Consider the following 144179-nt stretch of genomic DNA (forward strand, 5'->3'; position numbering starts at 1 on the left):
ATGGAAACACCTCTTCTAGAGTTTTCAGTGAAGCTGCGAGTCAGCTGATTTAGATTCAGATTCATTTAATTTAATTGTTTGTCTCCTGAGGAGGAAATTCAACTCGGAGGAGAGTCAGTTGCAAACATAAATACAAATACAAGAACATAAACACATTACAAAAAAGACATAAGACACCCACAGTGGCCCGGCTTAACACAGTCACATATTTGTTGTTCTCATTAATTAATTTGATGGAGTGTGGTACAAAGGAGTTTTTTATAGCAGTTGTGTGTACTAAACCTCCTAGACGGCAGCAACCTGACAGTTGAGCACATGAGAAGGATCGGCTATGATTTTATGAGCCTGAGTCAATATGGACTGTGGATGGAAATGAGCCTATGGCTACAATCCGGTGTGCCGTCTTTACAGGCATGAGATAATAGACTGTATATACGTATAATGGACAGCTTCTGCTCACTCCTCTCCGTTTACCATAATGACCACGTTCGAGGGGGGAAATAATGGCGGATTTACAGACTCCTCCTCCCCAGAACATGCTTTTTAGGAAGTATGTTCCTAAAAAGGGCATACGGGAGGAATCTCAGGAGGAATATCTAGCCGTAGAAAGTGTTTTAGAAACCAGGCGTTAAAGTTGTTTTTAACGTGTCTAAAGTCCAATGCTTTTCAATGGGAAACAGACTAGCGGCAATATCTAGGTACTACAGCAATGGTGGAGCAATGGCGGCCTCTAGTGTCACGGGCATAAAGCAGATCAGCCAGCGGGCATTGTTGATTAACATGCACTGTCCCAAATAAACCAATAAATACAATAAATACAAAATCAAAAATGTTCTGCAGGGAGGTTGAAGCTGTGGACATCCCCATGATTTTACCAGCCAATTATACAACTCTAACAATCACAATGTGTTTTATATTTTACAGTTAGTTTGCCAAGTTACCAAACCAGTTTACGAATCCATACCTTAGCACAGTCTGTATGCACGCTCTCTAGAAAGTCAACATTATACAAGCAGCATATTATGCATTGAAAACAACACTAAAACAGGCAACTGCTTGAAGCAGCCTTTATGATGATCACAAACGGAGCCTGGCTTGTTGATTTTGTAGTTTATTGCTCACATTTTATCTACAGTGAGTCGTAGCCGAGTGGTTTCTCCCGGAGCTAAGGCACTATTAGCCGCGACAAGCTAACAACCTTCACCTTCACAACATTCATTGAAAACAGGCAGCATATTATGCACAAATAACGTCAATAAAGCAGGCAACTACTTGAAGCAGCCTTTACGATGATCACACAATGAGCCGTTTGTGGTTTATTGCAGACTTTTCATCATCAACAATGAGCTGTAGTCGATTATAACAAGCTAACGGGGTAACCTCGAAAAACCATTGTCCACCTGCGGAGATAATGTCCGTCTTTTGAATCGCATGGGCTCCTGCAGATCCTGGTGTCGTCCATGGGGGTATAGTTAGAGATCCATAGGGCATGGCAGATGCAAAGAGATAACCTCCAAACAGCAGTTATTTTTCAGGCAAGAGCCCCTTCCAAGCGTCCGGTGTGGAAGGTTCGTCTTCAAATCATATCCTGTGTGGCCATTGTTCACAAAGTGATAAACAGTAGCTCCTTTCCAACAATAAAAATTAAAATGCACCGATCGTAGTTTCAATACTGTGGAGAAAACGAGCGTAGTGTTGTGATGCCACAGACAGCGTGTGGAGGGGGCGTGTCGGAAAGGGTCAGAGGTTCTTAAAGAGACAGGGGCCTATTTCAAGTCATTTGCTACCGCCATTTTGAAAGAGCAATTTTATACAAGGCAGTTATTCTAATTTACTGCATTGACAGACCAACAGAAGGTTTCGTCATCATTGTAGTGTGCTATAGACTGGTGCTATGTGGCTGAAAAAATCACAATACCCCCTCTTTAAACTAGTAGTTTTAGCGTTAGTTAATGTTAGTTAGTATGGTTTCACTCTGGTGATGTGAAACCATACTAACTTCTTATAACTTTTTTTTCTTTTCTTTAGGGCTTCCCTAAATAATCTGGCAATCAGGTAAAAATGTGTCTTTCTGTATTACATTATGGTGGAGTGGCTAAATATTGAATTTGCTTCAATTAAGTGTTACTCTGTAGGCCCATATGTAGAGACACTAGCCAACAACATTAACTGACGACAATAATTTATATATTTTACTGTGCAAGAATTTAGTGGGGCTGAATTTGAGTTTTTTTTCCACTAATGTGTGTCTGTCTCTTTTTAGGTCATCTTTTAACAAAATGGAGAACTAAATGGTAAGTGGAAACACAGGCTCTTTACCCTTCTGCAGTGGCACAGATGACTCTATGGCCTGTGACAGACAGGGAGACTGCTGTAAACTTGGTTGGGAGGGACAAGAGGACCAGTGGAAAAAGAGAAACCATTGTCAGAACTTCACCCTGGGAAGGTAACCTCCTGTCTGTTGCCAACCCGCTATTAACCTGCAAAAAAAGAGCCACATTTGCAACACGGATTTACCCGTTTTATTTTATTTTTGATGAATGGATAAATCATGTGTTCAAAGCGCTGCACAGTTAGAGAAAAGCCTATGAAGTTCACGTCGCGGCTAACATGCACTGCGGGCCCGGTTATTTATTTTTCCCACAAAAACGAACCCTTGCATCAAGTGAAACAGGCCCCTGCTTCAGGAGCACTGTATTAGCAGCGGGCTGCATTTTGGGTGAAAATGCCATAGAGCTCTGGGAGTTCTGTTTACGACACCATCTTGGCAGTACAGTGCCTCTCGAAAGTATTCATACACAATAATCTGAAAACTGCTGTTCACAAACATTCTCCTTCTAATTTGACAGAGCTTGGGTTGTTTTGTAAAGAGGAATGGGCTAAAATGTCAGTCTCTACATGTGCAAATCTTGTAGAGTCAGACGCCAAGACTTGCTGCTGTTATTGCAGCAAAAGGGGGTTCCACAAAGTATTCATTCATGCTGTATGAATACTTATGCACGCCCCTCTTTTTGGTTTTCTATTTTTTGAAAAATAACAGAATCATGTATCATTTCACTTTCAATTCACAGTTGTCTGTTCCTTGTGTGTGAACGTTCAGTAAAAAAATCAAAATAAAATCTTTACGTTTAGGGTTGTAAACATGACAAAATGTGCAAAAGTTCAAGGTGTATGAATACTTTCGAGAGGCACTGTATACAGCTAGAGGCAAGAAGAGGTATTAATGAGGAGAATGGACAGTAGCAGTCACCTTTCAGAAAGTGATAAATCAGTTAACTTAACAGACTACAAATTAGTGATCCATATTTAGTTCCTGGCGTGCTTTTTTTAAAACCGTAGATCAGGTGCCAGGCAGTGCGGTACACTCCCTAATCTACAATATCCTGACATCTACAATTATCAACTTTCCTTCTCATCGGAGACACGCTGAAGGTGTTGAGTTGATAATTTAGAAAATCTTAGAAAAATATGATTTGCGTAATAATTTGGAACGCGGTGTAGGCTGTAAGCTGGTAGCAAAAATAGCGACTGTTTCACAGCTGATTTTTGTTACAGGTAAATCATTCACAAAGATTGAATGATCCCTCCCTGAAACCATTGGCAGTGGTCAGAAGAGATGGTGTAGTGCTAGGTGCTCATTGCCATTGCACTCGCCTTTTGCCAGCAGTTTCAGATCACGTGAAAGAATGAAGAAGGTGGAGTACCTGCAGGGAAAGAATATTGTGTTTAATAACACACAAAGGTCTAAAAAAATAATTTAAAAAAACGCCCTCTGATTACCCCAAAGTCATCCCACCACTGACCCCAAGTGAGCAATCTCTGCTCTACAACAGCCTGTCTCAGTGTTGTGCAAAAGATAGATAACAATAAAGCCAGTAGTCCTGACTCTTAAGGGAGCATTCAGAATCATATGTGCCCAAAACAGTCAGCTTGGATCTGCCAAATCTGCTCATAAGCCTTTAGGAATAGTTCACTGTTTTTACATACTGAGATACTGTATGTTCTTACCTGAGCTTAGACAAGTTCATGTGTACCTGTCTGGTCTGTCTCAGTCATGCAAAAAGACCAAAGTTGTTATTAGCATTAGGCCTCTCCCAATGTATTTCTATAGCTCCAAACGGGGTGAAGTTAGAAGTGACCAAGCCCTTCACACAGACGTATCAACTCGTCTTAGCTCAGGTAAGAATATATCTCAGTAAGGAAAAACGGTGAACAGCACTTTCTGTCAAATATGAAGGCTGTGAATCATTTCTGCATCAAAGTAGATCTAAGTGATGAGAAACGGGGAGGCAGGAGGCTCAGATCCAATCATCTGTCAGTCTGCTGTCAGTGCACGTGTTGACTGCACTTCATTTCCCATGATCCCTTTGGCCTTTGTAGTTCAAGCAGCCGAGCGAGGCGGAGAAAAGCAACTTCGCTCGCCATTCCAAGGCGCTCCAGCTGCCGCCTCTCATGAGAATACTGGCACCGTCGCACAGGTTGCGTCAGAGCAAGGCGGTGCCATCTTGGACACGAATCTGACCGACATGCACCGCTCGCCTGCAGCCTGATCGGCGAGCGGCGTGCACCTACTGACAACACATGTTTTGTTAACATTGATTGTACTATGTGAAATGAAATGTTTTATCATATTGAGTTGGGGGTAGGCGCTCATAAGCTTCTTGCTTCGGCCCACTCCTTTTGAGCAAAATGTTAATATAGTCTCAATGTTTACCATAACAATGTATGCTCAAATAAATAAATAAATAAATAAAGTAACTGATTTTCAGCTCTTAAAGCTTGAACCTCCAACTTCAGTGAATGAATCTCTGTTTTACACACGTCATTATCACATGATGATCCAATGCCACAATCATCAACACGAGTCCACCACGATTAAGACAAACAGTGGCGGTCAGAGTAACTCACAGTTTCAGGAAGAATCGGCCACGATAAGTCCAGTCGTCTTAGCCTCAGCTGTCTGTCGTATATGTGTGCCGTGAATTATTAACGGTGTGTTTGTGTGCTCTTACTGCAGCCTGACACCTGCTCCTGCAGCTCGCTGGCTGTCCGGACAACAGGGACACGTCCGTATACTGCAGATGACAGGTTACGTCAGCATTTCACACTACCATCGGCAACAACAGGAATTTTAGAGATGACGTCATTTCATTAAGTGAGATTCAATTCAAATGTGTATGTTTCACTGAAGTACTTGCTGTGTAAGTAAGTAAGTAAAAGAACACCAGACCACCTCTGAATATACTGCAAAAGACTAAAACATATAGTGTAAAACATACTGTCAAATATCTTTAATGGGATAAGAACACGTTAACATTCCCCACATATCACTGTTACAGCATACTGTACATAAGGGCGTAATAAGGAAAAAAGGGGCTGGCACAGTAGCACATGGTTAGTGCTTGTGTTTCACAGCAAGAAGGTCCTGGGTTCGATTCCCACCTGGACGGGGCCTTTCTGTGGTACTCCCGACCACTAAAAAACATGTACAATAGGTGAATCTTCAGCCTGACCATCTGGAGATGGGTACCCGGTCTGCGGTCGCCTACTGCTCCATACGAGTTGCACCAGCGGTGTTGAAGGATGGGTCAAATGCAGAGGACAAATTTCACTTTAACCCTAACCTTTGTAAGGAAGGCTCTCTGATCAGGGCACTAGGGTTTTGTAATGTGAGTTTTCAATGTTTTGACTTTTATTTGTTGATTGTGTTTAGGGTTGGGCGATGTTCCCCTAATTGGCCGTTGACGATGTTTACAGTGAACCATCGTGATGGACGATGATATCGTCCATTTCTCATTATAAGCATTTTTTTAAAGACATTTACATAGCCCATATAGAAGCTGCATATTACTATGTATGTTAGGAAGATGTGAGATTGCAGGATAAATGGATCTAAACTAAACATGATTTGAACAGAGTCACGGAACACGAGTTTTGCAAAAGAAATGTGTTAAAACTCGTGCGTAAAGTCTGAGAGGAGAACGACTTATTCAGAGCGTGAACTCCAAGGCTCTTCTCCACTAATACAAATGTAAATCGGAGCTTATTATTTGCATTTGCTCAGTTTTAACGCAATGTTTAAGAAACAGTGGGTGAACGGGACAATATTTAGAAGTTTGCGTCGTAGCTACGTTTTTGAAGCTGCTCCACGCGCCGCCCGGTCCGTAACCTCTTAACTCCTGCACCGCCTCTTTCTCTCTCCTCTCTCTTTCCTCTCTCGGTCCTTCGTGAAAATAGTCCGCGCGCTCAGCTAGCTCCGATGTGAGAGCTATTCTCGTTATTTTAAAACGGTTTAAGTTTCAATACGCAGCAAAGCAAAGCAAAACCACGCGGTGTTAAACTCTGAGCTGCAGAGAGAGAGAGAGAGAGAGAGAGCCCCGCGCGTCAGAAACAGCAGCGCTGCGTCTTTACGTTAATAATTACGGCCAACACATCGTGGCTTCTGGCAGGTACTGACACTAGCGTGCATATTAGTTACATCCGTGAATTAATTTACAGTGCAATCCCTGCACAGTTTGTAGGTTTACAAGGCCTACAGAAGACCAGTGCGTGTTTTTGACGGGAGGGGGCGTGGCATCACGATGGTGGCTCTCCATCGTGATGTTGCTCATCCATCGCCGATGGACGATGATATCGTCCATCGGCACAACCCTAATTGTGTTATTCTAAATTGATACTTTCAACTAATAGTATTGAAAGAAGCAGAGAGTGGGGCAGCTTCAGGACCCAATATCAGTGAAACAGGACAAACCACCACAAAGATAAACATGTTTTGTATCAGAATGGACTTCCTTGATTTGATTTTCTATTTGACCTTTATTTAACCAGGAATGTCTCACAGAGAATATGAATCTCTTTTCCAGGGGAGTCCTGGCCCCAGAAGGGAACCTGTTGTACATATTTTTAGTGGTATTGCACTAGGTAGGATATTTATTTATTTTACAGTGACATTGCACAACAAATGTTTTGTACAAACCTGAGAGCAGAGGCAGAGACAGCAGGTTTATACAGTGCACAATGAGCAGTCTTACTTAGAGTCCAAACACAATATAAAATCCAGATAAACATCGACAAGAAGCACCGGCAGAAGGATCACCTCAACAACAGTATCCATCCAATATTTACAGTAACTTGATTCATTATTTACAAATGATTGACAACAGTTATTGGCAAAGAGTTCCACATCCTGCAGCTTCACAGAGGAGCTTCTGTCCAAAAGTCGAGCACCTAAAGTTCACAGAGCAGTCTCCTCTGGAGGAGGCTCGCATTCTCAGTCCTGCCTCTTCACAAGATTTCACAAACATTCTGAGGGCTGTGGGGCCAAATCATCAAGAATTGTATATTTGACATTTTCAAACGTTAATTTATATTTCCTCACAATGTTGCAGTAGTGCTATGAGACTGGTTTGTTGTCTAACATTTTGTGAGCCTGTTTGGACGGGCTTTGGAACAGCTCTAACGCAGTGTTGTCTGAGATATTTTTTCTTATGGAGAGAAACATGCTGACCAGTTTGCCTCAAATGCAATTCAACCTGAATAGACTCAAACAGACAAAAGCAGCGATTAGGAAGATTTATTGACATGTACAGTGCCTCTCGAAAGTATTCATACACCTTGAACTTTTGCACATTTTGTCACGTTTACAACCCTAAACATAAAGATTTTATTTTGATTTTTTTACTGAACGTTCACACACAAGTAACAGACAACTGTGAAGTGAAAGCAAAATGATACATGATTCTGTTATTTTTCAAAAAATAGAAAAGTGAAAAGTGGAGCTTGCATAAGTATTCATACAGCATTTTCTGAGTGCATTAAATTGCCTTTATAACATTCCTAATGACGGCAGAACGTTCACACCTTGGCCTAACCATTAAATAGAGGCCACCTGTGTGTAATCTACTCTCAGTATAATTTCAGCTGTTCTTTTAGGCCCTCAGAGCTGTGGTCGGAGTGTATTGGTCACTAAACAACATCATGAAGGTCAAGGAGCACCAGAGAGGTCAGGGATAAAGCTGTGGAGACGTTTAAAGCAGCGTTAAGTTATACAAAGATTTCCCAAGATTTAAAAATCTCCCTGAGCACTGTTCAATCCATCATTCGGAAATGGAAAGAGTATAGCACCACTGCAAACTTACCAAAACACGGTCGCCCATCTAAAATAGCAGACCGAACAAGGAGAGCACTGGTAGGAAATACAACCAAGTGCCCCAAGATAACTCTGGAGGAGCTGTGAAGTCCTGCCGCTGAGCTGGGGGAATCTGTACATGGGACAACTATAAGTCGTACTCTACACAAATCTGGCCTTCATGGACAAGTGGAAGAAGAAAGCCATTATTGAAAGGAGGCCATAAGAAATCCTGTTTGAAGTTTGCTAGAAGTCATATGGAGGACACAGCTCCATGTGGAAGAAGGAGATGGTCAGATGAGACAAAAATTGAACTTTTTGGCCCAAATGCAAAACGTTATGTATGGAGCAAATCTGACACTGCTCATGGTCCTGAGTGCATCATCCCCAGTGTTAAATATACGGGGGGGAGCATCATGCTGTTGGGCTGCTTTTCCTCAGCGGGGACGGGGGAGATTGTAAGAATAGTTGGGAAGATGGATGGAGCCAAATACAGGGACATTTTGGAGGAAAACATGCTGGAGTCACAAGAGAACTGAGGCTGGGGCGGAGATTCACCTTCCAGCAGGACAATGACCCTAAACACAAAGATAAATCTACAATGGAATGGTTCAATAAAAACATATTAATGTGTTAGAATGGCCCAGTCAAAGTCCTGACCTAAATCCTATTGAAAATCTGTGGAATAATGTGAAACTGCTGTTCACAAATGCTCTCCATCTAATCTGACCAACAAGTCCTCCAAATCCATACGACACAAGTGGTCGTTTGTCTTATCCCTTAATTACGACCATATAAGACGTTTACTAAAACAGCGCCCCCAAGCTCCCATTGAGGGTATTACATTACATTACATTTAACCCGATTCAGAAACGACTTTATTTTACGTAGTGTTTTGCGATGACGATTCCAAAACTCAAAGAAAATAAATCACAAACTTGCAAAATTAGCCCCACATGCAATAAGTAAAGCAGCCCCAGATCTTCAGCCCTGCCACACCTGTGGAGGAACTGAACGTCCAGCGGGGCCAAAGGTTCTCCAAGCGCGCTCTGCGCTATTGGCTTGTTGCACAATGTGGCTACGCTAGTTCCTCTGAGCTGAAGTTGTGGGCGCTTGTACTTCCTGTTTGTTTTCTTTTCCATTAAGATTAGCTTAGACCCGTTGGAATCGTGGTGTTTCCTACAGTTCCTGGTAGATGATCACTTCCTGCAGGTTGACGAGTTGCTGTACAGAGTAAATATTTATGTTTATAAGGACCAGTGAGTTTGTCTTGAAGCTAAAGGCTAACGTTAACTTCATGCATTAACCCCTTAACTCCCGCCTGAACCGAGCACATTTTCTCCAGTTTGGCTTTACCCCAATCCAAAAGCTTCTGGGAAAAAGGTGAGAAAATAGCAACAAAACTGAGACGAAAACAATGATGGAAATGTGACAAAAAAGTGACGCAAAATTAGACAAAAAATGACAAAAAAAATGACAAAAATTAGACAAAAAAATGACAAAAAATTTGACCAAAAAATGGCCAAAAAAAAGACTAAAATGTGATAAAAATTTGACAAAAAAATTACCAAAAATTGACAAAAAATGATGAAAAAATTTGACAAAAAATTACAAAAAAAAAAAAATTACAAAAAAGCTACAAAATGAGTTTTTGTAGATCTTAGCTTTCAAATGAGACATTACACTGACCTACAGGATTTGGGTAAAGCTGAGCTGGAGATAATGCTCTCGGTTCAGGTGGGAGTTAAGAGGTTAAACATTTGAAATAGTGCGTTTATTCAGTTCTTTCATAGCATGTTAGCCTTTAGCTTCAAGACAAACTATCGATCCTTTATGATCTCAGGCGTCTCCTCTGAACTCAAGATTATTCAAGGAAAAGAATACAGACAGGAAGTACTGGCGCTCACAGATTCAGGTCAGAGGAGCTAGCGTAGCCATACCGTGCAACAAGCCAATTACGCATCACATCTCGCCAACCGCAGCAGCGGTTACAGTTCACCACTCTCATCATTTATTATATTATATGTGTGAGCTATAGGTTATCGCCATTGTACTCACAACAACAGCGACACCAAAGCACAACTCACCATTGACGCCTTCCTGTCTTCTCCTCCATATGCGTCACTGCCAACTCCATAAACTCTCCTGTCACGTCCATCTCTGTCCTCAAACGTCCTGGTGTCTCAGACTCCGTGTCACCCGTACGTCCGGTTGTCTGGTGACCGTAGCGAGCCTCGGATCAGCCCCGGGTTCCAGTGCGTTTGATGCGGAAACACCTCTGTCACCCCGACAAAGTCGGGCCTCGGCTCCGCTGCTGTTCTCCACAAAGTCCGTGCTGCCAAATGTCCGTATCAAACTGATGTCGTTCATTTCTCCGCAGTTTCGTCATTTAAGGATAAAAATATAAAACATCACAGCTGTGTTTAGCTCGCGGGTTTTTCCAACTAGATTTGACGGACACTCGCTCTGTCCAATGAAAACATGTGAATCAGCTCGAGGGCGTTTGGGCAGGTGAGCCTGCGCTCTGATTGGCTGAAGGGTCAGCTACGTCATATCCAGTAATATTTGTTAATAATTATCATCATTATATTATAAACAATCTGAAATAAACTGTTGTAAAGCATTTCCTCTGATGCCTGTGATTTATATGGACTAAAGCAGGATTTAACCCTATAGCAAAAGGTGCACAGGTGGGAAGAAAAAAGAAAGGGGTTTATGTATTTGATTTGATTTGATTTATTTATTTATTTATTTATACATTTCTTATTATCTACTACTTATGCATTTATATATTTACCGCAGCAATAACTATTCTTTCTGGGATCCATTTATTTATATTTTTAATTGTTTTTAATAGTTTTTTACTTTTACTCAAGTAATATTATTTTGAAGTATCTGTACTCAAGTGTATAGTTCTCTTTTTACTGAGTAAATCTGCAAGCGGCAAACTGAAGAAAAAAATGAAAATGAATTAAAGCACAATGAATCTAAACCTGTATTAATTTTCTTGTGTCTTATCAAAAGAATTGTGATTTATTTTTTTCTGGGGTATTTTTTACACATATCAGAATTTTCAACATTGTTTTATGTTTTTTCTCTGCTTTATCAACATTAAACCTTCATCAGACAAACATTTACTCAGGGGTTATGATAAAATTAAGAAACAAAAACATAATTCTTATAGTTTTCATCATGTCACGTTTCATCTGGACCGTGAGGGTTCGCACATACATGTGGGTGCATGTGTGTGTTGGTTGATCATATGTGATGTCAGTGGAGCCACAGGAGAAGCGACAGGAGGAGCGACAGGAGGAGCCACAGGAGAAGCCACAGCCACAGTGTTAAGTCATGTAACATAAAAGTTAGTGTGTACATTTGACCATCTCAGCGTTGTACACTGGCTCACAAAGGAACCTAAAGAACTGGACACAATTGGACTGTCCAGAACTCCATGAAGCACATCTGTCCCTGCAGCTGTTCATTAGAGTTTACATCATAGGGAATGATGATGATGTTCCTCTGCACAAAACAGATCAGAAATAATGCAACCTCCTCATTACTATTTGATACAGTCATGTTTACATTTCTATATTTTATTAAAACACATGTGACAGTCGTCTGTATGATTTACATGATGGCGGCACTTGTGGCTGAGTGGTTAGTGCTCTGGCCTCACAGAAAGAGGGTCCTGGGTTCAATTCCCTTTCAGTGTGGAGTTCACCTGCACCCCAACAAAAGATAAGATAAGATAAACGTCTTTAGCCCCAGAGGGGGATTTGTCTTTTTTCTTGGTGACAGAGCCGTGACAGAGACATGACAAAACATTCACATCTGCAGTGTCTCTATTACATTTGCTTTAAACATAAAACATGTGCATTAGGTGAATCCTCCTGCAGGTGATTCTGACCATCAGCCTGGCTCCACATCTGGAGATGGTCCCCAGATGCTACACGCTCCTGCCCTCTGCTCCTGACGGCTCGCCTCAGTCGAAGGAGGGGCCAAATGCAGAGACACATTTTGCAATGACACATAAATGATCTTAACCTTTAATCTGAATCATGTGTTTAGCTCATTATGTCATAGAAACACATGTGTGGAATGATTATTATGACCAAGACATTTAGTTTGAATAGAAAAATAATAAAATGTGTAACATTGTCCATATAAATCACAGGCATCAGAGGAAATGCTTTACAACAGTTTCTTTCAGATTGTTTATAATATAATGATGATAATTATTGACAAATATTACTGGATATGACGTAGCTGACCCTTCAGCCAATCAGAGCGCAGGCTCACCTGCCCAAACGCCCTCGAGCTGATTCACATGTTTTCATTGGACAGAGCGAGTGTCCGTCAAATCTAGTTGGAAAAACCCGCGAGCTAAACGCAGCTGTGATGTTTTATATTTTTATCCTTAAATGACGAAACTGCGGAGAAATGAACGACATCAGTTTCATCAGGACATTTGGCAGCACGTTTTCAAGAGGAACTCTGAAAGAGATGCAGGACTTTGTGGAGAACAGCAGCGGAGCCGAGGCCCGACTTTGTCGGGGTGACAGAGGTGTTTCCCGCATCAAACGCACTGGAACCCGGGGCGGATCCGAGGCTCGCCGCGGTCACCGGACAACCGGACGTACGGGTGACACGGAGTCTGAGACACCAGGACGTTTGAGGACAGAGATGGACGTGACAGGAGAGTTTATGGAGTTGGCAGTGACGCGCATGGAGGAGAAGACAGGAAGGCGTCAATGGTGAGTTGTGCTTTGGTGTCGCTGTTGTTGTGAGTAAAATGGCGATAACCTATAGCTCACACATATAATGTAATAAATGATGAGAGTGGTGAATAGTCGCCGCTGCTGCGGTTGGCGAGGTGTGATGCGTAATAGCGCAGAGCGCGCTTGGAGAGCCTTTGGCACAGCTGGACGTTCAGTTCCTCCACAGGTGTGGCAGGGCTGAAGATCTGGGGCTGCTTTACTTATTGCATGTGGGGCTAATTTTGCAAGTTTGTGATTTATTTCTTTGCGTTTGAGTTTTGGAATCGTCATCGCAAAACACTACGTAAAATAAAGTCGTTTCTGAATCGGGTTAAATGTAATGTAATGTAATACCCTCAATGGGAGCTTGGGGGCGCTGTTTTAGTAAACGTCTTATATGGTCGTAATTAAGGGATAAGACAAACGACCACTTGTGTCGTTTTCTGTTGGAGGACAGTCTCAATCTGACTGTTTTGTAAAGAGGAATGGGATAAAATGTCAGTCTCTACATGTGCAAATCTTGTAGAGTCAGACCCAAAAGACTTGCTGCTGTTATTGTAGCAAAAGGGGGTCCACAAAGTATTAATTCATGCTGTATGAATACTTATGCACGTCCCACTTTTCGGTTTTCTATTTTTGGAAAAATAACAGAACCATGTATCATTTAGCTTTCACTTCACAGTTGTCTGTTACTTGTGTGTGAACGTTCAGTAGAAAAATCAAAATAAAATCTTTAGGGTTGTAAACATGACAAAATGTGCAAAAGTTCAAGGTGTATGAATACTTTCGAGAGGCACTGTATATTAGTTTTGGCGATCAGACCCCGGCAGTAGACATCGATGTAGGAAAGTCAGTATGGATGAACAGCTTGGAGTTAGATAGAGATGTCTTCCCCCGGAGCCTGGACACTGGTGGTAGTATGGAAGACCCATGAAGATGCAGCAGGGAGAAGCCGTGGACGGAAGAAGCGGAGATGGGGTGGAGGCGGGTCGCATCACAGCTGGGAAGCGAACGAACCATGACTGCTGGGGCTTGAAAGCAGGACCGAGGGCGATGATTACGGAGGTGCGGCTCTTACGCTGATGGCTGAGGTGTAGGTGTCGCCCTCTCGGAAGCGATCATTGGCTGGAGGTGATGCTGAAATTAGTCTTCCAGGTTGAATTAACGTCTAGGATTCATTTGCACCATCCAATCTTCAAGTACATCAAAATGAACTTGAAAGCAAACATTGATGTGGGTGAAAGTTTCGCGACACACATTTGTGTCCCAACCCATTGGTTGAGAACCACGGCTCTAAAGCACAGAGACACATAGAATGCTCTAAAAGGTACTATTAGTCTACGTCATACCTTTTAACCTCCAGAGTCACTAAGCTTTAACCACTGGAGCCGACACAAGCACTCGTCAGGACTTGATGTTCTTTATGTTCATGGAAAACAGGTGAAGGCCAAGGCTCTGATAAACCCAAAGAGTGGAGCTCCATCTGCTTTTTGATCAGATACTCGTCTAGAGCATTGTTTCCCAACCCTGGGGGGTACGGGGACCCCCCAGGGTTACTGATGGACCTAGCAGGGGGCGCTCAGAACTATTTCAGATAGAAAAGGAAGGTGAAATTTAATACTATTTTAACATAAGTTTGAAAGGAAAAACAATATTTTTGTGGTAAACCTGCAAAACCATTGAGACAGTTAGTATGTGGATTACCAGTGAAAGGTTGGGAACCACTGAGAAGCAAAACTATGTAAGTATAAACACTAACACGTTCAGTGTGGGTCCATGTCGGGACGTTTTCCATTCGCCCCCAGATTAATCCTTCAAACAAGGTGAAAGTCGCACAGATTGGTAGCCTCATGTCCATCAGTCTACCCCAGGGCAGCTATGGCTACAAATGTAGCTTACCATCACAGAGTATGGAGTGAATGAATAATAGTAATTATCATATTTTCACGAAGACCACAATCTGCCCATGTCACTTTGACATTATGTTAAAGGTATTTGGAATTGTGCATAAATCTACATTCCATTTGTCCATCAGATATGACCACATTAGCCTCAGATGGAGGTGCAGATAATTAAGAAATATCTAACAAAATCCTCAACACCTTTCCGAAAACACACAGACTTTAATGTCAGGTGGTGTGCAGTGTAAGCCGGCCCTGTAGGGGGCGTGAACTGAATAGGAAACTTGAGCCTGAGCCCATGAAGAGAAGGACATTGTTGCGACTGGTTAAATGGCCCTCTGTGGTGATGACAGGAGTTGAAACTGACCTTTGCCCATTAATTATTACACTGTATACCAGAACATGGCCAGTCAGGATTCTGGAATATTCTGTTGGGGATTGATTGTTGAGGAGATTTATGGTCGACAGACGGCATTTTAGAAGCATTAAGATTCCAGAGAGAAGAAAGGAATTTGAACATATGAGTGAGATATTTATGAAGAGGTGAATGACAAAGTATGTTGAACAAGGTGATGAATAAAAACAGGAGAAAACAGTCTTTATTCATTATTTTTAGTCTCGGTGGTCTTACATTAATGCATGACAAGGAAAATCACGCATTTTTAGCATAACTCCCATACTTTTTATGCCAATTGTTTCCCCAGGAGGTGTAAAGTAATTGTATGTCAATTTGATTTTTATTCCACTGTAAACAATAAACAAAAAAAATGTGCTTGTAAGCTATATAAAAATGACGGAACAATGTTTCTTAAAAACGGTTTTATTTTAAGAGGAAAAAGGAAAGGAGCCGAAGCACTCTGGATAAGCGAAAAAGGCTTTTTTTTATTTTAGCGTCACTTACGCGTTTTGGCATTGATCATAGTCACATGACTTGAAAAAAAATACTGATTATATTTACAAAGATCAAAACTGCATAAAGCAGTGCAAACATCAAACTCCCAAAAGGAGATCATACCAATACATGGATTTAGTGGACAAAATAACACAGTTCAACATACAATGTTGGTAAACAAAGTAAACCGTATGAAACTGTGGAGGAGGTGAGAACTGATGACAAACCAAACTGACACTGTGGAACATAATCAATATCACATGATCAATAACGGACATAGAACATGTCAGATCAAAAAAAGTAAAACCGGGGTCCTGGAAAGTTAGAGAAAAGGGGAAAAGCTCAATTTCTTCTTTAAACCTGGGTAGTTGTTTCTCTACGGAGGAGGCACTGAAGTCTGTCACCCCCCATTGCATTCTGTGTTCAATGACTAAAGCTTTGAATGAGTTTGTAATGTTTAGCCATTGCATACAGTGGATTTTGAGTTCTTATTGCATATTTATGTTCTGCCAACCTTTCTTTGAACTTGCGTTTGGTGCGACCCATGTAAAAACACACACACTGACATTCCAGCCTGTATACAACGATAGTGGTATTACAATTAGCGAAGCCTTGGCATTTATATGTTTGTATGTTTGTTGGCTGAAGCAATTCGTGAATGAATTAGTACGAACAACATTGTTGCAATGGCTAACTGCCTCATCTGAAGGTGCCATTTTTTTGAAAGAACCGTGTTTTTTTGTTTTTGCAAAAAACCTCTACCTCTAGGTGGTTTTTAAGGGTGGGTGCCCTTGGAAAAGCACAACGAGGGGGTCTTGGAAGGCTGGTTGGAGTGCAGGGTCACTCTGGAGTATATCCCAATTTTTTAGGATTATACGTTTGATGTCATAGGAGAGGTGCCCATAATAGGTGGTGCAGAACGTGTTACTGGGTTGTTGTTGTTGTTGTTTATTAGTCTGTTTTTGTTCTTTAGAAAGGAGGTCCTTTCTGTCAATAGTTTTTACTATGGCCAGAGCCTTATCCAAGTTGCTTTTATTGTAGCCCCTCACTTGAAAACGATGGTGCATGTCCACTGCTTTTGGCTGATCGGCTGAGCTGTCACAAAGTCTGCGGAGTCTTTGAAATTGACCATAGGGAATGTTAAAGATGAGATGTTGCGGGTGAAAACTGTCTGCTCAAAAAATGGTGTTTCGGTCAGTAGGTTTGCGGTATAGAGGTATGTAAAATGTCCACAGGCGTCAATAGAGATCAAAAGATCCCAAAGGTGAATCGATTCCCCACTATAATCAAGGGTCAGCTTTATGTTTTTGTTAGTGCCATTGAGATAGGTGTGGAAATCTTTGAGTTGTGCCTCAGTGCCATTGAAAATACAGAAAAGGTAATCTATATACTGTCGGTACCATTTGATACACTGTGAAAAAGGATTGCTGTGATGAAACAAATGTCTTTCCTCCCATAAACCCATAAAAATAATAATAACACATATAATAATAATAATAATAATATAATAATAATAATAATAATAATAATAATAATAATAATAATAATAATAATAATAATAATAATAATAATAACTTTTAAAATATTTTAACCCTTTCATTGCTAACTTTCTGTCGCAAAGTTACTCAAATGTATTGCCGTAGTGGGCCCTTTGACTCCATAGACTTACATGTTAATCTTTTTTTTTCAAACCGCTGCTGCAAAACAGATTCAAAATGTAATTTCAAACTTCTGCATATTTTCTGAACCTTGAGGCTGCAAAATAACACCCTGACACATTTATTTTCACCATGAGGTCATCTTTGCCTAGTTTGGCAGGAGAAAGAAAATGCAGTTGGTTCTTGGGCCTTTATGACTTTTGAAGCAAATGAAACAAACTCAACATCATCAAGTCTGGTCCTTTTACTTCCAAATGTTATTACTCAAATAGAAGTCAACACTACTGTGTGATAAATAGGCAACAATTACTTAACAGTCTTCAAAAAGTAGTGTTTGTGGATGTACTTAAGTAAATGTAACAAAGTACAAACAGAAAGTTTGTTCACACAGACTACTCTATCATCTCAAAATGAGCGACTGTCCACTAGGTGGCAGTGACAGTCCTGTATTTGTTTAAGGGAGCACAGTCCAGTCTCACTCTGTTTGGATAGATCAGGGAGGACAGTCCAGTCTCACTCTGTTTGGATCCATCAGGGAGGACAGTCCAGTCTCACTCTGTTTAGATCGTTCAGGAAGGACAGTCCAGTCTCACTCTGTTTGGATCCATCAGGGAGGACAGTCCAGTCTCACTCTGTTTAGATCGTTCAGGAAGGACAGTCCAGTCTCACTCTGTTTGGATTGATCAGGGAGGACAGTCCAGTCTCACTCTGTTTGGATTGATCAGGGAGGACAGTTCAGTCTCACTCTGTTTAGATCGATCAGATCTAAACAGATCTGAACTGAACGTGTGGTCTGGGGACTCTCCGAAAACCTTAGTTTTTTGGACAAAGGGTTTGGGATACAAGCGGGAATTGTAATGGAAATGTGGAAAGGGATTCAGGAAGTCCAATTTCAGGATTTTTTCTAATGTCCTCAAAAGGGTTGGACAATAGTGACAGAAAATGTGTACCTCAATATTGTGGGACTTACTCAGTAACAATGATGTGTGATTTATTGGCAGAACAAAAATATGAAAAATGTGCTGCAATAAAACGATTATTGTCCTGAACAGACTTCAACAAAAAGGCAGAAAAAAAACATTTTCCAAAATACAATTTTAAATACAATTTTTAAATAAAAAAAAACATTTCTCCAGTATTTCCCCCCAATTTTCCATCCAAAATTTGGGAAATAATGTGAGCGGGATGAAGAAATCCCCCTCACATTACTATATATTTTTTTTCCTTTTCCCCCAACTTTCCCCCATTTTTTCCATATTGTTTCGCCCCCCATTTTTTCCACACCTTCCTCATTTCTTGACATCGAAGATAAAGTCGATATTGTAAATTTGCAAATCTTCCAAACAGACCTTCAGATATCATTTTGTCAACAAATTATTGCCCGTCTCTTGTCCATAACGATATTGTTAATGCCATAATGCAAAAGATTGATGTATTTCATTACTGTTTTGTTCTTTAAGTAGGACAGAGGGTTTGTTTACCTGCTTTACTTGTCCTGTTTACCTGCTTTACTTGTCCCGATCAATTCCTGTGATCTTCCTCAGAGGCGTCACCTGGTGGGGGAGGTGACGTGTCGTAGGAAGCTTACATGGATTTAGGGAGAGTTTACGCCCCCTAGTGACTGACAACTTCTCCAGGAACTGGAGTTTACAAAGATGATGTGATTTGTCTCAAATATACTAGATGCGTATAATGTATTTTTGGATATTTGTGTGTTGATGAAACTGGAGAAAACCAACCCAGTCTCCGACACAGGGAGAACATCCAGTTGGGTTGCTTTTGTGTGAACACAGAAGCAACCCACCTGGCCCGTGACACTTCCGCTCCAAGTTAAAAGCTCTAACCGCTGCGCCACCATGTCATCAAGACTATGAACACAGTCTGCACACATTTAGACCAAAGACCAAACAGAAACATATTTTCTCCCTCTGAGCTGATTGTCATGGCCGTGTGGGTTCTCCTCCAACTCCTACTGATCATGTATATGTTATAGTGTCTAACCCTGCATAAGACACGCTATGAAGTCAAAAGTCTACAACAAGTACAACTACCACTACTACTCCTCCTTCAGTGTAAAAAGCATGTCAGGCAGTTGACATTGCGCGGTCATCGATCTGTCTGTCGGAGCGTTTCACTGAGGCCAGTGCTCCCAGACGTTCTTCATGTCAATATTTATGGAACACATTCTGTACAAACGCTGATGTGGACGGGTCTCGCGCTCATACCAGTCACAAAGCGACTCAAAAGTTTATGGTCACTTAAAATATCGTTGTTACTATTATTAATGAGTATAACGTTAGGTGTGGAGAGGTTCTAATGTTGGAGAGGTTCTAATGTTATATATTTCTAATGTTATATATATATATATATATATTATTAACATTAACATATATATAACATTAACATATATATATATATATATATATATATATATATATATATATATATATATATATATATATATATATATATATCTCGAACACCTCTCATACACCTTGAACTTTTGCGCATTTTGTCACAAGTCTTTTGGGTTTGACTCTACAAGATTTGCATGTAGAGACATTTTAGCCCATTCCTCTTTACAAAACAACTCAAGCTCTGTCAAATTAGAGAGAACGTTTGTGAACAGCAGTTTTCAGATATTTCCACAGATTTTCAATAGGATTTAGGTCAGGACTTTGACACATTTTAACACATTAATATGTTTTTTTTTAAACAATTCCATTGTAGATTTATCTTGGGAGCAGGGTTTCCGTTAGCCGGCTGTAGCCGGCTTTTGGCCGGTTTGAAAAGCAAATGGCCGGTAAAAATAATTTCCATCGGCCAAATTGGCCGACAGTAAAAAAGTGAGAAATAATAGAAAAAATAGACAAATATATTAAACATGTCACCTAAGTCAGTGACTAACATAACAAAGTGTTTTCGAGACAGGCCTAAATATTTAAAAAGGTTCGATATTTCTATCAAAAAAGTTTAGATTTACGCCTTTAGCCCGTTTTACAAAGCGCAGTCGAAGCGCCATCATCCCTGTCTGGATATGTAACGCTCTTTCTTCGTGCTTCGTCACATTTTCCAAGAAAACGGCGAACTACAGGTACATTTACTTTTCTAAAAGTGTGTAAAGAACTCAGCAGCTAATAGGTTTGATTAGGATATTCTTGAAACGCGCATGTGTTGAGTCAGACTGACGCGCTGTCCCGCAGCGGCTCCTCCTGAGAGAGTGGCCGGGTTTAGAGGCGCTTCCCCCGGTCAGTCTGCGCTGACGCCTCGGCTCAGTTACCGGTGTTCGGAGCCGCTCTAGAGCGCAGCAAAGCTGGGTCCGTTTTGAATCGCTCGAGACTGACTTTTGTGACTTTAGTGCTGTCGATTTGTCTCTCCACAATATTTCAGTGGTGAGGGACTTCATCACTATTTTACACCTGAAGCCACGTAAAAGCGCGGAAGGGCATCTACTGCCCCGCCCTCGCTGTGCAGCTGGTCAGACCTGGATAAGGACAGCGTGAGGGTCGTAGATATCGGCTACTTTCTGTCTGAGTTGAAGTGCATATGAGCGGTGTATATCCGCGTGACACCTGCTGCTCCACCGTCTCCACGCGCACAACTTCATGTTTGGATTTTCGCTGTTGCTACATTTTTCTCACATCAGTCTTTTATTAGAAATAGCCATGTTTTGGAATCAACTAAAGCACTCGTGTAGCTCTGTCTACATGTAGATTGTTGATGATAGTAAGCCACGTTCATTATGTATATATATTTTTAATGGCCGGTAATTCTTGCGAATGGCCGACATTTTACGACCCAGCCGGCCAAAGTGGCCGACAAAAAAAAAGTCTAGCGGAACCTCTGCTTGGGGGTCATTGTCCTGCTGAAGGTGAATCTCCGCCCCAGCCTCAGTTCTCTTGCTGACTCCAGCAGGTTTTCCTCCAAAATGTATTTGTATTTGGCTCCATCCATCTTCCCAACTATTCTTACAATCTTCCCAGTCCCCGCTGAGGAAAAGCAGCCCCACAGCATGATGCCCCCCCCCCCACCACCACCATATTTGACACTGGGGATGGTGCACTCAGGACGATGAGCAGTGTTTGCTCCATACATAACGTTTTGCATTTGGGCCAAAAAAGTTCAAGTTTTGTTTCATCTAACCAAAGCTCCTTCTTCCACATGGAGCTGTGTCCTCCATATGACTTCTAGTAAACTTCAAACGGGATTTCTTATGGCCTCCTTTCAATAATGGCTTTCTTCTTGCCACTCGTCCATGAAGGCCAGATTTGTGTAGAGTACGACTTACAGTTGTACCATGTACAGATTCCCCCAGCTCAGCGGCAGGACTTCACAGCTCCTCCAGAGTTATCTTGGGACACTTGGTTGTACTTCTTCCCAGTGCTCTCCTTGTTCGCTCTGATATTTTAGGTGGACGGCCGTGTCTTGGTAGGTTGTCAGTGGTGCTATACTCTTTCCATTTCTGAATGATGGATTGAACAGTGCTCCGCGAGATGTTTAAATCTTGGGAAATCTTTGTATAACTTAATGCTGCTTGAAACTTCTCCACAGCTTTATCCCTGACCTCTCTGGTGCCCCTTGACCTTCATGATGTTGTTTAGTGACCAATACACTCCGACCATATCTCTGAGGGCCTAAAAGTACAGCTGTAATTTTACTGAGAGTAGATTACACACAGGTGGCCTCTATTTAATGGTAATGCTGTATGAATACTTATGCATGCCCCATGTTTCTATTTTTTGAAAAATAACAGAATCATGTGTCATTTAGCTTTCACTTCACAGTTGTCTGTTTCTTGTGTGTGCACATTCAGTAAAAAAATCAAAATAAAATCTTTATGTTTAGGGTTGTAAACATGTTCAAAAGTGCAAGGTGTATGAATACTTTCGAGAGGCACTGTACTGTATATCTATAATATAAAACGCAATCGCGAGTAGGGCGGGGCTTAAGCTCCATAAGGGCGCCGCCATGTTTATTTCCCAGAAATCCGCGTGACCGTCCCACTGGACGCGGGCATTGGCCACGGCTCCATATGGACCGCGGTACTGCTGTCCGAGGACAACCCGGCGTCACAACAACGCGAGTGCACGAGATCTGACTGCCGTGCGTGTGTGCGCGCATCCAAACTGTGGTTTGCCCGGGACAAGAACAAGTCCCGGGCAATAAACAGCTACGCCCTGCCAGTAATCAGATACCCTGCAGGAATAATAAGCTGGCCAAAGGATGAGATACAGACCACAGATGTTAAGACGCGAAAGCTCCTAACCATGCACGGAGGGTTCCACCCCAAATCCAGCACTCTGAGACTGTACGCTAGCCGTAAGGAAGGAGGCCGAGGACTAGTGAGTGTGAGAGCCACTATCCAGAATGAAACATCCAAGATCCATAAGTACATCAAAGACAAGGCTCCAACAGATGACGTGCTCAGTGAATGTCTCAGACAATGGGGAACAGAAGATGAGGTGCTGGAGGTCCCGTCATGGGAGGACAAGCCCCTACACGGCATGTACCACCGAAACATAACTGAAGTGGCGGATATTCAGAAATCCTACCAATGGCTAGACAGAGCCGGACTAAAGGACAGCACAAGAGGCTCATCATGGCTGGACAGGAGCAGGCCTTGAGCACCAGAGCAATAGAGGCCCAAGTGTAGACTGTGCAAAGAGGCCAATGAGACAATCCAGCACATAACTGCAGCGTGTAATATGCTGGCAGGGAAAGCTTACATGGAGCGCCATGACCAAGTGGCTGGCATCGTGTACAGGAACATCTGTGCAGAGTATGGGCTGGAAACCCCAAGGTCAAAGTGGGAAACACCTCCAAAAGTGGTCGAGAATGACCGAGCCAAGATCCTGTGGGACTTCCAGATACAGACGGACAGAATGGTAATGGCGAACCAACCGGACATTGTGGTGGTGGACAAAGAGCCGTTGTGGTCGACATAGCAATACCAAGCGACTTTAACATCAGGAAAAAGGAACACGAGAAACTAGAGAAATACCAGGGGCTCAGAGAAGAGCTGGAGAAAACCTGGAGGGTGAAGGCATCAGTGGTGCCCGTGGTCGTTGGGGCACTCGGGGCAGTGACCACCAAACTGGAGGAGTGGCTCCAGCAGATCCCAGGAAATACATCAGAGATCTCGGTCCAGAAAAGTGCAGTTCTAGGAACAGCACTCATCCGTGAAGAGCATAGGGCACCATTGGCCAATCTGACAAACGCTGTGTTCTCGGGCAAATGCCAATCGGGCTGCATGGTGTTGGGCAGTAAGCACCGGCCCAACTTGTGGACGTCGGGCCTTCATACCACCCTCATGGAGTCGGTTTCTGACTGTTTGAGTACCAACATACACATTTGTGGCCCTCTGGAGGTCATTTTGTAGGGCTCGGGCAGTGCTTCTCCTGTTTCTCCGTGCACAAATGAGCAGATAGCGGTCCTGCTGCTGGGTTGTTGACCTCGGTCGGTCCCCCCAAGGTCTCCTGGTGTACTGGCCTGTCTCCTGGTATCTCCTCCATGCTCTGGACACTGCGCTGGGAGATACAGCAAACCTTCTTGCCACAGCACGAATGGACGTGCCATTTTGGATGAGCATCACTCCCTGAGCGACTTCTGTGGGTTGTAGATGCCTCCTCATGATACCTCTAGTGGTGAGAACACTGGACAAATGCAAAAGTTCCAAAAATACAGTCCAAAGGATGAAGACAGAGAAATGGTCTGTGGTCACCACCTGCAAAACCATTCCTCTTTTGGAGTGATCTTGCTAATTTCCTTTCATTTCCACCTGTTGTCTGTTTAATTTCCACAACACCAAGTGAAATTGATTCACAATAAGCGTGGCTTCCTAACTGGACAGTCTGATATCCCAGAAATTTGACTGACTTGGAGTTACATTGTGTTTTTTGAGTGTGCCCTAAGTTTTTGTGAGCAGTGTATATATGGCTGCACAGGAGCAGGCCTTGAGCACCAGAGCAATAGAGGCCCAGATCTATCACACCAGACAAGACCCCAGGTGTAGACTGTGCAAAGAGGCCAATGAGACAATCCAGCACATAACTGCAGGGTGTAAGATGCTGCAGGGAAAGCTTGCATGGAGCGCCATAACCAAGTGGCTGGTATAGTGTACAGGAACATCTGTGCAGAGTATGGGCTGGAAACCCCAAGGTCAAAGTGGGAAACTCCTCCAAAGGTGGTAGAGAATGTATCTGCACAGCAAATTCGTGGTGTAGAAAACCTGGGTGTTAGGCAGAAAAGTGTAAAGGTGTAAAATGTTTGGTGTTTATTCTACATTTTCTTTGGCACATTTTGAAATGCTGCATCCCATTTGTTTGGTTTGGTTTGTTCAAGAGCACCATTTACCCCCTTTCAGGGGTAAACTAGAAAAACTTGGTTGGCAGGAGCGCCATTTTTCCTCCAGGAAAACTCAACACAGTCTTCGTTTTAAGGTATGTAAAACACATTATTTTTTATCATATCTGTTTTAGGTCACTTTTCATCATAAGCCTTCAGGACAGTGTTGTGAAACTTGATATTGAACGCTACTCAGCTAGTTAGTTTTCGTCAGTGTTAGTGTTAGCCTGATTCAGTCTTCAATATTTCAGTAGACTAGAGAGCCCTTTGTGAAACTTTATCCCTCAAATACTACTGCTTTTTTCGTGCAGGAAGACAGGAGAGCGCCACAGAGCTCCGCGCTGCAGCTATATTAACAGCACAAATGCATTCGGCGCTACTTTAGCTGCTAAAGGTAAGCTAAGCTGAGCTAAGCAATGCTAACGGCAATTACTACTGAGATATTTGCCAAGAAAAGACTGTTGTGTTTGTGTTGCTCACTGTAATGTAACATTACATGACTTAACATTTTCATTTGTGTACGCTTCGTCTGTTTGCCCTAGTTTGCTCTGCAGCTAATCTGCGAAGATAGCTTGACACAGGGATGGGACACAGGGACGATGCGGGCGCGTGGTGAGCCTCCGATGAACGTCCCAGTGACCGACCATGGCAGGGAAGACCGCGCCACACTGGGTAATTTTTACTGTGAAAATTAATTTACAGCGCGTGGCTATCACAGGGCATTCTCATCAAGACTATTGTAAAACTATATGTCAGTATTTTTAAAGTCAAATACTTTTTGTTTGTTTTTTGAGTAAGGGCTGTGACAGGAAGAGGTAATGGTAATGTGCTGTAGTTTAGAATACGTATTACGCAAGATCTTTGTCATCAGTGGAACATGAGCAGAGCAGTATAGAAGAAACAAAAAAGACACATTTTTATGTAAAGCTCAATCTGTGTCAGTGTACTTTAAATATGGTTGTTTCTTTTTGTAGAAAGTGTCACTATGGTCATTTTGGATTAGTAGAAATGTCTCAAGTTGTGGATATGGATCTTTTCATCTTTCATTTCCACAGGTGAGTGCATATACACTGTACTACATAAGCCTAACTATTCTGTTTTTTTTTTCACCTGGAAAATGTAAATTATGATCTTTTTTCAGGGGAAGTTCCGGATGCAATATAAACCTACACTGCAGGTGACAGATGAGAAAAGGGCTGAGGTGGACAGAGACATTTGGGTCTTCATATCTGGCTATGATTGTATGGTATCTAGAGTTATTAAAATGTGCACTGTTGATGTCTTTTCTAAAGTAGCTTTTATTTTAGTGCTTCCACTGGCACAAGTTAACCTGTCCACCTTCACCTGGTTGATTATGGCTTAAACCTGTGTCACTATGTAAGTATAATGTCACTAACGCTTCAGTTTGTCTTAATGTGCTTTTATAGATGTATTTTATAGATGTTTTGTTTCTTCATTTAGAACGTGGAAAGGATTCTTACAATCAACTCTGGGAATAACAGTGTGATTAAGAAACATGACTCCTGGAGCTTCAACCACTCACATTATGGTAAGTGTTATGTCATGTATGAAAAGGGTAAGAAAATGTTGTTACATGTGCATTAGTTGATTAATTATTAAATATTTGCAGAGGTGTATGCTCTTGGAGCAACGGTCCCTTCATTTAAAGATCACCATCCAAAAGTAAGTTCATTCAAGTCACTTAAATCATTTCTGACAATTTAAATCTTGGTGCTACAAAAATGTTTGTTGTGCTTTCAGGAACACTTCTATGACAGATAAAGCAACTCTGTGTTCCGTCAGAGACATAAGAATTGGTCTTAAAGATGAGATCATCAAATGAAAAATCTACAGAAAGTCCTTAATGAAACCATACGTCCATCCATAAACAGGTACCTAACAACATAAACATGACTTTTGTCTGTATTTCTTCACAAGGAAATGTATATATTATCAGCTTTGCAAATGTCTCCTGAATGTGTTCTGGATGTGTCGTTTAAACTTGGCTGTGCAACAAATTGATTTGAATTCACTACATTTGTTTTAGACTAATCCAAGCCTTGAGGAGGATCACCTGCTGTCATCGATGGACGTCCACAGCCAAACCTGCTCCAGAAACATCCAAAGCTCACGTCTTCTATCTTCTACAATGTTCTGGACAAACACTGCTTTTATGCCAGTCATTTCTCCCTGGAGAAATGTGGTGAACTTTTAAAATACCTTTTAATTTTAGGCCGAGATATTCAGGTGCCATTTTGCATGCAATATTTTTTACGATATTGATATTATGAAACTGTGCAATGTGAAAGTAAGATGGTACTTTATCGATCTCACAGATGGAGAAATTGCATTCGATGAGAGAGCATCCAGCAGCAGCACCCATTCAGTGCGCACCACTCTTTTTTTTTTCTAAACAGCTGAAAACCATAGAATATGTTGATCCTAATTGTTTGTTCTAAGAACAAATATCGGAGATATTGTGTTGTTGACGTTTATCTCCATTTTATACCATGGTCTGGGTGAATACTCGATTCTGATTGGCTGGTGGGTGCTAACAAGCGTACATTATTTTCGTATAACCGCACACGTAGTCCGGTAGTTAAATCACTGGGATATCACTCCGCTGTGGGCATCGCCATAGAAACGCATGACACAGCTGAATCAGATAAACGCGTAATTAGTGACTGACAGGATCGTATGAGATGGATTTTGTGGTTAATTTCAAAGCTTTTGGCCAAAACAAAACGTTTGATTTAATGGGAAGTAGAGGAGAGTAAGCAGCTAGGTTAGCTCTCCATTTCTGTTGAAAACGGTTAAGGCACTATTCATAATTTTCAGGCGTACATAAAATGATCCCAGCATTTAAGCATATTTGGCTGGATTAGTAAAGTCAAACATAAAAGTTTCAATTCGTGGGGCCCAGCGGACTCCACCGCAGCTGTTTCCATAAACAGTTGAGCTTGTTGAGCTAGCTAGCTAGCTTCAGGTTAAACAGCGTAAAAGTGAAATAACTCCTGCCCACGAGTGCCGCATATCGGTGTTTATTTCCACGGAAAAGTGCCGGGTTAGTCGTGTTGTTGTGACACTGTTGACACTGTTGACCAATCAGGAGACGCGCACATGTTTCCCATGCTCACAAACAGAGGCCTATATGTTCTGATCTGGTAAGATGGCCCACATTACCCGTAAATAAATACTTGGGGACTCCTGCCACAACTGTCCCATGCAAGAGACTTTTTTCTTTAGCAGGTCATAGTGTTTGTCACCAGAACATTGATTGACACAAAGCTACTGACTATAAACAGTTCATCAGGACCTCTAATGTCGGCCTACAGTTCAAAATTAATGTTCAACTGAATAAACAGTTAGTAAACACAAGTGCATCTTCTTGAACATTAATTATTTTTACCACCAATTATCAGAGTAGAACGTTCTCAAGCAGTTTGTGATGCATTTTGGAAACAGGAGATGAGCCCCCGGCTCATCTCCTGCACCACTTGACTTGAGAAGCCCGTTCTCAAAGACTTACTTTTAGTCATTATTTGGGTAGCACACATATTCTGAATGGCTTCGGCAGAATTCAAGCGAGCCATTTTAATCTAGATTAATCTAGATTTAAAAACATAATCTATGCCCACCTCTAATATATATATATATGCAGCTCTGAGAGCAATTCCTACATCAACCATCACTGAAACCAATGAGCTGATATACTCCACAGCAGCAGTGATCCTAGAGATGCTCCTAGAGACGCTTGGCTATCGTAAGAGCAACCATGAGATGAATGAAATACCCACCATGGAAAAGAAGGCTGGAGGATAACATCAAGGCAGCACGGAGAGAAGTGAGTCAATTGACAGAGGCCTTGAAAGGTGCAATGAAAAAGCAAGTACCCAAAAGGTACAGCCAGATGCCCATACCTGAAGCATTGAAAACTGCCAAACAAAGGCTCCAAGCCTTGGCCAGCCGCCTAAAGAGGTACACGAGAGACAACGAAGCCAGACGAGTAAATTGTCTGTTCGCAACTCAACCAGCGAAAGTGTACGCTCAGTGGCAGGTTAACTCCTCTCTGACCTGGTGTCCTGGCTCCCCCTTGCCAGAGCATTGGTGTTGTACCTCGTCAATCTCAAGTTGTGATAGCAGTTGCCGTTTGTGGATGTTGGAACTGCACTGAGCTGGTAGTTGTTTCGCCATGAGTTTGGACTGTGGGTTTTGAAGTAACCATTTCTCCCACATCCTCTGCATGTAGCCCCTTTGACTAGGGTTACTGGAGTAGTAGCATTCCATCAGAGCCCTGTTCTCGCATCTCGCCCATTTCCGCCTTGTTCCAGTAGCCCATTTTACATCGAGGTGCTCTGGTTCCCCAGCACCTGACGCAGACCTTGTTTGGCAGGGCGACGTCTGAGCCGGCATGTCATTCATTTCATTGTCTCTCATCATTGTATGAGGTAGGCAGTAGCATGAAGGGTCTTGCCTAGCTAAGGTAACAAACGCGTCAATTCTGCAGCAGAGGTTGACAGGGTGGGGCGAAGGCAGGCAATGTTGCAGAGATGAAAGAAAGTTTTGGTGACGTGACGGAATTGGGGTTGAAAGGAGAGTGTGGGGTCGAAGATGAATCCAAAATTTCTGATCTTAGGAGAGAAAGTGACTTAGCCCGAACTTGAAAACCCTCGTGCAATTATGCAGCACTGCTGAAAACTATTGTGCTGGGAAGCTACAGAGCTGGCCTGGGTGACCTCATACTTTGTAACGGTGTGCATATATATCGTTAATTACAGGTCTGTTAATAATTGATCGCAATTAATCACATTTTAATCGGAAATCAAAACCAAATTATTAAATTAATACGAAATTATTCAATAACTAGATATACACATGAGTTCAACATATTTTGTTATTAACATATTATTGTTGTTAATCTGTATATTTATTCAAGCAACATATGCAAAGTGCTTAGCTGCTCTGACATGTAACTTGTAGAGTTCAGTAAACAATAATGATAATGTAATAATAATAATGTAATAATAATGCCACATTTATATAATATAAAGAAAAAAATAAAAAATAAAGCAAAAGGGCCATAGCAGCGCCTTTAAAGGAATAGGCCACCGTTTTTATATACTAAAATATGTTCTTACCTCACTTTAGTCGAGTTAATATATCCCCGTCTGGTCTTTGTCCGTGCGCTCTGTCACGCAAACGGAGCACATACGCAGCCTCTCCCACATGTCACATACACTGTGTTCCAAATTATTATGCAAATTGGATTTTTATGTCAAAAAGGTAAAAAAAAAAGCAATAATAATGAAACTCATGGATGGTGTCGTGTCTTGGGGCTCTATGAATCACTGACATTAATCTCAGAGACCTGGGATGATTAGTTTTCGGGTTAAGCCCAGTTAAGGGAAAAACTACTGAAAAAGGGTGTTCCACTTTATTATGCAGATCATCATTTTCAAGCAATATGGTAAAGAAAAAGGGACTTTCTGCTGATGAAAAGCGTGAAATAGTTGAATACCTTGGTCTAGGTATGAAAACCTTCGATATTTCATGAAAGATTAAGTGTAATCATCGTACTGATAAGAGATTTGTGGATGATTCAGAGCACACTCCGTTTTGTGCCGATAAAGGCACAATATGGACGGTTTCTGCCAGACAAACACATCAGATTAGGAGAACAGATGCCACAAAGCAGCATGCAGGTATTTGAAGCTGCTGGTGCCTCTGGAGTCCCCCAAACATCAAGGTGTAGGACCCTCCAGAGGCTGCAGTTGTGCATAATCCTTCTATCCGGGCCTCCCCTAAACTGTTAATTGAATGTTCATGAACAGAAACGGCTGCAGTGGCTCAGAAATACATGAGGACTCATTTTCAAACAGTCTTGTTCACTGATGAGGCCGTGTAGCCCTGGATGGTCAAATCAATGGAGTAGTGAATGGTTGGTGAATGACCACAATGTCCCAACAAGGCTGTGGCGTCAGTAAAGAGGTGGCGGAGTCATGTTTTGGGCCAGAATCATGGTGAGAGAGCTGGTCGGCCCCTTTAGGCCCTTTTAGGCTCCCTGAAGGTGTGAAAATGACCTTTGAAAAATATGTGGAGTTTCTGACTGACCACTGTCTTCTATGCTACAAAAAGAAGAGCCAACAAAATACTCTTAATGCATGACAACGCACCATGTCCTGCTGTAAAGAAAACCTCTGCATCACTGGCTGCTATGGGCATAAAAGGAGAGAAACTCATGATGTGGACCCCCTCCTCCCCTGACCTCAACCCTGTTGAGAACATTTGGAGCCTCAACAAAAAAAACTTCTATGAGGGTGGGAGGCAGTTTTCATCCAAACGGCAGCTCTGGGAGGTTATTCTAACATCCTGCAAAGAAATCCAAGCAGAAACTGTCCAAAAACTTACAATTTTAATGGATTTAAGAATTTTGAAGCTGCTATCACACAAGGGCTCCTATGGTAAAATATAACTTGACCTGTTAATATTTTTTTTGATTGAAATAGCTTTTGGTTTCAGTAAGTATGACCTCCTAATGCTACAAATACAACAAATGACCATTTTCAGTTAATTACAAGCTTTAAAATGTATTGAAACGATGAGTTGCATAATAACTTGGAACAGTGGATTTTGAGGTTTTTACTATATTTATTTTTGAAAAAAATACTGTTATCACTTGGAAATTTTTTCCACCACATTTAAATGATCCTCTACCAGTTAAAGACTTAAAAATTATGCTGACTCTCATTTGAGTTGACAATTTAGAAAATCTTAGAAAAATGTCATTTGCATAATAATTTGGAACGCAGTGTAGCTCCGAAAAAGCTCACGATAGACTCTACCAAGCTCTTCCACGTGTTCCCTATTTAAATAAAGTTACGTGAAGTGTTTTCATGCGAAGTATATTTACACAGAAATGTAACATGTCGATTTTATAAGCAAATAAAGAGGGGGACTATATTGTGAGGCGTAATGATACGAGGAGTAAAACGTCCGCGCAGTAACTCCTAAAGGTTATTGACGGAAGTGAGCGGGGGGAAGTCTTTAGGAGTTACTGCGCGGACGTTTTACTCCTCGTATCATTACGCCTCACAATATAGTCCCCCTTTTTATTTGCTTATAAAATCGACACGTTACATTTCTGTGTAAATATACTTCGCATGAAAACACTTCACGTAACTTTATTTAAATAGGGAACACGTGGAAGAGCTTGGTAGCTTCTATCGTGAGCTTTTTCGGAGCTATGTGACATGTGGGAGAGGCTGCGTATGTGCTCCGTTTGCCTGGCAGAGCGCACGGACAAAGACCAGACGGGGATATATTAACACGTCTAAAGTGAGGTAAGAACATATCTTAGTATGTAAAAACGGTGGCCTATTCCTTTAAGTGTTTAACAAATGCTGGAAACAGAAATCAAGTACCATTTCTTATACTGACAAAACAATTCAGTAGAATAGAACAATACACACTCACTTAATTTGGCAGCCCATCATACTGGGCTGGCTGGAGCGTTTGTTTGAGGCTGAACGCTAACATTAGCAACGGGGACGTCTGAGGAGTTTTGACTCTTACGTTTAGCAATCATCTTCAAAACTTTCAAAAATATTCCATGGGGTGAACACACTTTGTGATCGGTGCGACCAAGAACAGGCTTTCACAAGCTCATACTTTTTGGAACTGTCCAAACATAACCACTGACTGGACTAACATTTTTGAATTGATGTCTGATATATTTGGAACAGAGTTACGCCCAGATCCTGTGCTTGCACTTTAAGGAGTACCCCCGGCTAATCGTATTGACAAGCAGAAAACGGCTATCAAATTTATTTCAGTGCTATCAAGAAGACTGATATGACTAAATTGGAATAAGAAACCCCCCCCAACCTATATTAATGTGTTACATGATGTCATGAAGCACATACAATAGGAGAAAAATCTTTGAATTAAAAGGAAAGCTGGATGATTTCTATTTGGCGTGGGATCCGTTTCTGGGATGCTTTGAAAAGTTGAAGCAAGCACACGTGAATGAATGGCCTAACCACCTTGCTGCCCCCTTTCTTCTTCTTTTTTTAAAATTAATATTACAAAACAAAAAAAATCCTTCTGAAAAACTCTTAAGTGTCATTGTTTTAAGCTTGATTTATTGGTGACAGAAGCTAATATAGTAAAAATAATTTACAACATTAAAATGATGGACAACATTTGAGCCAGACAAAAGTAATGCAAAGTACAAACATGTTACATTTTTATCTGTAACTAGTAATAAACAAGGCTATTCCAATTTTACAGTAACTTGTCCTGCGGAGTGCAGCACATGCTGCACTTTGATTTACACTGAGGAGCAATGATCATCTTTTATGAGCTGCAGATAGGGAAATGATCGGCCTGCATTTATAGTGTTAGCAATTGCCTCATGGAAGCATTGTGTCTGGACCTTCAGTACTGTTTGCTCAGGTTGGCTAATAGGCCAGTCCACATGTATGTAATGTGGTTTACAGTTCGAAGCGATGGCGAGTGAGGTCATCAATTGCGTAACATTAGAAATGCTATCAGTGACAGTGAGCCTTTTTTGGCAATGCGCTGTTTCACCACTGTCAGAAACATTTTCATAAATGTTTGTTTTTGACTCATAAGCCTTGTGCTTGATAAAAGATTCAGTGTTTCGTTTTCCTTGAGTCATGTCACAGTTGACATTTGACCTAGTTAAGTAAGAAATCTATAAGGTCGACACGTAACATGGGGCAAATGTTTGAGTGGTTTGACAGCACTGGTTTTGGAGCAGCTGCTTTGAGACTTTGAGGTGGAATACTATTGTAAAAATTGAATTTTTACACACTGACACAGCACAAGTTTGAACAAGCATCAGATGACGAGAAAACAAAAATGTATTTAAGCACATGTTTATAGGAGTCTAACGTTAAACTACATTAGAAGCTTTGATACATGATCATTCTTCATGTAGATTTTTTTTTTTTTCAAATGACATTATCCAACCTAAAATATTTAATGGCACTCTTGGCAATAGACTTTTTGCAGCCATTAACATTGTAGTTTTGTTTTAAGTGCAGTAAATTATGCAGTACTACACTGTGAGCCCAGAGCCATTGTCAACCCTGCACAGGTATAGAGGGTCCTGGGGGCTGTCTGGTGCACGGCACTGCCCGGTTCTAGTAATATATTAAAGAGGGGACATTTATTTTATACTTTAATAAAGTAGAAAGTATAAGTTTCCCAGCAGGAACAATAAAGTACACCTTCATCCTGGCTGCTTTACACTCAGCTGCAGACCATCTCTGTGCACTGAAGGTCCTGATGATATTAATAACAATATTTGTAATGCATGGGAGTGATATGCATTGTAGAGCAGGTGAGTTTTGAGCAGGTTTTTAAAGATGTGGGTTTAGAGGTCAACAAACGCGTCGATTCTGCAGCAGAGGTTGACAGGGTGGGGTGAAGGCAGGCAATGCTGCAGAGATGAAAGAAAGCAGTTTTGGTGACGTGACGGAATTGGGGTTTAAAGGAGAGTGTGGGGTCAAAGATGAATCCAAGAGTTCTGATCTTAGGGGAGAAAGCGACTTACAGCCCAAACTTACATTTATAAATTCAGACTGTAGACTTTAGGACGAGGTGGTGCTCTGTGCAATCTTTAGCTTCATACCTGGCACAGTAAGTGGCAGATGGTTGGGCCCTTAGGCCATCAATGGAGAGAGTGAAGTCCTGAGAGCAAGGGATTTGGGACCGATGAGCATGATCTGATGAAGACAACAGGACAACAACAAACAGCAGAGACAAGATCCTGTGCTCCTCAAACCAGGCCCCTAGAAATGTTCTTAATAAAGGGAACAGTACCGCTGACAAATGGCAGAACTGGCAGAGACCAGTGTCCTCCAGTCCCCTATTCTGAAACGGAGGTCCACCACCCCAGTCTTCCAGGCCAGACGCTAATGCTCCAATGGGTCAAGGCTGCACACTGTGAAACTCACCAAACTTTGTAGAGGCCTCAATTTAATTCAGACCAACTTCATTTGTGTGGTCCTTGATCTGTTAAGAGACGTGTAAAATAATGGTGCAGCTGGAGCCTAATCTATAGTACAGAGCGCAGATAAAGGACCATATGTGAGATACTGTATCTGTGCACTTCATGACTCCCTCATGTGCTCTCCTTATCACTGTCCTCAGCACATACAGGAAGCACATGTGCCTGCAACAGCAGGTATAAAGGAATACACTCATCTGATTGGATTAAAGCCATGACCTCTGACCCGGACTGTGACTGTGTACGGGCCAGCACATGTCCGCGGAGCGCGGGTCACTGGGTTTAGCGTCAGGGGACACCATGTACAGTAGGGTGGGACATGCCATAAATGCATGGAATTAAGACGCACTTGTAGAAAACTGTGAAGAACCTTCTGGAAAACACATTTGTGACAATACATCAAATAGAAATGACGGGAAACATGTGGATAATTTCAGCCCAAACTGCAACTTTTGGATCAAAACGTTTGTATTTTTCACAAACTTCTGCCGTAAAAACACAATATCATCATTTTCCGAGAATTTTACATTTAATCCTTTAAAAAAAATGATATTTAAGACCTTCATTTGGGCTCAGTTCACTTAAAGGGACTATACAGAGTTTAATAATGTTAAAACTAAGTATTTTCATCCTACTACATGTTCCAGCCATGTCCTAATGTGTAGAATGAGCTCAGACCTGTTCAACACAACTGCCACTAAAATCCTGCACTGTCCCTCAGAAAGGTGTTCATTCGGGTCCGAAGTGCCGTCATGCACGAGCTTAATATAGAACCTGCAGTTACATGTATGACCTGCGGTGGCAGTAGTGAGTACAAAAATGACCAACTTGCATCTAGTCTCTTTAATGACTTTTAATGCTTTTAAAGGCCTCTGCTAACTTTCTTCAAAGCCCTGTGAGAGTGCTCTGTTTGACTCCATGTGGACCCTTGTACTGTCAGAGCAAACACAGTATTGGACTGACTGCTGCTGTTGCAAAAGGCTGTTTCACAATAATGGGATGGATTGGTCTGAAATCTATTGGTCTTATTAAGACTGGATTTTACCCTGGGTGAATGGTCAAGGCCAGTCTATACTCCAGGGTAAATGGGCCAACTCTAAAAGTGCCATCTTATTGGAGCAAAATGACTTCATATGTGCTTCAATTAAATTCATGCTGATGTTGCTTTTGATTTTGGGTTTGGACTGTCTTGAAATAAGATTGCCAATGGAGCAAGCAATAAGTTGCTTAAAATTAAATATATTAACTCTGAGAAATCGATCTTGTTCCTTTGGCAATAAGATAGTCCAAACGTATTCAAAATTAGCACAAATTCCAATAATTCAAGCACTTAAAAGTTATTTTTGCTTTTGTACCCCTCAGATCAGATTATGATACAGCAACACGGTGGCACAGCTGAACCTGAACAGTTGTGTCTCACAATAAGAAGGTTCGATTCCTAGTCAAGATGATTCCTTTCTCCCCATGTCTACTGTAGGTTTCCGCTGGGTGCCCCCTTTTCCCCTACCACTAAAACTTTGTACAATAGGTCCAGTCTCCTGGAAATCCTAATCTCAGTGGGGCTTTCCTGGTTAAATAAAGGCAACAACAAAAGTCATAATGACCCCTAACAAAAGGAATAAATACAATCACCTAACCATTACTCCAGTGTTAATTCTGCATTTTTCTCGCAAATAAATCCTTTTTTTTTTTTTCCTGTTTAGCAATGCATTGTTTAGGAACCGAAAAAACTGAAGTTATGATCCGAACAACGGGAAATAAAAACAAACCAGTATTTGAGAATAAAACTTCCTCTTTGAATCCCTGATCCTATTTGATACTCTGAGTTCAACCTGGATAGACTCAAACAGACAAAAGCAGCGATTAGGAAGATTTATTGACAGGTATATTAGTTTTGGCGATCAGACCCCGGCGGTAGACATTGATGTATGAAAGTCAGTATGGATGAACAGCTTGTAGTTAGGGATGTTTTCCCCTGGAGCCTGGACACGGGTGGTGGTATGGAAGACCCAGTGGCATAGCAAAGGTACCAAGGGGCCCCAAGCAAGAATGTCGGTAGGGCCGTCGTGTGCCCTAGCTTGTTGGGGGCCCCAGGCAGCAGCTACGCCTCTGGGAAGACCTGTGAAGATGCAGCAGGTAGAAGCCGTGGACAAAAGAGGCGGAGATGGGGTGGAGGCAGGTCGCAGCGCAGCTGGGAACCGAACGAACCATGATTGCTGGGGCTTAAAAGCGGGACCGAGGATGATGATTGGCTGCTATGGAGGTGCGGCTCTTACGTTGATGGGTCCCTCGCAGAAGCGATCAATGGCTGGAGGTAGGTGATGCTGACATTAGTCTACCAGGTTGAATTAACGGTTAGGCTTCATTAGAGTGAAATGTATCTGCATTACGAGTGGTGGTGGTGGAAGCAGCATTTTTTATTTATTTTTTTATTTACAAAGCATGACAATTCATATCATACAGTTTGTTGATATTAAGGTCTGCTTTGTAAAAAGGAATTCCCAGAAGCGCAATCCTTATGGACAGGGACCCACAATTAAAATATACAACCAAAGAATTACAAGGGGGGAAAAAATGAATTTTACCCACCCACAACCACCCACCAACAAGATCACATTACAGAAGGAGCCTGTTATATTTACACATCCTGTCTCTACACATCATAATATTCAAAATCAGATTTACATAGTTTGTAAATCATGAGATATTCCATGCATTCAGGGGCCAGACCAACATGCGACCAATGTGACTCAACAGTCATATGGGGTTTTTACGCATAACATAGCAATACATTTTGCCTCAGTAGCTTTTTAAATATGTAAAAAGAATGTGATTCTTTTATAAAGCAATCAGTCTCATTCCAGATGTCAGGGCCTCTACAGGCCATGCTAAAGCTGGTGCACTTATGATGACAATGTTTCCCTCTTAATAAAGGTTTCCCTCTAGTGTTATATTTATGAAAAGGATCGGCCACTGGAATGAGTTCACAGAGTCTGGAATTGAATTTATGTACCACGTTATACATAATACAAGCATTGTGAAATCTGTTGCACTCAGTGAGCTTCAGAAGCTAGAAACCATAAAAAAGAGGATCTGAGGGAGAGTTACAGTTTGCCCATGATATAACACGTACAACCTTCTTCTGAAGAATCTCCAGCTTTTCAAGATGAGTAGGATACATGTGTATGTTCCTTAAAGGGACTATACCTAAATTTGAACCTTTTTAGTCAAAATGTGATGGGTATTTCTACCATCATGGCAGTCCTTCGGAGTCACCATGTGATGAAAAAGGCAAACCCTTTTTTGTTACATATTACATTATTACATTATTATTATTATCACATATTGTATATTACATATACAACACCAGCTACTATAGTAACTATTTTCTCCAAAGTCACACCACAGTCCTGTCCACATATGCCATGGTCAACCATGACCCACCATGACCCCACCATGACTGAGAGGAACTGGGACACACATGACCTACACCAGCAAATGTATCATACAAGTGAAAGCCATTATCATTGTTATTATTATTATTATTATTATTATTAGTCCAGGGGTGGCAAAATCCGGCTCGGGGGCCAAAACTGGCCCTCCATCATAGAACCTCTGGCCCTGAAGATAATTTTGAGAAATATTAAACAAATCATAGAACAACTGCCTAAAGTAAAGTGCTATATAAATGTGAAAAATACTGTAAATTCCTATAAAATGTCCTAACACTCATTTAGATCATATATGATGGACAACATTGGCAATTGTAGAATTGCCAATGTTGTCTACATACAAAATGTCCAAAATAAACAAAGACTTTGTATTGTAGGATGACAGAGGTCTAGTTCTTAGGGGTATAATGTTGGACAAGATGGGTCGTCGGTCAGAGCGCAGAATGGGCAGGAAGAGACCAGTCGTATGAAACTCCAGAGGTAATTACATTAAATGAAGGTTTGATCAAGTATTGCAGTCTGAAATGACAGAATAAAAAAGATAAATAAATAACCTTACAATGAATTACGTCTAAATATGTGAAAAGATAAATCTCACCTGATGTATAATAATTTCAATAAAACTGTCTTCAAATCAGTTCAAATGTTTTTTCTATTCCACTTTCTCATTAGTTGTTCGAGCTGTACCTGTAAGTTCTTCTTCTTGGAAAACTCCACAGCAAAAGTCAAGTGTGCGGGGAGTAATTAGGTCAGAGATAAGCACAGACGTCTCAGAGAGAGTGATCAAGGTGTGCTCTTCACAAAGTCCCTCGAGTAATCTTATCAAACACACTATCTAGCACCGATACAGAACCAAACCACTGAATACAGCAAAAACAGGCGTTTTGCAACTTAAGCAACCACATGTTTGACAAAACGTGTCCACACAGATTTACAAAGACTTTCAGAATGACACCAATAGAACATGGGCTTTCAATGGGGCTTTGAGAGATCCAGTTCAAAACAAATATTTTCTTCTGTGTTTGCATAAGAATATAAACCAAAGACGGTTACTGTTTTAGTTAAACTTTAAACCTGACACCACAGTAACACATGAAGCTTAGACTTATTGTATTGCAAAGGCTCAAAAGTCCTGACCACTGCTACATGTTTGTGATTATTCAGTGTAAATAACATAATAATAATGACCATTTTAAATGTGTTAGAATATGACAAAATCCAATGCTGCCTCTACTTGACCTGCTCTCCAGCCAAACCCGGGACTTTCAGGAAAATACATTCAGAGTGGAACAGTTCATCAAATCACAAAATGAAATTAGAAAACATCGATATTCGGTTTTAAAGGCTGTGATCCTCACACAAACATCACCGTCCAGCAGTGAATGAAAAACTAATGAATGGAGAGGCCAGTTACATGAAGTAACTGCACTTTTATGACTAGTTTTTGCCACATGGTACTTTTTACATCTACCTGAGGTGGGTAGAGCAGCCTAAACATTTACTCAAGTAAAAGTAAAAAAGTACTTGGAGAAATGTTGGTTGAGTACTGCAAGGACAGTGTGTACTGAGTAACTGTTTGAATTGTTGATGACGCCAAAAATTGTGTGACACAAATTATAAAATCATGTGGAAATTGTGATGTTTTTAAAGAAAATTTCTAAGAAAATATCAGAAAATACAGAAAATCTGTACTCTTACTTGAAAAAAAAAAAAAAAAAAAACTTCGTCCAACAAGCGACTAAAGCTGTTGAATGAGGAATTTTTCTGTGTTTTTTCAGAAAAAAATCGCATTGTTTTTTTTCTGTCATTTTCTTTGGAAACATCATTTCATGTTTTGTTTCTCATAATTTATGTCACGACTGAATTGAGAAATCAGACTTTAATGTTCCAACAGTTACTCAGAACTCACAGTACTCAACTCTTGAGTCATTATTTTTGCTCACGGCTTTTACTTCTTGAGAAAATTATTTCCAAATAAAGTTTCTCTAACTTTTATTTGAGCTATTCCCATGTTGTGCTTTGGGAGTCTTGTGTCATGTGAAAAGTGCTTTACAAAGAAGACTCCATGTGATTATAAACTAAAGAAGAGATAAACATTTATATGAATGTTGTACTGTTTATGTGAATCCTCCCTGTATCTGTGTATGTATGTATATGTTCATGGCATCAGTGCTTCAGTGTCTGAAAAGCTCACCCAGACCATGGTTCACGTCACAGCATGGATGAAGCACTCCTGCCTACAGTTAAATACATCTAAAACAGTGTCCATGCTTTTCACTAAATCTCACGCTAGTCGTATTGATGAGCCTGATGTTCGTGTGTAAGGTGAACGGCTGCAGACTGTAGCCCAGTATAAATATCTTGGTGTCATTTTGGACTCAAAACTCACATTCAAACCACATGTAAAAATGATCAGTAATCACATCAAGTTTACCCTCAGCAACTTCAGACACATCCGGCACCAAATGTCAATACAAGCAGCAAAAATGTACATGCACTCAATGGTCTTTTCACATTTAACATATTGTTTAACTGCCTGGTCACATGCCAATGTCACAACCCTGAAACCCATCCAGTCCCTGTACAAACGCACCATAAAAACCACTATCATATCATCACTGCCCACTATTACAAAAGCATCATTTACTCACTTGGGAAAATATGATCAAATACGCTCATCTCTGCCTCATCTATAAAATAATACATGGTTTGTCATCACCTCCACTCAGACAGTTCATTCACACCAGATCAACAGAACTCAGGAGAACCAGAGCAGCAGCAAGAGACGACTGCCTCATCCCTCTGAGAAAAAGCCTCTTTGGTCAAACCACCTTTTCTGTCCAAGCTGCCCATGAATGGAACCTCACCCCCACAACAATTAGAAATATCAATACATATAACTCATTTAAAATACAGTTAAAAAAATGTCTCATTGACAATCAGAGCTGACAGGATCATCTCTCACTGCCCCCTGCTGGCCTCTTGTCCTCGTCTGCTGTCTCTGTCTCTGTAATTGTTGAGTTTGTAATAGTCTTGTTGTAATGTCTGTCATGATTGGTTTGCGATATTGACAGTGCTGTTTTCTGTTTTCTTTTTAAATATTTAATTGTATTGCATATTAATGTGTATAATTGTACTTTTACTCCCTTCAGGAGGACACATAACAACTGTTCAGGGACTACAGATGAAAAATAGCCCTTAGGCTAATTACATGTATAATGTATATTAATATGCACTGTCCCTATAATAAATAAATAAATAAATCAGTTTTGTGAATGAGCATGTGTCAAACCTTTTCCCTTTGTCCTTCCACACCGTATGCCCGCGGTGGACCCTGGACTCTGGTCCCGGGCTCAGACTGACGAGTATAAAAGGCCTGCCCCGGCGTCGATCCTGCAGTCTCGACCGAGTACTCGCCAACCAACAACAGTAGAGCTCAGAGAACCCATCATGGGGGACACCAAGCTCTGCCTTCTGCTGTTGCTCAGCCTATCACTGACCTGTGAGTACCACACACACACCAACACACACAGGGAAACACACTTTATCTGATCAGGGATTTTACAAGAAAACATAGAGTGCTCTTAAACTTATCGACTTATCACAGTATTTGGTCAGTTCCCCATAGACTTCCTATTGGATTTCCACCAAATACTTTTTTTCCATTTGTCATTTTTGTGTCTTTTGGGATCAATCAAGTATTTATCTATTTGTATTGACTGCACTACAATGTATGTCTTAAATTACTGAATGTTGAGTCGTTCTAAGTCTGGCAATGCAATAAGTATTTTGTAGCTGACCATAATCTCCTCAGAATGTTGCGTAAGAGAGGTGTTGAGAGGTAGATTGTAGTCTTAAACAGTGAAACATGGTGTTTCACTGTTGTCCTGGCTGCTGCGGCTGTTCTCTGCTGGTTCACTGTCCTCTTACGCAGCTGGACTTGTGCACGTTACACTTTGGAGCCCAGACAGTTTGTCTCCTTGTATCTCTGTGATCTTTGGACAGGTGTCACTGGAGTACACTCGAGTCTCACTGTAAACAGACAAGCATTTTGTTTATTTTACAAAGCCAATAATTTAAAAGTTGACTCTATCTGATACTGTCTTCTTTACCCACCAAGTAGTTTTATGTCAACTGTAAATCATTTTTATTAGTAGATCGACTATAAATGATCTTGCTTTCAGTGAACTTGACAAACAATACAGCAATCTTTTTGTGTTTACTGTCACCAAACTCCGGCAGGTCCTTATTCATCTAAATATATATGAAATTTAAACAATAAATATACAATTTGCCTGGATTAATCTGGTATAGATTTATATAAGAATTAACAAATAATAGTGACTCAAAGCACATTCTAATCAAGCAATAACACACAATATCCCAATAAGTCCCCCTACTACATATATTGCTATTAATAATCAGTGCACTAGAAAAATGCAATTGTATCTCAGATAAATTGCTTAAAAAGTGCTTGAATTTATGCTGTTTTTGAGTAGGTTTGGACTCTCTTGAATGAAAGTTACCAATAGAAAACTTAAAATAACTGAAAAACTTTTTTTTTTTTAATATTAGTCAAAAAGAAATACTTCGCTTTAAAGGTACATTATGGAACTTTTTATGCGAAAAGCAAACATGATGCACGTGTGTAATTGACCTTTTTTGACCCAATGGCTGATTGGGTCACCAGAAAATATAGGTTTTCTGGTGAGAGCAGTAAAAACCTACCAGAAACTAAAAAAAGATCTTGGAGCCACTGTGATGGGAAGTAAAGGCATAATGCTAACCACTGGGTCACTGAATGACCAATAATTTTATTTTCCACAAATAGCGTTCTATAATGCACCTTTAAGTCATTTTCTTATATTTTCCAGTGTGTACCAAAAGCATTTGCCTTTCTTATTAATGATTACATCAGATCTGGTTTTATAATGTATATATATATATATATATATATATATATATATATATATATATATATATATATATATATATATATATTATAATGTATATTATAATGTATATATATATATATATATATATATATATATATATATATATATATATATATATATATATATATATATATATATATATATATATATATATATATATATATATATATATATATATACATTATAATATACATTATAATATATATATATATATATATATATATATATATATATATAAATGAAAGTTAATAATTTTTATCAACCATTTCATAAAAATGTGTTTAAAATATTATATTAATAATAATAATATTATTTCTTTCTCTTTGTAGTTGCTCAAGATGAAGAACCAACCTGCATGCGTAAGTCACCCTCCAGTATTATGAAATAAAAATAAGTCCTACTTTGAAAATCCACCGTCACTTACTCAGTATGTGTGTGTGTGTGTGATTACAGTGGCCAAACGCTTCAAGACCCTGCACAAGTACGAGTACCAGTATGAAGCTGAATCCCTGAATGCCATCGCCGGAGCCTCTGCGCTCAAGAACGGACCCAAAGGATCATGCAAGGTTGAGATCGAGGTGCCCCAGCCATGTAGCTTCATCGTGAGGACCAGCGGCTGTAGCCTGAGTGAGGTGGACTCTGTGGACGCCGACGGCAACGCCGTGTTCAAGCCCGCCACCAGCTCCGACACCTTTGCTACCGAGATGGAGAAGTACGTAAACAGATACTGTACTAAGGCCCCAAAGTACTTTCAGACACCGTAGGCTTGGTCATTTTATTACTGTGTGTGTGTTACTTGTGGTTATACCGCCTTTGCTATGCCCGATCCCGTCAGACCTTGGAAGCTAAGCAGGGCCTGGCGAGTGAGTGAGTGGTGGTTGGTGAGGGGCCGATGGCGCAGATTGGTTGCCTCGCTTCCGTCAGTCTACCCCAGGGCAGCTGTTGCTACAATGGTAGCTTACCACCACCGAGTATGACGTGAATGAATAATGCAATGTAAAGCATCTTTAAGTGTCCAGAAAAGCGCTATATACAACCACTGCATTATTATTTACCATCTGGGCTCACTCACTGCTGGCCCAGAGTGAAACAGCTTCAAGAAAGCGAAACGCAGACAGTGGAAGCAATTTTATCATTGACAGGTTTAGAATGAGTCTACCCTCTAAAGCTGGGGTGCCCAAAGTTCGGTCCTCAGACCAAATCAGGCTTCTTAGAGAGTACTGCAAGTTTCATAAATCCACATGATCAAATCCTCGAACACTAACATTTTTAGTATAGTGTAAACATATGTGGAAAAAAGCACTTTATAAAGAATTTGTATAATTTTCCTGAAATTTTAGCCGAGTTTTTTAACATTCTAAAAAAAAAAAAAAACAAGTCGGTTTAGTGGACCATCTAAATACCCCCAAGTATGTGCACAAGACAACAGTACCTATACCTTAAACGTTTGTCACAACAAAGACACTTGTAAAAGATCCGACTTTGCTTCCCCCCTGCGTACAGATATACCCTGAAGGTCCAGGTGAACGAGAAGAACCAGATCAAGCTGTACCCCGAGGAAGGCGAGACCAGCACCATCCTGAACATTAAGAGAGGCATTGTCTCTGCCCTGGCTGCCCCCGGCCCTGAGGACAACAAATACACGGTACTTGGATTTTTGCATGTACCTTAGAACGTTTTTTTGGAGTAAATGTACTTCTCAGAGAAGTTTTTCTTTTATGAGAAGTGTTAGATTTTTTTTTCGTTTCTCAGTTTTCTCAGTCAGATTATGTCACTATTGAAGTGACATAAACAAAAGTAGTTGCTAATATTATTAGTATTCATATTATATTACTACATTATAATATTATTAGTATTTTGGCCACACATCTGCCTGTGAGCCACAGCCGTCTAGTTTTTGACAAGTATGTTACCATATCCACCTGGGTTGGATCAGGAGCTGGAGGGTTGAGCCCTATTGTGCATGTTTTGACTCACTTCTACATGTTTGTGCGCACCCCTCAGCCCACCATCCACGGCTTGTGCAAGAACTCCTTCAGTGTGTCCAGCCCCGTGGAGATGACCCTGACCAGAGACCTGTCCGGTTGCGACCGATTTGTTCCTCTCAGGGATCAGACTAGCCCCTTAGCTATTCTCACCGGACTGGTAAGTTTCTACGTCCACAGGCCTGTTACTATTACTTAATGACTTACTGGTAACTAAAAGACAGAGCTTTTATGCTTTGATCCTTCTAGAGGCAATCCAAATGCCCTGACCAACTATATTCTATCATTTAAAACCTTCTTTTTATTTAAACTAGTGAGGTTTTCACCTCATGTTGGGCAAACTAAAATTTGGCCAAAGCTAAATTAAAAATTGTTTATGAGACTAAAACTGTGACTAAAATGTCCAGATATTGTTTTTCATGAAAATAAGAGACTAAAATGATTCACATTTTCAATTTGAAAGGGCCTCATATCATGTAAATTCACTGCCAAAGGAATGGCTCTGTGGCTCTTCATGAGGGAGGAGAAACCTTGGTTAAATTTTAGGGCTGTCAGAGAACTCACAATTGATTGAAAAATAATTATAATTAGTGCATTAACCAAGATTTTATCGCGATTAATGGCATATGTGGCATATATGTTTTGACCAAACACACTCCTGTATCTGAGCGCACAAATTACCTGAAAGCACAAAGCTTTACTTTTATGTAAAGGAAGTGACAGAGAGCTACTTAGGCATGAGACCTGTCTTATTATGCTACTTAAACAAAAAAAAATGTCCTTAAACTGTACTTTATGTAAAATGTGACTTATCAAGTGGGTGTATAAATGTTAAAGCTGTTATTAGCTATTGGGCTTTTCCCATAGAATGATCAAACTGTGAATATTTGGTTAATGAAATGTGAGCAAATGCTATAAATTTATGTAAGTTTTAATAATGAATATAATTATTAGAGAAAAATTAACCGCAGTTACATAAATTTATCGATGAAACACTACTAAATATGACGTTCATATAATAATATATAATAATACGTTATACAATAAATGCAATGTTTATAACTAACTACCTGGAATTTGGAACTTGGAATTGCTCAAATAAACTAAACTAAACTAAAAACTAAACTAAAACACTAAAATTAAATAAAAATATCTTATCAAAATCAAAACTGGTGCGGGGGCCTCTGTTTCCCAACTACAAAGTATTGTGTAATGCCACACTCCACTCCATGAACAAACTATAATGGATAAATGTACAAAGGCAGTACGGACTTTGTAACAAAAGTTTCTTAAGAAAATAGTCATCTGGACTGGATTGTTTGGAAGTGAAAATGTTCCTCTCATCTCCTGAATGATTGAGCCTACACAAATTTACACACAACTATCAACCATCTGTGTGGCACAAACGCTGCTTGGATGAAGTTACTGCATATCTGTCTTTTGGGGCCCCTGAGTGGATGTGGGCCCCTCTGTGGGCGCCCAGTCTGATTATAGCTAGAATTGGCTCTGATGTCCGTGCTGTGTCTTTCAATACAAACACTGCTTTACTCCTGTGAGACCTCTTCAACATTTTTTTTCTTCTCCCTGCAGCACTACCCTCTGGCCCAGCTGGTGCGCAGCTCTCAGACCTGCAACTACAAGTTTGACGAGGAGAAGAACCACATCGTGTCCGGCTCCTGCACAGAGAAGCACCTGCTTGTCCCCTTCTCCTCCCAGTACGAACTCATGTCTCCAATACGGCCTATATAAGGTCATATTACTCTTCTAACGGGATCTTGTCTCCAAACAGGGGAGAGTACGGAGTAACCAACATAGGAAAACAGGAAGTGACTTTCGTCGCAGTCTCCCCCCACAACGACAGAGTTTTTGACCTAGGTGAGCCACCACACATTGAGCTCCGTCTATGTAGACCAGTGGTTCTCAAGTGATGTAGCTTCAGGGCTCACCTTTGGGCGATTGTGATTATCCAAGTAAAACAAGAATTTGAACCCTTGATTGAAATTCTGCAGTTTGACACTTGTACCATGGTTCAAAATATCCAGATATGGCGACATCTGGTGGTGAACATTGTGTACATTCATCATTATTTAACAGGAGCACATGCGCTACCAAGGAAAAAAAAATGAGCCCTAATTCTGAAATTTAGGAGCACGGTCAAAAATTTAGGAGCACAACCCAAAAAAACAAAAAACAAAACAGAAGCTTTTTACAGGGAAGAAGCGAATTAAGACAAATTTTTGCATTGATTAATTCTTCCAAAGTTTTCACTGCGAAATTTAAAACTCAACTATTTTCCCCATTTTATCACCACTGCCAGGCCCCATTGTGAAGGACCTCCACATCGACGTGGTTGAGGACCGCACCATGACTCAGGACAAGGACGCTGCCCTGGAGCTGCTGAGGACCCTTGCCGCTCTGCCCGAGACTGAGGGCCACACTAGAGCCCCCCTCTTCCACAAGCTGGTGCTGATGGTCCGTGGCATGAAGCTGGACACCCTCAGCCCCGCATTGCCCGACGCCCTGGCCATCTCTCCCATGCTCACCTACCAGGTTCTGGCTCAGTGTGGCACCCCCGAGTGCAGCAGCGCCGTCATGGAGCTCCTGAGGGGACGCCCCAGCAGCGGCCCCGAAGTGGACGCCTTGGTCTACGCCATGGGCCTGCTGTCCAACCCCTCCCCGGTCCTCATCAACGACATGCTGCAGATGGCCCAGACCAGGCCCAGCAAAGCTGTCATGTACGCCCTGAGCAACGTGGTCAACAGGTCAGTGTGCTCCAACACTAAAACACCCGCGCACTATTTCATCATCTATAGAAAATACTCGAAGCCTTCCTTGTCATTTATAAACGCCTAAAGAGTGATTTTTGCTGAGGATTAAACTGTCAAAAACAATAAATAAATACATTTCTAAATAAATATCCGTATTGACAAACAGTTATTGAGACATTTCTGCAAAAGAAAAATAGGTCATTTTGTAAGAAGCCACTCAACTCATTTGCATTCCTTTAACGATTACAGCTTTGTGGAAAATGGGGGAAAAAGCATTAAAAATAAATACATAAATACATTAAAGGCAACATAAATGCAGATACTTTTTTTTTAAATTTTAGCTATGACTGAACTGTCAAATAACAACAACAAAAAAACATTAAAAAAAGAAAAGTACAGTTACAGTTTTTAATAAATGTGTGTAGTGAAAGCCCACCTGGTTCAATGGTACTTTGTGTTGAAGATTCTACAAGGCCGAGGGTAACATGGTTCCTGAGATCTTCAACGTGGCTCGCTTCATGGCCGGACAGATTGGAGACTGCACTGGAGACAAAGACCAGATGTACCTCACTCTCAGGGTAAAAAAAGTCACAGACCGCAATAGCTCTATCAGTCCTCAAGAGCCCCGGCACCTTACGTTTGACACTGCGTGTGTGTGTGCAGGTGATTGGAAACATGGCCCCTGCTATGGCTAACGCGGGCCCCGCCGTGAGAGGTGCCGTGCTGCAGTGCGTGAACCAGCCCGAGGCCACTCCAGAGGTGCAGCAGGCCGCCATCCAGGTCTTCAGACTGGCCCCAGTCCCAGAGGAGGTAAGACAGTCTTTCATGTGGAGGGACAAAAAGTTAGTCTACAGCTACCAATATAACTATACTTTAATTGTGGTAAAATTAAGTCCCGAGCTTGTAAAAAGTATTCAAATTGATTCCAAGCAGGTATTGAATATGTCAACATACAGTCCAAAACACATTTCACTGCAGGTATTTCTGTAAAATTACACCAATTTTGCCTTTAAATGTCTTTGTTCCTTTGCCTTTAAGTCTCTGTTTACAAGGATGGATGAAAGTCTTTAACATAGATTTATAGAAGGATAGATTTGTCTGGATTCCTGGCGTTAAAATTGTTTTTGTTAAGGCATCAAAATGGGGAGACCCTGCAAACAAAACTATTTTTTTTTTCAATTTTCAGATTTTGGGCCAATTTGATCTAGTAACATGTAATCTTTCACCTAAGAAACATAAAAATACCAAATCTTCACGAAAACATGTTTAATTCTTGCACTGATTTAGGGAAATTGTCTTTTACAAAGGCTATGCTCTCAAAATACCTTTTTCTCACCTTGTAGCTACAATAAGTGGCTCCTACAGACTTCAAATATTCCCAGCCTGGAAAACATAAAGTGGAAAAATCAACAAAATATTGCAATACATTTTTCTCTCAAATTTGTGTCAGTTATCTACAGGAATGTTTCAAGTCCCTAAATCCAAACAAATCAAAAGAAACATTCCCCTGCAGCGTCTGGCCTTAAATGAGACTTTCCTCTGTCTGTATGATCCCTGTGGAAACCTCGATCGGTGGAGTTTACTGCAGCTGCCTCGTCTCCCCACAGGGCAGGGAGATCCTGATGCAGGTGCTCCTGGACAGCTCGGCGCCGTTGCAGAAGCGGATCGCCGCCTACCTTGTTCTGATGAAGGACCCACAGCCCAGCGAACTGGCCCAGCTCATGTCCGCCCTGCCCACCGAGACCGATGCCCAGCTCAAGAACTTCATCATCTCCCACATGCAGAACATTGGCTCCTCCAGTGAACCCGCCACCCAGGAGTAAGAGCCACTTCCACATATTGATGAGTAATATGTGCACAACATCATAGAACACACAAACTAGTTCCTTTCTTATCAACAAATAGAAATGTACAGTATCACATCATTTTGTATTAATCACTAACAGCAAAATATAAATGTAAGGCACTACAGGATTTCGATTTTTCAATATTTATGGATTGTCATGGTAGGGTATTGCATCTTATTTATGTTTATTCTCATATTCAACTTTTTTTTTGCAAGCCAAAACTTCCTTAGCATCCAGACTATCCATTTTCAAATCCTTTATTCCGTCTTTTCTATGCTATTATGAATCTTTCAGACTGAGGAAGAGGATCTTTGACGCCGCCCCAGACAACACGTTGGGCCCCGTGGAGGACAGCCTGAAGTTCTCCCGTAATCTTAGGGTCGGCTTGGTCCAGAGCAACATGATCTTCGAAGAAGCCAGCTACCTGCCAAAGGAGGTCATGCTGGAGATGACCCTCAAGGCTTTCGGATTCGACCTGGACATGATGGAGGTCAGTTATCCTCAGTAGGGACAGGCACACAAACGGGTTTAGGGCTGGATTCTAGATGGAAAAAAAACAGACTACGGCACTTCTAGATTACACACACTTACAGACTTTTGCTTATAATTTCAGAAACCTGAAGAGATTTTTTTTGAAATATTATTATTATTATTATTATTATTATTATTATTACGAGTTTCCCCCTGCCATCACAGTTCATACACAGACACATTTTACAGTTTCGGAGCATTATAATTTCATCCAAAGCAGTGTTGACTAATCTGGACTAAAACTACATAACTCCCCCCCGGTCGCCTCATTACATATGTCTCTTCCTGCCCCAGGTTGGTATGGAGGGTAAGGGCTTCGAGCCCACTGTGGAGGCCCTGTTCGGAGAGAACGGATTCTTCCCCGACACCGCCCTGAAGACCATGTACTTTGTGTCTGAGAACGCTCCAATGCAAGTTAGCGAGGTCCTCCAGAACATCCTGCCCGCCATGAAGAGAGACCGCATGAAGAGACAGGTGAGCCTTTATTCATCTTTTTTTAAAATAGTCATGGGAATACAATTATAGTATGTAGTAGCTTTACGTACACAAGCTTAATTAGCCATTATTAAAGCAGATTTTGAGTTGTAATTGAATTTGAATAGTCACATTTAGCAAATCGCAAAGGCTGCAGTTATATGTCATTTACATAAACTCTTCATGAGATCCTCTGTTCAAACAACTTGCCGATTTTTTTAAAATCAAAAACACTAAAAATACTCCTTACAAATCAATGGGATTAATTAGTATACAATTCAAAGCACATTGCACTTGCGAAATAGAATATTGAGAACATTCTTTTTGTTTTTCTTGACTCACTTTGACTCTTCTTCTATCCCCAGACCTCTCAGAGCCTTGTGAAGGAGATTGGTCGCAACTTCAACAAACTGGTGAGCGACCTGAAGGCCTCCCAGTCCCCTGAAGCCACCGTTTACCTGCGCCTCCTCGGCAACGAGCTTGGATACATGAAGACTAACGAGCTGGAAGAGATGGCCTACTCTGCCGCCATGTTTGTGGACTCCATGCTCAAGATGTTCCCTGTGGACGTAAGGAATCTATATTGTAATAGTAATGCTATGAGGGTGCAGACTCTGTGCCCTTTTTTAATTTTACACGGACAAAGCAGTTGTGTGACTTTTTAGTTATACAATAAAATTGTTAGCAATGTCATAATTTTCCAGTAAATTTAGATTAAATGCCAGTTTGAATCCAATTTAATGCTTTTTAAAGGTGCATTATGCAACTTTTTATGCAAAAAATGTGTGCATATTTTGTGACCCAATGGCTGCATGGGTGGTTAACATGGCACCTGTACTTTCCATTAAGGTGGCCACTACAGCTCTCCAGGATCCATTCTGTTGTTTTTTTGGTGAGACAGCAGTGAAAACATACCAGAAACTCTAAAAGCAATTGACTAATGGTGTCAAAGAAAATGCAAAACAGCAAATGCTGATGACTTTCACAGCTAGAATACTTTTAGCGACACCAATGATGTTTACCCAGTCATTTTCCATGGCTAATGTTTGCTTCATGTTCTTTTTGGCCGCAGGTTGTGAAGGCCCTGACCTCTATGACCGACACCTCACTGTATGCTCACTACATCTTCATGGACAACGAGTTCTTCCTGCCCACACTGACTGGTCTGCCCCTGCGTATTGCCCTGTCCGGAACCTTCGCCCCTGGCTTCAAGGGAGGACTCAAGATCTCCCCCCAGATGGTAAGAATCGGGTTGTCTGGACCTTGGTTAATACATTGGCTTTGAGTGACAGGAGTAGGGCTGGGTACCGTTAAATGATTCCAGTATGGTATAGAGAAAAAAAAGTTTAGGTACTAATGCCTATAAAAGTATCTAAGAAAGCAGTCACCGGAAAAAACAACAACTTATGATCCAAGTTGTGATGCTGTTAGTCAAGAGACTAACCATTCTTTCTCATTTCCCCATTTTTATTTTCAGAATTTTGTCCTTTCTTTTTTTCACAATATTTCCTAATTTTTGACAAAATCTAATTTCCCCCTATTTTTTCCACCATTTTTCACACATTTCTTGACATTAGAGATGAACCTGATGCATATCTTCCAAACATTATTGTTCTGTTTTCTGGTTCTTTATGAAAAATATCTTAGCATAGGCATAGAAAAAAAGTATTGAATAAAGTATTGTTCAGGTATCGGTATCGTGAACCCAAGTATTGTTAAAGTACTGTTATTGAAAAAAATAACAGCACCCAGCCCTACACAGTCTCAGCGGGAGTCAAATTTAACCCCAAAATTATGCTCTGTTTCTCCCCCCTTCCAGACCGAGGTAGCCTTCATGCCCTCCGCTAGCATCGAGTTTGTGACCCAGGTCGGAACTCACATTCCTGAGTTTTTGGACTGCGGTCTGGAGATGCACACCACCGGCCACCACGAGTCTGGACTGAGTGCCAAAGTCACCGTCGAGAAGGGACAGGTGCAGCTGAGGATGCCCGCCCCTGCCAGCAACACCAAGCTCATCCACATCACGTAAGGGCCGAGAAAGAAGCGCAAACACAAAAAGAACATACAGCAGGGGGAGTAGAGAGCAGGAGGTCCTTAACGAAAGCATTTGTAGCAGCAATGGTATGCAGTTTCAGGCGAGTTGTCTAACATTTCTGTGAAAAGTGACACAGCAATTTGCGAAATGTGCCTATAAACGTCTCTGTGAAAAATTGGTATTCTATTAATGTGTCACGAAAGTTAGGAATGAGTTTGGAGTGTTTTTCTTTGCTTGTAATCAAATAAAAATGACAATCAGATATGGGACCTTTGAAAATACAAGGCTAGTCTACCTATGGCTATGAATCGAAATGTGTAATATCATTGCTGATTTTTTTTTTTTTTTCTGCTTAACTAAATATGAAACTAAAACTGTGACATAAATTTACATATTTTGTCGATTAAAATATGACTTAAAAAAAAAGAGACTAGAATTATCCAAACTTCCAATGACAGCTTGAATTATTTGACTAAATCTTTTCGTCAAAAGATTAAGACTAAATGAAAAATATCTTGTCAAAATTAACACTGTTGCAAAGTAGGTGGCTAATTCCCCTTATATGATCAATAATAGCAATGTTTATGTTTAGTACAATTGTTGTAGTACCTTGTGTACTCCATCGAGAGATGCAGGGTATTGTGTTGTGATTATTGTGAGTATGGCTTACACAAACTGTTCTTTCTCCCTCTTGTAGGAACAGCCTGGTGGCTCGATCTGGAGCTGAGACCGTGACCATCCCTCCCAACCCCATGGACGCTGTCAACGTGAATGAGTGCACCCCATTCTTCGCCGGCATGAAATACTGCTACGCTCTGCAGTACAACGACGCCTGGAACGTGGAGGGAACGCCATTCTTCCCCTTCACCGGTGACAGCAAGTAAGTCGGAAATGCACAATAGACCCTACCAGTGTATAATGTTACATTGCTGTTCATCAGTCAGTTCTGGTATTCTAAAGTAAGTAATGATTCATGCTCTTTGGCATAGGTTTGCCGTGGAGCTGATGCCCACTGGTGAGGTGACTGAGTATACTGCCACACTGGCCTATGAGTTGCTGCGCGAGGGAGAGGAGGGCAAGCAGAAGGTCGATGCATTCAAGTTCATCCTCAGAGCTGAAGGTACCGCTATTGTTTCTGTCATCTGAAGTAGCCTACATCATGCTGTTTGTACATGTGTGAATGTTTGCAAGGACTTTTCTTGAGTCATGAGTCATAGAAGATCAGAAACCATTCAAAATTGTAAGGGCAGTAACTGCCCCTCACACTGCCCCCCAGACACGAAAGTTTGCCTTTTCCCAAACTTTCAAAAACAGAAGACACAGAGATGTTAATTTTGATTTTAGCCATTTAAGAGCTAACATGCTAAAGCCATTTGTTAGCTAGCTTACCGTACATTGCTTGTAGGACACTACAAGCAAGTGGACACTTCATCATAATAATAATAATAATAATAATAATAATAATAATAATAATAATAATAATAATAATAATAATAATAATAATAATAATAATAATAATAATAATAATAATAATGCCTTGCACTTGTATTGCGCTTTACAAACCTGTATTACCAAGTTTCTCAATGCAATTGACACTTGGGGTTAGTTGTCACATGGACTGAGAGGTCGTATGTCACATGCAGTATAAATGGTGGGAAATGTTTTCTTTTGTGTCTAATATGTTGTATGTTTAGGTCATTTGTGAATTTGAAAATGGTACCCCTCATAACACATCTGGCATATCATTGCACCGGTTTAAAACATATTTTGTCCCTTTATCTCAAAAAGCCAAAAAAAGTCACGTTAACACCAACAACCCTGTTAAAAACAATAGTGACAACCAACCCCAAACATCGTGACAACCTGCCCCGCACATGGTCACAGTCGATTTTCTTGTGTTTGACAGTTAATAACTATACATCTCAATATGATAGAAAAAAGGAAGGAAAGTCTATTTCAAGTCAAGGGTTCAAGCTTTCATTTAACGCAGGTCTGACTTTTGTGGGATTTTGTGTGTCAAATAGCCCCGGTCTCCACTACCGATATCTCTAGAGCTAGAGCTAGCTTGTATAGAATATATTTATGAATTTATGAATATTTTCTCCAAATCTTATGTTTTACTTCTGCCCACAGGAGCTGAGCCCACTGAGGCCCGTGCCATGCTCAAGTACAACCGCAGAAAGAACATGTTGTCTGCCGACGTGCAGATCCCAGACTATGATGTGGAGGCCGGACTCAGACTGGGCATCGTAGATGGAAACACTAAGGGCAAAGGAACCCACTCCGTCTCCCTTGACATCATCAACAAGAACATCCCCCAGGTGTCTCTGGTGGGACGCGCCAAGTAAGACAGTCTTTCACTGACTTCTTCGATAGCATACGAGTGAGTGTACGTAGGAAGCTTCACACCAGTCTAGCTCATTTAGCCATTAACCTCTAAACCCCCGCCTTCACCAAGTGCATTTTCTGTCTGATCTTTGTATCAGCTTTACCCAAATCTAAAAAGTTACAGCATATAGGCCAGAGTAATGCTTCATTTGAAAGCAAAGCCTTACAAAATTTATCTGAATGGATCCTTTTCCTCGCTTTGTGGCTTATTTGTCGCTCTTTTGTTGCATTTTCATCCTTGTTTTTGTTGCTATTATGATGCTTTTTTCAAGACATTTTTAGACTTGGGTAAAGCCAAACTGGGGAAAATGTGCTTGGTTCAGGCAGGGGTTAAAAATGATCATTTTCAAAACCATTTCTAGCTGCAAGCATGGTATAGGGCCTCACCTCTACTAGGGTGGGCACCAACGTTGAAGGTTTTACCGTTCTGAACGGAAAAATGGTTTTACAGGTGGAGGGACAACAAACACTAGAAATACTTATTTGGTTATGTCCATATTCTATATATTAGTAGTTCATTTACAGAAGTTAGATATCTCCATTTTGATTATTATTATTTATTTTTTTCAAACTTGTTCTGGATAATTGCTACTGTACTCAACTCACATGACACTTGAGAAGCTAAAATTTGTAAATTTGATTAAGAACTAGTGAATTTATATTTTCATGGCACTGAAAGAGACCTGGTAATGAAAAACACTGCTATAGAAAGAAAAAATTGCAGGTACATGCAAAACGCATGTACCTGCAATTTTTTCTCAGTGGTTCTTATCTGTTTTTGCAAATGAACTCTTTATTTAGGATGATAAATACAAAGGTTTTTGAATTTCATGTATTAGATTGAATTATTTTGTATCAATTTATCAAAAAAATGGCAATCATTCAGAAAATGGAGTCACCAATAAAGCTAGAAATGGCCATTATAAAACACAGTACGAACAATGAACAATTAGTTGCAGGTAAAACAACATTTGTGTGAAAACGTTTTTGTTCATAATACAGTACATTAGAGCTACACAATACATTGCCATGGCATTGTTCTTGCAATATCCACATTGCAAGAAGCTAAAATACTTTGCAAAAAGGCTTGCACCTGTCTGTGATTTACAATTTTTTTTACTGAAACAAAAATGGGCACAATCTCCTAGTAGTTCTTTCTTAGCTTTGTTTCTGTCCTGATTTTTTTTTTCTTCAAGTTTTCTTTTGAAACAAAATGGTGTTTCAATTTAATAGAATATGGTTAATGGTTAAGCAAACATATCACAATAATATTGTTGTAATATTCAAGACAGTTATTAAATATGTTTTTTTTTCTCTTTCTGTGCATATTATAATTGTAAATAGAACAAAAATAATTATTGCTGTCTACACAATTTTCAAGGAAATACTTGGATCAAAAACTCCTTGACCGATTTGTTTTTACCATAACTACTATAAGAAATTGAACAGTAAATTCTTCTTTATGTTTCTTGAAACCCCTTCTCCTCTCTGCTTTGTTTAATGAATGTCACTATTGTGCTTCAGGCTGAGGGAGATGACTGAAGGCATGCTCCAGATGCAGATGCTGGTGCCAGTCCTCAGCACTGATGCTACCTTCACTGCCAACATCAAACGCCAGGAGGAGATTGAGGTCGAGCTCAAGAGCGACATCAAGATCAGGGAGGCCACGTCTGCGCAGAAGATCGCTGTCAAATACGGTAGGAAGCCGTATAAGAACAGTGAGCTAGTGTGGGACAATGAGGAGTACTACCTACATCAGGGCCATAAAACTGGGACTGGAATGACTGGGACTTGTCATTTGTGTATGCTGTTTGTCCCAGTTCCTCTGAGTTGTGGTGCAGCAGGACTGATGTGGACAGATGTTACAGAAGAAGCTCATGAGGTTCATTTCTTCGACACAGTTACTATAGTAACTATTTTCTCCAAAGTAGAAGTACATCCACCACAGTCCTGTCCACATCTGTCATGGTCCACTAGGACCCACCATGGCTCAGAGGAACATCCAGCAGAAGTCTGCAGTTCTATCTAAAGCAGAATCTCCATGACTTCCTTTTTCACTTCTCTGTCTGATTGAAGAGCAATGAGGTCTCAGCCTTTTTACTGGAAATTAAGAGCACATTGTATTTAGTGTCATGTTAGTGTCACTCATGGTGTCGGACCTAAAGTCTTACTCTGAAGAAAGTAAATTCACATTTACACTGAGAAGGGAAGGGCGCCCCCTTGTGTCCAAGTGCGTCCAACTGCCCGGACCAAAACTGCCCCCTGATCAGGGGCCTTTAGGGTTTAAGTTGAAGCATGTCTTAACCAGGAGTGAACTAAGAACAAAAATGGAATGAATCCCACCTTAAAAAACAACACAGAGTCAAACAGCTAATGACAGGAACAATATTCTGAAGATGATTTGTGGTCTGTGTCACTAGAGGAAGCTATAGTAGCACAAAGAGCATGTACTTGTTCCCTTAAGTGACACCCTGACATGCTTTCTTGAAGACGGCAGCAAAGTCGAGGCTGAGTTCAAATCTGAGATGAATGCTGAGACCGCTAACCTGCCTGTTGGAGAAATCATTGCCAGCTATGGTGAGCAGATCCTGGACACTCAGGTCGGAGAGACAGACATGAAGGTCCGCCACATCTTCAAGAAGCTTGTAGAGGTATGTCAATGTCTAATACTCCATACATCTGGTTACTTTGTGTGAATCTTGGACTAAAATGACTGTTACACAGGCTTCCAACAACTACATGGAGAAGTACGGCGCTGACATGCCATACATCCAGAACTTCAGAGTGCCCGACATGCCCGAGATGACTCTGCCTGAGAGACTCTTCCTCAACACGTAAGAGCTTACTATTGTTGCTATGCATACATACCTTTTTATTTTATTTTATGTAACTGTACTTGGTATTCCAACTTTTCAAGGTGTTCTTTAAGAACATTATCTGACATCAGTTTTTTCTTTGTTTTTTGTTTTATTGTTTACGTTTTTTTTTTTTTTACATTTACTGTACTTGTGTGAAATAAAGAGTTTCTCTCCACAAAAACAGCAACGTTTCTGAATAATGCTCGAAAAAATAAGTGCACAGTGCCCTGTCAATGTATTCCTTTTCTCTTGCAGTGAGACCAAGGCAGTCTACTATTTCAACAACGAGCGCTGGACCATGATTGTCCCTTTGCCTTTCGGAGGAAAATCCACCACAGCTGATTTCAACTTCCCCGAGATCCTGACCACTCCCCAGATCTCCGTGCCCCAGATCGGACTGGAGGTTGTGTCCATGGAGATCCCTGTGCCAGAGCTGTTTGTCCCTGAGGGCTTCACTCTTTTCGTCCCTCTCTTCGGCAAAGTTGAGGTTTCCACCATGTTGAAGAGCAACCTTTATGACTTGGAGGCAACCATGGCTGCCGGCAAAGACATTGTGGAGACACCAAGCTACTCTGCTAAAATGGCTGTGATTGGAACCTCTCCTATTGACATTCTCTCAGTCCGCTTTGAAGGTAATTTAGAAAAAATATACCTGTACAACTTTGTCCAGCAGAGCAAAGCATAGAATCTCCCTCATCGTGTTGCTTTCTAGTTAACTTTACTTGCTTTTTATTCAGCTAATTTGGTATATTCATTATTTTTTTAGGCTCTGGTATGGTGGTCCCTGCTGATGCCCTGAAGGCCCAAGTTAAGGGATCTTTTGTGCACAAATTCCTTGAGGCAAGTGTGAACATTGAAGAAGAGGCAAGTCTGGCTGACACTCCCACCTTCAGAAGCAACAGCAAGGTCGATGCAACCAGCCCCCTGGGGGTCAACGTGGCTGTAGAGCACAATGGTGTGGCTAAATTGAACACTGAAAAACTCACAGTGGACAGCAACTTCGACGGTATGCTTAAGGCTGGCCCCGTCTATGGCAAGGCAATCTCATATCAGTCCATGATTGTTGCCCCATTCACCCCAGAAGCCAAGATTGAGTCCTCTGTTGAGATCGATTCCACTTTCATCAAAGCCCAGAACGCATTCAATGCAGAGCTTCGTGACGGCGCCATCTCTATTCTGTCCAACACCAATGCTTTTGATGGCACTGTGGTGCATATTGCTTCCGTTGACTTCAAAGACCAGAAGCTTACACTGAAGTCCGATGCCAATGCTTTAGTTATCGGGCTGAAGATGAAGAACCAGATCGAGGCTGCTGCTGGAGCCAGTGAGGTTGTGATGAGGATGGAGACCAACTCTGACTATGCTGAGAACCGTGTTTACTCCCTGATGACCGCAACAGTGAATGGCGAAGGACTGGCTGTGAACAACGATGCCACCCTCAAGCTCTTGGACAACGTGGCGATCCATAAGGCCAACATGAAACTCAACCAAGAAGGCCTGGTTGTGAGCGGAACCAACACGCTCCAGAGCCCACTGTCTGTTGAGAATACCTTCAACGCTGCAATCGACACTTCCAAAGCCACTCTTTCCATCTCCAACAAGGCTGCACTTGCTGACACAAAGGTCGACAATGATAACTCTCTGACCATCACTCTGTCCAGCATTGAATTCTCCTCAAAGGCTGAAGCCATGGCAAGTGACTATTCCACTTACACTCATGATGTTACCTTTGACATGAAACCATACACTGTCTCTGCCAAAGTGAACAACAACCTGAAACTCCTGGCTGCCAACTTCATCAATGAGGCCCAGCTCCAGGCAGAGCTTTACAAGATAGACCTGACTGGAAGTGTGAAGGCCATCTCCGGCGAGGAAGAGATCAAGCACGTCTACCAGATCAACTACGCTGACATGACCGCCAATGCTAAATGCAGCACCACAGGCAAAGTGTTCGGCACGCACATGAACCACAACACAGAGCTCGAGGTGATTGGTCTGGCGGCCCGCTTCTCCAACGATGCCCGCTTCAACTCCCAGCCCATGCGCTTTGACCACACCGTCCGCTGCAGCGTGGCTCCCTTTGACTTCAATCTCGATGCCATCTTTAATGCTGACGGTGACCTGACCCTTTACGGAAAGCATTCTGCTCAGCTCTATGGCAAGTTTCTTGTCAAAGCCCAACCTCTTGCCTTTGCCAGCACCCAAGAATGGAGAGCTTCAATGACCCAGGCCCTTGACAATGGCATGGCACTCGAGACCACCTTTGACAATAAGATGGACACTGCTCTCTCTCTGGAGGAGCAGAAGACAAGCTTTAGAATGAAGTCTAAAATGAACAACCATGCATTCAACCAGGACATGAGCCTGTACAACACGGCCGAAAGGATGGGAGTTGAGATGTCAAGTGCTCTGCTCACCAACGTTCTCAATCAAGAGGGTGCAGAGAACCAGGAGTTTGCCATCTCTGGCTTCCTGAAGTATGACAAGAACACCAACATGCAAATCATCCAGCTTCCCTTCATTGAGTCTATCCCTGTTGTTGTGGAGAACCTCAAGGCTGCCTTTGTCTACATGGCAGAGGGAGTCATGGACTTCATCAACAATGAGGAGGTGCGTGCTAAACTGGAAGCCATTCCTCAGCACATAAGGAACTTTGTTGTCCAGCTGAACCTTGAAGAGAAGATCAATGGGCTCAAGCAATTCCTTATCGACTTCACCCAGGAGTATGCCGTTTCTATGGAAGATGTTGAAGGCTTAGTGAAAAACCTGCGCGAAACAGTAAGCAAGGTGCTGGCTGATTTCAGCTCCTACATGGGTCAATTTGTTGCTAAAATGAAGGAGATGATGGAGAACATGACCCTGCCCGACACCATTGTGCAGAAGATTCAGGAGCAGCTGTTGGCTATTGATGAGGCATATGAAATCAGGCCTTTAATTGTCTACGTGATTGAAACCGTGTCTCAGATGATCCAGAACTTTGACATGGAAAAACTCAGAGGGAGCGTACTTGAGATGCTTATCGAAGTTGACAACCAATTCATGATCTCTAAAACAGCAACACAGTTCTTGGAAGAAATCAAAAAGATGGTTCAGTCCTTCAACATTCAGCAGATCTATGACAAACTTAAAGGCATCCTTGTCAGCATTGACATAAAATCCCACATTGATGAGCTCATGAACGTAATTCCCACCGAAATGCTCAATGATGCTCTTGATTATGTCCTGAAAGTCATGCAGGACCTTGACGTTGTCGGAAAACTCAATGCCTTCACAGCAAAATTGAGAGAGCTGCTTGTTCAGTTTGAGGTTGAAAAGAAGGTACAGGCTCTGATGGAGAAAGCAGTCGAAGTCATCAAACAAGTCAGAATTGAGGAAACCATCGCCTCTATTGTCCAAATGGTTAAAGGTGCTGACATTCCAACAAGAGTCTTGCAGATCTTCCAGAGCACCATTGAATACCTCAAAGCAACTGAAGTGAAGGATATCATCACAAACCTGAATGCCATGATTGAGAGCATGGTGCAGAAGCTGAACTCTATGGAGTACAACGATTTGGTGAACACCCTAAACCAGATTATTGCTCAGTACACAGCTTACATCAATGACGCAATCAAGACCCTGGAAATTCCAGAGAAACTCCAAGTGGTGAGGGACTTTGTCAACTATGTTTTCGCCACTGTTAAAGACGTCACTGCAAGTGTGCGAGAAGTCAAATTTTCAGAAATTGTAAAATCTGTTCAAGGAATAATGGCCCAAGTTGTTGATTACAGCAAAACCTTGGTTGACTATGTAAAGCAGCAAATTGAGGATCTGGAGATCAAAGAACAAATCCGATCTGTATTGGAGGCTGTGAGCGCAGTCTACAAGAATGTCATCCAAATGACTAGAAGGATTCTCAACAAAAACGTGGACCTCATCAGCAAATTCCTTCCTGATCAAAAGATTTTTGAAGAGGTGAAACAAATGATCTCTGGAATCATGGCTGAATTGAGACAGGCAGAGGTATTTACTCCTGAATTTACTGTGCCTTTGACCGACTTGGTGCTGCCTGCCTTAAATTTCAAACTGGCCCGGCTCCAGGAAGTTGAGATCCCAACACAGATTAACATTCCTGAGTTCACAATCTTGCAGAAATACACTGTTCAAGCCACCACAATTGCCTTTGATGACATCAAGCAGAAGCTATTTGAGCTGGTTGACTACCTCATAAACTTCAGCTTCCAAATGGTGGATGTTGAGGCTTTCTTTGGAGACCTGAACTTTAGCTTCCTTCCTGTCATGCCAGAGATTGCTCTCCCAGAATTTACTCTTTCTGACATCTCCTTCCCTGCTCTCCCAGAGGTGCCTGTGGAGAAGTTTGTCAAGTCCCTGCAACTTCCTGAGATCAAACTACCAACCATTCCAACTGAAATTGCATTCCCAAGCTTTGGCAAACTGTATGGGGAGTTAAGAGTACAGACCCCTATGTACAGCACCAAGACCACTGCAGAGCTTCAAAACTCAACTGAAAATGAGCAGAGCCCCCAGATGACAGCCTTCCTTACATCCCAAGGCACGTCACCAGCATATGACATCTTTAACTATAAGATTGACTCAACTGCTCGACTGGCAATCCCCAAGATGAGCCGTGTTGTTATCGGAGAAACAGTGAAATTCGAACATGTTGCTCTTGGAGTTGAACATCAGGGATCTCTGAATCTCTATGGCAAATCTGCCCAAGCCCAGGCTAAGACAACAGTGAAGGTTGCAACTGAACCATACATCGGTAACTTCATGAACACTGCCTTCATTGCAATGGAGGATGGCATGTCGGCTTCTCTTGAGACTACTTACAACCATGTCATTGATGTACCTGTCTTCCATGTCAAAATGGAAGCCAATGCAGCTCAGAAGGCAATTGCCCGCCTTGATGGCCTGAAGTTCACTCTCACAGTTGACAACACTGGTAAAAGTTCCTACAATGGAGACGAGGGTAACCACAAGAGCAACCTTGAATTCACCCTTATTCCCAGAATGATCACTCTGATCTTCAATGGTGACACTGATTCTCCAATGCTCAAGATGAAGCAGGTAATAAATGCTGAAGCTGGAACTCTTAGCTTCATCAAGTTCAACATCCGCAATGAGGCTGAAACACCCTTCCTCAAGTCCAGCGAGATGGTAGCAACTGGACTGGTTAGCCTTTTCGATATGAAGATTGACATCACTTCCAACCACATCTCAGAACTGGTTGGTCCGGTCCAAGGCACCATTGCTAATGATTTTAAGTACCTGATCAGCCCCCGGGAATTTGTTTTTGAGCTAAAAAACAAGGGTGCCAACAGAGTCAACCTCTTGGGATCGCTCACAGCCAAGTTAGATACTCAAAGCGAATGGTCTGCCTACCTGAACACCGAGATGCAGAAGGTCAACACCATCAACATGGTGCGCTTCAACAAGAACATGGTCTTCTTTAACATCACTGTGGACAACAATGACAAGGAAATTGCAGTCAATCTTGGCGTTGATGGCCAGGCCAACCTCGAGTTCCTGACTTCTCCCATCAGCATCCCTGAGATCGAGCTGCCATTTGTTGAGTTTCGTACACCAGAAGTTAGCAACCTGAATTTGTATGAGCAGACAATCCTGAAGGACCTCTTGACCACCACCGACCAATCTGTGAGCCTTGATGCCAAAGTAGCCTACCAGAAGAGCATGGCTCCTCGTTTGTTTGATATCATGGGTGTGATTCAGGTTCCAAATCTTGGCAACTTTGTTACCGACTTGACCTTTAAGTCTGCTATCATCAACTTGAACCTCAATGCTGCTCTGGAGACTGAAGATGACATAGTTTTCCGCATGGGAGCTACCACCACATCAGTGTTTGACAGTCTGAAAGCTAAGCTTGACGGAACAACAAGCCTGACCACCAGAAGAGGAATCAAGCTGGCCAACTCTGTGTCCCTGGAGAACCAGCACATTGAGGGAACTCACGACAGCACTGTTAGTATAAGCACTGACTCGTATGAAACAACAGTCTCTGTCGCAACCATAGGAAAAGTCGCCCTGCCAATTATCAGCATGGAAATTAACCAGAACATGGTTGCAGACAACAAGGCGAAACCCAATGCTGCTTGCACTTTCAGGGTGAATGGTCAGCTTAACATCCCCAGAATTAATGCTGTGGTGAAGGCTGAGGCAGATCACAGCACAAAGATGGAGGGAACATTCGAATACCTGTCAATGGAGACCTCTAACAGGGCCAACATGGACGGAACCATCCTGGAAGACTACCTGGTTTTGGGAGTGCTGGACAACGAGCTGAACTTCTACCTAAACAAGGACGGTCTTCGCTCCAGTGCCAAAATCATTGCCGATACCAAGCTGAACCAGGGTGCTAACAAGATCTTTGCCGTTGATGTGAATGAGAATCTGGCCATTGAGGCTGCTCTTAGCCGTGTCTATGCTGTTCTGAAGTATGCTGGAAACAATGAAGCCAACCTGTTCAACTTCAACACCAAGGGACGCCATGTTGCCCAGGGAACTGTCGACTTTGCACCTATCTCCTCCCTGACTGCCGACATTGAGATTGATCTCGCTCAGCCCACCAGCTTTGGAGACATCACCATCTACGAGAAGGCAACGGCTGAGGTGACAGCTGAAAAGCAGAAAGTTGCATCCAACAGCAAGTTTGTGAGCCCAATCTACACAACCAACTTGATGCTGGAAGTTGAGGGTGATTACCCTGTCCTGAAGGTCATCGCCAAGTCATCTGGCACCTCTCCCCTGAACCTCCTGGAGTACGACTTGGATGGTAAGTTCAATCTAAAAATGAGTTATCACACATTCTGACCAAAAGAGCTAAGAGTAACTTCAGTGAATAGAAGTGAAAAGTCCTCAATAATTTTACTGATTTTAAGTCACACAAATTTCCTTTCTTTGAATTGGTTGACTCATTTTCCTTTTTTCTATCCTTACAGCTTCCTCCACCACCAACTACGAGAATGATGCCCTGAACATGAACAACAAGGCTGTGTTGACCAATGCTGCCATGACCATGGACGTCAACCATGTTATCACACAGGCTCTGAGGTAACTTCACACATATTTTTTAGCAATTAGTTGTAGAGTTGTTGGTGGTCAACATGAAGTAATAATTTGCATGTTTTTGTCTTGATTTTTAGGAGAAAACGTCAAGTTGACGACAGGTAAATATCCATATTTTGTCCTATTTATTCAGTATTGTGTAAAACTTTCAATGATAACTCCAAAACTACTTTTTCAATTATTATTAAAATTATTATTTAAAATATGTTTCCCAAAACATACTTCCTTTCCCCTTGGGGAGGCCATACTCCCTTGTGTGACGCTTTGCCGTATGTATCTATGTGCAACATTCAACCTGGAATGGTCTGCTTTAAAAGTTTTTTTTTTTTAATGCATTATCATCCTGTGTTAGGTCTGTTATAGATTGATCTTATCAATATGTTCACAGTGTCTCCCGCCACACCTTGAACATGGACATCAACAGCCCAACCTTCACTGACATGAACTTCCGCTATGCTGCGAGCAGGAATGGCATCAGTGCTTCCCTGTCCTCTCCATCTGCTGGCTTCCTGGGCCTGCAGGTCAATGGAAAAATCCCCTCACAGATTACTGGAAGACTCTACGGACGCTACCCAGTGAGTATCTGCCAGCATGGAGGGGTTAGGTTGTTAAAATCCCCACCCAAAGCAGGTGTAATTAAGTTTTCCACACAGTAAAAGAAATAAGTATTATTAAGGAATTAATTAATGAATTAAAAATGTAGTTTGGAATTATTGGAATTAATTTATTTAATAAACCCATATCGGACTTATTTAGTAAGTTATGATTGTCTTCTTAATGATGATGCCAATGTTTCTGTTTAATCATAGTATATTTTTCCTAAAGGTCCCATATCATGCTTCAGCTTTTATTACTACTTAACACCCTTTAAAGCCTCATCAAAAATATACCTGGATTGAGGTTTTGCTTCATTTACACATGCAACAAAAATGTAGTCCCCTGGGACTACAGATGGAAATTAGCTTGAAAAAGCTCTAGTCTGGTTCAAGCATCTTTGCTCACAAGCATTATGTAACTGTACATTGTCCTGATAAATAAATAAATGAATTTAAATAAATGGAATGTATCGCTGTTTTGAAACAGCTTTAACCATGCGGCTCTGGTCACTGTTGCTCTAAAGGAAGAACTGGGCCTTATCATACATAACAAATAAACATATTTAGACACATACCCTATTTTAATACTACAATAATATCACGGTTAACATTTTGCATGTTATTGGCCCTTTAAAACACGAAACAGTAAATTAAAGCATAACAAAAAACAAAAAACAATCAGATAATCTATGCCTATAAAATTTAATGGCCCGAACAAATCACACACAACTCACTTTAAGCAAATATTTATTATTGCAGCCAGGGAAGACTAGCAAGTGTAGTTTAGACAAGTTGACTTAAAATCAACAGTGGTATTTTTATCTAATCTCTCATCGATTAACTAACACCTGAACACAATTTGTTTGTAGGGTTGTACAATGACAAATAAAGCACTTACTCACTTACTTACTCACTTACTTACATGTTTTTTAGGAAAACCTTTGGATTGTCTAATAGTCTTTTCTTTCTCCTCCCCAGTCTTCCCCAGATGCTGACATTGACATCCTGGTTCTTCGCTCCTCTCCCAAAGACAACGACAGGATGACCTTCCAGGTGGCCTACAACATGGAGGCTCCCAAAGCCATGCTGTCCGAGTTCAAGGCCAAGATCCCCGCCGTGATGTCCGCACTGAAAGCCTTTGCTGACAACAACCTGATGACGAGCAATGTGCTGGAGTGGAGAGACACCATCGTGACCAGAATTGGTGAGATCTACGATGCTGCCATCAACTACGACGTTCAGCTCAGCCAGCTCTCCATCTTCTTCCGCAACTCCATCGTTGAGTTCCAGAAAAATGTCCAAACTTTCCTGGATGCCGCCATCAAAGTCCTGAGGGAGACCCAGTTCCGCCTTCCCGGCTCTGATGAGATGACCACTCTCCCCGTAGTCCTGAAAGAGCTGACCATGACCATTGCCAATGCCCTCCGCACAACCATACAGGTCGTCTACGACACCTTGGAGTACTACTACAATGCCTTCGTGGACACTTTTAGCACCGTGGAGCTCCGCATGCCGATCGGCGACGTGATGACTGTTGGGCAGATCATCGACAACATGAAAGTCACCGTCAAAAGCATCTTCGATCAGATGGTGGACTTTGTGAACAACATGGAAAGCCTGGACACCATGCTGGTCAAAATTGGCGAGACCCTGAAAGCTGTGGTCGACAAAACCCAAGAATTTGTGGATTCCATCAAGTCCGACTACCTGGATGCTGTCCTTGTCAATGTGAACGAGGTGACCAGATGGGTTGTGACCACGGTAAAGGACATGGTTGACTGGGTGTCCAGCCTCAACATGGAGCAGCTGAACGGAGTCTTCGAATACGTTGTAGATATGTGTATTTACATTGTGGACCAGTTCAATGTCACATTCAACAGCGCTTTGCAACAGGTCTCTGTAGAGGCTCAGAGATACGTGAAAGCCAGCGACGGAACTCTTGAGGTTGAGCTGCCCTTCCCCTTCCTCCAGTGAGAAGCCTAACCAAACACTACCACCACCTCACCCAAAGGAGAAAACACGAACATTTTGCTCTTATTTATGACAAATGTTAACCTTAGATCATTTCTTATGTGAACCATTGCAACTATATATCCTTTTACTACCACTGTGCAATGAGTGAAGAGCATCAATAAAATATCCAAACTAACTCAGCCAACTTTCTCTTTTGCACTTTGTTCAATTTAAAAGCTATTTTGTATTTGGTATTAGTGGTATTGCTTAGTACAGTGATTCTCAAACTGACACTACTTTCTTCATGTATCGAAGGACAGCATCATAAAAAATTAGTCATTAATTACCATCTCATTACATTCATTTTTTTTAGAGCTATGTGCCTGTTAAAGATAGGAGTAATCAAAGATTGCAGGATAAATGGAAATGAACACAATTTCTGAACAGAATCAAGGAACATGAATTTTGTAACACAAATGTGTCAAAACTCGAGTGTACGAATCTCAAAGGAGGACGACTTATTCAGAGCATCAGATCTGCTATTACAGTTAATATTTCAATAATAGATATAATAGAACTTAGTATTTGCATTTCCTTAATTCTAATTTTTAAAAATATTTTTTATTATTATTTCCAACATAAACACACAAGATACACTTACACAGTTAGTGTACCAACCCAAAACCCTCCCTCCCCCTCCCCCCGCTCACACCCCCATTCACACTCATTCACACAAAAAGGTTGTTTCCTGCCATATTAATATTCCGGTACCTACAACACAGGTGAAACTCGGAAAATTAGAATATCGTTCAAAAGTTCATTTATTTCTGTAATTCAAATTTAAAGGGACTAGATGCAAGTTGGTCATTTTTATACTCACTACTGCCACCACAGGTCGCGTAGCTGCAGGTTCTATATTAATCTAGTGCATGACGGCACTTCGGACACGAAGTAACACCTTTTTGAGTGACAGGGCAGGATTTTAGAGGCAGTTGTGGTGAACAGGTCTGAGCTCAGTCTACACATTAGGACATGGCTGGGGGAGGAAAAATACTTAATTTTAACATTCGGAACTTATACTCTGGATAGTCCCTTTAAATGTGAAACTAATATATGATATAAATCTTTACATGCAAAGTGAAATATGTCAATCCTTTGTTAGAATTTGGATGATTTCAAAATATTCAAATTTTATGAGATTTTTAAATTGGGGTTTTTACAAGCTGAGCCATAATAATCAAAATGATTACAAATAAGGGCTATACACATGCATGTAATTAGTCTATATTAGTTTCACAGTTTAAGTTGAATAACAGAAATGAATGCAGTTTTTAACGATATTCTAATTTTCCCAGTTTCACCTATATCTATTAATGCAGTCTGCAAGGGATAGAGTCTGGGAAGCACTGCCATAAACCAGTGCCTTGCGGAAACCACATCCACTGCAATAGGCTTGTGAGTGCTGCTGGTCTACTGAAAGTACTAACTTTAACTACTTTCAAATTTATATGTACCTGTTTTTACCAACAACAAGTCCCCCAAATCCATACGACACAAGTGGTCGTTTGTCTTATCCCTTAATTACGACCATATAAGACGTTTACTAAAACAGCGCCCCCAAGCTCCCATTGAGGGTTTGTACATTACATTTAACCCAATTCAGAAGCGACTTTATTTTACGTAGTGTTTTGCGATGACGATTCCAAAACTCAAACGCAAAGAAATAAATCACAAACTTGCAAAATTAGCCCCACATGCAATAAGTAAAGCAGCCCCAGATCTTCACCCCCGCCACACCAGTGGAGGAACTGAACGTCCAGCTGTGCCAAAGGCTCTCCAAGCGCGCTCTGCGCTATTACGCATCACACCTCCCCAACCGCAGCAGCGGCTACCATTCACCACTCTCATCATTTATTATATTATATGTGTGAGCTATAGGTTATCGCCATTTACTCACAACAACAGCGACACCAAAGCACAACTCACCATTGACGCCGTCGTGTCTTCTCCTCCATATGCGTCACTGCAAACTCCATATCTCTCCTGTCACGTCCATCTCTGTCCTCAAACGTCCTCGTGTCTCAGACTCCGTGTCTCCCGTACGTCCGGGTGTCCGGTGACCGCGGCGGTTCCAGTGCGTTTGATGCGGAAACACCTCTGTCACCCCGACAAAGTCGGGCCTCAGCTCCGCTGCTGCAAGAAACCTGGTATTTACATAACAATGTTGTTTCAAGTGGTTACAAACAACAGCCTTAAGTAATTGTCATTACCATGTCATTATCATTACATAACATCTACTCAACTTATTTCAGTCGACATTAAGAAAATATTTTTATTAAGAATTACTTGAGTAAGTTGGGTAATTCCTAATATTTCTACATAAAAAGTACTTAACTAGGTTATGTAAAGAATAATAAACTGCTCCTCATAAGAATTACTTAATCTAGTTCACTAATGTCTATTGAACAAACCTATGTAAACGTAACTTAACTAGATTGAATAGATATTAATAAACTACATACACTAGTATTTTGTTAAAAGTGTTGTGTGTAACCACTTGAAATAACAGAGTCAAGTGTTTTCTAAGTAACATGGCTTAATAATTCTAGCACAAACAAAAAAAGTACCATAAAAGATTTTCGAACAGAATATGCACTTTTTATTACAATTAATCAGATTACAACCAGTGCACTTTAGATAATGGAAGGTGTTTTTTTTAAACAGAATGGGCACATAACAGCCTTTTCGGAACATGCGCACGTCCAAAGACATCTTGGCATTTATCTGGCACATATCTTGAGTGATTTCTGGTTTATGTTTATGAGCAAACAATGTACGCTTGAACAAATATCACCCAAACATTATTGGTCAAAACATGTAAACATTCACAGGTGAGAGAGGAAAACATAGGTCTGACTGAACCTCCTCACACTGTAGTTTGAACAGAGCAACATCTATGGCTCTGTTTGTTGCACCAAAAACTGTTCATCACCACGAACACCATTTTCATATGTAAACTATTCCCATTTGTAACAATCTGCCCTTTACTTCTTATCCCTCACACCTTGACCCAGAACTTTTTTTAATCAAGTTCAGTTTTAACCAAATCTAAAAGCTTCTCGACTAGATCAATTGTGTTGACAGGCTCCAAACCTTTTTTTTACATTGTCGCCGGATTTTTGTAACATTATTGTGAAATGTATTTTTTTTTTTGTTGCCATGTTTTTGAGTTTTTTTTAATGCTTTTTAATAATTATTTTTTTCTTCTTTTTTTTAAATTTTATTTTGTCACTTTTTTTTATTATCACATTTTTGATTTGCATTTTCACTGCTTGTGTGTCACTATTTCGTAACCTTTTCATATGTTTATGGCGCTTTTTTCAGTTCATCCTCAGCATTCAGAAAGTCATTGTTAAGAAAATATAGACCATCTCGATACGATCTGTAACCTTTTTCATTTGCAGACCGGTATTCCTCATGGCTATCTATTACTTTTTTGAATATAGTCTTCTGCTCAAGAAGTTGCTGTAATGATTTAAGGATGGAAACGTATTGGAATGACTGCTTACTTTGAGGGTCAAGTATATATTCCACTGGTTCAATGACTCTAAAATGTGTTTTGTAGAACTGTTTGCGTTTATAAGAGGTAGAAAGTGGACCATCTTTTGCTATAGCCTTTAAGACAGGATGTGAGGATAAAGCGTGAGTCAATTCTTCAATGATGGTCTGGTCTAAACAAAAACTGTGTTTCTCAAGAGATTCAGTAATGTTCTTGTTTAACAAAGGCACTGATGCAGAGCTATTCAAGTAATGCAATTCAGAAAGCAGTTCATCAATTGCTACACTTGGAACATGGAAATAGTTTTCAAGTTTTAATAAGGCTTTACCTAAATCTACTCGGGGTGTGGGGGGAAGCATCAAAAATGGCAAAAATAAAGAAAAAGCCACAAAAAGCAACGAAACAGTTACAAGAAAAGGATGAAAGTGCAAGAAAAAATAATGACAAAAATGTGACAAAAACTGAAGGGAAAAGTGGCAAAAGAAACCAACAAAAAGTGTCAAAATGTAACGAAAAATTAAGAAAATGCAACCACCAAAAAAGTGGTGAAAGTACAACAAAAACAGACAAAAATCTGAAGAAAGAAGTAACAAAAACCCTTTAGACTTCTTCCTCTTACCTAACTTTTAGATAGTGGTATACTTGCTTTTCTAGTGCGTTGTTTTTTTTCTTTTTTTTTTCTTTTCTTTTTGTTACGTTTTTTCTTTTTAAGAAGCATTTAGATTCGGGTAAAGAAAAAGCTGTTCAGGTGCGGTTAAGAGGTTAAACCAAAAGATATGGCTATTCTTGGAATCAGTATTAACAGGGCAAAGAACCAATTTAACAATGTCAATCATGTAAAAACAAACAAACAAACAAAATCTTCATCTTCAAGTAAGCTTCAACACAAATCTTAGTCTTATGGTTTGAAAAAAAAAGCTAGTAAAAATCGTAAAAATGTCAAGTTTAGCTACAACTGGTTAATAATAATTTTAAAAGAAATCTTTTAAATTGTATTTTTCAATTTAAGATTTTTTTTTTTTTTTTTTTAAATCCCTGTAAATTAATATGTAAGCCTATATATAGTGCTACAGAACAGGCTCTTAAAAACACTTAAAACAAAATATGTCTCATATTACTTGGGAGAGCATTTTGAACACATTACGCCTCAGAACAACTGCTTACATAGCCATAGATCACCTCTATAGGCCATCTCACTCATAGAGTCACTCCAAAAGTTTGTTTTTCAGGACTTGCACTTTCTTTGAAAGCTTCCTCGTATCAAGTTCCATCAGAACTTTCTGATAAAATTCAAAACTGTACTTGAGGTCAGGTGGGTAGTTAAGGTTGAGCACGTAGATGAGACCAAACAGCAGCGAGAAGGCGGTGGCAACATCTCTGAGGTCCTTCATCACTGTGACACCTTCGATGATGATGCCCACATCTTCTGGTGATTCCTGTTCTCCACCATCATGCATGATGACGTAGATCCCAATGACGGTCTTCTCCATCTGGCTCTGGGCATCACGGAACTCCACATCCTAAAATGAAGACACACAAATGAGCAAAATATGTAAAAAAAAAATATACAAGGATTTAACATTTTCCAGTTATTGCATCCTTGTTTTAAAGTGGGCATGTTACAATTTATAATATATGGCATCTGTAAGAAATAATGCTGTAAATGAGTTACAGGTGAAGGAGCCGGAAAAGGTCTTGACTGAAGCTCTTCCTGCTGATTTTTAAATGTTCAGAAGTTACATAATGTTCGTTATCAGACTGACCTCCCCAAAAATGGGGAGGATTTTGGGTAAAAAAAAGAGACCTCAATTTAACAGCTTTCCCCCAAGATTACTCCAAACAGCATGCATTTAGTGAAAGACTACTCCAGGCCTATCTTTAAGTAAATTATGCATACGTCTACTTAAAGGACTGTAGTTGATGTGCGTACTAATCAATTACAATTGCAATAAAATGTTAAATAGTTCATCAAGTTGAACATTTTTACAATTAGCAATGTATGAATGTCTGAACAATTATGAAATTTATCCAAAGCCGGAGTAAAATCATAATGAATATAACATGTACAATGCACTGAGTTGCATCCAGGACTGTTTTAAGTAAATGTAAATATTAGCAGTTAAAACTTACCACATATTGCCTAATGAGATTGTTAGGATCTTCGTTGAAATACACCGAGAGTGCCTTCAGGATGCAAGATCTCCTCACTTCAATTGTGTTGTTCTGTAAACAACACAAACAAAAAGAAGGAAAATTATTTCAGCAACCTGCATTTAAGAATATGATATTTGATCAGATAATTAAATGAAAAAGTATACCAATTGCTTAATGGACTGTGATTAAATATGGATAAAATAAAATAAAAATTATATTTGTGCATATATATGCACTTTGACCCAGCGGTGGCTGTATGTGTGGGAAGTATGTAGCTTGGAAAAATCCAGACTCATCACTGTATCAGCGAGTGAGTCTGGTCATAGCAGGAGTTTGCTGTGGATGCAAAGATTTTAGCGTTTTTATGTTTCTCTCTTGCACGCACTTTGTATTTTGGCGTGAGGAGACTTTCACATCCCACGAGTGACGCTCATTGTAAACAAAAAGCGACGCAAATAATCAAATCTGATTAGACAGATTTAAAAGATTTTTCAAACGCGGCCACCGGGGAAACGGTGTCCAGACGAAGCATCCTCGGTATAAAAATATAGTCTATGTCTGTGTACATTTCCTCCGGTTTCCCCTACCACTAAAAACTAGGGATGTAGCGATTCACTCAAGCCCCGATTCGATTCGATTTTTGATTTTAAGTACCCGATTTCGATTATTTTTTTTACTTTTAGAAAATAAATGACTAATTTGATCCCTCTACATGTCCTTATAATAAGCAAATACATTTTTTTTTTAAATTGATTTTTGCCAGTAGTGGTAGTCGTGAACATTTGCCCTGCTACTCTTTCTCCTCACCCCACTCCTGCACAAGCTGCACTGAGGTTGGATTCAATAAATTAAAAAAATCTCTTTAATCATTTTCTATATGTAGCAAAGTAAACATTTTGAGACTTATATTTTGCTTATATTTGATATTTACTAAACTTTTTTTAGAACAAAAATATAACATTTAGAACAAATTTTACAGTGCAGTTTTTTTTCCCCCACACCCCTCGAACGCCTCACAGTCTCGGTGCCTGTTGTTTATCGTAAAGAGGAAACACCTGAAGCTCTCTGTAGATAGTGGATTATTTGACAAACGAACATTTGATGAAGATTTCAGCAGATTCAGAGCAGGTCAGATGTTTATCAGTTCATGATCTTTGCTAAACTTCTGTCATGAGGCTAAACTCTGCGTTAGCGCTAACGCTACACTCTGAGTGAGCTAACTTATGCTAACTTAAAATCGATTTTCAAAGAATCGTTACATCCTTACTAAAAACACATACAATAGGTAAGAATGATAGTGTGTTTGAGAGTGCACATGGGGGACGACGGATGGAAATTAGCCTAAGACCGGTGTGGCTTGTTTAAATGCATGAGACCCATGTATGTTCATTAACATGTACTGTACCGACCAAACAAACCAACAAATAAAATAAGCAAGAGCGAGACACTGTTTACACAAACATTATGCCTGTAAATTTTAGGGAGCAATTACAAACCTCCTCAGTGGCTGCCATAATTTGAACAATCTTTTGCCCAAGCGCTCCTCCCTTCTTCCTGAATATTTTCACCATCTTGGAAGCATGCTGGTCCAGTTGAAACATGAACTTTGAAGTAAGTGCCATTGTGGTGATCCTTTTGAATTCTGCATTTATCTAGAAAACATAAATGATAGTATGTGTTTTAGTGTTAAATTGATTAATCAACAACTACTCGATTATTGAAATAATCAATGATTTAATCAATGATTATTTTAGTGATTGAGTAATGGTTTTCTGGTTCACACAGGCTCAAATACAGCAAAATTGTGTATTTTTGTTAAACCTCTTAACCTCCACCTGAATCAGTTTGCTTTTACCAAAATGTACTTGGAAAAAAGCGTCAAAAATGGAAAGAATAAGCCACAAAAAGCAACAAAACAGTTACAAGAAAAGGATGAAAGTGCAAGAAAAAAATGTATGACAAAAATGTGACAAAAATTTAAAAGAAAATGCAACGCAAAAAAAGCATCAAAGAGTAACAAGAAACAGGTGAAAGTGCAACAAAAACTTACAAAAAGTGTCAAAAAAAAAAAAAGGAAGAAAGAAGTGACAAAAATTGATGAAAAGGTGATGGTCTTTGGTTTTAGCCTTTTAGATAGGTAAGAGGTTAAAGACGACTTTTGTTTTTATATTTAGTGTCTGTAGTGTTTTGTGCATTGTAAATGTTCTGAATATCTGTTTGTGTCTCATCAAATCAGAGCAGAATTAACAAACATTTACTTCATTAACTTAATTTCATCAACATCCCAACTGGAGATACATTTACTTTAGATGATTGAAAAAATTGGAAAAAATGAAATTTTCACACATAGCTAAATGATTAATCAACTAATCGTAAAAATATTCGGTAGATTAATCGATTAAAAAAAAAGCTAGCTTCAGCCCTAATGCATTTTGATCTGTATGTTTGGCATGTAAACATTAAAGGAATAGGCCACCGCTTTTACATGCTGACATATGTTCTTCCCTTACCTTAGAGTTGTTGATATATGTAGCTGCCTTGTCTTTGTCCATGCGCTCTGTCATGCAAACGGAGCACAAACGCAGCCTCTTCCACATACTGAATAGACCCGGGTACTATATTGTGAGGCGTAATAACACGAGGAGCACTACGTCCAGAGTTAGTGCGCGGACGTAGTGCTCCTCGTGTTATTACGCCTCACAATATAGCAGTGGCGGCTGGTCCATTATGGGCGGTGGGGCGCCGCCCCTCCTATCAATTTTGCAAATAAAATAAAAAGTTTTAAGTTTAGAAAAGTCATAACTTTCTTATGTACAGGTGTTTTTTACACTGAGGGAGGGGGAGCGGAGGTGAAGCAGCGTGTCATTTTGTCTGCCTGGTTCATCTTGTGCTGTAGCCGCTGTAACAGCGTCATAAATGTGTAGTTTTGTGCTCGGGGCGGCAGGAACAGCGCCCCAAACATCTAACCAATGGCGCTCTGATATGGTATAAAAACGTCACTGTATATCATTAATTCAACCAATCAGAGACGCGCAATAATAAATCTCCGATGGGCGCTGAGGCCAAGCGCCCATCGGAGAATTAACAGGTGAAAGACGAGGAAGCTCTACTGTAAACAAACACGAGGAGCTCGTTGTGGGAGCAGCTCTGAGCTCACGGACGATCGGAGGAAAAACTTCTTATTTGAGAGACGGAGAAGCTTCGTGTTGTTTCCTGAGAGGAGGTAAAAGGATTAAGTCAAACCAATGGACTTGGGACAACTTTCTTCACACAGATGTCACGTCTAAACGGACTTTCCTGGAGGTAGCATGACGATGCTAACTAGCTCTTCTGCTTTAGCTGCTGCTTGTTTATCTCACACTTTGGGAAAACCCTCGCTGACTTGGACAGACACTCATGTCCCAGGACGTGGACATTTGATGGAGAGAAGATTCAGGACCATGCTACGACAGGAGAGGGGAACGTCATTCATTCACTGAGGGAAACAGAGGTGGAGCTCCAGGTGCTACAGGAGGAGGAGGACTCTCTTCTATACGTGAGCTGCACATTATTTCTGAGCGGATCATTTGTCTGACGGTTTATACAGGTTTAAACCTGTGGCTCTGAGGCTCATAATGGAACCATAGCAGGTCTGGGACTAAAACTGTACATGAAATCAAAGAGGAAACACCTCCTGCCTTTGTTCTGGTTCTGTTGGTACAAAACACAACTCAGTGATGCACAACAAAAATATGTATAGTGACTATCATTACACTTAAGTCAGAAATTATTTATTTTATTGTTGAATAAAACTAAACAATAAGTTTTGAATATATTCTACATAAAATAATGATATTATTACATGCCCCAAAGATAACTTTCTTTTTTAAGTTAAAAACAATGTTTATAAGCATCTTCTAAAATATAATTGAAGGTAGGTAGAGGCAACAGCCCCCCCTGGTTTAAACATCACCAGCCGCCACTGCAATATAGTACCCTTTTTATCTGCTGAGAAAATTGGCATGCTACATTTCTGTGTTGCTATACTTTGTAGTGTAACAATTCACGTAGCTGCATTTAAATAGGGAAAACGTGGAAGAGTTTGTTAGCTTCTAAAAGGGAGCAGATTTGGGTCTATTCAGTATGTGGAAGAGGCTGCGTTTGTGCTCCGTTTGCACGGACAAAGACAAGGCAGCTACATATCAACAACTCTAAGGTAAGGGAAGAACATATGTCAGCATGTAAAAACGGTGGCCTATTACTTTAAAGGAAATTGTAAATTCATGACAAACCTCACGATGACAGAAGAGAGCAGGCCATCGCTGTTTAAACTCTGCAATGAAGGGCATGTCTTTCAGAATTCCCATTCTTCTGTGCGGAAATGTTTGCTCCATTTTCTTTTGAATTACTTCTTCATTATGCTTTTTCTGGACTTCAGTCAGTAGGGTCACTCTCTCTTCCTCCTGACTTTCTTCTCCTTCTCTCTCTGGATAATCAGGGCAGATATTCACCTCTGCTCTTCTTGGCTTTTTAACTTGGTTTGGAGAGGAACTATCATTTCTACGCTTCAGGGAGTTAATTATCAGTTCTGTGCATCCTAGGCCTCTAAGCTTGGTGCGATAGTTGGACATTTTGTACTTTAAACTCATCTTCCAAGCTTCAAACCCTGATGTGGAGCCTCGTTCTTTTAAACATGGATGTTTGGGGATTAAACCTCTGCATACATCATCCCACTCAATGTCTGAAGGGTATGCTTTGTACTTGATTATTTCACTAACCAAGCTTTCTGTGATATCAGACTTTAGCTTTGGTGTGGGCACTAAAAGGGTTCCATTTTTGTGAAAGTCTTGATCTGCCTTGCGCAACTGCATATTAACTTCAAAGTTGAAGGTAGGTATGGGAAAGACGCTTGGCCAAGCTTCCACTCTGAGCAATGAGGATGAAGAGGTTGATGGAGATGGTACAGTTTCTGGAGATGAAAGGATATCTGTATCAATGGAGTACCTCGAGCTGAGACTGGACTCAGGGCTCCTCATAGAAGTTCTCGGGGTACTTTCAGGTGAAGGTTCAGGAAAAGGTTCAGGAACACTCATGTAAATCACCTTAACTTTATCCATATTCTTCAGTTCAGCGGTTGAAGTCACATTCAAGAAAGCATTGAAGTTACTGTCCATGTATTGAAGTCTAAACTCCTTTGTTAACCCACATTGCTTCTGAATCTCACTTTTGAGTTCCTCCAAGCTCTTTGGTATTCCGGATGGCAGTGTAATTTTGAGCGCATCATTTTCTCCCAGGATAACAAGTAGCTTTGTTGGGTCTGTCATAGTTCGTCTTGCTTCTCAATTTTGCTCTAAAAACAAACAACAACAAAAAAACACAGTTTATACTTAGTGCCTCTCTCTCTCTACAAAAAACACTCATAAGTATTTACCTTTACAGTGAATGAACCTTTTCAATGTCACCATTCGTGATGGTCCAACTTTGTATTCACTCAGGGGATAGCGATCCGGCAGTTCATACAGTTCGAGTAGGTTCACATCGCTTGATGGTGGATCGAGAATGAAAGCTCTGAAGTGTTCGATGTACCAGGAACTTCTTTTCTTTACGACGAACACTAACTTTTCGGCTAAAACAAACATGTGAACTATCTCAGCAAACTGTGGAAGACTGTCCAATGATCCATGTGCCACCAACATGCCCTTTTTGTAGTTTATTCCATCAAAGGTGACACTCTGCGACACATTAACTATAGTAATGTCAGGGTATTTTTGAGACAGACAATCAGCTATTGTATCTTTGAGGAGTTCAACTGGTACTGATGAGACACGTGAAACCTCTAGAGGTGCCTTTTCACAGCTAGATGAGTGTATATAATGCCCAATCATCAGCTGATGCTTTGTGGCCAAAGACAATGGTATGTTTCGGAAGCAGTTTGTGTGCCTAACAACATTTTTTAAAAATGTGTGCTTTGACTCAAATCTTATTGTCCACAATAGAGCGGGTGGGCCAAAGTGACGAATGAGAGAAGGATAATGAGAAAGAAAATGATGCTTTGGCAATGGTCTCCTATCAGGACAAACTTCGGCAAACCTGTAGATATGGTCCTTAATCTTACTCTCGAGAAGTGCAATCGAGGAATCTGTATGGACAGGGCAAACCACCAGTTCAACAATATCCTTCAGATCAAGTAAAAGATTCCAGGCTGGCTCATCTTCAGGTATAAACTGCCCAATGATGAAAGGTATCAGTCTCAACAAACACCAGTTTTCGTGACAGTTGCCACCAACTGTGTTTTTACTTAAAAAGGTGTGAGGTAACTTCAGAGGACGATTGGTCTGATCCCCCCATTTGTAAGGAAATGACTGAATAAGTAGATTTAACCTGTCAAAGGAAATATACTTTTTGCTTATCAGTAAACGGAAACAGACAGCAAGCTCGAAAGGCACAATTCCTTCAAAAAGGTCGTGGGCGAGATCTGGTGGGAACCCTTCTGTAACCTTAAAGAAAGATAGATTGTCAGCCAAGACACAACTGTTTTTCACCCCGCTACAAGCTACTCCATTCTCACGCGCAATTGCAACATGTTCGCGGTGTTGGTCTTCAGTCCTTAACTTAAATTCTTCAATGTTGGCCCCTGCAGACTCAATCTCTGAACGGGAAGCTGGACAAAATCTACAAAAATAGTCCCCAGAAAAACTTTCCACAAATCCAGCAAGGCCATGAGCGCCAAGACTATCAGCAACTACATACTGAACAGTCCCTTTGACATAGGTTTTTTATGATCAACAAAGACTCCTTGCTGCTCCAAGGTCACAAGGTCTTGCAAAAGTGGCTCAAATACTTTCTGATAGCCAAATGTCTTTACATCATCACTTTTATACAACAAAGCAAGATATATCGAGGAAAGTGCAGAGTGACTACCTGGTGGAAGATTTCCTAAAATCCAATAAACGGAGCAGAGTTTATGCTTTTTTCGAGACGTGCCCAGCGGATTACAGATCTCAAAGTCGTCTATATAAAGACAAAAAGAGATTTTCAGTTCATCCTCAGCATTCAGAAAGTCATTGTTAAGAAAATATAGACCATCTCGATACGATCTGTAACCTTTTTCATTTGCAGACCGGTATTCCTCATGGCTATCTATTACTTTTTTGAATATAGTCTTCTGCTCAAGTAGTTGCTGTAATGATTTAAGGATGGAAACGTATTGGAATGACTGCTTACTTTGAGGGTCAAGTATATATTCCACTGGTTCAATGACTCTAAAATGGGTTTTGTAGAACTGTTTGCGTTTATAAGAGGTAGAAAGTGGACCTTCTTTTGCTATAGCCTTTAACACAGGATGTGAGGATAAAGCGTGAGTCAATTCTTCAATGATGGTCTGGTCTAAACAAATACTGTGTTTCTCAAGAGATTCAGTAATGTTCTTGTTTGACAAAGGCACTGATGCAGAGCTATTCAAGTAATGCAATTCAGAAAGCAGTTCATCAATTGCTACACTTGGAACATGGAAATAGTTTTCAAGTTTTAATAAGACAGATGCAAATTTTAACTGTATTGAGTCTGACAGGCTCTTGACTTCTTCATCAGTTTCATATGCATCATCAACACCTTCAAAATCATCGTCTGTACCATCAACTGTTGAACTTTGTTTCTCAACTGTGCTTACAACACCCAATTTAAAGTCTTGTAGAGTGTATGGATTGTGCTTCCTGCTCTTATGAGTCTTAAAACTACCATAGATATTTGTCTGGAAACGGCAACTCTTAAACATACAATCCACAGTCTCATTACTTTTGAGATGAGTGTTGATATGTGAAAAATATTCTTGTTCAGAGGTTATGCCGCAGCATGGACACAAATGGCAGTTGAACGTGGCTGTAATTAAAGTTTGGTTTACCCTCCTAGTTGGATGTGATCTAGTCAAATGGCTATGCAGAGCATTGAAAGTCTTAAAAACACAGGGGCAGTCGGAATACGCACATGGATAAAAAGGTCTTGAGCCATGGACTAACCTTAAGTGCCTTATTAATAAAGCTCTGGAGGACAGCACTTTCTTGCATAACTTGCAATGCCACATACGCAAATCTGTCGAAACAAGAAAATTCAAATCAGATAAACTATATAGATGTTAAATAACATGACACAAAAGCTGATTTGTCAGAAAGTGTTTGGTACCACAGTTTTTGACAGTTAAAGGCTCTTACATACATCACAAGACACAAGAACATCCTTGCACCCTGAGGTGCAGAACAAAATGAAGTAACTTTTACCTTGTCGCCTTGGAACTGTTGAAAGTGACAAAGCATTTCCATGGCAACAAGGCCAAGTTGACTTAATTCTGTTGCACAGCTCAGGGTGCAAGAACAAGAAGTTCTTGCGCCTTATGAAGCTAGGGTTCCTGCAGTTTGCAAAAGAAATTTAAGACCTTCGAAATACATTTTTAAGACCAAGAATTACACATTTCTCACATGTTACATTTAATTATCAAATGTTTTTTGTATCTTGCTTTATTTGCAATTTCATACATATTATATGTGTACATTATACACTATTATACATGGATAAATTATTATTCCAAATTAATTGACTACAGTTCACACAGTGCTCAAACAGAATTTAAAATGTTACACCCCCCCCAACAGTGCAATGCCTGAATTGAAATGTTTTTGTTGTTCATTTGTTGCTTTATCAATGCTTTGTCACTTTTTTGTCAGTTTTATTGGTTTTCCATTACTTGTTTGTTGTTTTGTTGAAGTTCTAAGATTTGGGTAAAGCCTGACTTCATCAGGTGGGGGTTAAGAGGTCAAAAAACAGCCATAATCCAGTGACAATGTTCTAGAGCACTGTTTTTTTTTTCATCACACGCACCGAGTTCTCAAGATTATCAATGCAGTTCACTGAAACTGAAGCCATTGATCGAAACAGTAACATCCTGGTGCAAAGGAAACGCAAACGAGTCTGTGTAGAGAATCAATAAACAGGTGCTCACTCCTCTCCCTCTCACGCCCGATCTAATACGCTCAAAGTCTCAAACTGACCCGCGCAAAACGGAGACACAGACACACGAACCATACAACTTGCTTATATTGTCGTAATGACTTCTGTAAGCTAGCCGCACCGCGTGGTGATAAGGATGACGCAGATCTGAATCGCGCAAGTGTATTTTTCACTGACCTGATCTCACATGCGCATCCGTCTGATTGTCAGAGAGGTAGAGGCAAACCGCCTCCGAAAAATGAAAAGGATTTGATAAGAGTGCAATGGTTTAGCGAATGGTTTTCAGCTCTCTGCGCCGCGAGCACGTCTCATAAGTGCACGCGCTGCCTTTCCTTGGTTTCGCTGTGCGCGTGGCCGTGAATGTGAACAACATTCTGCACTTAATCACCTCCGTGTATCTGGCCCCATTATGCTCAAATTTATACAAAAAATATGTCAATCGTTTGTGTTACGTTTGTGCTGTAGAAATCTTGGTTTGTGCGGTTATAGTTCTCGATGTATATTTTATTAAAAACTGAGGGGCCAACTTCACAGAGGTCTGCTCACCATCTCCACTCCAACAGCTAGCGCCCTTAAATGCTACTTGGATGTTAAGGAACTCCATCTAGAAGCGTGTAAATCGACAAACTGTCATCAAAACTATGTGTCCATCATTTACATATCCGCAAGGTAAGAGATAACTTGTAAGAAAAGCCTCGTGCGCAATTTTACAACAAATTTCAAAGAAAAACGCACGTCTTTTCACATCGTACTTACAACATATTGACGGTTGCAGTTCGTTCACAATTCAACATGCAAATCTAAATGCTGACAATCTAATTAGTAATATAAAAATGAGGAAAGAATTACCTGTTTAGTCCGGAGAAACCACGGCTCGATAAGTCAAATTCAGAATACTTCCTGCGCATGCGTGTTGCACTCACTTGGGGCGCGCAGCTACGGCAGCAGCTATGGCATCCTCGGAGGGACAAAACTCACATTGTCTATGCAATGTTTATTATGATAGATCCATGATGCAACCATCCAACGTAAATAGTATGTAATAGCCTTGAGTAAGTGTAATACTTGACCGCATTAAATAAAAAATAGACAAAGGGCTTGAGTAATATGTCAAAAACTAAAGTGTGTGCATAAATATAGTAAAATTGACCTATTTAAAAGTAAAGGTTGTGAAAGTACATTTCTTTGAGTGTGTTCTCCACAAAGTCCTGCGTCTCTTTCTGAGTTCCTCTGGAGAACGTGCTGCCAAATGTCCTGATAAAACTGATGTGGTTCATTTCTCCGCAGTTTCGTCATTTAAGGATAAAAATATAAAACATTACAGCTGTGTTTAGCTCGCGGGTTTTTCCAACTAGATTTGAAGGACACTCGCTCTGTCCAATGAAAACACGTGAATCAACTCGAGGGCGTTTGGGCAGGTGAGCCTGCGCTCTGATTGGCTGAAGGGTCTGCTACGTCATATCCAGAAATATTTGTTAATAATTATCATTATATTATAAACAATCTGAAATAAACTGCTGTAGAGCATTTCCTCTGATGCCTGTGATTTATATGGACTAAAGCAGGATTTAAACCCTATAGCAAAAGTTGCACAGGTGGGAAGAAAAAAGAAAGGGGTTTATGTATTTGATTTGATTGATTGATTGATTTAATTATATATTTCTTATTATCTACTACTTATGCATTTATATATTTACCGCAGCAATAACTATTCTTTCTGGGATCCATTTATTTATATTTTTAATTGTTATTTGAGTTTTTTACTTTTACTCAAGTAATATTATTTTCAAGTAGTATCTGTACTCGAGTGTATGGTTCTCTTTTTACTGAGTAAATCTGCAAGCGGCAAACTGAAGAAAAAAATGAAAATGAATCAAAGCACAATGAATCTAAACCTGTATTAATTTTCTTGTGTCTTATCAAAAGAATTGTGATTTATTTTTTTCTGGGGTATTTTTTACACAAATCAGAATTTTCAACATTGTTTTATGTTTTTTCTCTGCTTTATCAACACTAAACCTTAATTAGACAAGCATTTACTCAGGGGTTATGATAAAATTAAGAAACAAAAACATAATTCTTGGACCGTGAGGGTTCGCACATACATGTGGGTGCATGTGTGTGTTGGTTGATCATATGTGATGTCAGTGGAGCCACAGGAGGAGCCACAGGAGGAGCCACAGGAGGAGCCACAGGAGAAGCCTCAGGAGAAGCCACAGCTACATGTGGATCATCAGTGTTAAGTCATGTAACATAACAGTGAGTGTGTACATTTGACCATCTCAGTGTCGTACACCGGCTCACAAAGGAACCTAAAGAACTGGACACAATTGGACTGTCCAGAACTCCATGAAGCACATCTGTCCCTGCAGCTGTTCATTAGAGTTTACATCATAGGGAATGATGATGTTCCTCTGCACTAAACAGATCAGAAATAATGCAACCTCCTCATTACTATTTGATAAAGTCATGTTTACATTTCTATATTTTATTAAAGCACACGTGACAGTCGCCTGTATGATTTACATGATGGGCGGCTCATGTGGCTGAGTGGTTTGTGCTCTGGCCTCACAGCAAGAGAGTCCTGGGTTCAATTCCCTTTCAGTGTGGAGTTCATCTGCACCCCAACAAAAGATAAGATATAATAAGATAAGATAAACGTCTTTAGCCCCAGAGGGGGATTTGTCTTTTTTCTTGGTGACAGAGCCCCTCATCTGCGCACACACAATCAGACATGACAAAACATTCACACTGAACACAAAGTGCCACATCTGCAGTGTCTCTATTACATTTGCTTTAAACATAAAACATGTGCATTAGGTGAATCCTCCTGCAGGTGATTCTCACCATCAGCCTGGCTCCACATCTGGAGATGGTCCCCAGATGCTCCACGCTCCTGCCCACTGACAGCTCGCCTCAGTCGAAGGAGGGGCCAAATGCAGACACACATTTTGTAATGACACATAAATGATCTTAACCTTTAATCTGCACTCATGTGTTTAGCCCATTATGTCATAGAAACACATATGCACTGTAAACCCGAACAAGTTCATTGAACTCAAATTTTATGTCGTAATAGTTTCCACAATAGTTTTGAGTTAACGAACTACATTTTTTAAGTTATATCAAATCTATACCTACAAGTTCAGTGCACTCGTCCAATGTATATTTTATAAGTTTAGTAGACTTAGACACTTATCCACTTTTTTGACAATTTGAACTTGATATTTTAAAGTTCAACACACTAATAACATTAACTTTAACTTGACTATTTCAACCTAAAATTTTAAGGTTTAGCAGACTCAATACATCTACCTTTTTGCACCTATTTCCACCTAAAATTTCACCTAAAGTTTACCAGACTCATTATATTAACTTTTGCATGTCTTTTTCCACCTATAATTGATAAGTTTAGCAGACTCCACTTAGACAAAAGTACTACCAATAACGAACATTAAATACATAAAAAAAAACATCCAAGTATTCAAAGCCATAGAATTAATACAATGACATTTATTAAAAATGTTTTGCCTTGCATTTACATACCATTTCAACTGTAACAATGCAACTTAAGCATACTGCATAGCTATCAAAGCTCTGCATACTATTTGTACCAGGAGAAAAGTGCATGAAATAACCTTAATAAACTTATTAAAGGCACACTGCCAAACATTCTGGATCACTGTCAGCAATACAAACATGCTCTTAATGACCAACTCAACACTGTAAATGGTTCAGATATGTAGTCGGTAATCAAAGAATGGATTTGGATGAGAACCTAACCTATTTAAATCTCATATTTAGATGCTTTTGTGAACATCACCATGGAGATGAGCTGGAGACATCCATACTCCCAGGAACGTTTTATTTATTTTTTTATACATTTTTCAAAAATAACACTATCTGTAATGAGATAAATGCATATATTTTTCTATTTATTGGATGGAATGCTACGCAGTGTGGCTTTAAGTGAAGCCCTCAAACAAAAGATACAAAAATCTGTAATAACTCAAACCCTTAAAACTTTAGAACTGTTGTGAATGTTATTCAGTTAGCATAATTTTAATCGAAACAGAAAACAAGGTATGGTGACCAAGTGGAAAGTGTTCATTAATCAAGGAGGGCAGACACGGTATCAGAGCAGTGGTCATCTCGGCAGACCACAATCTTTAAGATGAAGTTAAACAGGGTAACGAGTTTCTTTAGGTATTCAATAGAAGTGAAGCATGATCCATTTCTATTGAAATATAACTGGAACCTCAAATTAAGGAACAATTCAAAGTATAACAAAAGAATAACATTGTAAACAATAGCCAAGCATAATCTCTATATTAATCACAAATCAACAACAAAAACCCTTCAGACATGGTTGGACATTCACTCACTCATTGCAATGCCCCCATCAGCAACTACATATAAAGCTGAGGTTTCCCCTCTTCTGCCCCCCTCACCTGCTAAGAGCAACATCTACACTGCAGTAACATGAACCCAAGACCCAAAACGATAGCTGCACAGTGCATGTGCATGTACGCTCTGTGGTGGTTGTCTCTGACGTGTGAATTGGATTATCAGTCCAGTCACCTTTTTATTTCTGTTTATGTCCCGAAGAAGTTCATACATTTCCAGATAGTTGATAAACAGTGTGAAGCATGTATGGCAAAATTAGAACAGGGGAGACAAATTTTGTCAGTTCAATAACAAAAAAAATTAAAATTAAAACCTCTCCTGGTGCGGCGACAGATAGATGCCAATTTGATGAATCCAAACGGACAAAACTAGCTTCACCGACCTCCAAAACAACGCTGTCTGTAGCCGACGGTGCTGTCCACACCAAACACACGTATCCTGGTTTTAGCCAAAATCTGCTTGACCATTCCCGACTGGAGATTACAGCGTTGAAAGGGCCTTTAGATGTTCCCAGGTGTGAAGAAATCAGGAGAAGCGATGAGAAGGGCAAGTGGACGATCAGCCACATTCAGTTCACCATTGTGCTGCAAGATACAAAATTGTGTCATTAATACTGGAGCAAGAAATTAAGCAATAGGAACAAAATAAGGGACTAAATAAGAGAAGCAGATGATAAAAGGACAGCAAAAAATATATACAATGCAAAGACCTGACTGTTCTGTCATTATCTTAGCTTAAAATACACTACACAAGTATTCTCCAGATTTAGCTCCCAATTTGAGTTTGGATTCCTCCAGATTATTTTCATCTTCTGGCATTTCTTATGCATGTTAAGACTGTGTGTGTCTGCTCTTAATGTACATTTGATTAATGTGTGCATTGAACAATATAAATGCTTAATTCAGATCACACACACTATCACCACTTAATGTGTGCAGTGCGGCCAATTTAGAAGCTTTATAAACATCCACTATGACTTTGCAGAAGGCTGTGTGTTGTGTTTTAAATAAAATAACTTTTATATTTGGCCAAATTGCCCAGCTCTTAATCCTGAGCCTTTATAGCTCCACAAACATGCTCTGAAATGCATGTGATTCTTGTGTCAGTTAAACAGTTCATATTTCTGCCGATGTACGAAGGCTCGCCAAAATATTTACAAAGCACAAATGTACTTACATTGCAGCATTCAGAGTAATATGTATCGTCCTCCTTCAGGTAGATGCAAACAAGGCGAAGGCTTCCTTTTGTCATCTTCCTAATAACAAAAAAGTAAATATGAAAATTGTAAAGAAAAAGAGAAACAGTGTGCACTGTGCATATACTTTTCTTGAACCTACAAAACTTCACAATCTACATATCCTCCTACAAGGAGGAGGAAAGGAGAGAAGTGAAGCAGGAACCAAGTACTCCAACTGGTCTTGCCAATCATGACATTTTGTCTGTGTATGGATTTCTGGAGTCTGGTTAAACCGTTGTTCGCATTAGTTAGTTAGTTATGGGGTCATAACTTTAAGAATTAAGTTGGACATACAGTTAAGAGATAAAGAGCAAAGAGCAGGTGCACACAGCCCCATAAAGAGCAAAGGCTAGAACAGGGATAATACTGTACCATTAGAGAACTCCGATTAGTTTGTTAAAGGAATAGGCTACCGTTTTTACATACTGCAATATGTTCTTACCTTAGCTTGACGAGATGATGCGTAATTGTTTGGTCTTTGAGCGTGTACTCAGTCACGAAAATGTTAGCATTTAGCCTAACCCAGCAAAGGTATTAGGGCTGCAACGATTAATCGATAAAATCGATTAACTCGATTAGTAAAATGCTTCGAACATTATTTTCCCGCTTCGATTATTCACTTTATTAATATTTCTCATTAAAACCGCATGAAACGGGGCCGTCTACGCGCCCGGAACCGTAAGTGGCGCTTGTTTCCGCACGGCCGCTTTTGAAGAGCACAGCTCTATGGTTGTAAACACCAGAGCGGAGCTCGCTGTGCTAAACCTCGTAGCCGGGCAGAGCCAGGTAGCGGAGCAGAGAACCAGGCTGTTGTAATCATCAAAACACGGCTCAAACAAGAAGAAACTCCGCAACGAGAGGCGAAGACGGGACGGAGGCGAACGAGGCAAACGAGGCGAAAGGACACGGCTCCCCCCGCTCCGCTACCGCCACAACAATAACAGCTGCATCAGTGATGATTTACCATCAGGACGATCTACACTTTCATCCACTGTTACTTCAAAGTGTGACATAAGGTAAGGTATGATGGCGAACTTACCTCTCCCCCCTCACCAAACAGACGTTTACATCCTACTGTATCTACTTCTCCGTTGCTGCAAAGTTTTTTGCGCTAAATATCTTTACGCTGTATCTATGATTTAAATTAAGATAAATAAATCCGCAGATCTCAATAGAGGGACCACCTGTCCCTCTTTTGACTGTCCTGCAGAGCCATGTCGTTCTCTGTTCCTCCTGCTTCACATGTTCCACTTTTTTATTGAAGCCTAACTCATGATTTTTTTGATGATCATTATTTTTTTACATCCAACTGCTTTGTAATATATCTGTTGCTCAGTGTTATATAAGTTGCAATAATAAAAAGGTGTTTTTTAGTGGGATCAAAATGCCTGATCTATAAAAAATAATAATAATTTCTCTGTCCTTCAAAGTTCTGCCAAATTGTCCCACTGGTCTGTTTAAACTATTTGAGGCGGTCACACTATTTTAAAAGCAGAATAAAACTCCAGCACAGTCACACTGTCTCATCCGTACTTTAAAGTTTTGCAATTTGACACGTTGATCCCTGCTATAGCAATACTATGACAAAAATAATTAAAATGCTTCTCCTCTTTTAGGAAACCCCTCTGGTTGAGATCCTGGCAAAGAAATCAGTCACCTGAGCTTCAGCAGAACATTTCAAGATTCTGTCTCCAGTCAGGACCTACGTCACCTGAATAAGAATAAAAGTACTCATTAAAAAGACACTCTGAAGCTGCTCTCTCTCATCATGGACATAAGGACCGGTGTCTCTTTATGAGAGTCAAATGTTGCTGCTTTTGGGACAAACTGATAAGAAATTAAGAATAAATAAATGCTATTTCTAGCAGAAAAATCCTTTGTTTAAAACTGTTTTTTATTATCCGATTAATCGATTAATCGATGTAAATAATCGATAGATTAATCGATTACTAAAATAATCGATAGTTGCAGCCCTGAAAGGTATAGTTCCAAACTGGGGTAAAATCAGAAGCTACCAAGCTGTTCCCAATTTAAATGCAGTTATATGAGCCTTTACACGATCCAAGTCTGTTTACACACAATTAAACATGTCGATTTTCTAAGAGGATAAAAAGGGGCACTATATTGTGAGACGTAAAAACACCTGGAGTACGACGTCTGCACAATGATATTGTCGAAGGACATTTGCGTGACTGAGCGCATGCACAAAGACCAAACAGGTCTAAGCTAGATATCTCAGTATGTAAAAACAGTGGCCAATTCCTTTAAGTAACGAGTGATGTATTTTGATAGTTTTAAGCGCCAAAGCAGTAGTTACTTTTTCAACACAGTACCTCTTTACTTCAGGTCATCTCCTCTCTCAGGCTCAGGATTTCCCCATCCCATTGTAGCCAAAGCAGGTCCAGGGTCACTTTTACCAGGGCAGCAGAGAGAAGCCGACTGCATCTACAAATACATGAACATGTATTACAAGTATGATACATAACCAAACAGAAAGGACAAGAACATTTGTTACCTGTGATCGATCTGCAGGGCCATTGCATTAGGAGATCCTCTATCAGATGTTCTACATTCTCTTGCAGTCTTATGTTCATATGAATGTGGATTCACTAGCCAGGTTTTACTCTTTTCATGCCAATGTTGACAGCCACCACAGCACAGCCAGATATAGATAAACCAAGCACTTCCTCGATCTGCAAGACATGGGGGAAACTAGCATGCATTTTAAAAGACCAGCACTGACTCATTTCATGTCATTTGATCACACAAAGGCAATTGGATAGCATAATATTCCAATATGATAGAAATAATTATTGATGTAATTGTTAATTTACAGCGTAGTCTCCATGTCCTGAAAGTGCTTTTTTTTTTAACTGTAAATTTTACTAAATTAACAACTAAACAAAGAGGTCTAAACCTGGACTAAATCTGGTCTAAACCTGGACTGAACCAGGACTAAACCAGGACTAAACAGAAGAATTGGTTTTGGCTCATTGCAGAATTTAGTATTTTTAGAAGAATTGGCTGCCTCCAGAATAATCGATTGTCCTCCCTGTTGCTTTCCACCTGTCCAGGAGAAAAGTACCAATGAGCTCGTCCTCAGAGCTGTTCTCCTCACAGCTTCTCTCAACTCCTGCTTCCTACTCTCTGTCATTTCACTGCGCCATTTATGCACTTTCATACAACTATTATTACATTACACTTAGTCATGAGAAGAAGAGATATCGCAACGACCCAGTTCTGACAGACCGACTCCCCGTTTCGGCGCATGTTTCAACACTCTGTCACGCGCAGCGGCCAAGCCGGGTCGGCGTCTCCGTTAAACCTGCCGCTGAGCGCGGTGTACGAAACTCAGCAACTGTATTCGTGCTCCGCGGTTCTTTACAACGAAGAGAAACGCGGGGCACGAATGTAGCTAGCCGTTCCGTTGCCTTCGCTGCTCGCCCGGGCCAGGGACCTCACAAACAGCGACTCAATACCGATGGTTTAAACAACCTCACAACACAGATTTAACGTTTCATAATGTGAAATGAATTTACTTACCAAACTAGACCAGGAGAGATGAGAAGGGTTGCAGCTTCGAGACCAGTGACGAGGACGGTGTCTCCTTGTAACGTCCGTGGAGATGTTGTTCGCCTTAAACTTGCTATGCTAGTTCAAAAGCACGGAGCCTCCAGACACGGCTTCGTTTGACTCTAGTTTAAACTTACTGGTATTATAGTCTGAAGAAAAACATCGCGTGGCCAATTATAAGCAAAAGAAACGTGTAAATGTTTTAAATTTCTGTTCTGGATAAGAGCGAGTCATCTCCGCATCGGGCCGCCATCTTTCTTTTTCAAAATCAGTACGTCAAAAGCAGACGATGGTTTGGTGACGTCATGACGTTGAAGGAGGACAAAACGCAAACGTTTTGAAATGAAGTTTCTAAATCTTACGAAGGAGCATTGTAGTCAGTGAAAAAAAAAAAAAAGTCTGTTTTAACGAGAAAAGTTCTGTTTTGACGAGAAAAGTTCTGTTTTAACGTGCAAAATAAATCCTGTTTTAACGAGAAAAAATCTGTTTTAACGAGAAAAGTTCTGTTTTAACGTGCAAAATAAATCCTGTTTTAACGAGAAAAGTTCTGTTTTAACGAGAAAAGTTCTGTTTTATGAGGCAAAATAAATCCTGTTTTTACGAGTAAAGTTTCTGTTTTTATGAGCATAATAAATCCTGTTTTTACGAGAAAAGTTTCAGATTCAGAAAGTTTCTCAGATATCCCCACCATTGTTCAATGCGCTGGTTGTGGTTAGACTACTTGAACCAGTTATATAACATCTTTTGGCAAAATCGTCTGTATGTTCGTTTCTGAGGAAGTTTTGCATTTGCCCCACAGTTCTCTGTGCCCAGATCCGAGCGTATTCGGGTGGCAGTACCTTTACGTGACAGCACCTCATTGATAAAGTAGGCCTATCCAGCGATTACTTTAGCTTAAACCCTACGGAATCTGCATAAACGGGGCAGTGGATGGCTTTGCACGAATGGTAATATGTTACACGCCTATTCCACGAGTAGTGATCCGAAAGTAATCGCTGGATACTTTATCAATGAGGTGCTGTCACGTAAAGGTACTGCCACCCGAATACGCTCGGATCTGGGCACAGAGAACTGTTATGTGGGGCAAATGCAAAACTTCCTCAGAAACGAACATACAGACGATTTTGCCAAAAGATGTTATATAACTGGTTCAAGTAACCAGCGCATTGAACAATGGTGGGGATATCTGAGAAACTTTCTGAATCTGGAACTTTTCTCGTAAAAACAGGATTTATTTTGCTCATAAAAACAGAAACTTTACTCGTAAAAACAGGATTTATTTTGCTCATAAAAACAGAAACTTTACTCGTTAAAACAGGATTTATTTTGCACGTTAAAACAGAACTTTTCTCGTTAAAACAGAACTTTTCTCGTTAAAACAGAACTTTTCTCGTTAAAACAGGATTTATTTTGCACGTTAAAACAGAACTTTTCTCGTCAAAACAGAACTTTTCTCGTTAAAACAGACTTTTTTTTTTTTCACTGACTACAATGCTCCTTGGTAAAATCTCAATCAATCACATTTTGTACTCAAAATATTAATATTCAATCAACGAATTGTCTGCTTATGAGTCAGGTGCCTAAAAAAATTATGAGTTCGTATGACTGTTTGGGTTTACAGGGTAGAATGATTATTATGACCAAGACATTTATTTTGAATAGAAAAATAATAAAATGTGTAAAATTGTTCATATAAATCACAGGCATCAGAGGAAATGCTCTACAACAGTTTATTTCAGATTGTTTATAATATAATGATGATAATTATTAACAAATATTACTGGATATGACGTAGCAGACCCTTCAGCCAATCAGAGCGCAGGCTCACCTGCCCAAACGCCCTCGAGCTGATTCACGTGTTTTCATTGGACAGAGCGAGTGTCCGTCAAATCTAGTTGGAAAAACCCGCGAGCTAAACACAGCTGTGATATTTTATATTTTTATCCTTAAATGACGAAACTGCGGAGAAATTAACAACATCAGTTTCATCAGGACATTTGGCAGCACGTTTTCAAGAGGAACTCAGAAAGAGATGCGGGACTTTGTGGAGAACAGCAGCGGAGCCGAGGCCCGACTTTACCGGGATGACGAGAGGTGTTTCCCCGCATCAAACGCACTGGAACCCGGGGCGTATCCGAGGCTCGCCGCGGTCACCGGACAACCGGACGTACGGGAGACACGGAGTCTGAGACACGAGGACGTCTGATGTTTGAGGACAGCGATGGAAGTGACAGGAGAGATATGGAGCTGGCAGTGACGCATATGGAGGAGAAGACACGAAGGCGTCAATGGTGAGTTGTGCTTTGGTGTCACTGTTGTTGTGAGTAAAATGGCGATAACCTATAGCTCACACATATAATATAATAAATGAGGGTTGTAGATGCCTCCTCATGATACCTCTAGTGGTGAGAACACTGGACAAATGCAAAAGTGTTCCAAAAATACGGTACAAAGGATGAAGACAGGGAAATGGTCTGTGGTCACCACTTGCAAAACCATTCCTCTTTTTGAGTGATTTTGCTAATTGCCTCTCATTTCCACCTGTTGTCTGTTTAATTTCCACAACACCAGGTGAAATTGATTCACAATAAGCGTGGCTTCCTAACTGGACAGTCTGATATCCCAGAAATTTGACTGACTTGGAGTTACATGGTGTTTTATGAGTGTGCCCTAAGTTTTTGTGAGCAGTGTACTTTCCAAATAAAAAAAATGCTGAATACATTTTATAAAGAAGGGAATATGTATTTTTGGCCTTAAAAATAAACCTTTTACCGAGTACAATAATTAAATTAACTAAATTGTGACTGTCTATAAACTCTACTAGTATAACAGAAACCACATAAAGCTTCAAAAATAAACCAATCCTTAAACGCATTTTTTCAACTTCCACCCAAAACAAAGACACAACAGGACAGTACAAAACAAATGCGTGTGGATTCAGACTCCTGACAAAAAAAATCATCTGACTCAGTCATATCCCACCCCACATAGCAAAAGGTGAATGTGTGGCCCAGATCCGGGCCACACATTCACCTTTCTTCTGGCCCAGATACTGCGATGAATTACGGTCCTACACTGGGCCACCTCCGGTAGCCAGAGTCACGCCAGAGCCGAGCCAGTGTCAAACCAGATCTCAGACAGAACTCAGCCTTATGTGCCAGTGTCAAACCAGATCTCAGACAGAACTCAGACTGACAGTGTCAAACCAGATCTCAGACAGAACTCAGACTTATGTGCCGGCGTCAAACCAGATCTCAGACAGAACTCAGACTGACAGTGTCAAACCAGATCTCAGACAGAACTCAGACTTATGTGCCGGCGTCAAACCAGATCTCAGACAGAACTCAGACTGACAGTGTCAAACCAGATCTCAGACAGAACTCAGACTTATGTGCCGGTGTCAAACCAGATCTCAGACAGAACTCAGACTGACAGTGTCAAACCAGATCTCAGACAGAACTCAGACTTATGTGCCGGTGTCAAACCAGATCTCAGACAGAACTCAGACTTATGTGCCAGTGTCAAACCAGATCTCAGACAGATGTGCCGGTGTTGAGCCAGATCTCAGACAGAACACAGACAGATGTGCCGGTGTTGAGCCAGATCTCTGACAGAACTCAGACAAATGTGCCGGTGTTTAGCCAGATCTCAGACAGAACTCAGACAGATGTGCCGGTGTTGAGACAGATCTCAGACAGAACTCAGACAGATGTGCCGGTGTTGAGCCAGATCTCAGACAGATGTGCTGGTGTTGAGCCAGATCTCAAACAGATGTGCCGGTGTTGAGAACTCAGCCTTACCTGCCAGTGTTGAGCCAGAGGTCGGCCAGAGCTCAGCCTTATTTGCCAGAGGTGGCAGATAAGGCTGGAATAAAAGACAACAAAGTGTGTAACTGATGATTGAGATAAATATATTTCTAAATTAAATAATCTTTTTGGATAAAAGTAACACAACATATACACAATATAACTACACATTCAAAAGAATAACAAATACAATCTACATTAATAAATATAAAAATATTTGTAGAAGGTACAAGTACACAAGTAAACAGATATAAATTGCAATGAATATATTTAGAAATTAAAAATGATGAGAACACCTGAAGCCTAATTATCAGCTAAAAAAATCAATCATCGGCTTATTGGTGGTAAAGTTATAATGGCAGATATTTGCCGATAATATCGGCAGCTGATGATTATTGTGCATCCTTAAGCTTAACAGCTACTCATGGATGACCTCATTCGGGCCTTTCGTCCTCCAGCCCTATCAGGGGCCAGATGGAGCCATCTTTTGATGGTTCCTTCAATTTCCTGATCTGTTGCTCCAGAGGTTAATCTGTTCCGCCTCACCACAGCTACAAAAATACAAATATATATATATATATATATATATATCAGTATATATGTCATGCTAATTACCCTCTAACTGTAAATGCATCCAGGTCAACTTACCAATTACCACCTCCCTTAACTTCAGCCTTTGGAAACCAATTTTTCCATTTATGCCCCTGATGTTCACTCGTTTGGCAAGTGACGTAGATAGCAGAGTGTGCATTATTCGCCAGACACTGTCCCGAACATCCGTTCCACCTTTAAGAGCTAGTGGAGTTTGTATTAGATTCATTGAAGGGGCACCACAAACAGATTATATCTGACATCACAAAAACAGAGCTCACTGAACTGACTTAGATTTAAAACAAATACTGTTTTCTATTAAGCAAACAATGTTGGGGAGAATACTTTGAAATCATATTTAGTTATTGAACACTGAATATCTTTCCTTAAAATGTATTTTGTAACACATTCCTTTAGTTTGTAAAATTGTATCCATTGTTTTCTGAAGACATAGAATTCCTTCATGTTGATTCGTATTCGTTGATTTTTGTATGAATAAGGTATGATTAAAAACATATAGCTACTCTTTTTAGAACACCTTTTGTGAACTTATTTACCGTTAACAATAACATGAAATTGCTCTTAACAAATGCACCGGGAGCTCAGCAAATGATCATACATCACATGATGCGCATGTACATTGTTTGCACAAATGGACGGCACGGTGGCGCAGCGGTTAGCGTTTCAGCTTCACAGCTAGAAGGTCCCGGGTTTAACGCCCTACCACTAAAAATATGTACAATAGGTCTACAGCCAGGTTTTTCTGACAATCAGCTTGGCTCCACATCTGGAGATGGGTCGAGCGCCGGCCTACGCTGGCTGCTCATTGCTCCTACAGGTTTCCCCAGCGGCATTGAGGATGGGTCAAATGCGCAGAATGAATTTCCCAATGGGGATTTATAAAGTATACCTTACCTTATATCGTGGTGTAAGTAAGAATTAAACCAGTGGTTCCCAACTTTTTTCCTAACCTGAACCCTATGACAATAGCTCAATTTCTTATTGGTACTACAACTGCTGTAGTGAATATGATATAATAACTGCAGCCGGACTAATGCTGGTTACAGGGAAATAACGTACACAAATTTGCATTAGAATTCCCACTGGCCATGCAACATGTGTGTAATACGCACTGACAAAATAAACCACATAGGTTGCATGCATATTAACATGCAACACCGAATTGTAGCCACAAGCTAATTTCCAAGTTCCAGGAGGAAACCTAGACACAGGGAGAACATGCAAACCACACTGAATGGCCCCCACTGGGGCGGGGGCAGGACGTTCTAGCTGTGAAGCACGAGCGCTAACCGGTGGGCCACCATGCCACCATAATTAAAAGTTCTTTCTTAATAATTTTGTGCAATATGAAGCTAGAAATGCAATGATTGAGTACAGTGATGTATTCCACAATTGTATTCTAAATACTCTAAATAACTATTAAAATACATAGTATTCTGTTACTCTCCAACACATGTATGCAGATAGATGTGGTGTAGTATGAATGAAGAAGCCCATAGTATCTTAAATCACTTGTAGATTTATATAGAACTTCGATCAGAGCAGGTTTACAGCAGTCAGTTCAACACCGCGTATATTCAAACTCTCTTCTTCTGCCGTGCATAGCATCGTATAGCGTACCTGCGCCCTCTAGCGGCATAAGCATAGAACACAACATTTCCTTTCTTGTAGAAAAAGTACATTGTCCAGTGTATTTAGCAACAATTGGAAAAGTATCACTTTAGCACAATGTAGCTATAAAATGTAAGTAACCAGCTGTAACCAAATGTGTATTTTTTTTCTCTTCTCTGTAACCAACAGTATCTTAGGCAGTGAATGAAGTAAAACAGATTGCTTGGGTAAACATAAACAAAACCAGGTAACCTTATCTTAAACTAGCAAAGTACAGATGGATCAAAAATATTAAGGCATAACATAGTCCTTGTGCCAAGTAGGTTTGTATTTAGTACGTGGTTGTTTTGGTGTAGTTTCAGTGGCACTTTTATCAGAGGCAAATCAGGTTCAAGCAAAAGTCTTTCTCTGATACGGGACGCAGTAACGTGCTCAATCAGCTGGTCGCGTATCATTTCATCCATTTTGTCCTCAAAGTTGCATCTTGAAGCTAGATCACGCAAAGCAGCCACATATTGTACGATTGTTTCATGAGGTTCTTGTTTTCTTTTCCTGAATAAATGTCTTTCCACGACGACATTTACTTTTGGAGTAAAGTATTTTTCCAAAGCAGTAACGGCTGACGCAGTAGTATCACCCGTCTCTGGTAAAGAGTAGAACAAACGCTGTCCTTCGGTTCCCAAGCAGTGTAGTAAAGTAGCCCTTTTGCGCCCTTCTGGCCATGAATTTCCAGTTGCGTTTATTACCAGCAAGTAGTTGTTCGGCTCTCCCGGACTCGGCAAAAAAGCAGGCGGCGGTGGTACGTTACCAGCCATAGTAGCAAATTCTTCGAAGCAAAAAGTAGTAAAAACGCACGTAGGTTCACTCGTCGCCAATTTGTGGTGTAGTATGAATGAAGAAGCCCATAGTATCTTAAATCACTTCTAGATTTATATAGAACTTCGATCAGAGCAGGTTTACAGCAGTCAGTTCAACACCGCGTATATTCAAACTCTCTTCTTCTGCCGTGCATAGCATCGTATAGCGTACCTGCGCCCTCTAGCGGCATAAGCATAGAACACAACAATAGACTAAGTGAAAATGGTGGATATGTGTTGGGAAACCTAACAACTGAGTTTGGAGGTCTGCGCTTTGCAGCTGTTCCTCTAACTTTCCTATATCCTCAACAGTGTTCAGAGGAAACATCTCCAGATTAAAACTGCTCTCCATCTCATTCGTAGTTCCAATTCCCTGCACTGTTTTGTAAATGATGCGGAGTTGTTCTAAAATAACTTCATGCCCAATTAGAACATTTTGAAGGAGGCCTGGAATGAAAGAAATATTAAATGAATAAATATATCACAATAAATATATAATGATAAAATTTGCAGATTGGAAATTAACAGGTTGATTACTTACTAGTCTCAGTTGTATGATGCAAGGGATGGATCCGGGTCGGGTGTCTGACAGGGGAGTGGTTGCGGTCGTCTCCCCTGGTCGGAGGGGACAGTGTTGGCCGTCTGACGGTGGACTGGCTGCGGTGGTCTCCCCTGGTCGGAGGGGACAGCGTCGGCCGTCTGATGGTGGACTGGTTGCGGTGGTCTCCCCTGGTCGGAGGGGACAGTGTCGGTCGTCTGACGGTGGACTGGTTGCGGTCGTCTCCCCTGGTCGGAGGGGACAACGTCGGCCGTCTGACGTTGGACTGGTTGCGGTCGTCTGCCCTGGTTGGAAGGGACAGCGTCGGCCATCTGATGGTGGACTGGTTGCGGTCGTCTGCCCTGGTCGGAGGGGACAGCGTCGGCCGTCTGATGGTGGACTGGTTGCGGTCGTCTGCCCTGGTTGGAGGGGACAGCGTCGGCCATCTGATGGTGGACTGGTTGCGGTCGTCTGCCCTGGTTGGAGGGGTGAAGGTTGGGCTTGTAGCTATATGAATGTTGGCAATTGGTGACCGAAGGAGGCTGGGTGAAGTGAAGAATAGGTCTGGAGTGGTCATGCAGCTGGAGCAAGGGACAGGGGAGTTGTTTGCACTATGGAAAAGTAGGGGTGACATTTGGCATTTAAGGTCTGATGACCAGGGAGGAGGAATTGAGATGTTTGCATGGTGATTCTGTATTACGGGTGCATGGGGCAATGGCTGTACTCCTTAAAATGTTATAACAAATAGTTTTTAAAACATTCATAACAAATTTACTGACATGCTTAAAAAAAAATTACCTAGTTTTCGATTTTTTGGATGACGCCATATTCTTATCTTCTTATCTTTGGCGGGTAGGCTACAATGTCTCAAGTGTAAAATAAAGTGTTACCCACATTAGCAATGCAGGCAAATGTAGTCTCAGTCTCACCGCAGCTGTAGTATTGTTTTTTTTTTTTTAATGGGCACATAGAGCTGAACAGCCCCACCCACTTCAGGTTGCGTGCTGAGAGCACAGAGCTGATTAGCTGGGGTAATGCTTTTAAGGTAATGCTTTTTTTAATGTTTCAATGCATGAAAGGGACTTTTTACCTCTGCCTCCCAGCACGTGACCAGAAGTGGGCAGGACAGACTGTTGGGTCAGTCCATCTCAGATCACCCAAAAAAATAGCATTTTTAAACCTCACCTTCTCCAATGTTTGTGAAATTTGGTATACATGTAATTCATGGCCAGAAAAGCCAGAATTTCAAATTTTAAACTAATCGGACCAACGGTTTTCGAGATATTGCATTCTAAATTGTTCACTTTTTCGCGAAAAAGGCTGTGGCCGCCTACTTTCAAATTGCTGTAACTCAGCAACCACTAGTCCGATTTTCAAAAAACAGGTATGTCTGTAAAGGGGAGACCACAAGGAATAAAAATGTGACATTGGTTTGTGCATTTTGGTATTTTTTAGGTGAATTACCTTTGTACTTATATTTTGACCTTGAAATTGACCCTGTGGGACACGCCCAACCTCTCCGACGCACATAGGAAAAATGTAGCCCTATGTGTCAACTACAACATATAAAAAAACTGGAGGGGTTTTCTTTTTCATTTTCATGTAATACCAGGTAGAAGTTGACATACCCACTCCTCCAGACATCCATTCACTGTCCGTTCTGTACAATTCCATTAATTTATATACACAGTGCCTCAAATTGATTTATTCCAAGATATAATGTCAATCACAAACAAAAAGTCAATGAAAATTTCACAGCTGTCTCAGCCTCCTAGTCACTTTTTCTGATTTCTACTCCTTTTCAACAGGCCAGTTCAAACCGTGGTTAGACATTCTGGGCAGGTCATTATGAGAAACACTGTAATTTCAAGGGGAAGAAGATTTCAAGATCTTATCATACAAGTAGAAGGTTTTAGCAGGTCTTCTAGGACACATAAACTTTATGTTGTAGTCACCAAAACCGTCTGAGACGTCCTCCACCAAACCAATCCATGGAGCGTTATCGTAGCTGGAGCACACAATTCTGAGGTCTAGTAACTAGAAGTATATCAATGCAGGGAGTTCAGCTTCCCGATGGCCCTGTGTGCGAAACTGTTCCTCAAGGAACAGAAAGGAGTAGAAATCAGAAAAAGTGAACAGGCGGCTGAGACAGCTGTGAAATTTTCATGGACTTTTTGTTTGTGATTGACATTATATCTTGGAATAAATCAATCTGAGGCACTGTGTATATAAATTAATGGAATTGTTCAGAACGGACAGTGAATGGATGTCTGGAGGAGTGGGTATGTCAACTTCTACCTTGTATTACATGAAAATGAAAAAGAAAACCCCTCCAGTTTTTTTATATGTTGTAGTTGACACATAGGGCTACATTTTTCCTATTTGTGTCGGAGAGGTTGGGCGTGTCCCACAGGGTCAATTTCAAGGTCAAAATATAAGTACAAAGGTAATTCACCTAAAAAATACCAAAATGCACAAACCAATGTCACATTTTTATTCCTCGTGGTCTCCCCTTTACAGACATACCTGTTTTTTGAAAATCGGACCAGTGGTTGCTGAGTTACAGCAATTTGAAAGTAGGCGGCCACAGCCTTTTTCGCGAAAAAGTGAAAAAATGAAAATGCCATATCTCGAAAACCATTGGTCCAATTAGTTTAAAATGAAATGTTGGCTTTTCTGGCCATGAATTACATGTATACCAAATTTCACAAAAATTGGAGAGGGTGGGGTTTAACTCATCGGGTGAACTGAGATGGACTGACCCTGTTGAGCTCTACTGGCATTAGAGGGACAGAAAAAACTGCATCAAAGCATGTTGACTTGGTTGTTTGTGTGGGATGATTTCACAAGAACTTTTCAGGCTTTCAAATTACACAGTATGTCATGGTGAAGTGTGGACAATGTGGACTATAAAAAACGTTATAAAGGAATTAACAATATTTCAGTATTTTTGCTAAGGCCTATTGTGACTGGCCTTCAAGTCTTAATGTACGCCAGAGGAGAAGATTTAAATCTCCACTCTTTTCCTTTTATATTGTCTAGGGGACTCCTCTTCATCAGTTCCCAGGTCAGTGTGCAGAACAGCCTCTGGCAGCTTTCTCCGTGCTTGATTGTAGTCATCTGAAAATACAAAATATGTTTCAAATGTGATGTTAAATATTTGCTTTTGTAGATTGCTATAGTATAGTATATATTTTTAAAATCAGGTTTACCTGATGAATATATTATTCTGGCCTTATGCCTCCTCCAGTCCTTTCCTGGCTGCTGCTGGTTTTTGATGGCGTTCTTTATATTGTCAAGATTGTCAAAAACAACAATATGAAACATCTAAGAAAAGAAAAAAAGAAGTCACCAATGGACGCCAACTCAAGGACAAACCCCACAATACTGTGTATTCATGTTTAATGAATACTATTCATTAAACATTCATCATATTATACTTCATTTTGTTAGTGAAATAAAAACAATAAATCACAATTCTTTTGATAAGACACAAGAAAATTAATACAGGTTTAGATTCATTGTGCTTTGATTCATTTTCATTTTTTTCTTCAGTTTGCCGCTTGCAGATTTACTCAGTAAAAAGAGAACCATACACTCGAGTACAGATACTACTTGAAAATAATATTACTTGAGTAAAAGTAAAAAACTCAAATAACAATTAAAAATATAAATAAATGGATCCCAGAAAGAATAGTTATTGCTGCGGTAAATATATAAATGCATAAGTAGTAGATAATAAGAAATGTATAATTAAATAAATCAATCAAATCAAATACATAAACCCCTTTCTTTTTTCTTCCGAGATCTTCCGGATCCGAGGCTCGCCGCGGTCACCGGACACCCGGACGTACGGGAGACACGGAGTCTGAGACACGAGGACGTTTGAGGACAGAGATGGAAGTGACAGGAGAGATATGGAGTTTGCAGTGACGCATATGGAGGAGAAGACACGAAGGCGTCAATGGTGAGTTGTGCTTTGGTGTCGCTGTTGTTGTGAGTAAAATGGCGATAACCTATAGCTCACACATATAATATAATAAATGATGAGAGTGGTGAATGGTCGCCGCTGCTGCGGTTGGGGAGGTGTGATGCGTAATAGCGCAGAGCGCGCTTGGAGAGCCTTTGGCATAGCTGGACGTTCAGTTCCTCCACTGGTGTGGCGGGGGTGAAGATCTGGGGCTGCTTTACTTATTGCATGTGGGGCTAATTTTGCAAGTTTGTGATTTATTTCTTTGCGTTTGAGTTTTGGAATTGTCATCGCAAAACACTACGTAAAATGAAGTCGCTTCTGAATTGGGTTAAATGTAATGTACATACCCTCAATGGGAGCTTGGGGCGCTGTTTTAGTAAACGTCTTATATGGTCGTAATTAAGGGATAAGACAAACGACCACTTGTGTCGTATGGATTTGGAGGACTTGTTGGAGGGGTCTGTGGAGTCTCTGGAGCTCTGTGGGGTCTGTGGAGTCTGTGGGGTGTGTGGAGCTCCGTGGGGTCTTTTGAGTCTGTGGGGTCCGCGGAGTCAATGGGGTCTGTGGAGTCTGTGTGGTCTGTAGAGTCTCTGGGGTCTGTGGGGTCTGTGGAACTTTGCGGGGTCTCTGGAGTCTGTGGAGCTCTGTGGGGTCTTTGGAGTCTGTGGGGTCTTTGGAGCTCTGTGGGGTCTGTTGAGTCTGTGGGGTCTGTGGAGTCTATGGGGTCTGTGGTATCTGTGGGTTCTGTGGAGCTCTGTGGGGTCTGTGGAGTCTGTGGAGTCTCCAGGATCTGTGGGGTCTGTGGAGGTCTGTGGAGTCTGATTAGTCTGTGGGGTCTGTCGGGTCTTTGGAGCTCTGTGAGGTGTAAGGGGTCCGTGGGGTCTGTGGAGTATGTGGGGTCGGTGGAGTCTGTGGGGTCTGTGGGGTCTGTGGAGTCTCTGGGGTCTGTGGAGCTCTGTGGGGTCTGTGGAGTCCGTGGGGTCTGTGGAGTCTGTGAGGTCTGTGGGGTCTGTGGAACTCTGTGGGCTTTGTGGAGTCTTTGGGGTCTGTGGAGCTCCGTGGGGTCTGTGGGGTCTGTGGAGTCGGCGGGCTCTCTGGGCTCTGTGGAGTCCATGGGGTCTGTGGGGTCTGTGGAGCTCTGTGGGGTCTGTGGAGCCTTTGGTGTCTGTGGAGTCTGTGGGGTCTGTTGTGCTCTGTGCGGTTTGTGGAGTCTGTGGGGTCTGTGGAGCTCCGTGGGGTCTGTGGGGTCTTTGGATCTCTGTGAGGTGTGTGGGGTCTGTTGAGTCCTTGGGGTCTGTGGAGTCAGTGGGGTCTGTGGAGTCTCTGGGGTCTGTGGGGTCTGTGGAGCTCTTTGGGGTCTTTGGAGTCTGTGGGGTCTGTGGAGCTCTGTGGGGTCTGTGGAGTCTGTGGGGTCTGTGGAGCTCTGTGGGGTGTGTGGAGTCTGAGTAATCCGTGGGGTCTGTCGGGTCTTTGGAGCTCTGTGAGGTGTAAGGGGTCTGTGGGGTCGTTGGAGTCTGTTGGGTCTGTGGAGCATTGTGGGGTCTGTGGAGTCTGTGGAGCTCTGTGGGGTCTGTGGAGTCTGTGGGGTCTGTGATGTATGAGGAGTCTGTGGGGTCTGTGGAACTCAGTGGGGTCTGTGGAGCTCCTTGGGGTCTGTTGAGTCTGTGGGGTCTGTGGAGTCGGCGGGCTCTGTGGGGTCTGTGGAGTCTCTGGAGCTCTGTGGGACCCGGAAAGTGACTTTAGAGAGGAACCTTTGAGAGTTCAGCGCACCGCACACTTGGAAGAAGTTCTTGACTGAAAGACAACTGCTGTTTGGAGGCCATCTAATCCCTCTTTGCTGCTGCAATGCCCTATCTTTAACGCCCATGGTCTACACCAGGATCTCCCCAGTATTTAACCTTATGTATATCCAGCCCATACACTTCAGTAGAGGGACATTATCTGTGCAGGTGGACAATGGTTATTATGGGCTGCCCCATTAGCATGTTACAATCGTGGCGACGGTATTATAGACTTGATTTGTGCATATTTCTCGTTTTCACGTGATGACCGGAGCTTTAGCTTGTAGCATTAGCTTTCTCCGGAGGGAATGCTATCAGAGCATCGTCAAGGCCCAAACACATTCCCAGCGCAGATCCCGCCATAGAAATAAGTGTTCTTGTCACCGGTTTTAATCCTGGGTGTTTAGGTAACAGAAACACGGATGTGTGTCTTTGTAAAAGTCTCAGAGCTGCTGTAGCTCCACTTCACAACACATGAAGCTTATCCTCCATGATGACTCTGACTGTTTACATATGCGCTTGACATGCGGGGAGGGGGTTCTGCTGAGAAGCAGTGGTTGGTTGCTCGGCAGGCGATGAAAAGGTCCAAGGCGTCTCCAGGAGGTGGGGGCGTTCCTATCAGGAGTCAGGCAAAGCTACACCTAAAATTCCAGTTGGTTGAGTTTTAAAGAGTCTGTGGGGTCTGTGGTGCTCTGTGGGGTTTGTGGAGTCTCTGGGGTCTGTGGAGCTCCGTGGGGTCTGTTGAGTCTGTAGGGTCTGTGGAGTCGGCGGTCTCTCTGGGCTCGGTTGGTTCGGTGGAGTCTGTGGAACTCTGTGGGGTCTATGGCGTATGTGGGGTCTGTGGAGCTCTGTGGGGTGTGTGGAGTTTGTGGGGTCTGTGGAGACTGTGGGGTCTGTGGAGTCTCCGGGATCTGTGGGGTCTGGGGAGCTCTTTGGGGTCTGTGGAGTCTGTGGGGTCTGTGGAGCTCTGTGGGGTCGGTGGATTCTGTGGGGTCTGTGGAGTCTCTAGGGTCTGTGGGGTCTGTGGAGCGTTGTGGGGTCTGTGGAGTCTGTGGAGCTCTGTGGAGCTCTGTGGAGACTGTGGGGTCTGTGGAGCTCTGTGGGGTCTGTGGAGCTCTGTGGAGCTCTGTGGGGTCTGTGGAACTCTGTGGGGTCTGTGGAGTCTGTGGAGCTCTGTGGGGTCTCTGGAGTCTGTGGGGTCTTTGGAGCTCTGTGGGGTCTGTGGAGCTCTTTGGGGTCTGTGGAGTCTGATTAATCCGTGGGGTCCGTTGGGGCTTTGGAGCTCTGTGAGGTGTAAGGGGTCCGTGGGGTCTGTGGAGTCTGTGGGGTCTGTGGGGTCTGTGGAGCTTTCCCCCGTTACGTGGGGTCCGTGGAGTCTGTGGAGCTCTGTGGGGTCTTTGGAGTCTGTGGGGTCTGTGGAGCTCCTTGGGGTCTGTGGAGTCTGTGGAGCTCTCCGGTGTCTCTGGAGTCTGTGGGGTCTTTGGAGCTCTGTGGGGTGTGTGGAGTCTGTTGAGTGTGTAGGGTCTGTGAGCTCTGTGGGGTCTGTGGAGCTCTTTGGGGTCTGTGGAGTCTGTGGGGTCTGTGGAGCTCTGTGGGGTCGGTGGATTCTGTGGGGTGTGTGGAGTCTCTAGGGTCTGTGGAGCTCTGTGGAGTCTGTGGAGCTCTGTGGAGCTCTGTGGAGTCTGTGGAGCTCTGTGGGGTCTATGGCGTATGTGGGGGGCTTTGTGGGGTGTGTGGAGTCTGTAGGGTCTGTGGAGCTCTGTGGGGTCTGTGGAGCTCTGTGGGGTTTGTGGAGCCTGTAGTGTCTGTGGAGTCTGTGGGGTCTGTGGTCCTCTGTGGGGCTGTGGAGTCTGTGGGGTCTGTGGAGCTCCGTGGGGTCTGTTGAGTCTGTGGGGTCTGTGGAGTCGGCTTTTTCTCTGGGCTCGGTGGGGTCTGTGGAGTCTGTGTAGCTCTGTGGGGTCTGTGGAGTCTGTGGAGTCCCTGGGGTCTGTGGGGTCTTTGGATCTCTGTGAGGTGTAAGGGGTCTGTGGGGTCTGTGGAGTCTGTGGGGTCTGTGGAACTCTGTGGGGTCTGTGGAGCTCTGTGGGGTCTCTGGAGTCTGTGGGGTCTTTGGAGCTCAGTGGGTTCTTTGGCGTCTATGGGATCTGTGGAGCTCTGTGAGGTGTAAGGGGTCTGTGGAGTCTGTGGAGCTCCGTGGGGTCTGTGGAGTCTGTGAGGTCTGTGGGGTCTGTGGAACTCCGTGGGGTTTGTGGAGTCTGTGGGGTCTGTGAAGGTCCGTGGGGTCTGTGGAGTCGGCGGGCTCTCTGGGCTCTGTGGGGTCTGTGGAGTCTGTGGAGCTCTGTGGGGTCTGTGGAGTCTGTGAGGTCTGTGGAGCTCCGTTGGGTCTGTTGAGTCTGTGGGGTCCGTGGAGTCTATGGGGTCTGTGGGGTTTGTGGAGCTCTGTGGGGTATGACGAGCTCTGTGGAGTCTGTGGAGTCTGTGGAGTCTATGGCATATGTGGGGAGCTCTGTGGGGTGTGTGGAGTCAGTGGAGTCTGTAGGGTCTGTGGAGCTCTGTTGGGTCTGTGGAGTCTTTGGGTCTTGTACGGGGTGGGACCCTGTATAACATACTAAAGAATCAGCCATCTAGCATTCATGGTTTTGGAGAAACAGCATCTCTGTTTTTATGGCCGCAAACGCGTTCTCTCGCTGAACACTCACTTTTAGGAACTCTTAGCTTTTTGCATTGTCACAGCAAAAAAACATCTCAAATGGAGAGTCAGTGTCAGGGATGAACATCCCAGTAAAAAAAAAGTATGGTTTTGGGTTGTTTTCACAAGTGAGACCTGAGTAAACTGATGGTTATTCAGAAACTTGCAACTGACTTTATGGAAAAACTGTGTGATCAAACTTGACCAAACCTTGTACGGGATGGGACCCTGTATAACATAGTAAAGAATCAGCCATCTAGCATTCATGGTTTTGGAGAAACAGCAATCTCCGTGGGGTCTGTGGGGTCTGTGGAGTCGGCTTTTTCTCTGGGCTCGGTGGGGTCTGTGGAGTCTGTGGAGTCTGTGGAGTCTGTGGAGTCTGTGGAGTCTGTGGGGTCTGTGGAGTCTGTGGAGTCTGTGGGGTCTGTGGGGTCTGTGGGGTCTGTGGGGTCTGTGGGGTCTTTGGATGTCTGTGAGGTGTAAGGGGTCCGTGGGGTCTGTGGAGTCTGTGGAGTCTGTGGGGTCGGTGGGGTCTGTTGGGGTCTTTGGAGCTCTGTGGGGTCTGTGGAGTCTCTGGGGTCTGTGGAGTCTGTGAGGTCTGTGGGGTCTGTGGAGTCTGTGGGGTTTGTGGAGTCTCTGGAGCTCTGTAGGGTCTGTGAGCTCTGTGGGGTGTGTGGTCTGTGGGGTCTGTGGAGACTGTGGGGTCTGTGGAGTCTCCGGGATCTGTGGGGTCTGTGGAGCTCTTTGGGGTCTGTGGAGTCTGTGGGGTCTGTGGAGCTCTGCCCGGTACGTGGGGTCCGTGGAGTCTGTGGAGCTCTGTGGGGTCTGTGGAGCTCCTTGGGGTCTGTGGAGTCTATGGGGTCTGTTGAGTGTATGGGGTCTGTGGAACTCTGTGGGGTCTGTGGAGTCTGTGGGGTCTCTGGAGTCTATGGGGTCTTTGGAGCTCTGTGGAGTCTGGAGAGTGTGTAGGGTCTGTGAGCTCTGTGGGGTCTTTGGAGACTGTGGGGTCTGTGGAGTCTCCGGGATCTGTGGGGTCTGTGAAGCTCTTTGGGGTCTGTGGAGCTCTGTGGGGTCTGTGGAGCTCTGTGGGGTCGGTGGATTCTGTGGGGTCTGTGGAGTGTCTAGGGTCTGTGGGGTCTGTGGAGCGTTGTGGGGTCTGTGGAGTCTGTGGAGCTCTGTGGGGTCTGTGGAGACTGTGGGGTCTGTGGAGCTCTGTGGGGTCTGCGGAGTCTGTGGAGCTCTGTGGGGTCTGTGGAGTCTGTGGGGTTTGTGGAGCTCTGTGGGGTCTGTGGAGTCTTTGGGTCTTGTACGGGGTGGGACCCTGTATAACATACTAAAGAATCAGTCATCTAGCATTCATGGTTTTGGAGAAACAGCTATCTCCGTGGGGTCTGTTGAGTCTGTGGGGTCTGTGGAGCTTTGCCCGTTACGTGGGGTCCGTGGAGTCTGTGGAGCTCTGTGGGGTCTTTGGAGTCTGTGGGGTCTGTGGAGCTCCTTGGGGTCTGTGGAGTCTATGGGGTCTGTTGAGTCTATGGGGTCTGTGGAACTCTGTGGGGTCTGTGGAGTCTGTGGAGCTCTGCGGTGTCTCTGGAGTCTGTGGGGTCTTTGGAGCTCTGTGGGGTGTGTGGAGTCTGTTGAGTGTGTAGGGTCTGTGAGCTCTGTGGGGTCTGTGGAGCTCTTTGGGGTCTGTGGAGTCTGTGGGGTCTGTGGAGCTCTGTGGGGTCGGTGGATTCTGTGGGGTGTGTGGAGTCTCTAGGGTCTGTGGAGCTCTGTGGAGTCTGTGGAGCTCTGTGGAGCTCTGTGGAGTCTGTGGAGCTCTGTGGGGTCTATGGCGTATGTGGGGGGCTTTGTGGGGTGTGTGGAGTCTGTAGGGTCTGTGGAGCTCTGTGGGGTCTGTGGAGCTCTGTGGGGTTTGTGGAGCCTGTAGTGTCTGTGGAGTCTGTGGGGTCTGTGGTCCTCTGTGGGGCTGTGGAGTCTGTGGGGTCTGTGGGGTCTGTGGAGCTCCGTGGGGTCTGTTGAGTCTGTGGGGTCTGTGGAGTCGGCTTTTTCTCTGGGCTCGGTGGGGTCTGTGGAGTCTGTGTAGCTCTGTGGGGTCTGTGGACTCTGTGGAGTCCCTGGGGTCTGTGGGGTCTTTGGATCTCTGTGAGGTGTAAGGGGTCTGTGGGGTCTGTGGAGTCCGTGGGGTCTGTGGGGTCCGTGGGGTCTGTGGGGTCTGTGGAGTCTCTGGGGTCTGTGGAACTCTGTGGGGTCTGTGGAGCTCTGTGGGGTCTCTGGAGTCTGTGGGGTCTTTGGAGCTCTGTGGGGTGTGTGGAGTCTGTGGAGTCTGTAGGGTCTGTGAGCTCTGTGGGGTCTGTGGAGTCTGTGGGGTCTGTGGAACTCTGTGGGGTCTGTGGAGCTCTGTGGGGTCTCTGGAGTCTGTGGGGTCTTTGGAGCTCAGTGGGTTCTTTGGCGTCTATGGGATCTGTGGAGCTCTGTGAGGTGTAAGGGGTCTGTGGAGTCTGTGGAGCTCCGTGGGGTCTGTGGAGTCTGTGAGGTCTGTGGGGTCTGTGGAACTCCGTGGGGTTTGTGGAGTCTGTGGGGTCTGTGAAGGTCCGTGGGGTCTGTTGAGTCTGTGGGGTCTGTGGAGTCGGCGGGCTCTCTGGGCTCTGTGGGGTCTGTGGAGTCTGTGGAGCTCTGTGGGGTCTGTGGAGTCTGTGAGGTCTGTGGAGCTCCGTTGGGTCTGTTGAGTCTGTGGGGTCCGTGGAGTCTATGGGGTCTGTGGGGTTTGTGGAGCTCTGTGGGGTATGACGAGCTCTGTGGAGTCTGTGGAGTCTGTGGAGTCTATGGCATATGTGGGGAGCTCTGTGGGGTGTGTGGAGTCAGTGGAGTCTGTAGGGTCTGTGGAGCTCTGTTGGGTCTGTGGAGTCTTTGGGTCTTGTACGGGGTGGGACCCTGTATAACATACTAAAGAATCAGCCATCTAGCATTCATGGTTTTGGAGAAACAGCATCTCTGTTTTTATGGCCGCAAACGCGTTCTCTCGCTGAACACTCACTTTTAGGAACTCTTAGCTTTTTGCATTGTCACAGCAAAAAAACATCTCAAATGGAGAGTCAGTGTCAGGGATGAACATCCCAGTAAAAAAAAAGTATGGTTTTGGGTTGTTTTCACAAGTGAGACCTGAGTAAACTGATGGTTATTCAGAAACTTGCAACTGACTTTATGGAAAAACTGTGTGATCAAACTTGACCAAACCTTGTACGGGATGGGACCCTGTATAACATAGTAAAGAATCAGCCATCTAGCATTCATGGTTTTGGAGAAACAGCAATCTCCGTGGGGTCTGTGGGGTCTGTGGAGTCGGCTTTTTCTCTGGGCTCGGTGGGGTCTGTGGAGTCTGTGGAGTCTGTGGGGTCTGTGGAGTCTGTGGGGTCTGTGGAGCTCTGCCCGGTACGTGGGGTCCGTGGAGTCTGTGGAGCTCTGTGGGGTCTGTGGAGCTCCTTGGGGTCTGTGGAGTCTATGGGGTCTGTTGAGTGTATGGGGTCTGTGGAACTCTGTGGGGTCTGTGGAGTCTGTGGGGTCTCTGGAGTCTATGGGGTCTTTGGAGCTCTGTGGAGTCTGTGGAGTGTGTAGGGTCTGTGAGCTCTGTGGGGTCTTTGGAGACTGTGGGGTCTGTGGAGTCTCCGGGATCTGTGGGGTCTGTGAAGCTCTTTGGGGTCTGTGGAGTCTGTGGGGTCTGTGGAGCTCTGTGGGGTCGGTGGATTCTGTGGGGTCTGTGGAGTGTCTAGGGTCTGTGGGGTCTGTGGAGCGTTGTGGGGTCTGTGGAGTCTGTGGAGCTCTGTGGGGTCTGTGGAGACTGTGGGGTCTGTGGAGCTCTGTGGGGTCTGCGGAGTCTGTGGAGCTCTGTGGGGTCTGTGGAGTCTGTGGGGTTTGTGGAGCTCTGTGGGGTCTGTGGAGTCTTTGGGTCTTGTACGGGGTGGGACCCTGTATAACATACTAAAGAATCAGTCATCTAGCATTCATGGTTTTGGAGAAACAGCAATCTCCGTGGGGTCTGTTGAGTCTGTGGGGTCTGTGGAGTCGGCTTTTTCTCTGGGCTCGGTGGGGTCTGTGGGGTCTGTGGAGTCTCCGGGATCTGTGGGGTCTGTGGAGCTCTTTGGGGTCTGTGGAGTCTGTGGGGTCTGTGGAGCTCTGTGGGGTCGGTGGGGTCTGTGGAGTGTCTAGGGTCTGTGGGGTCTGTGGAGCGTTGTGGGGTCTGTGGAGTCTTTGGAGCTCTGTGGGGTCTGTGGAGACTGTGGGGTCTGTGGAGCTCTGTGGGGTCTGTGGAGTCTGTGGAGTCCGTGGGGTTTGTGGAGCCTGTAGTGTCTGTGGGGTCTGTGGTCCTCTGTGGGGCTGTGGAGTCTGTGGGGTCTGTGGAGCTCCGTGGGGTCTGTTGAGTCTGTGGGGTCTGTGGAGTTGGCTTTTTCTCTGGGCTCGGTGGGGTCTGTGGAGTCTGTGTAGCTCTGTGGGGTCTGTGGGGTCTGTGGAGTCTTTGGGTCTTGTACGGGGTGGGACCCTGTATAACATACTAAAGAATCAGTCATCTAGCATTCATGGTTTTTGAGAAACAGCAATCTCTGTTTTTATGGCCGCAAACGCGTTCTCTAGCTGAGAACACTCAGTTTTAGGAACTCGAAGCTTTTTTCATTGTCACGGCGGAAAACTATCTCATATGCAAAGTCAGTGTCAGGGATGAAGATCCCAGTCAAAAAAAAGTATGGTTTTGGGTTGTTTTCACAAGTGAGACCTGAGTAAACTGATGGTTAGTCAGAAACTTGCAACTGACTTTATGGAAAAACTGTGTGATCAAACTTGACCAAACCTTGTTTTCTTGTCCGGGGTGGGACCCTGTATAACATACTAAAGAATCAGCCATCTAGCATTCATGGTTTTGGAGAAACAGCAATCTCCGTGGGGTCTGTTGAGTCTGTGGGGTCTGTGGAGTCGGCTTTTTCTCTGGGCTCGGTGGGGTCTGTGGGGTCTGTGGGTTCTGTGGGGTCTGTGGGGTCTGTGGAGCTCTTTGGGGTCTGTGGAGTCTGTGGGGTATGTGGAGCTCTGTGGGGTCGGTGGGGTCTGTGGAGTGTCTAGGGTCTGTGGGGACTGTGGAGCGTTGTGGGGTCTGTGGAGTCTTTGGAGCTCTGTGGGGTCTGTGGAGACTGTGGGGTCTGTGGAGCTATTTGGGGTCTGTGGAGTCTGTGGAGCTCTGTGGGGTCTATGGCGTATGTGGGGGGCTCTGTGGGGTGTGTGGAGTCAGTGGAGTCTGTAGGGTCTGTGGAGCTCTGTGGGGTTTGTGGAGCCTGTAGTGTCTGTGGGGTCTGTGGTCCTCTGTGGGGCTGTGGAGCTCCGTGGAGTCTGTGTAGCTCTGTGGGGTCTGTGGAGTCCCTGGGGTCTGTGGGGTCTGTGGAGCTCTGTAGGGTCTCTGGAGTCTGTGGGGTCTTTGGAGCTCTGTGGGGTGGGTGGAGTCTGTGGAGTCTGTGAACTCTGTGGGGTCTGTGGAGTCTGTGGGGTCTGTGGAACTCTGTGGGGTCTGTGGAGCTCTGTGGGGTCTCTGGAGTCTGTGGGGTCTTTGGAGCTCCGTGGGGTCTGTGGGGTTTGTGGAGTGTGTGGGGTCTGTGGAGTCGGCGGGCTCTGTGGGGTCTGTGGGGTCTGTGGAGCTCTGTGGAGCTCTGTGGGGTCTGTGGAGTCTGTGAGGTCTGTGGAGCTCCATTGGGTCTGTTGAGTCTGTGGGAACCGTGGAGTCTATGGGGTCTGTGGGGTTTGTGGAGCTCTGTGGGGTATGACGAGCTCTGTGGAGTCTGTGGAGTCTATGGCATATGTGGGGAGCTCTGTGGGGTGTGTGGAGTCAGTGGAGTCTGTAGGGTCTGTGGAGCTCTGTGGGGTCTGTGGAGTCTTTGGGTCTTGTACGGGGTGGGACCCTGTATAACATACTAAAGAATCAGTCATCTAGTATTCATAGTTTTGGAGAAACAGCAATCTCTGTTTTTATGGCCGCAAACGCGTTCTCTCGCTTAGAACACTCACTTTTAGGAACTCGAAGCTTTTTTCATTGTCACGGCGGAAAACTATCTCATATGCAAAGTCAGTGTCAGGGATGAAGATCCCAGTCAAAAAAAAGTATGGTTGTGGGTTGTTTTCACAAGTGAGACCTGAGTAAACTGATGGTTAGTCAGAAACTTGCAACTGACTTTATGGAAAAACTGTGTGATCAAACTTGACCAAACCTTGGTTTCTTGTACAGGGTGGGACCCTATATAACATACTAAAGAATCAGCCATCTAGCATTCATGGTTTTGGAGAAACAGCAATCTCCATGGGGTCTGTTGAGTCTGTGGGGTCTGTGGAGTCGGCTTTTTCTCTGGGCTCGGTGGGGTCTGTGGGGTCTGTGGAGCTCTTTGGGGTCTGTGGAGTCTGTGGGGTCTGTGGAGCTCTGTGGGGTCGGTGGGGTCTGTGGAGTGTCTAGGGTCTGTGGCGTATGTGGGGGGGCTCTGTGGGGTGTGTGGAGCCTGTAGTGTCTGTGGGGTCTGTGGTCCTCCGTGGGGTCTGTTGAGTCTGTGGGGTCTGTGGAGTTGGCTTTTTCTCTGGGCTCGGTGGGGTCTGTGGAGTCTGTGTAGCTCTGTGGGGTCTGTGGAGTCCCTGGGGTCTGTGGGGTCTGTGGATCTCTGTGAGGTGTAAGGGGTTTGTGGGGTCTGTGGAGTCCGTGGGGTCTGTGGGGTCTCTGGGGTCTGTGGAGTCTCTGGGGTCTGTGGGAGTCTGTGGAGCTCTGTGGGAGTCTGTGGAGCTCTGTGGGGTCTGTGGAGCTCTGTGGGGTGTCTGGAGTCTGTGGGGTCTTTGGAGCTCTGTGGGGTGGTGGAGTCTGTGGAGTCTGTGAGCTCTGTGGGGTCTGTGGAGTCTGTGTGGTCTGTGGAACTCTTTGGGGTCTGTGGAGCTCTTTGGGGTCTCTGGAGTCTGTGGGGTCTTTGGAGCTCCGTGGGGTCTGTGGGGTTTGTGGGGTCTGTGGAGTCGGCGGGCTCTCTGGGCTCTGTGGGGTCTGTGGAGCTCTGTGGGGTCTGTGGAGTCTGCGAGGTCTGTGGAGCTCCATTGGGTCTGTTGAGTCTATGGGAACCGTGGAGTCTATGGGGTCTGTGGGGTTTGTGGAAATCTGTGGGGTATGACGAGCTCTGTGGGGTCTGTGGAGCTTCGTGAGGTCTGTGGAGTCTGTGGGGTTTGTGGAGTCTCTGGAGCTCTGTGGGGTGTGTGGAGTCTGTAGGGTCTGTGAGCTCTGTGGGGTGTGTGGAGTCTGTGGGGTCTGTGGAGACTGTGGGGTCTGTGGAGTCTCCGGGATCTGTGGGGTCTGTGGAGCTCTTTGGGGTCTTTGGAGTCTGTGGGGTCTGTGGGGTCTGTGGAGCTCTGCCCGGTACGTGGGGTCCGTGGAGATTGTGAAGCTCTGTGGGGTCTGTGGAGCTCCTTGGGGTCTGTGGAGTCTGGGGTCTGTTGAGTCTATGGGGTCTGTGGAGCTCTGTGGGGTCTGTGGAGTCGGCTTTTTCTCTGGGCTCGGTGAGTTCTGTGGAGTCTGTGGGGTCTGTGGAGCGTTGTGGGGTCTGTGGAGCTCTGTGGAGCTCTGTGGGGTCTGTGGAGACTGTGGGGTCTGTGGAGTCTGTGGAGTCTGTCAGGTCTGTGGAGCTCTGTGGGGTCTGTGGGGCTCTGTGGGGTCTCTGGAGTCTGTGGGGTCTTTGGAGCTCTGTGGGGTCTGTGGAGTCTGTGGGGTCAGTGGAGCTCCGTGGGGTCTGTGGAGTGTATGAGGTCTGTGAAGGTCCGTGGGGTCTGTTGAGTCTGTGGGGTCTGTGGAGTCGGCGGGCTCTCTGGGCTCTGTGGGGTCTGTGGAGTGTGTGGAGCTCTGTGGGGTCTGTGGAGTCTGTGAGGTCTGTGGAGCTCCGTTGGGTCTGTTGAGTCTGTGGGATGAACATAAATGTCAAAAAAGTATGGTTTTGGGTTGTTTTCACAAGTGAGACCTGAGGAAACTGACGGTTATTCAGAAACTTGAAACTGACTTTATGGAAAAACTGTGTGATCAAACTTGGCCAAACCTTGGTTTCTTGCACGGGGTGGGACCCTGTATAACATACTAAAGAATCAGCCATCTAGCATTCATGGATTTGGAGAAACAGCAATCTCTGTTTTTATGGGCGCAAACGCGTTCTCTAGCGGAGAAAACTCACTTTTAGGAACTCAGCTTTTTGCATTGTCACAGCAAAAAAACCCATCTCAAATGCAGAGTCATTCAGAAACTTGCAACTGACTTTATGGAAAAACTGTGTGATCAAACTTGACCAAACCTTGGTTTCTTGTACGGGGTGGGACCCTGTATACTAAAGAATCAGCCATCTAGCATTCATGGTTTTGGAGAAACAGCAATCTCTGTTTTTATGGGCGCAAACGCGTTCTCTAGCTGAGAACACTCCCTTTTAGGAACTCTTAGCTTTTTGCATTGTCACAGCAAAAAAACATCTCAAATGCAGGGTCAGTGTCAGGGATGAAGATCCCTTTCAAAAAGGGATGAACATAAATGTCAAAAAAGTATGGTTTTGGATTGTTTTCACAAGTGAGACCTGAAGAAACTGACGGTTATTCAGAAACTTGCAACTGACTTTATGGAAAAACTGTGTGATCAAACTTGACCAAACCTTGGTTTCTTGTACGGGGTGGGACCCTGTATACTAAAGAATCAGCCATCTAGCATTCATGGTTTTGGAGAAACAGCAATCTCTGTTTTTATGGGCGAAAACGCGTTCTCTAGCTGAGAACACTCACTTTTAGGAACTCTTAGCTTTTTGCATTGTCACAGCAAAAAAACATCTCAAATGCAGAGTCAGTGTCAGGGATGAAGATCCCTTTCAAAAAGGGATGAACATAAATGTCAAAAAAGTATGGTTTTGGGTTGTTTTCACAAGTGAGACCTGAGGAAACTGACGGTTATTCAGAAACTTGAAACTGAGTTTTTGGAAAAACTGTGTGATCAAACTTGGCCAAACCTTAGTTTCTTGTACGGGGTAGGACCCTGTATAACATACTAAAGAATCAGCCATCTAGCATTCATGGATTTGGAGAAACAGCAATCTCTGTTTTTTTGGGCGCAAACGCGTTCTCTAGCGGAGAACACTCACTTTTAGGAACTCAGCTTTTTGCATTGTCACAGCAAAAAAAAACATCTCAAATGCAGAGTCATTCAGAAACTTGCAACTGACTTTATGGAAAAACTGTGTGATCAAACTTGACCAACCCTTGGTTTCTTGTACGGGGTGGGACCCTGTATACTAAAGAATCAGCCATCTAGCATTCATGGTTTTGGAGAAACAGCAATCTCTGTTTTTATGGGCGCAAACGCGTTCTCTAGCTGAGAACACTCAGTTTTAGGAACTCTTAGCTTTTTGCATTGTCACAGCAAAAAAACATCTCCAATGCAGAGTCAGTGTCAGGGATGAACATAAATGTCAAAAAAGTATGGTTTTGGTTTGTTTTCACAAGTGAGACCTGAGGAAACTGACGGTTATTCAGAAACTTGAAACTGACTATGTGATCAAACTTGGCCAAACCTTGGTTTCTCGCACGGGATGGGAGCCTGTATAACATACTAAAGAATCAGACATCTAGCATTCATGGTTTTGGAGAAACAGCAATCTCTGTTTTTATGGGCGCAAACGCGTTCTCTAGATGAGAACACTCACTTTTAACAACTCTTAGCTTTTGCATTGTCACAGCAAAAAAACATCTCCAATGCAGAGTCAGTGTCAGGGATGAAGATCCCTTTCAAAAAAAGTATGGTTTTGGGTTGTTTTCACAAGTGAGACCTGAGGAAACTGACGGTTATTCAGAAACTTGAAACTGACTTTATGGAAAAACTGTGTGATCAAACTTGACCAAACCTTGTTTTCTTGTACGGGGTAGGACCCTGTATAAACATACTAAAGAATCAGCCATCTAGCATTCATGGTTTTGGAGAAACAGCAATCTCTGTTTTTATGGGCGCAAACGCGTTCTCTAGCTGAGAACACTCAGTTTTAGGAACTCTTAGCTTTTTGCATTGTCACAGCAAAAAAACATCTCCAATGCAGAGTCAGTGTCAGGGATGAACATAAATGTCAAAAAAGTATGGTTTTGGTTTGTTTTCACAAGTGAGACCTGAGGAAACTGACGGTTATTCAGAAACTTGAAACTGACTATGTGATCAAACTTGGCCAAACCTTGGTTTCTCGCACGGGGTGGGAGCCTGTATAACATACTAAAGAATCAGACATCTAGCATTCATGGTTTTGGAGAAACAGCAATCTCTGTTTTTATGGGCGCAAACGCGTTCTCTAGATGAGAACACTCACTTTTAACAACTCTTAGCTTTTGCATTGTCACAGCAAAAAAACATCTCCAATGCAGAGTCAGTGTCAGGGATGAAGATCCCTTTCAAAAAAAGTATGGTTTTGGGTTGTTTTCACAAGTGAGACCTGAGGAAACTGACGGTTATTCAGAAACTTGAAACTGACTTTATGGAAAAACTGTGTGATCAAACTTGGCCAAACCTTGATGTCTTGTACGGGGTAAGACCCTGTATAAACATACTAAAGAATCAGCCATCTAGCATTCATGGTTTTGGAGAAACAGCAATCTCTGTTTTTATGGGCGCAAACGCGTTCTCTAGCTGAGAACACTCACTTTTAACAACTCTTAGCTTTTTGCATTGTCACAGCAAAAAAACATCTCCAATGCAGAGTCAGTGTCAGGGATGAAGATCCCTTTCAAAAAAAGTATGGTTTTGGGTTGTTTTCACAAGTGAGACCTGAGGAAACTGACGGTTATTCAGAAACTTGAAACTGACTTTATGGAAAAACTGTGTGATCAAACTTGACCAAACCTTGGTTTCTTGTACGGGGTAGGACCCTGTATAAACATACTAAAGAATCAGCCATCTAGCATTCATGGTTTTGGAGAAACAGCAATCTCTGTTTTTATGGGCGCAAACGCGTTCTCTAGCTGAGAACACTCAGTTTTAGGAACTCTTAGCTTTTTGCATAGTCACAGCAAAAAAACATCTCCAATGCAGAGTCAGTGTCAGGGATGAAGATCCCTTTCAAAAAGGGATGAACATAAATGTCAAAAAAGTATGGTTTTGGGTTGTTTTCACAAGTGAGACCTGAAGAAACTGACGGTTATTCAGAAACTTGCAACTGACTTTATGGAAAAACTGTGTGATCAAACTTGACCAAACCTTGGTTTCTTGTACGGGGTGGGACCCTGTATACTAAAGAATCAGCCATCTAGCATTCATGGTTTTGGAGAAACAGCAATCTCTGTTTTTATGGGCGCAAACGCGTTCTCTAGCTGAGAACACTCACTTTTAACAACTCTTAGCTTTTTGCATTGTCACAGCAAAAAAACATCTCCAATGCAGAGTCAGTGTCAGGGATGAAGATCCCTTTCAAAAAAAGTATGGTTTTGGGTTGTTTTCACAAGTGAGACCTGAGGAAACTGACGGTTATTCAGAAACTTGAAACTGACTTTATGGAAAAACTGTGTGATCAAACTTGACCAAACCTTGGTTTCTTGTACGGGGTGGGACCCTGTATACTAAAGAATCAGCCATCTAGCATTCATGGTTTTGGAGAAACAGCAATCTCTGTTTTTATGGGCGCAAACGCGTTCTCTAGCTGAGAACACTCAGTTTTAGGAACTCTTAGCTTTTTGCATAGTCACAGCAAAAAAACATCTCCAATGCAGAGTCAGTGTCAGGGATGAAGATCCCTTTCAAAAAGGGATGAACATAAATGTCAAAAAAGTATGGTTTTGGGTTGTTTTCACAAGTGAGACCTGAAGAAACTGACGGTTATTCAGAAACTTGCAACTGACTTTATGGAAAAACTGTGTGATCAAACTTGACCAAACCTTGGTTTCTTGTACGGGGTGGGACCCTGCATACTAAAGAATCAGCCATCTAGCATTCATGGTTTTGGAGAAACAGCAATCTCTGTTTTTATGGGCGCAAACGCGTTCTCTAGCTGAGAACACTCACTTTTAGGAACTCTTAGCTTTTTGCATTGTCACAGCAAAAAAACATCTCAAATGCAGGGTCAGTGTCAGGGATGAAGATCCCTTTCAAAAAGGGATGAACATAAATGTCAAAAAAGTATGGTTTTGGATTGTTTTCACAAGTGAGACCTGAAGAAACTGACGGTTATTCAGAAACTTGCAACTGACTTTATGGAAAAACTGTGTGATCAAACTTGACCAAACCTTGGTTTCTTGTACGGGGTGGGACCCTGTATACTAAAGAATCAGCCATCTAGCATTCATGGTTTTGGAGAAACAGCAATCTCTGTTTTTATGGGCGAAAACGCGTTCTCTAGCTGAGAACACTCACTTTTAGGAACTCTTAGCTTTTTGCATAGTCACAGCAAAAAAACATCTCAAATGCAGAGTCAGTGTCAGGGATGAAGATCCCTTTCAAAAAGGGATGAACATAAATGTCAAAAAAGTATGGTTTTGGGTTGTTTTCACAAGTGAGACCTGAGGAAACTGACGGTTATTCAGAAACTTGAAACTGAGTTTTTGGAAAAACTGTGTGATCAAACTTGGCCAAACCTTAGTTTCTTGTACGGGGTAGGACCCTGTATAACATACTAAAGAATCAGCCATCTAGCATTCATGGATTTGGAGAAACAGCAATCTCTGTTTTTATGGGCGCAAACGCGTTCTCTAGCTGAGAACACTCAGTTTTAGGAACTCTTAGCTTTTTGCATTGTCACAGCAAAAAAACATCTCCAATGCAGAGTCAGTGTCAGGGATGAACATAAATGTCAAAAAAGTATGGTTTTGGTTTGTTTTCACAAGTGAGACCTGAGGAAACTGACGGTTATTCAGAAACTTGAAACTGACTATGTGATCAAACTTGGCCAAACCTTGGTTTCTCGCACGGGGTGGGAGCCTGTATAACATACTAAAGAATCAGACATCTAGCATTCATGGTTTTGGAGAAACAGCAATCTCTGTTTTTATGGGCGCAAACGCGTTCTCTAGATGAGAACACTCACTTTTAACAACTCTTAGCTTTTGCATTGTCACAGCAAAAAAACATCTCCAATGCAGAGTCAGTGTCAGGGATGAAGATCCCTTTCAAAAAAAGTATGGTTTTGGGTTGTTTTCACAAGTGAGACCTGAGGAAACTGACGGTTATTCAGAAACTTGCAACTGACTTTATTTAAAAACTGTGTGATCAAACTTGACCAAACCTTGGTTTCTTGTACGGGGTAGGACCCTGTATAAACATACTAAAGAATCAGCCATCTAACATTCATGGTTTTGGAGAAACAGCCATCTCTGTCTTTATGGGCGCAAACGCGTTCTCTAGCTGAGAACACTCACTTTTAACAACTCTTAGCTTTTGCATTGTCACAGCAAAAATACATCTCCAATGCAGAGTCAGTGTTAGGGCTGAACATAAATGTCAAAAAAGTATGGTTTTGGGTTGTTTTCACAAGTGAGACCTGAGGAAACTGACGGTTATTCAGAAACTTGAAACTGACTTTATGGAAAAACTGTGTGATCAAACTTGACCAAACCTTGGTTTCTTGTACGGGGTAGGACCCTGTATAAACATACTAAAGAATCAGCCATCTAGCATTCATGGTTTTGGAGAAACAGCAATCTCTGTTTTTATGGGCGCAAACGCGTTCTCTAGCTGAGAACACTCAGTTTTAGGAACTCTTAGCTTTTTGCATAGTCACAGCAAAAAAACATCTCCAATGCAGAGTCAGTGTCAGGGATGAAGATCCCTTTCAAAAAGGGATGAACATAAATGTCAAAAAAGTATGGTTTTGGGTTGTTTTCACAAGTGAGACCTGAAGAAACTGACGGTTATTCAGAAACTTGCAACTGACTTTATGGAAAAACTGTGTGATCAAACTTGACCAAACCTTGGTTTCTTGTACGGGGTGGGACCCTGTATACTAAAGAATCAGCCATCTAGCATTCATGGTTTTGGAGAAACAGCAATCTCTGTTTTTATGGGCGCAAACGCGTTCTCTAGCTGAGAACACTCACTTTTAGGAACTCTTAGCTTTTTGCATTGTCACAGCAAAAAAACATCTCAAATGCAGGGTCAGTGTCAGGGATGAAGATCCCTTTCAAAAAGGGATGAACATAAATGTCAAAAAAGTATGGTTTTGGATTGTTTTCACAAGTGAGACCTGAAGAAACTGACGGTTATTCAGAAACTTGCAACTGACTTTATGGAAAAACTGTGTGATCAAACTTGACCAAACCTTGGTTTCTTGTACGGGGTGGGACCCTGTATACTAAAGAATCAGCCATCTAGCATTCATGGTTTTGGAGAAACAGCAATCTCTGTTTTTATGGGCGAAAACGCGTTCTCTAGCTGAGAACACTCACTTTTAGGAACTCTTAGCTTTTTGCATAGTCACAGCAAAAAAACATCTCAAATGCAGAGTCAGTGTCAGGGATGAAGATCCCTTTCAAAAAGGGATGAACATAAATGTCAAAAAAGTATGGTTTTGGGTTGTTTTCACAAGTGAGACCTGAGGAAACTGACGGTTATTCAGAAACTTGAAACTGAGTTTTTGGAAAAACTGTGTGATCAAACTTGGCCAAACCTTAGTTTCTTGTACGGGGTAGGACCCTGTATAACATACTAAAGAATCAGCCATCTAGCATTCATGGATTTGGAGAAACAGCAATCTCTGTTTTTATGGGCGCAAACGCGTTCTCTAGCTGAGAACACTCAGTTTTAGGAACTCTTAGCTTTTTGCATTGTCACAGCAAAAAAACATCTCCAATGCAGAGTCAGTGTCAGGGATGAACATAAATGTCAAAAAAGTATGGTTTTGGTTTGTTTTCACAAGTGAGACCTGAGGAAACTGACGGTTATTCAGAAACTTGAAACTGACTTCTCTAGCTGAGAGAAGTCAGTTTCCAAAACCATGTAGCATTCATGGTTTTGGAGAAACAGCAATCTCTGTTTTTATGGGCGCAAACGCGTTCTCTAGCTGAGACCACTCACTTTTAGGAACTCTTAGCTTTTTGCATTGTCACAACAAAAAAACATCTCCAATGCAGAGTCAGTGTCAGGGATGAAGATCCCTTTCAAAAAAAGTATGGTTTTGGGTTGTTTTCACAAGGGAGACCTGAGGAAACTGACGGTTATTCAGAAACTTGAAACTGACTTTATGGAAAAACTGTGTGATCAAACTTGACCAAACCTTGGTTTCTTGTACGGGGTAGGACCCTGTATAAACATACTAAAGAATCAGCCATCTAGCATTCATGGTTTTGGAGAAACAGCAATCTCTGTTTTTATGGGCGCAAACGCGTTCTCTAGCTGAGAACACTCACTTTTAACAACTCTTAGCTTTTTGCATTGTCACAGCAAAAAAACATCTCCAATGCAGAGTCAGTGTCAGGGATGAACATAAATGTCAAAAAAGTATGGTTTTGGGTTGTTTTCACAAGTGAGACCTGAGGAAACTGACGGTTATTCAGAAACTTGAAACTGAGTTTTTGGAAAAACTGTGTGATCAAACTTGGCCAAACCTTGGTTTCTTGCACGGGGTGGGACCCTGTATAACATACTAAAGAATCAGCCATCTAGCATTCATGGATTTGGAGAAACAGCAATCTCTGTTTTTATGGGCGCAAACGCGTTCTCTAGCTGAGAACACTCACTTTTATCAACTCTTCGCTTTTTGCATTGACACAGCAAAAAAACATCTCAAATGCAAAGTCAGTGTCAGGGATGAAAATCCCTTTCAAAAAGGGATGAACATAAATGTCAAAAAAGTATGGTTTTGGATTGTTTTCACAAGTGAGACCTGAGGAAACTGACGGTTATTCAGAAACTTGAAACTGACTATGTGATCAAACTTGGCCAAACCTTGGTTTCTCGAACGGGGTGGGAGCCTGTATAACATACTAAAGAATCAGACATCTAGCATTCATGGTTTTGGAGAAACAGCAATCTCTGTTTTTATGGGCGCAAACGCGTTCTCTAGCTGAGACCACTCACTTTTAGGAACTCTTAGCTTTTTGCATAGTCACAACAACAAAAAACATCTCAAATGCAGAGTCATTCAGAAACTTGCAACTGACTTTATTTAAAAACTGTGTGATCAAACTTGACCAAACCTTGGTTTCTTGTACGGGGTAGGACCCTGTATAAACATACTAAAGAATCAGCCATCTAACATTCATGGTTTTGGAGAAACAGCAATCTCTGTCTTTATGGGCGCAAACGCGTTCTCTAACTGAGAACACTCACTTTTAACAACTCTTAGCTTTTGTATTGTCACAGCAAAAAAACATCTCCAATGCAGAGTCAGTGTTAGGGCTGAACATAAATGTCAAAAAAGTATGGTTTTGGGTTGTTTTCACAAGTGAGACCTGAGGAAACTGACGGTTATTCAGATACTTGAAACTGACTTTATGGAAAAACTGTGTGATCAAACTTGGCCAAACCTTAGTTTCTTGTACGGGGTAGGACCCTGTATAACATACTAAAGAATCAGCCATCTAGCATTCATGGATTTGGAGAAAAAGCAATCTCTGTTTTTATGGGCGCAAACGCGTTCTCTAGCTGAGAACACTCACTTTTAACAACTCTTAGCTTTTTGCATTGTCACAGCAAAAAAACATCTCCAATGCAGAGTCAGTGTCAGGGATGAAGATCCCTTTCAAAAAGGGATGAACATAAATGTAAAAAAAAGTATGGTTTTGGGTTGTTTTCACAAGGGAGACCTGAGGAAACTGACGGTTATTCAGAAACTTGAAACTGACTTTATGGAAAAACTGTGTGATCAAACTTGACCAAACCTTGGTTTCTTGTACGGGGTAGGACCCTGTATAAACATACTAAAGAATCAGCCATCTAGCATTCATGGTTTTGGAGAAACAGCAATCTCTGTTTTTATGGGCGCAAACGCGTTCTCTAGCTGAGAACACTCACTTTTAGGAACTCTTAGCTTTTTGCATTGTCACAGCAAAAAAACATCTCCAATGCAGAGTTAGTGTCAGGGATGAAGATCCCTTTCAAAAAGGGATGAACATAAATGTCAAAAAAGTATGGTTTTGGGTTGTTTTCACAAGTGAGACCTGAGGAAACTGACGGTTATTCAGAAACTTGAAACTGAGTTTTTGGAAAAACTGTGTGATCAAACTTGGCCAAACCTTAGTTTCTTGTACGGGGTAGGACCCTGTATAACATACTAAAGAATCAGCCATCTAGCATTCATGGATTTGGAGAAACAGCAATCTCTGTTTTTATGGGCGCAAACGCGTTCTCTAGCTGAGAACACTCAGTTTTAGGAACTCTTAGCTTTTTGCATTGTCACAGCAAAAAAACATCTCCAATGCAGAGTCAGTGTCAGGGATGAACATAAATGTCAAAAAAGTATGGTTTTGGTTTGTTTTCACAAGTGAGACCTGAGGAAACTGACGGTTATTCAGAAACTTGAAACTGACTTCTCTAGCTGAGAGAAGTCAGTTTCCAAAACCATGTAGCATTCATGGTTTTGGAGAAACAGCAATCTCTGTTTTTATGGGCGCAAACGCGTTCTCTAGCTGAGACCACTCACTTTTAGGAACTCTTAGCTTTTTGCATTGTCACAACAAAAAAACATCTCCAATGCAGAGTCAGTGTCAGGGATGAAGATCCCTTTCAAAAAAAGTATGGTTTTGGGTTGTTTTCACAAGGGAGACCTGAGGAAACTGACGGTTATTCAGAAACTTGAAACTGACTTTATGGAAAAACTGTGTGATCAAACTTGACCAAACCTTGGTTTCTTGTACGGGGTAGGACCCTGTATAAACATACTAAAGAATCAGCCATCTAGCATTCATGGTTTTGGAGAAACAGCAATCTCTGTTTTTATGGGCGCAAACGCGTTCTCTAGCTGAGAACACTCACTTTTAACAACTCTTAGCTTTTTGCATTGTCACAGCAAAAAAACATCTCCAATGCAGAGTCAGTGTCAGGGATGAACATAAATGTCAAAAAAGTATGGTTTTGGGTTGTTTTCACAAGTGAGACCTGAGGAAACTGACGGTTATTCAGAAACTTGAAACTGAGTTTTTGGAAAAACTGTGTGATCAAACTTGGCCAAACCTTGGTTTCTTGCACGGGGTGGGACCCTGTATAACATACTAAAGAATCAGCCATCTAGCATTCATGGATTTGGAGAAACAGCAATCTCTGTTTTTATGGGCGCAAACGCGTTCTCTAGCTGAGAACACTCACTTTTATCAACTCTTCGCTTTTTGCATTGACACAGCAAAAAAACATCTCAAATGCAAAGTCAGTGTCAGGGATGAAAATCCCTTTCAAAAAGGGATGAACATAAATGTCAAAAAAGTATGGTTTTGGATTGTTTTCACAAGTGAGACCTGAGGAAACTGACGGTTATTCAGAAACTTGAAACTGACTATGTGATCAAACTTGGCCAAACCTTGGTTTCTCGAACGGGGTGGGAGCCTGTATAACATACTAAAGAATCAGACATCTAGCATTCATGGTTTTGGAGAAACAGCAATCTCTGTTTTTATGGGCGCAAACGCGTTCTCTAGCTGAGACCACTCACTTTTAGGAACTCTTAGCTTTTTGCATAGTCACAACAACAAAAAACATCTCAAATGCAGAGTCATTCAGAAACTTGCAACTGACTTTATTTAAAAACTGTGTGATCAAACTTGACCAAACCTTGGTTTCTTGTACGGGGTAGGACCCTGTATAAACATACTAAAGAATCAGCCATCTAACATTCATGGTTTTGGAGAAACAGCAATCTCTGTCTTTATGGGCGCAAACGCGTTCTCTAACTGAGAACACTCACTTTTAACAACTCTTAGCTTTTGTATTGTCACAGCAAAAAAACATCTCCAATGCAGAGTCAGTGTTAGGGCTGAACATAAATGTCAAAAAAGTATGGTTTTGGGTTGTTTTCACAAGTGAGACCTGAGGAAACTGACGGTTATTCAGAAACTTGAAACTGACTTTATGGAAAAACGGTGTGATCAAACTTGGCCAAACCTTGATTTCTTGTACGGGGTAAGACCCTGTATAAACATACTAAAGAATCAGCCATCTAACATTCATGGTTTTGGAGAAACAGCAATCTCTGTTTTTATGGGCGCAAACGCGTTCTCTAGCTGAGAACACTCACTTTTAACAACTCTTAGCTTTTTGCATTGTCACAGCAAAAAAACATCTCCAATGCAGAGTTAGTGTCAGGGATGAAGATCCCTTTCAAAAAGGGATGAACATAAATGTCAAAAAAGTATGGTTTTGGGTTGTTTTCACAAGTGAGACCTGAGGAAACTGACGGTTATTCAGAAACTTGAAACTGAGTTTTTGGAAAAACTGTGTGATCAAACTTGGCCAAACCTTGGTTTCTTGCACGGGGTGGGAGCCTGTATAACATACTAAAGAATCAGCCATCTAGCATTCATGGTTTTGGAGAAACAGCAATCTCTGTTTTTATGGGCGCAAACGCGTTCTCTAGCTGAGAACACTCACTTTTAACAACTCTTAGCTTTTTGCATTGTCACAGCAAAAAAACATCTCCAATGCAGAGTCAGTGTCAGGGATGAAGATCCCTTTCAAAAAAAGTATGGTTTTGGGTTGTTTTCACAAGTGAGACCTGAGGAAACTGACGGTTATTCAGAAACTTGAAACTGACTTTATGGAAAAACTGTGTGATCAAACTTGACCAAACCTTGGTTTCTTGTACGGGGTAGGACCCTGTATAAACATACTAAAGAATCAGCCATCTAGCATTCATGGTTTTGGAGAAACAGCAATCTCTGTTTTTATGGGCGCAAACGCGTTCTCTAGCTGAGAACACTCAGTTTTAGGAACTCTTAGCTTTTTGCATAGTCACAGCAAAAAAACATCTCCAATGCAGAGTCAGTGTCAGGGATGAAGATCCCTTTCAAAAAGGGATGAACATAAATGTCAAAAAAGTATGGTTTTGGGTTGTTTTCACAAGTGAGACCTGAGGAAACTGACGGTTATTCAGAAACTTGAAACTGAGTTTTTGGAAAAACTGTGCGATCAAACTTGGCCAAACCTTGGTTTCTTGCACGGGGTGGGAGCCTGTATAACATACTAAAGAATCAGCCATCTAGCGTTCATGGTTTTGGAGAAACAGCAATCTCTGTTTTTATGGGCGCAAACGCGTTCTCTAGCTGAGAACACTCACTTTTAGGAAGTCTTAGCTTTTTGCATTGTCACAACAAAAAAACATCTCCAATGCAGAGTCAGTGTCAGGGATGAAGATCCCTTTCAAAAAAAGTATGGTTTTGGGTTGTTTTCACAAGGGAGACCTGAGGAAACTGACGGTTATTCAGAAACTTGAAACTGACTTTATGGAAAAACTGTGTGATCAAACTTGACCAAACCTTGGTTTCTTGTACGGGGTAGGACCCTGTATAAACATACTAAAGAATCAGCCATCTAGCATTCATGGTTTTGGAGAAACAGCAATCTCTGTTTTTATGGGCGCAAACGCGTTCTCTAGCTGAGACCACTCACTTTTAGGAACTCTTAGCTTTTTGCATAGTCACAACAACAAAAAACATCTCAAATGCAGAGTCATTCAGAAACTTGCAACTGACTTTATTTAAAAACTGTGTGATCAAACTTGACCAAACCTTGGTTTCTTGTACGGGGTAGGACCCTGTATAAACATACTAAAGAATCAGCCATCTAACATTCATGGTTTTGGAGAAACAGCAATCTCTGTCTTTATGGGCGCAAACGCGTTCTCTAACTGAGAACACTCACTTTTAACAACTCTTAGCTTTTGTATTGTCACAGCAAAAAAACATCTCCAATGCAGAGTCAGTGTTAGGGCTGAACATAAATGTCAAAAAAGTATGGTTTTGGGTTGTTTTCACAAGTGAGACCTGAGGAAACTGACGGTTATTCAGATACTTGAAACTGACTTTATGGAAAAACTGTGTGATCAAACTTGGCCAAACCTTAGTTTCTTGTACGGGGTAGGACCCTGTATAACATACTAAAGAATCAGCCATCTAGCATTCATGGATTTGGAGAAAAAGCAATCTCTGTTTTTATGGGCGCAAACGCGTTCTCTAGCTGAGAACACTCACTTTTAACAACTCTTAGCTTTTTGCATTGTCACAGCAAAAAAACATCTCCAATGCAGAGTCAGTGTCAGGGATGAAGATCCCTTTCAAAAAGGGATGAACATAAATGTAAAAAAAAGTATGGTTTTGGGTTGTTTTCACAAGGGAGACCTGAGGAAACTGACGGTTATTCAGAAACTTGAAACTGACTTTATGGAAAAACTGTGTGATCAAACTTGACCAAACCTTGGTTTCTTGTACGGGGTAGGACCCTGTATAAACATACTAAAGAATCAGCCATCTAGCATTCATGGTTTTGGAGAAACAGCAATCTCTGTTTTTATGGGCGCAAACGCGTTCTCTAGCTGAGAACACTCACTTTTAGGAACTCTTAGCTTTTTGCATTGTCACAGCAAAAAAAAACATCTCCAATACAGAGTCAGTGTCAGGGATGAACATAAATGTCAAAAAAGTATGGTTTTGGGTTGTTTTCACAAGTGAGACCTGAGGAAACTGACGGTTATTCAGAAACTTGAAACTGAGTTTTTGGAAAAACTGTGTGATCAAACTTGGCCAAACCTTAGTTTCTTGTACGGGGTAGGACCCTGTATAACATACTAAAGAATCAGCCATCTAGCATTCATGGATTTGGAGAAACAGCAATCTCTGTTTTTATGGGCGCAAACGCGTTCTCTAGCTGAGAACACTCAGTTTTAGGAACTCTTAGCTTTTTGCATTGTCACAGCAAAAAAACATCTCCAATGCAGAGTCAGTGTCAGGGATGAACATAAATGTCAAAAAAGTATGGTTTTGGTTTGTTTTCACAAGTGAGACCTGAGGAAACTGACGGTTATTCAGAAACTTGAAACTGACTTCTCTAGCTGAGAGAAGTCAGTTTCCAAAACCATGTAGCATTCATGGTTTTGGAGAAACAGCAATCTCTGTTTTTATGGGCGCAAACGCGTTCTCTAGCTGAGACCACTCACTTTTAGGAACTCTTAGCTTTTTGCATTGTCACAACAAAAAAACATCTCCAATGCAGAGTCAGTGTCAGGGATGAAGATCCCTTTCAAAAAAAGTATGGTTTTGGGTTGTTTTCACAAGGGAGACCTGAGGAAACTGACGGTTATTCAGAAACTTGAAACTGACTTTATGGAAAAACTGTGTGATCAAACTTGACCAAACCTTGGTTTCTTGTACGGGGTAGGACCCTGTATAAACATACTAAAGAATCAGCCATCTAGCATTCATGGTTTTGGAGAAACAGCAATCTCTGTTTTTATGGGCGCAAACGCGTTCTCTAGCTGAGAACACTCACTTTTAACAACTCTTAGCTTTTTGCATTGTCACAGCAAAAAAACATCTCCAATGCAGAGTCAGTGTCAGGGATGAACATAAATGTCAAAAAAGTATGGTTTTGGGTTGTTTTCACAAGTGAGACCTGAGGAAACTGACGGTTATTCAGAAACTTGAAACTGAGTTTTTGGAAAAACTGTGTGATCAAACTTGGCCAAACCTTGGTTTCTTGCACGGGGTGGGACCCTGTATAACATACTAAAGAATCAGCCATCTAGCATTCATGGATTTGGAGAAACAGCAATCTCTGTTTTTATGGGCGCAAACGCGTTCTCTAGCTGAGAACACTCACTTTTATCAACTCTTCGCTTTTTGCATTGACACAGCAAAAAAACATCTCAAATGCAAAGTCAGTGTCAGGGATGAAAATCCCTTTCAAAAAGGGATGAACATAAATGTCAAAAAAGTATGGTTTTGGATTGTTTTCACAAGTGAGACCTGAGGAAACTGACGGTTATTCAGAAACTTGAAACTGACTATGTGATCAAACTTGGCCAAACCTTGGTTTCTCGAACGGGGTGGGAGCCTGTATAACATACTAAAGAATCAGACATCTAGCATTCATGGTTTTGGAGAAACAGCAATCTCTGTTTTTATGGGCGCAAACGCGTTCTCTAGCTGAGACCACTCACTTTTAGGAACTCTTAGCTTTTTGCATAGTCACAACAACAAAAAACATCTCAAATGCAGAGTCATTCAGAAACTTGCAACTGACTTTATTTAAAAACTGTGTGATCAAACTTGACCAAACCTTGGTTTCTTGTACGGGGTAGGACCCTGTATAAACATACTAAAGAATCAGCCATCTAACATTCATGGTTTTGGAGAAACAGCAATCTCTGTCTTTATGGGCGCAAACGCGTTCTCTAACTGAGAACACTCACTTTTAACAACTCTTAGCTTTTGTATTGTCACAGCAAAAAAACATCTCCAATGCAGAGTCAGTGTTAGGGCTGAACATAAATGTCAAAAAAGTATGGTTTTGGGTTGTTTTCACAAGTGAGACCTGAGGAAACTGACGGTTATTCAGAAACTTGAAACTGACTTTATGGAAAAACGGTGTGATCAAACTTGGCCAAACCTTGATTTCTTGTACGGGGTAAGACCCTGTATAAACATACTAAAGAATCAGCCATCTAACATTCATGGTTTTGGAGAAACAGCAATCTCTGTTTTTATGGGCGCAAACGCGTTCTCTAGCTGAGAACACTCACTTTTAACAACTCTTAGCTTTTTGCATTGTCACAGCAAAAAAACATCTCCAATGCAGAGTTAGTGTCAGGGATGAAGATCCCTTTCAAAAAGGGATGAACATAAATGTCAAAAAAGTATGGTTTTGGGTTGTTTTCACAAGTGAGACCTGAGGAAACTGACGGTTATTCAGAAACTTGAAACTGAGTTTTTGGAAAAACTGTGTGATCAAACTTGGCCAAACCTTGGTTTCTTGCACGGGGTGGGAGCCTGTATAACATACTAAAGAATCAGCCATCTAGCATTCATGGTTTTGGAGAAACAGCAATCTCTGTTTTTATGGGCGCAAACGCGTTCTCTAGCTGAGAACACTCACTTTTAACAACTCTTAGCTTTTTGCATTGTCACAGCAAAAAAACATCTCCAATGCAGAGTCAGTGTCAGGGATGAAGATCCCTTTCAAAAAAAGTATGGTTTTGGGTTGTTTTCACAAGTGAGACCTGAGGAAACTGACGGTTATTCAGAAACTTGAAACTGACTTTATGGAAAAACTGTGTGATCAAACTTGACCAAACCTTGGTTTCTTGTACGGGGTAGGACCCTGTATAAACATACTAAAGAATCAGCCATCTAGCATTCATGGTTTTGGAGAAACAGCAATCTCTGTTTTTATGGGCGCAAACGCGTTCTCTAGCTGAGAACACTCAGTTTTAGGAACTCTTAGCTTTTTGCATAGTCACAGCAAAAAAACATCTCCAATGCAGAGTCAGTGTCAGGGATGAAGATCCCTTTCAAAAAGGGATGAACATAAATGTCAAAAAAGTATGGTTTTGGGTTGTTTTCACAAGTGAGACCTGAGGAAACTGACGGTTATTCAGAAACTTGAAACTGAGTTTTTGGAAAAACTGTGCGATCAAACTTGGCCAAACCTTGGTTTCTTGCACGGGGTGGGAGCCTGTATAACATACTAAAGAATCAGCCATCTAGCGTTCATGGTTTTGGAGAAACAGCAATCTCTGTTTTTATGGGCGCAAACGCGTTCTCTAGCTGAGAACACTCACTTTTAGGAAGTCTTAGCTTTTTGCATTGTCACAACAAAAAAACATCTCCAATGCAGAGTCAGTGTCAGGGATGAAGATCCCTTTCAAAAAAAGTATGGTTTTGGGTTGTTTTCACAAGGGAGACCTGAGGAAACTGACGGTTATTCAGAAACTTGAAACTGACTTTATGGAAAAACTGTGTGATCAAACTTGACCAAACCTTGGTTTCTTGTACGGGGTAGGACCCTGTATAAACATACTAAAGAATCAGCCATCTAGCATTCATGGTTTTGGAGAAACAGCAATCTCTGTTTTTATGGGCGCAAACGCGTTCTCTAGCTGAGAACACTCACTTTTAGGAACTCTTAGCTTTTTGCATTGTCACAGCAAAAAAAAACATCTCCAATACAGAGTCAGTGTCAGGGATGAACATAAATGTCAAAAAAGTATGGTTTTGGGTTGTTTTCACAAGTGAGACCTGAGGAAACTGACGGTTATTCAGAAACTTGAAACTGAGTTTTTGGAAAAACTGTGTGATCAAACTTGGCCAAACCTTGGTTTCTTGCACGGGGTGGGACCCTGTATAACATACTAAAGAATCAGCCATCTAGCATTCATGGATTTGGAGAAACAGCAATCTCTGTTTTTATGGGCGCAAACGCGTTCTCTAGCTGAGAACACTCACTTTTATCAACTCTTCGCTTTTTGCATTGACACAGCAAAAAAACATCTCAAATGCAAAGTCAGTGTCAGGGATGAAAATCCCTTTCAAAAAGGGATGAACATAAATGTCAAAAAAGTATGGTTTTGGATTGTTTTCACAAGTGAGACCTGAGGAAACTGACGGTTATTCAGAAACTTGAAACTGACTATGTGATCAAACTTGGCCAAACCTTGGTTTCTCGAACGGGGTGGGAGCCTGTATAACATACTAAAGAATCAGACATCTAGCATTCATGGTTTTGGAGAAACAGCAATCTCTGTTTTTATGGGCGCAAACGCGTTCTCTAGCTGAGACCACTCACTTTTAGGAACTCTTAGCTTTTTGCATAGTCACAACAACAAAAAACATCTCAAATGCAGAGTCATTCAGAAACTTGCAACTGACTTTATTTAAAAACTGTGTGATCAAACTTGACCAAACCTTGGTTTCTTGTACGGGGTAGGACCCTGTATAAACATACTAAAGAATCAGCCATCTAACATTCATGGTTTTGGAGAAACAGCAATCTCTGTCTTTATGGGCGCAAACGCGTTCTCTAACTGAGAACACTCACTTTTAACAACTCTTAGCTTTTGTATTGTCACAGCAAAAAAACATCTCCAATGCAGAGTCAGTGTTAGGGCTGAACATAAATGTCAAAAAAGTATGGTTTTGGGTTGTTTTCACAAGTGAGACCTGAGGAAACTGACGGTTATTCAGATACTTGAAACTGACTTTATGGAAAAACTGTGTGATCAAACTTGGCCAAACCTTAGTTTCTTGTACGGGGTAGGACCCTGTATAACATACTAAAGAATCAGCCATCTAGCATTCATGGATTTGGAGAAAAAGCAATCTCTGTTTTTATGGGCGCAAACGCGTTCTCTAGCTGAGAACACTCACTTTTAACAACTCTTAGCTTTTTGCATTGTCACAGCAAAAAAACATCTCCAATGCAGAGTCAGTGTCAGGGATGAAGATCCCTTTCAAAAAGGGATGAACATAAATGTAAAAAAAAGTATGGTTTTGGGTTGTTTTCACAAGGGAGACCTGAGGAAACTGACGGTTATTCAGAAACTTGAAACTGACTTTATGGAAAAACTGTGTGATCAAACTTGACCAAACCTTGGTTTCTTGTACGGGGTAGGACCCTGTATAAACATACTAAAGAATCAGCCATCTAGCATTCATGGTTTTGGAGAAACAGCAATCTCTGTTTTTATGGGCGCAAACGCGTTCTCTAGCTGAGAACACTCACTTTTAGGAACTCTTAGCTTTTTGCATTGTCACAGCAAAAAAAAACATCTCCAATACAGAGTCAGTGTCAGGGATGAACATAAATGTCAAAAAAGTATGGTTTTGGGTTGTTTTCACAAGTGAGACCTGAGGAAACTGACGGTTATTCAGAAACTTGAAACTGAGTTTTTGGAAAAACTGTGTGATCAAACTTGGCCAAACCTTAGTTTCTTGTACGGGGTAGGACCCTGTATAACATACTAAAGAATCAGCCATCTAGCATTCATGGATTTGGAGAAACAGCAATCTCTGTTTTTATGGGCGCAAACGCGTTCTCTAGCTGAGAACACTCAGTTTTAGGAACTCTTAGCTTTTTGCATTGTCACAGCAAAAAAACATCTCCAATGCAGAGTCAGTGTCAGGGATGAACATAAATGTCAAAAAAGTATGGTTTTGGTTTGTTTTCACAAGTGAGACCTGAGGAAACTGACGGTTATTCAGAAACTTGAAACTGACTTCTCTAGCTGAGAGAAGTCAGTTTCCAAAACCATGTAGCATTCATGGTTTTGGAGAAACAGCAATCTCTGTTTTTATGGGCACAAACGCGTTCTCTAGCTGAGACCACTCACTTTTAGGAACTCTTAGCTTTTTGCATTGTCACAACAAAAAAACATCTCCAATGCAGAGTCAGTGTCAGGGATGAAGATCCCTTTCAAAAAAAGTATGGTTTTGGGTTGTTTTCACAAGGGAGACCTGAGGAAACTGACGGTTATTCAGAAACTTGAAACTGACTTTATGGAAAAACTGTGTGATCAAACTTGACCAAACCTTGGTTTCTTGTACGGGGTAGGACCCTGTATAAACATACTAAAGAATCAGCCATCTAGCATTCATGGTTTTGGAGAAACAGCAATCTCTGTTTTTATGGGCGCAAACGCGTTCTCTAGCTGAGAACACTCACTTTTAACAACTCTTAGCTTTTTGCATTGTCACAGCAAAAAAACATCTCCAATGCAGAGTCAGTGTCAGGGATGAACATAAATGTCAAAAAAGTATGGTTTTGGGTTGTTTTCACAAGTGAGACCTGAGGAAACTGACGGTTATTCAGAAACTTGAAACTGAGTTTTTGGAAAAACTGTGTGATCAAACTTGGCCAAACCTTGGTTTCTTGCACGGGGTGGGACCCTGTATAACATACTAAAGAATCAGCCATCTAGCATTCATGGATTTGGAGAAACAGCAATCTCTGTTTTTATGGGCGCAAACGCGTTCTCTAGCTGAGAACACTCACTTTTATCAACTCTTCGCTTTTTGCATTGACACAGCAAAAAAACATCTCAAATGCAAAGTCAGTGTCAGGGATGAAAATCCCTTTCAAAAAGGGATGAACATAAATGTCAAAAAAGTATGGTTTTGGATTGTTTTCACAAGTGAGACCTGAGGAAACTGACGGTTATTCAGAAACTTGAAACTGACTATGTGATCAAACTTGGCCAAACCTTGGTTTCTCGAACGGGGTGGGAGCCTGTATAACATACTAAAGAATCAGACATCTAGCATTCATGGTTTTGGAGAAACAGCAATCTCTGTTTTTATGGGCGCAAACGCGTTCTCTAGCTGAGACCACTCACTTTTAGGAACTCTTAGCTTTTTGCATAGTCACAACAACAAAAAACATCTCAAATGCAGAGTCATTCAGAAACTTGCAACTGACTTTATTTAAAAACTGTGTGATCAAACTTGACCAAACCTTGGTTTCTTGTACGGGGTAGGACCCTGTATAAACATACTAAAGAATCAGCCATCTAACATTCATGGTTTTGGAGAAACAGCAATCTCTGTCTTTATGGGCGCAAACGCGTTCTCTAACTGAGAACACTCACTTTTAACAACTCTTAGCTTTTGTATTGTCACAGCAAAAAAACATCTCCAATGCAGAGTCAGTGTTAGGGCTGAACATAAATGTCAAAAAAGTATGGTTTTGGGTTGTTTTCACAAGTGAGACCTGAGGAAACTGACGGTTATTCAGATACTTGAAACTGACTTTATGGAAAAACTGTGTGATCAAACTTGGCCAAACCTTAGTTTCTTGTACGGGGTAGGACCCTGTATAACATACTAAAGAATCAGCCATCTAGCATTCATGGATTTGGAGAAAAAGCAATCTCTGTTTTTATGGGCGCAAACGCGTTCTCTAGCTGAGAACACTCACTTTTAACAACTCTTAGCTTTTTGCATTGTCACAGCAAAAAAACATCTCCAATGCAGAGTCAGTGTCAGGGATGAAGATCCCTTTCAAAAAGGGATGAACATAAATGTAAAAAAAAGTATGGTTTTGGGTTGTTTTCACAAGGGAGACCTGAGGAAACTGACGGTTATTCAGAAACTTGAAACTGACTTTATGGAAAAACTGTGTGATCAAACTTGACCAAACCTTGGTTTCTTTGTACGGGGTAGGACCCTGTATAAACATACTAAAGAATCAGCCATCTAGCATTCATGGTTTTGGAGAAACAGCAATCTCTGTTTTTATGGGCGCAAACGCGTTCTCTAGCTGAGAACACTCAGTTTTAGGAACTCTTAGCTTTTTGCATTGTCACAGCAAAAAAACATCTCCAATGCAGAGTCAGTGTCAGGGATGAACATAAATGTCAAAAAAGTATGGTTTTGGTTTGTTTTCACAAGTGAGACCTGAGGAAACTGACGGTTATTCAGAAACTTGAAACTGACTTCTCTAGCTGAGAGAAGTCAGTTTCCAAAACCATGTAGCATTCATGGTTTTGGAGAAACAGCAATCTCTGTTTTTATGGGCGCAAACGCGTTCTCTAGCTGAGACCACTCACTTTTAGGAACTCTTAGCTTTTTGCATTGTCACAACAACAAAAACATCTCAAATGCAGAGTCATTCAGAAACTTGCAACTGACTTTATTTAAAAACTGTGTGATCAAACTTGACCAAACCTTGGTTTCTTGTACGGGGTAGGACCCTGTATAAACATACTAAAGAATCAGCCATCTAACATTCATGGTTTTGGAGAAACAGCCATCTCTGTCTTTATGGGCGCAAACGCGTTCTCTAGCTGAGAACACTCACTTTTAACAACTCTTAGCTTTTGCATTGTCACAGCAAAAAAACATCTCCAATGCAGAGTCAGTGTTAGGGCTGAACATAAATGTCAAAAAAGTATGGTTTTGGGTTGTTTTCACAAGTGAGACCTGAGGAAACTGACGGTTATTCAGAAACTTGAAACTGACTTTATGGAAAAACTGTGTGATCAAACTTGGCCAAACCTTGATTTCTTGTACGGGGTAAGACCCTGTATAAACATACTAAAGAATCAGCCATCTAACATTCATGGTTTTGGAGAAACAGCAATCTCTGTTTTTATGGGCGCAAACGCGTTCTCTAGCTGAGAACACTCACTTTTAACAACTCTTAGCTTTTTGCATTGTCACAGCAAAAAAACATCTCCAATGCAGAGTTAGTGTCAGGGATGAAGATCCCTTTCAAAAAGGGATGAACATAAATGTCAAAAAAGTATGGTTTTGGGTTGTTTTCACAAGTGAGACCTGAGGAAACTGACGGTTATTCAGAAACTTGAAACTGAGTTTTTGGAAAAACTGTGTGATCAAACTTGGCCAAACCTTGGTTTCTTGCACGGGGTGGGAGCCTGTATAACATACTAAAGAATCAGCCATCTAGCATTCATGGTTTTGGAGAAACAGCAATCTCTGTTTTTATGGGCGCAAACGCGTTCTCTAGCTGAGAACACTCACTTTTAACAACTCTTAGCTTTTTGCATTGTCACAGCAAAAAAACATCTCCAATGCAGAGTCAGTGTCAGGGATGAAGATCCCTTTCAAAAAAAAGTATGGTTTTGGGTTGTTTTCACAAGTGAGACCTGAGGAAACTGACGGTTATTCAGAAACTTGAAACTGACTTTATGGAAAAACTGTGTGATCAAACTTGACCAAACCTTGGTTTCTTGTACGGGGTAGGACCCTGTATAAACATACTAAAGAATCAGCCATCTAGCATTCATGGTTTTGGAGAAACAGCAATCTCTGTTTTTATGGGCGCAAACGCGTTCTCTAGCTGAGAACACTCAGTTTTAGGAACTCTTAGCTTTTTGCATAGTCACAGCAAAAAAACATCTCCAATGCAGAGTCAGTGTCAGGGATGAAGATCCCTTTCAAAAAGGGATGAACATAAATGTCAAAAAAGTATGGTTTTGGGTTGTTTTCACAAGTGAGACCTGAGGAAACTGACGGTTATTCAGAAACTTGAAACTGAGTTTTTGGAAAAACTGTGCGATCAAACTTGGCCAAACCTTGGTTTCTTGCACGGGGTGGGAGCCTGTATAACATACTAAAGAATCAGCCATCTAGCGTTCATGGTTTTGGAGAAACAGCAATCTCTGTTTTTATGGGCGCAAACGCGTTCTCTAGCTGAGAACACTCACTTTTAGGAAGTCTTAGCTTTTTGCATTGTCACAACAAAAAAACATCTCCAATGCAGAGTCAGTGTCAGGGATGAAGATCCCTTTCAAAAAAAGTATGGTTTTGGGTTGTTTTCACAAGGGAGACCTGAGGAAACTGACGGTTATTCAGAAACTTGAAACTGACTTTATGGAAAAACTGTGTGATCAAACTTGACCAAACCTTGGTTTCTTGTACGGGGTAGGACCCTGTATAAACATACTAAAGAATCAGCCATCTAGCATTCATGGTTTTGGAGAAACAGCAATCTCTGTTTTTATGGGCGCAAACGCGTTCTCTAGCTGAGAACACTCACTTTTAGGAACTCTTAGCTTTTTGCATTGTCACAGCAAAAAAAAACATCTCCAATACAGAGTCAGTGTCAGGGATGAACATAAATGTCAAAAAAGTATGGTTTTGGGTTGTTTTCACAAGTGAGACCTGAGGAAACTGACGGTTATTCAGAAACTTGAAACTGAGTTTTTGGAAAAACTGTGTGATCAAACTTGGCCAAACCTTAGTTTCTTGTACGGGGTAGGACCCTGTATAACATACTAAAGAATCAGCCATCTAGCATTCATGGATTTGGAGAAACAGCAATCTCTGTTTTTATGGGCGCAAACGCGTTCTCTAGCTGAGAACACTCAGTTTTAGGAACTCTTAGCTTTTTGCATTGTCACAGCAAAAAAACATCTCCAATGCAGAGTCAGTGTCAGGGATGAACATAAATGTCAAAAAAGTATGGTTTTGGTTTGTTTTCACAAGTGAGACCTGAGGAAACTGACGGTTATTCAGAAACTTGAAACTGACTTCTCTAGCTGAGAGAAGTCAGTTTCCAAAACCATGTAGCATTCATGGTTTTGGAGAAACAGCAATCTCTGTTTTTATGGGCGCAAACGCGTTCTCTAGCTGAGACCACTCACTTTTAGGAACTCTTAGCTTTTTGCATTGTCACAACAAAAAAACATCTCCAATGCAGAGTCAGTGTCAGGGATGAAGATCCCTTTCAAAAAAAGTATGGTTTTGGGTTGTTTTCACAAGGGAGACCTGAGGAAACTGACGGTTATTCAGAAACTTGAAACTGACTTTATGGAAAAACTGTGTGATCAAACTTGACCAAACCTTGGTTTCTTGTACGGGGTAGGACCCTGTATAAACATACTAAAGAATCAGCCATCTAGCATTCATGGTTTTGGAGAAACAGCAATCTCTGTTTTTATGGGCGCAAACGCGTTCTCTAGCTGAGAACACTCACTTTTAACAACTCTTAGCTTTTTGCATTGTCACAGCAAAAAAACATCTCCAATGCAGAGTCAGTGTCAGGGATGAACATAAATGTCAAAAAAGTATGGTTTTGGGTTGTTTTCACAAGTGAGACCTGAGGAAACTGACGGTTATTCAGAAACTTGAAACTGAGTTTTTGGAAAAACTGTGTGATCAAACTTGGCCAAACCTTGGTTTCTTGCACGGGGTGGGACCCTGTATAACATACTAAAGAATCAGCCATCTAGCATTCATGGATTTGGAGAAACAGCAATCTCTGTTTTTATGGGCGCAAACGCGTTCTCTAGCTGAGAACACTCACTTTTATCAACTCTTCGCTTTTTGCATTGACACAGCAAAAAAACATCTCAAATGCAAAGTCAGTGTCAGGGATGAAAATCCCTTTCAAAAAGGGATGAACATAAATGTCAAAAAAGTATGGTTTTGGATTGTTTTCACAAGTGAGACCTGAGGAAACTGACGGTTATTCAGAAACTTGAAACTGACTATGTGATCAAACTTGGCCAAACCTTGGTTTCTCGAACGGGGTGGGAGCCTGTATAACATACTAAAGAATCAGACATCTAGCATTCATGGTTTTGGAGAAACAGCAATCTCTGTTTTTATGGGCGCAAACGCGTTCTCTAGCTGAGACCACTCACTTTTAGGAACTCTTAGCTTTTTGCATAGTCACAACAACAAAAAACATCTCAAATGCAGAGTCATTCAGAAACTTGCAACTGACTTTATTTAAAAACTGTGTGATCAAACTTGACCAAACCTTGGTTTCTTGTACGGGGTAGGACCCTGTATAAACATACTAAAGAATCAGCCATCTAACATTCATGGTTTTGGAGAAACAGCAATCTCTGTCTTTATGGGCGCAAACGCGTTCTCTAACTGAGAACACTCACTTTTAACAACTCTTAGCTTTTGTATTGTCACAGCAAAAAAACATCTCCAATGCAGAGTCAGTGTTAGGGCTGAACATAAATGTCAAAAAAGTATGGTTTTGGGTTGTTTTCACAAGTGAGACCTGAGGAAACTGACGGTTATTCAGATACTTGAAACTGACTTTATGGAAAAACTGTGTGATCAAACTTGGCCAAACCTTAGTTTCTTGTACGGGGTAGGACCCTGTATAACATACTAAAGAATCAGCCATCTAGCATTCATGGATTTGGAGAAAAAGCAATCTCTGTTTTTATGGGCGCAAACGCGTTCTCTAGCTGAGAACACTCACTTTTAACAACTCTTAGCTTTTTGCATTGTCACAGCAAAAAAACATCTCCAATGCAGAGTCAGTGTCAGGGATGAAGATCCCTTTCAAAAAGGGATGAACATAAATGTAAAAAAAAGTATGGTTTTGGGTTGTTTTCACAAGGGAGACCTGAGGAAACTGACGGTTATTCAGAAACTTGAAACTGACTTTATGGAAAAACTGTGTGATCAAACTTGACCAAACCTTGGTTTCTTTGTACGGGGTAGGACCCTGTATAAACATACTAAAGAATCAGCCATCTAGCATTCATGGTTTTGGAGAAACAGCAATCTCTGTTTTTATGGGCGCAAACGCGTTCTCTAGCTGAGAACACTCAGTTTTAGGAACTCTTAGCTTTTTGCATTGTCACAGCAAAAAAACATCTCCAATGCAGAGTCAGTGTCAGGGATGAACATAAATGTCAAAAAAGTATGGTTTTGGTTTGTTTTCACAAGTGAGACCTGAGGAAACTGACGGTTATTCAGAAACTTGAAACTGACTTCTCTAGCTGAGAGAAGTCAGTTTCCAAAACCATGTAGCATTCATGGTTTTGGAGAAACAGCAATCTCTGTTTTTATGGGCGCAAACGCGTTCTCTAGCTGAGACCACTCACTTTTAGGAACTCTTAGCTTTTTGCATTGTCACAACAACAAAAACATCTCAAATGCAGAGTCATTCAGAAACTTGCAACTGACTTTATTTAAAAACTGTGTGATCAAACTTGACCAAACCTTGGTTTCTTGTACGGGGTAGGACCCTGTATAAACATACTAAAGAATCAGCCATCTAACATTCATGGTTTTGGAGAAACAGCCATCTCTGTCTTTATGGGCGCAAACGCGTTCTCTAGCTGAGAACACTCACTTTTAACAACTCTTAGCTTTTGCATTGTCACAGCAAAAAAACATCTCCAATGCAGAGTCAGTGTTAGGGCTGAACATAAATGTCAAAAAAGTATGGTTTTGGGTTGTTTTCACAAGTGAGACCTGAGGAAACTGACGGTTATTCAGAAACTTGAAACTGACTTTATGGAAAAACTGTGTGATCAAACTTGGCCAAACCTTGATTTCTTGTACGGGGTAAGACCCTGTATAAACATACTAAAGAATCAGCCATCTAACATTCATGGTTTTGGAGAAACAGCAATCTCTGTTTTTATGGGCGCAAACGCGTTCTCTAGCTGAGAACACTCACTTTTAACAACTCTTAGCTTTTTGCATTGTCACAGCAAAAAAACATCTCCAATGCAGAGTTAGTGTCAGGGATGAAGATCCCTTTCAAAAAGGGATGAACATAAATGTCAAAAAAGTATGGTTTTGGGTTGTTTTCACAAGTGAGACCTGAGGAAACTGACGGTTATTCAGAAACTTGAAACTGAGTTTTTGGAAAAACTGTGTGATCAAACTTGGCCAAACCTTGGTTTCTTGCACGGGGTGGGAGCCTGTATAACATACTAAAGAATCAGCCATCTAGCATTCATGGTTTTGGAGAAACAGCAATCTCTGTTTTTATGGGCGCAAACGCGTTCTCTAGCTGAGAACACTCACTTTTAACAACTCTTAGCTTTTTGCATTGTCACAGCAAAAAAACATCTCCAATGCAGAGTCAGTGTCAGGGATGAAGATCCCTTTCAAAAAAAAGTATGGTTTTGGGTTGTTTTCACAAGTGAGACCTGAGGAAACTGACGGTTATTCAGAAACTTGAAACTGACTTTATGGAAAAACTGTGTGATCAAACTTGACCAAACCTTGGTTTCTTGTACGGGGTAGGACCCTGTATAAACATACTAAAGAATCAGCCATCTAGCATTCATGGTTTTGGAGAAACAGCAATCTCTGTTTTTATGGGCGCAAACGCGTTCTCTAGCTGAGAACACTCAGTTTTAGGAACTCTTAGCTTTTTGCATAGTCACAGCAAAAAAACATCTCCAATGCAGAGTCAGTGTCAGGGATGAAGATCCCTTTCAAAAAGGGATGAACATAAATGTCAAAAAAGTATGGTTTTGGGTTGTTTTCACAAGTGAGACCTGAGGAAACTGACGGTTATTCAGAAACTTGAAACTGAGTTTTTGGAAAAACTGTGCGATCAAACTTGGCCAAACCTTGGTTTCTTGCACGGGGTGGGAGCCTGTATAACATACTAAAGAATCAGCCATCTAGCGTTCATGGTTTTGGAGAAACAGCAATCTCTGTTTTTATGGGCGCAAACGCGTTCTCTAGCTGAGAACACTCACTTTTAGGAAGTCTTAGCTTTTTGCATTGTCACAACAAAAAAACATCTCCAATGCAGAGTCAGTGTCAGGGATGAAGATCCCTTTCAAAAAAAGTATGGTTTTGGGTTGTTTTCACAAGGGAGACCTGAGGAAACTGACGGTTATTCAGAAACTTGAAACTGACTTTATGGAAAAACTGTGTGATCAAACTTGACCAAACCTTGGTTTCTTGTACGGGGTAGGACCCTGTATAAACATACTAAAGAATCAGCCATCTAGCATTCATGGTTTTGGAGAAACAGCAATCTCTGTTTTTATGGGCGCAAACGCGTTCTCTAGCTGAGAACACTCACTTTTAGGAACTCTTAGCTTTTTGCATTGTCACAGCAAAAAAAAACATCTCCAATACAGAGTCAGTGTCAGGGATGAACATAAATGTCAAAAAAGTATGGTTTTGGGTTGTTTTCACAAGTGAGACCTGAGGAAACTGACGGTTATTCAGAAACTTGAAACTGAGTTTTTGGAAAAACTGTGTGATCAAACTTGGCCAAACCTTGGTTTCTTGCACGGGGTGGGACCCTGTATAACATACTAAAGAATCAGCCATCTAGCATTCATGGATTTGGAGAAACAGCAATCTCTGTTTTTATGGGCGCAAACGCGTTCTCTAGCTGAGAACACTCACTTTTATCAACTCTTCGCTTTTTGCATTGACACAGCAAAAAAACATCTCAAATGCAAAGTCAGTGTCAGGGATGAAAATCCCTTTCAAAAAGGGATGAACATAAATGTCAAAAAAGTATGGTTTTGGATTGTTTTCACAAGTGAGACCTGAGGAAACTGACGGTTATTCAGAAACTTGAAACTGACTATGTGATCAAACTTG

The 144179-nt window shown here is 41.8% G+C and overlaps 3 protein-coding genes across 3 annotated transcripts; 1 reads left to right on the forward strand and 2 right to left on the reverse strand.

Moving 5' to 3' along the window:
- Positions 1-41575: 41575 nt before the first annotated feature.
- On the forward strand, positions 41576-67830 carry apobb.1 (apolipoprotein Bb, tandem duplicate 1). Its single transcript, XM_079572190.1, has 28 exons — positions 41576-41670; positions 43453-43482; positions 43577-43835; positions 44627-44768; positions 45128-45268; positions 46699-46823; positions 46898-46983; positions 47426-47870; positions 48340-48454; positions 48540-48686; positions 49484-49695; positions 50018-50213; positions 50549-50728; positions 51094-51297; positions 51801-51968; positions 52548-52753; positions 53461-53643; positions 53753-53883; positions 54897-55107; positions 56676-56848; positions 57642-57802; positions 57876-57985; positions 58265-58641; positions 58776-64802; positions 64969-65080; positions 65173-65196; positions 65484-65670; positions 66670-67830. Exons 1-28 carry the CDS (start codon positions 41619-41621, stop codon positions 67663-67665), a joined length of 11400 nt encoding a protein of 3799 aa, XP_079428316.1. The 5' UTR covers positions 41576-41618; the 3' UTR covers positions 67666-67830.
- Positions 67831-72408: 4578 nt separating this feature from the next.
- Positions 72409-74983, reverse strand: LOC306975373 (uncharacterized protein; the record flags this gene model as incomplete). The annotated part of the gene is made up of 3 exons (XM_079572884.1): positions 74854-74983; positions 73334-73426; positions 72409-72723 (listed from the first exon to the last, which is right to left on the reverse strand). The coding sequence occupies exons 1-3, from the start codon at positions 74977-74979 to the stop codon at positions 72409-72411; spliced, it is 534 nt and encodes a 177-aa protein (XP_079429010.1). The 5' UTR covers positions 74980-74983.
- Positions 74984-85046: 10063 nt separating this feature from the next.
- LOC306975374 (uncharacterized protein) lies at positions 85047-99554 on the reverse strand (the record flags this gene model as incomplete). The annotated part of the gene is made up of 3 exons (XM_079572885.1): positions 85047-85050; positions 98733-98886; positions 98981-99554. The coding sequence occupies 3 exons, from the start codon at positions 99552-99554 to the stop codon at positions 85047-85049; spliced, it is 732 nt and encodes a 243-aa protein (XP_079429011.1).
- Positions 99555-144179: the final 44625 nt, after the last annotated feature.

Source organism: Gobius niger (genome assembly GCF_951799975.1).
Source record: "Gobius niger genome assembly, chromosome: 15".
Classification (NCBI taxonomy): domain Eukaryota; kingdom Metazoa; phylum Chordata; class Actinopteri; order Gobiiformes; family Gobiidae; genus Gobius; species Gobius niger.

What these genes read in the sequence shown, in the direction of transcription:
- apobb.1 (XM_079572190.1), top strand. Translation starts at nt 41,619, where the DNA reads ATGGGGGACACCAAGCTCTGCCTTCTGCTGTTGCTCAGCCTATCACTG. An exon ending in CTGAGGACAACAAATACACG is followed by an intron (nt 44,769 to 45,127) that starts GTACTTGGATTT and finishes CGCACCCCTCAG; the next exon opens with CCCACCATCCACGGCTTGTG. An exon ending in TCAAGATCTCCCCCCAGATG is followed by an intron (nt 51,969 to 52,547) that starts GTAAGAATCGGG and finishes CCCCCCTTCCAG; the next exon opens with ACCGAGGTAGCCTTCATGCC.